Source organism: Hyaloscypha bicolor (assembly GCF_002865645.1).
Source record: "Hyaloscypha bicolor E unplaced genomic scaffold K444scaffold_136, whole genome shotgun sequence".
Lineage (NCBI taxonomy): Eukaryota > Fungi > Ascomycota > Leotiomycetes > Helotiales > Hyaloscyphaceae > Hyaloscypha > Hyaloscypha bicolor.
In genome coordinates, this window is record NW_020194638.1 from 1,756,558 (window position 1) to 1,886,849 (window position 130,292).

Genomic DNA, 130,292 nt, shown 5'->3' on the forward strand with positions numbered 1-130,292 from the left:
GCCATGATCGTACAAAGGGCCGTGCCTGCAATATCAAAACGTCCTCATGACATCTCTCTCTTCTTTCCTTACTTGATATGTCTGCTGTTCGGCTTCAATGGCCCAAAGAATATCTCGCCATATAAGCCTGGATAGCGTGTCTCTCACAACTGAGCAACTTATGCCTTGGAAGCGGCTCATTATGGAGCTGGCCCTGAAAGCGGAAGGAGCACTTCGAATCTGGTCTGCCCCCTACACCATCTCTTCCCATTCGAGCCAACAGCAGTTAGTCGGTATTCATCTTGATTGCCCTTGAACTTGGTTCGTTTTGAGCTTCTTCCCTGGGTGTTGTGTGATGTGCGTATAACTTATTTGCAGATCTCCGTGAATTTGGGCTTCAAAAAGGCGGTGATTTTGTTGCTATTCCCTGCTTGGAGACCCAAGGTTCTTATTAGCAGCAGATAGTCATTGGCCCCCATGTACTGCTTACTGGAAGATTGATGTGGAAGAGTGTTTCCAGGCCTCATCTGCAACATGTTCAGCCTCAACCAATGACAGCGGCGAAGAGGAGAACCATGCCCATACTCCCAGCCAAGGACATAGCAGGGAGGTATCCTTAAGCTTTAATTTGAGTTTGAATAATTCCTGCTTTGTCGTAGCGCGTCTGTCTATCTGCGAGACTCTGATTTAGTCAAGTCATTTGAACCTTGTGGCCGAGAGCTGCTAGACGGCATGCTGTACTGCGAACTTCAGGCTTCTCAGCAGTAGGAGAGCGAAGCTTCTCTTTTGTGACCTATTCGAACCTCCTTATAACTTTCGTTGCGCGTTGTTGCTGGCAGTCCCTCAAGGGCGACCCAGCAGGCGCTTCGCCATTGATTTGGCCTTGGAGAACTGCAATGGAAATAGATAACTGTGAGAGCATGAGCAAGTAATCTTCTTGAATCAGTAAATGATGGTAAAAGGACTTCAATTGAAGGAGAGTTCGCATTCGAGAATCCCAGGTCGGAGAGGCTAGGGCAAGGCTGGCAACACTCCTAAACGAAGAGCATAAATATTTACTTCCGCCACAAACCTTCAACTCCATCCCACATACAACCTTTTTCCCATCGCGCAACGCTGATCAGATCAGCACCCCCTCATCTCTTCCATCCGCAGGCTTGGTACCCGCCTAACTCCGACCTCTTCTTCCCGACCCCATTCATCAATTGCACGTACATTCCCTTCCTCCAAAAGGCAGATCGAGTTCATTTTAAGCAACGCGCCTTTCACCCCCCAATAACCACCTCACCACTGACCGATCTTCCTTCCATCAGGTCAATTCATCTTCGTCGATTTCAACGGTCTTGCTGACACAACTGCAACAGAAGCAACTCATCGAGATCTCCGCTGCCTGACTCTGCGTCACAGTTTGACAAGTAAGCCAACTCTTTTCAACTCTTCTCCACATTACCACACCTCCGAATCGCGCCTCCATAACACTGCCATACATTCACCACCCAAGATCTTAGACCGCCACCGTCTGCCCCCTTCCTTCCTCGAACGCCTTCATCGCATTCAATTAGTGTCGGCTAGTTCCTCGCCATCGATCTGGGCAATCGACATTCCCCTACACTCAAAGCTGGGCTGTTCTTTCAAAGGTCAACTCCAGCAATTTCCCTCCCAGGTGTTTGCTTTCCATTGTGTCATTACTATCCTTCTGCCCCAACCATTCGTGCCCGACCACCATCCAAACTTCATACATCTCGTTGTGAAAGAATCTGATGCCATTGCATCATTTTCCCAACTGCATCGTGGATTTCGGGTCGGTTTCATTGCCCCTTTTTAGACGAGACGCTTCGCGTTGTGTCATCATCGCCTTCAACTTCGAGTCACTTTCAGATCTTTGCTAATCACCTTTCAACAGCTTTACAATCAATCATCATGTCTGCTTGGGGTACTGGTGACATGGCTGCGGCCTTGCCTGATGCTACCAATGAGCAACCTGCCATCGAACAAGGTTCCGAGGCTCCTGCTGTTGAGAAGAAGGCGGACCCGCAGGCCTACGGCTGGGTTGCCCCTACGAAGTACGACTACGAGACCTTCAACAAGACCAACAAGGAACTCGAGGAAGCACAAGCATCAGCACAATCTACCGAGAACCAGGCTGAGTAAATAATGGCCTTTTATTCTTTCCCTGTCTCCTCGTGGATGTGCAATGCTTACGTTGATGAAGGTTTGGAGGCATCTCCTCTGGTGACTGGGCCAACAAAGGCGCTCTCTACGAGTGGAAGGATGAGTACGGCGACGTTGGACCGCACTTTCCGGAACTTGAGAAGCAATTGTTCGGTTCCGAATTTCATGTCCGCAGTGGTATCAAGTTTGACACGTACGTTTCCATCCAAAGTCGTGTCCTGATCTCTAAATAATTAACTTTGGATCAGGTTGCAAGAGATCACCGTCACCCAAGAGGGTAACATTCGTATTGAGCCGGTTAAATCTTTTGATGACGCTGGTAAGTTAATTCCAGATCTCGGGTCCTATCATGCTAATCGGCCACGTCTAAGGTTTGCATCCGGCAATGAGAGACAACGTTACGCTTGCAGGTTATAACGTTCCAACTCCAATTCAACAATACGTCCTTCCAGCAATTTTCAAGGGTCATGATGTTGTGGCTTGCGCCCAAACTGGTTTGTAACTTCAACTCTCCTGTATGATAATTTACTAACTTCTTGGTTCTTTCAAGGTTCGGGGAAGACTGCCGCTTTCTTGATTCCAATCTTGTCAAAGCTCATGGGCAAGGCTAAGAAGCTTGCTGCTGTCCGTGGCAACCCTGCTCTCATGCGGGAGGGTGAGCGATATCGTGCTGAGCCTTTGGTTCTCATCGTCTGCCCGAACAGAGAGCTTGCTACCCAGATCTTCGACGAGGCTAGACGCTTTTGCTACCGTACCATGCTTCGCCCTTGTGTCGTCTATGGTGGTTGCCCTCTTCGTGAGCAGATTCCATTGCTCGAGAAGGGCTGTGATCTTCTCATTGCTACCCCTGGTCGGCTGATTGATTTCATGAATCGTCCTGCTCTTTTGACTCTCAAGCGTCTCAAGTACATGGTTATTGATGAAGCTGATGAGATGTTGCATTCTGACTGGGAGAGCGATTTAAAGCAGATCATGTCTGGCGGAGGTTGGTTGACTTCTCGAAACTCTACTGACAGTTGCTAACTAGTCAATAGACCAGGAGGAGGGCAACATCACCTACCTCATGTTCTCTGCTACCTTCCCCAAGATTGCTCGTGATCTCGCCAAGGAGCATCTCGCTCACGATCATGTCCGCATTCGAGTTGGCCGTGCTGGCAGCAGTCACGTCAACATCAAGCAAGATGTGATCTTCGTCGAGGCCCATGCCAAGCGCACTGCTCTCTTCGATCTGCTCATGTCGGCCCCACCTGCTCGTACCATCATCTTCGTCAATAGCAAGCGCTCTGCCGATGAGCTCGACGACTTCCTCTTTAATTCCGACATCCCATGTACTTCGATTCATGGCGACCGTACTCAAAAGGAGCGTGAGGATTCCATTCGTGCTTTTCGTTCCGGCAAGGCTCCTGTCTTGATTGCCACTGGGGTTTCGGCTCGAGGTCTTGATATCCATAATGTCATGCACGTTATCAACTACGACATGCCCTCTCCGAACTATGGTGGCATTGAGGAGTACACTCATCGTATCGGTATGTGCCATAGACAGCAAGCGTGACGCAAGCTAACATACATATCAGGTCGTACCGGCCGTATCGGCAACTTGGGTCTTGCGACCTCTTTCTACAACGAGCGTGACTCCGATATTGCTGAGACTTTGGTTAAGACCCTTCTTGAGACTCATCAAGTCATTCCCGACTTCCTTGAGCAATACATTCCCGAGGGTTTCACTGCTGAAGGCACTGGTGATGTCGAGAAGCTCAAGTTTGAGGCTGACTCCGACTATGGTGATGGGGATGGCGAGAATGGTGAGAATGGTGAGAATGGAGAGGCTCCTGCGGAGGGTGCTGATGCTAGTGGATGGGGAGCTCCCGCTGCTCCTGAGGCCAGTGGCAGCGGATGGACTGCGTCGGCAGCTCCTGCTCAGGAGGCTCCGGCTGCGTCTGGATGGGGTGCACAGCCTACGACTCCGGTTCAAGCTCCGCCTTCCAATGCGGGTAGCAACTGGGGACAGCAGCCAAGTTCAGCTCCTCAAGGCCCGCCGGCTCAGCAACCAGGATGGGGTGCCGCTCCTCAAGGTTTCCAAGGCCCTCCTGCTCAGGGTCCACCTGCTGCTCAACCTTCCGGATGGGGTGCTGCTTCTCAAGGTTTCCAACGACCTCCTGCTCATGGTCCACCTGCTATTCAGCCTTCCGGATGGGGTCCCGCTCCTGCAGCTCTCCAACCTGCCCAGGTTGGTGGCTGGGGTGCTACAGCAGCAACTCCCGCTGTCCCGGTCAACAACAACAATAATAACGGATGGGGACCTTCGCCGACTGGTGACTCCCGATGGTAAAGTGTCTGAGGCCACTCTGGACAGAGATAGGCCGATGGATCTGCACTGCTTTCCTTGTTCATTTCTCGGAACTTGACTGGTAGGCATTGGCAATTTGTTGAAGCTCTCACATCTGCCTCGCATCAACAAAAAACTTAACGTCACGTGCATTCAAATGCCTTTGACACTCGTGATTTCATTTCCTCCTTTTCCCTTTTAGATGTGTGGGAATGGCGTTTACTCTTTCTAGGCGGTTCGTTACGAGGGCCATTGCTTAGGACATGGGCGTTTCGACCGGGGTGTAGAAGGATAGACAGCTTAGAGTGGTTTCTTAGATTAGCAGTAGTTAATTAACGGCTATTGCAACCAATTCTTCTCCTCAAGAGTGATTTACTACCTTGGACGTTGAAACGCAATGACGAATTCGCCCACAGAGAACCCGAAGTCTCGAGATTCATGGGAAGGGAAGATGGATCAAAGTTGATTCAATCATTAATTACTATTATCTGGCGGTGTGTACACCACCATCGTGTCCATTAATCATTCCGTCATGCAAGGGCACAAAATGGGTATGCTGCGAGTGAGAGAAAAAGGAATGCCTGCTCCCAGTGCAACACCGTCCAATGGCAAGACGCGATATTTATGTACAAGCTTTTTCCTCGAGCTTCTTTCTCACTTGACCCAGGCCCGTCCTGACCCAAGTCCAAGGTCAGCAGCGGGTATCCAACTATTTATGCGCTGTCCAAAAATATATATACCTCATCCAGCCAAATTCAAAAGCCACCCCCTAAGTCCCATCCACATCTCCATCCAGGCACTTGGCTCCTCGTCCACCTCACCAAGGACTTTGACTTTCGGAACTGGAAGACATCGGATACTCTCGACAGGTCTCTGGCTCAGGATTTCCTCCTCACTAAACCAGTTCCCGTGCAATCCGTACGGAACTCTCTGTGGTAGGATGACTCTGCAAACCACTTCCTTCATCTCCTTGGCCTCAATAATCCATAACTCGCTCTTTGCTGAAGGTGGTGCGTTTCCATATTCGTCCAGCTGACTCTCGTCGAAAATGTAAGAAAGGATCCAGCCATCGTCTTCTGAGGTCCCGTTTTGACGTGGCACGAAGCGTGATTCTTGGGCATAGAATCCTTGGGGTAATTTGAAGATTTTAATGGGGTCATTTGGGTTGGTGGACGCGAGGATTTCGGAGACGCTGCGGGTATCCACACAGCCGCTTATATGGACCGGAGGACGATGGTTTCCACGTTGGAGGAGAGCTTCTGCATCAACCTTGACTAAGGAGTCGATTTTGACGGCACGGCCGAGAGCAGCTCCGAATGAACTGTCCGAAACCGAGCATCCATAGATGTACCGTGCTGCAGACATCGATTTGTCGTCTCGCAGTGAGGGAAATTCGAAGGGTATGGCAGTTAGAGCGAATTGGTGGGTGATGGTATTTTCAGTGCCTGAGAGGGAGAAACGGTAGTAATAGAGTCGACATTGCTCCTCTTCAACTGGGTATGTGGTGGAAGAGCTGGGTTTGGGAATAGGAGCCGCGATATCTCCAGCGCTGAAGACCAGAGATGCGCTCGTGAGGCGGCACGCAAGCATATTAATGGCGGTCGTCTCTGACTGGTTGGTGGTGGGATTGATAATTGCCTCGTCCCATGTATTGGCTGTGTGAAAGATGCAACAAGGATTCGTCTCGAACCACCGAATATCTTCTGGATTCCACCTTGGAAAGATACCGAACCTCGACCGCCCAGAAGGATCATAGGAGACGGCTGGGAGGTTGCGTGCAAGATTTCTAGGGTCCAGGGAGAGTGGAAGATCCATGATAATTGTATGTGTGAAAGAAACTCCAAAGTCATGCATCATCTTCGCAGACTTGATGCCAGGAACAGCAAGGTTGACAAGTCGTTGAGGCTGAATAAACGAAGAACAGCTTTGCGTACAGGGTATAATCGAATAATGTACAAATGGTGCGATAAAAGTTGAATGGAAAAGTATGAGCTCATTGGTGATTGGGTCGACTCGAGGATGAGCGGTCGTCCACTCTTTCATGAAACTGAGAATGCCCTCTCCGCCAAAAGCATTTCCCGGAACTTCTTCTGTTGAAGGCTCTCCTTCTGCTTTGCAGCCATCAAACCAGCCAACAGTTTCTAGCCCCGGAAGAGATACACGTATTGGCGGTCCGCTTTCGCAAGTTGCCAGAGCACGCCCATCGTGGTATAAAACTCCAGTGTTGGCCACACTGATCTTCTTGATGACTTGCTGCGAGCCTGGCAGATTTGAGAGAAAGACCAGGAACATGGTTCGAAAAATTCGGAGGATAAGTAGGAACAAGGAAGAGGCGGGGTTGACAAGTGCTGCTATGCTCGGGAGGATTGGAAGTCGAAGTGAAGGGGTTGTGACGGTCGACAGGTATGCATCCGTAAGGATGTATTGGTTTACGAATTCTGGTTGGATTGAACCGCCGTTTTGTTTTCGAAATGCCACTCCACTGAGCATTCCATCTCCGTCAAACCAATGTGCATCTCGTCCCAAATCTTCATTTGTCACCGGGTTTCCGCCATTGCGGACATACTCTCCGCCAGCGAGCTCTTCTGGTATGGAGCCAGTGTAAGAACAGGGAGTAAGTGGCTGTACGCGATGGATTGGGGCGAAGTTTCCATGGAGATATGGGTGAGGTTTCCCAGACCTGCTCTGCCTCTCATTGACGAAAGTCATGAGTAGAGGTTGAACAGAGCGGTGAAGTGTGAGTTCGGAGCCGGGAACATGAGGGGGTTTGAATCAGGTTCCCAAAAGAGAATATTGGAATAGTACGGATGCAGAGTAATGCAAACAAGAGTAAACATTTGGACTATGCGCACATGCTCTGGGTGGCTATGATGAGATGCTGGTTGCGAGCTGGACCTATGGCTGCCAGGAGCAGTTAGTAATTCGGATTGCGGGAGTGTGGCCGGCCACCGCGGAGCAAATGTTTTTTGAAGCATTTTTTCGGTAACTAGACCTCGGATGCAAACAAAACCTGTGATGCTTCGAGCTACTGGTGCAATGACGACAAGCTCTCTCGTCGTCAATGATCTGATCTGAGGGGCAGTGACGAACGACGTTGGAGAACCCCTGCTCTGCCTGTGCAGGCCACCCCTACACACGCATTTTCGTACTACTGTACCCCTGTACATCTTGCAGCACGCAAATCCGACTTTCCCATGGCTCCCCTGACAGGAGCACATTATTTGAGATCCACTGCGTGGGACTACTTCTAAGATAGCTCGACAGAAGACGAGGCAACGGGAATCGGGGCTCGAAGGTGGTTTATTGCCTTGCCGTTTTAATACTAACATTTTCGACTTTTGTTGTCCCGACGTCATTTCAGGGGTGTTTCTAAATCAAACTTCTAATCGCAGCCCAGCGAGTCCACATCCCCATCTTCACCTCCTTCGCCTCTCCCAATTGCCCAACTACTGGCCTACGCTCGTTCCTGTGCTTGCAATTGCGTGATTAGCTTGAGCCTTTTACACCCGCACTCGCTCTTGTGCTGCGGAATTCGGCGTTGCGAGCCGCCGTCTCTTCTTGGCTGCTGTCAGCAGTCCGAAGAGGCCTCACCACAAGTCGCCAACAACACCTCACCTACCTTCCTTTTCTACAAAGTGCGCCTCAACATGCCTCGGTCTTTCTGTAGAGTCTGGTAGCATCATAGAAGAGCATTGGCGTAACAATGGGGTTCGACTATGCCTTGGTGTAAGTTTGTCCCGGAACACAGAGAAAAAAGCTGATTGTACCATAGGCATCTCAGGTATACCATCCCACCGGCCATTGCCTTGACACTCCTTTACCGTCCCCTCTTCAATCGCACAGACCTGTACAAAATCGCCTTCCTGATATCGATTGCTTTTGTTTCCACCTTACCTTGGGACTCTTATCTCGTCCGGTGCAAAGTATGGACATACCCGGAAGATGCGGTCATTGGGCCGACCCTGCTCTCTGTTCCCGCAGAAGAATTGTTCTTCTTTGTAGTACAGACCTACAATACGACCTTGCTATATCTGATTTTGAACAAACCAATCTTTCATCCGAGTTACCTCAGTTCGGCGAAACCTCGGAAGGGCGCGGAATTCCAATGGAATGCCGGCCAGTTGATCTTCGCGGCGTCTTTTATAACGGGCCTGGGCTTGATTTGGAATGGGGATGAAGGAACATATCTCGGCTTGATCATCGCCTGGGCTGGACCATTTGCGCTTCTGCTGTGGTCCCTTTCGTCCCAATTTCTGATCGCACTTCCACTTTCAAGCACTGTGGTACCAATCGCCATACCAACCCTCTACCTCTGGATGGTCGACACTCTAGCATTGAAGCGAGGTACTTGGGTCATTGAATCTGGAACGAAGCTTGGAATACACTTGTGGGAAGGACTGGAGATTGAGGAAGCACTGTTCTTCTTGGTGACCAATGTCTTGATAGTGTTTGGACTGGTTGCCTTTGATCATGCTCTCTCGATCCTCCTAGCCTTCCCAATATTGTTTCCAGATGTTCCCGAATTGCCTTCTCCAGTACTTCTAGTTCAGGCACTTCTCACTGATCGATCGAGATATGGTACGGAAAGGATCATTGGCATCCAGGAAGGAGTTGCAAGACTTAAGAATAAGAGTAGGAGCTTCTACTTAGCAAGCTCGGCCTTCACAGGTCGTCTGCGAATTAATCTGGTTCTTCTGTAGGCAGGCTTCGCAGACCTGAAGGCATTGACTGACAAATTACAGGTACTCCTTTTGCCGAGTTGCGGATGACTTGATAGACGACTGTAGCGCAGAATCTGACGCTCGTGAGTGGATTGGCAAACTCACACACTACTTGGACCTAGCGTATGCTTCCAAAGAAGCTCGCCTCGTTCAAAAGCACCCAGACGTGCATTCGTACATCACGGAGAATTTCCCAAAATCTTCTCAATCAGCACTCCAGCTCCTTCCGACCCACCTCTTGTCATACGGGCCGTTGTATGGATTGCTGGAAGGATTCAAGACGGATCTTGAGTTTCATGATAGTAATTTCTCGAAAGCACTGCGGACATTTCCTATTGCAAATGAGCATGACTTAGAGGTCTACGCTGCTCGTGTTGCTGGTACGGTTGCCGAGTTGTGTTTGGAACTTGTTTTCCACCACACAAATTCAGTTACCACAACCGCTCAACGGGAGACTTTGATTCGATCCGGTGGCCGAATGGGAATCGCCTTGCAATATGTTAATATCGCTCGCGACATTTCCACAGATGCTGCTATTGGGAGAGTGTATCTCCCAACGTCCTGGTTAAAAGGAGCAGGATTGAAACCAGACGACGTTTTAAAGAACCCAGATAATCCCGCGATTGACGTCTTACGGGCACGATTACTAGACAAAGCGTTTGGTATTTATCGAGAAGCCCAACCAGCTCTTGCACAATTGCCAATTGATGCTAGAGCCCCAATGCGAGTAGCTGTGGAAAGCTACATGGAGATTGGACGAGTACTTAGAGAAAAGGGGTACAAATTAAAGAAAGGTCGAGCTACTGTGCCAATAAAGAAAAGGTTAGCAGTTGCGTGGAAGGCACTGAACCAAGGATAGATCTTAGATTTGATAGATATCACCAATAATGTAAACTTATTTTGGAAGAATCGAGGACCCAGCATGTACAAGGGAGAGAGTGAGCTGTTGCTCAGACTACGCAATGACCCCTGCTGAGACCCCCACGTCATGATTCGTCCACTCCGACGCGAGTTTCCCCTCCTCAACTTGAACTACAAAGTTAGCTAGCCACATTCCAACATGTGAAAGATACAATTTCCGTGCCAGTCTCTGTACTGCGCAAGATACGCAATTCAAGCCAACAATGGCATCCACATACAAGAAGAGAACTGCCATTGTCGTCGGTTAGCTTCCTCTCCCTTATCACCTCACCTTAAAGCTGACAAACTCTCAGGTGCAGGAGTAGGCGGCGTAGCCTCAGCAGCACGGCTTGCCAAAGCCGGATACTCGGTCACTCTCCTCGAAAAGAATTCATTCACTGGCGGCCGCTGCAGCTTAATCCACCACGAAGGATACAGATTCGACCAAGGCCCCTCACTCCTCCTCCTCCCCAAGCTCTTCAAAGAAACATTCCACGACCTCGACACCTCGCTCGAAGCCGAAGGCGTGCAGCTCCTCAAATGCGAACCGAATTACAACCTCTGGTTCGGAGATGGAGAGAGCTTTGAACTCAGCTCGGACACGAGCGTTATGAAGAGGGAGATTGAGAAGTGGGAGGGGAAGGCGGGGTTCGAGAGGTATTTGCTGTGGCTTGGAGAGGCACATAGGCATTATGAGATTAGCGTCCGGGAGGTGCTGCATAAAAACTTTACTTCGATTTTCAATTTGTTGAGGCCGAGCTTTTTGATGCAGCTGTTTGCGTTGCATCCGTTTGAGAGTATTTACTCGAGGGCTGCGAAGTACTTTTGGACAGAGAGGTTGAGGAGAGTGTTTACGTTTGGTAGTATGTATATGGGGATGTCTCCTTTTGATGCTCCGGGGACGTATTCGCTGCTTCAGTATACGGAATTGGCGGAAGGTATTTGGTATCCGGTTGGAGGTTTCCATGCTGTAATAGCAGCTCTGGTTCGGATTTGTGAACGGCTGGGAGTCCAGATCCGTCTCAATACGCCCGTTTCCTCCGTTCTCACAACATCGGATGGGAGGAAAGTTACAGGAGTACAACTCTCCTCAGGCGAGCAACTCAATGCAGACTTGGTCATCATAAACGCCGACTTAGTCTACGCATATAACAACCTCTTCCCTACCTCGACCTCACACTCATACGCCAAGTCCCTCCAAAAACGAGCTGGCTCATGCAGTTCGATCTCCTTCTACTGGGCCCTCTCAAAGCAAATCCCAGAGCTTAACACACATAACATCTTCCTTGCAGATGAATACCGCGAATCCTTCGATTCAATCTTCGACCGACAAAGTATACCTCGCGAGCCCTCATTCTACGTCAATGTCCCTTCGCGAATTGATCCCACCGCTGCCCCGGAAGGAAAAGACTCAATCGTCGTCCTCGTCCCAGTCGGACACTTGCTCAACTCCGCAACTTCATCCTATCCCGACGGCGACGCAACTGCAACTTCCGGCTCGGGATTGAAGCCAGAGCAAGACTGGGCCTCCCTCGTAACTTCAACCCGCCAAAAGATCCTCACAACAATAGAATCTCGCACCAACTGTTCTCCCATCTCCCCCTTAATCATACACGAGGAGCTCAACACACCCACAAGCTGGGAATCAACCTTCAATCTCGACAAAGGCTCAATTCTGGGGTTAAGCCATTCATTTTTTAATGTTCTGGCGTTTAGGCCGAAGACGAAGCACCCAGAGATTGAAGGGGTGTATTTTGTAGGTGCTAGTACGCATCCTGGGACAGGGGTACCGATTGTGCTTGCGGGGGCGAAGATTTCAGTTGAGCAGGTATTGGAGGATAGAGGTGAGACTGTACCATGGGAAGACAAGGAAAGTGCAGTGAGGGATCACGGAGTGGTGCAGTGGAAGGGGATGAGGGAGTTGGATCGGATTGTTAGGAGAGGGGGCTTGCTGAGCGATGTTGGGATTGTTCTGTTGGCGGTTGTGGTTTTGGCAGCTACATTGGGATATTTAAATAGTGGGCTAGTGGTGGGTTGGGACCCGGAGGGGAAGAGGGGTTGGGGGAGTGGGAGGGTCTGAGGGGATTGAAAAGAAGAGAGGCACTTGAACAGCGAGATAAGTGTGTTAAGGACTCAGTGGTAGCGATAATGACTAATGATATATGAATACAGACAACAAACGTACCTGTCCACCTTTACATCCCTCTCCATCTCTTAAAGTACTCTTTCTTGAAGCATGTAATTATTCTTTCACGCTTCTCAGTCACTCGCTCGCTCACTGAAACCTGCATCGCAGGTCAACACTCACCAAAGGCGGACTTTGTGCCGTCTATTTTACTTGCTATCTAGCTATTCTCCCACAAGGAAAGCTTGCATCAGATCCCTCGGCCAGCCGCAGAGCTCCGTTCTTCGAGAAACTGTCCCCGCAATCTATTTTTGCTGACACTTTTTCTTTCACATCTCAGAGACGTTTCGCGTCGTCACCTGCAGATGTCTGACTTTCAACTCGTGGTTTATGGGCAGAGTAGTGATGGGGATTAACAGTAGAATCACAGTTGGCGGCAAAGGCAAGGACATTCAAAGACTAGTGAAGACCGATGGGACTGCGTCTCCAACCGCAACTCCTTCTTTTTCGTCAATCAATGGAGGCAAGGGTTCGATTTCATCTAGCTGAATGGGGAACTGGAGAGTTTATATACTCCCCGGTCCGTTAATGGCAAAAGGAGTTAAGGAGAATATTGAATAACCAACCTCGAGTAAACAAACTCTGAACCTATCACGTCCCCCCCTCGCCCCCTTTCTCTAATCATGCAGAGCGGACATCGCTTTCATCTTCAAGTCAATAAAAGCAGCATCACCTCCCCCTCACCCCGTATTTACTTAATTCGCATCTCTTACGAAATGTATCTCTTACCGAGCAGCGCAAGCGGTACTCTCGGCTTCAGTGAGCTTTTTTCCTTACCAAGCTGATCCAGCACCAGGCCACGAACGTCCTGTGCATCATCTTGCACTCACTCTTCACTAAGCTACTTAAAGTATCATATTTAATGGATGCGGCGGAGAAAATTTTTGCAGGAGGCAGGGAGGAAAGGAAAGAGACGGCGGTCCAAAGGTCTGGATGCTGGTTTTGTGGGGGCCGGAGGGAGGTTCCGATCGTTATCTCTGTCTCTAGCAAGTTGCCTTGGAGGTTGTATTCTGGTGATTGATGTTGGGGAGACTCTAGTGATCTCATCGCTTGAAGAGAGTCGAGAGAAGAGAAGTATGACGTTGAGACCTTCGGCGTTTTCACGAACGACTGACAAGTCAACTGCATTAGTAGTGCACGTTAGTGACTCGCAATTGCTTCGAGTGGAGTCCGAGTGCCGAACCCGGTTGAGCAACTGTGATTCGAGGCTTTTGGCAGCAGAGTTTGCTGATCAACGGACAGGTGCTGATGTTCGCTACACTTTCAAGGGGAGATGAGAGAGTTTCCTGGTATTCTGGGATCGTGATAGGGAAGTGTTGAAGTCAAACAGACCATAGCTTACTTGGCCACAAGGGAGTACTTCAAAGTTATGCCTGAATGGTCCCCAAAGAATATGTGAGGCTTGAAATTTAACTGGATAGACGGTCAGGCCAACCATTCATGGCAAAATTCACGATTCCCATGTTGCCAGATAAGGAGGGCAGCAAACGCGGGAGGAGATTTATGATGCAGGGGTGCTGCATGCAGGCGAGATCGAGCAATGCTTGATCGTCAACCGAGATCGTGGCGTTAAGGGGGTGGCTGGTGAACAGCGGAAAGGCTCTCTTCCAAGGAGCCTTTGAGAGCAGAATGTTTCGAGGTGGGCAGACTTTCCGAAGATGTAACTGAGGAATCCAACCGCTCGTAAAGGTTATAGACAACTCTTGCGTTTTTCCCACAATCTTTTCCAGCCAGAAGAAGTTCCCAGCCTCGTTGTAGTCAGCAGCGGGATGTGGCGCCCCTAGCGGTGCCCCAAATCCGGCCCCTGTCTAGAAGTTTGATAGCGTGGAGATCACGACAAAGTATCTGACATCACCATAGAACAACCATGTCTAATCGACCCCGAGTCCACGAGTTGAGGTGCCAGTCGGTGCATCTTTGTCTCCATGGGCGAATCCGTATCCTGCTTTGTCTAGTGTAGGAGCACCGGGTATCGAGACGAAGAGGAGGAATCTGCCATGCAGGATGGAATATCAAACTCGACAAAGGTCTGGAGCACGGATAAGTTTGCGGCAACTACTTCACTGTTAGCTGGGTCTTGTGATGCATAATGACGAGATGGGGTTGTGGAAGAGAATGCCCTCACTCATAGGAACGATGGCTGGCTTGCTGCCGACGGATGTTGAAGTCAAAAATCCTAAGGTCGATGCAGCCTCGCTCGGGGAGTTCGGATCTGTAAGAAAAGAAAACGCAGGTGAGATCGCATGGCTTGCCGTTTGATAGGCAAGTGCAGGTTCAACTCTTTGGCAGAGGTGGGTCTGGTCAGAAAAAGCGTCTCTACCCTACGGCTCTCAAGATCTTATCAAACGGTGAAGTAAGTAGAGTTAGATGCTGGTTGCGGGGAGTCATTCACGTGAATTGCCCCATGTTTTCTCGAGTTCTCCTCTCCAGCATCAGCGCTAGGTACTCTGGCCAATGCTAGGTTTTACCCTGGCTCTTCCCAAAGTAGCAGGGTCGACCTCCTCAACGTCACCACACTTCCTTCCTGCACGTTAGAGTAAACAATAAAGGGCGAACCTTCCTCAAGGTTGAATGTTTGGTCTTTCATAAGCTCTTCTCTCGTCGCGCTTCTTCTTTTCCTCTTTCCATCAACAACAACATCCTCTCCTCCATCATCAGCCCTTTTTGGATTCGCCACATCTTTGCACCTCATTAAATCGTTAATACTCCCATCATCCACTCTCCGTTCTTCGACAAGTCGGTCAAGATGTCTGGTGTGGTCAAGAGAGCAAACGATGCGTTAAACGCAAATCCTAACGTGTTCCTTTACCCTCAAACCTCCGACATCAACATCACCACCCATGGGTCCGACTGGTACTGGGCTGTCACCGCAGTCATGGCTCTCTCTACTATTATCTTCATGGGCCTGAGCTTTGCCGTCCCTCGCCGCAACCGAATCTTCCACTACATCACCGCTTCCATCACCCTCGTCGCATCCATCTCGTACTTCACCATGGCTTCTAATCTGGGTTACGCCGCCATCCCCGTGGAGTTCCAGCGAAGCAACCCCAAGGTCTCAGGCATGCTCCGTGAGATATTCTATGTTCGGTACATTGACTGGGTTGTTACGACTCCGGTAAGTCTGGTCATGCTTCCAATATTGGCAGCTGCTAACAGTCCTCGCAGCTTCTTCTCATGGACGTGCTCTTGACAGCTGGTCTCCCCTGGCCAACCATCCTGTACACAATCCTCATGGACGAGGTCATGGTTATCACTGGTCTCATCGGTGCTCTGGTTGCCTCTTCATACAAGTGGGGTTACTTCGTCTTCGCCATGGTTGCTCTGTTCTTCATCGCTTTCAATGTTTGCTGGGTCGGAAGGAAGCGTAAGTCATGTCATTTCCCATGAGCCCGAACATCACTAACCCTGCATTCCGCAGATGCTGCACATATTGGCGGAGCAGTCAACACAACCTATCTCTCCTGCGGTCTCTGGACCATCTTCCTCTGGTTCATCTACCCTATCGCTTGGGGCCTCTGCGAGGGCGGCAATGTCATTTCTCCAGACTCTGAAGCCGTCTTCTACGGTGTCCTCGACCTCCTTGCCAAGCCAGTCTTTGGTGCCATTCTCCTCTTCGGCCATCGCAACATCGACCCAATTCAGATCGGCCTCCACATCCGCGATTATGACGAAGCGATCGACTCAAACGAGAAGGCCGGTTTCGGATCTGCAGCTGCACGCAACCCCAATAACAACAATAACAACAACGGTGCTGCGAATGGCCATCCTCAAAACGATGCCAACCCTTCAGTCGATGGCGCCAACACCATTGGCGGTGCCCCAGTCAGCACTGGCGTGAACAACAATACATCTACTGTTTGAACAACGGGATCTGCTTGCTTCTGTGATGATACCACCCCACAACATGTTGTACCCTCCTGTATTATCATCTTGACTGCGGCCTTGTTGATTCATTGTTGCAGCGTTCTTTCCAAGCTTGACATCTCTTATGGTTGGCTAGCTTGGTCAAGGTGTTTTCCTTTCCTTTGCATTGTTCTCGTCCAGAGCGGCGTATGGTAGTGGTTTCACGAATAGAATTAATAATTTTGTACATAATCAACGAGGGGGGTGTTCGACAGTGAGCTGTCAGAACAAAGGAAGAGTTAGTACAATCAAAACATTCAACGTAGATTTCTCTTCATGCAATCTGATTTGAGTGATTGAATGAAGAGCCTTCCCAGCCCGCCTCCCTCCCCAGAAGACAACCTGCACCGATCCTGAATCTACTGAAGTGAACAACCTTACAATATTCGAGGTTGCGGGTGCAATTAGAGAGTCGAGATGTTGGAGGGTTGGATCCTAGGATCCCGTGGTTTCTGAGAGAAAGGAATGTGGACATGAGGATTGGAAAGAAGAGGGAATGTGTTAAGTCCCTAACTGGGTGGATGGGAAGGGAGGCAAGCCTCGTTGACCTCTATAAATTCTGCCCCTCGATGGAAGGAAGATTACGATGAGGACAAAACAAACGTGTTAACCAGATGGTGAGAGGAGACGGCCCACCTACAGTTGAAAATATCTTGATGTGTTGCGTTATTTGCGTGAGAGATTAGACAAGTTTCATTCTCTTCTCGAAACGAGGTCGACCGTCGGTACTTTCTTTCAGCGCCAAGTCCCAGAGCAGATTCGAGCTTCGGATGTAAGGTTCGTTTTCATCATTCGTGAATAGGGGTATATATGTAAACATGAAATCCTGGGGGGAAAGCATTCTGCACTCGCATCATTCCCATCAAACTCCCCTAACTCCATCGCTTCGCTTCAAAAATCATAATCACCTCATCCTTTATATCTCATGGCACCAACCATCTACAAAGCCCCCGACCTCAAACTCGCATAAACACTCGACATTGCCGGTGTGATATGCGCCGCCACGGGAACCGCGCCGATGCTAGCAGGCATCATAAATAGATACCTGACGGCCAAAGTCGTCGCATCTCTCACAACCTGGGTAACGGGGGAGTTAGCATTGCTAGATTAAGATTGTTTCGGGAGAGGACATTGTCTTAGGAGAAAGCCATGAAACAGCCCGTAATAGGAAAGGGTTTCTCCCCCAACACCTACATGAACTCCGCCGCCACCCACGCCGGGACCCGCGTTCTCAAGTCCCAAAAGCACTCGGAAATTGCTGAACTGGCTCTGAGGCCAGTTGCCTACTCCTTGCGCACCGCAGTAAGACCAAGACGTCGAAGGCTCGGTCGCGCAGTAGACTCCTGCTCCCGACGCCGCGCCATTGGCTTGCAGTGGTGTGTGGGACATGACCTGGAGCCCCTGACAGGTGATTGCAAAGAGGCGATCTAGTGATGTTCCGTGGAAGAGAACCCGGGTTTGGGCGGAGCCAATCCAGCCTGAAATGTGCCTAGAGAATGCAGCTTCGTGTTCCGGGCTGTGATTCGAGAGCAAGAATTGGTGAGAACCTGCTGGAAAGGAAGGAATTCGAAGATTTCCTTGGGCGGAGGAGAGGAATCCGCGGCAGGCGGTGCAGACCCAGATGAGCAGCTGTTCTACTTGCGGGTTGTAGCCTCGTATTACTTCTGCCATACCATCTGAATTCTGGAGAGAAGACATCGACGGGAGGAGATTGAGGATTTGAAGAACTGTGGCTGTGTTGTTAAATGGGCAGTTTGGGAGCAGTTGCATATTCCCAGTTGAGGCAGCAGAGTACACCATAGAGAGGAGGCAATCGACGGCAGCAGGGTCTTGCCTAATCTGGCATAGATGAATTTCGAGAGATGCTGAGAGGAAGGCATTTCTGCACACCGCGTTAGAGCACGTCGTGGGACCCTTAACTTTGACACCGTGATCCCGTCCACAGGTGATGCAGCCTTTATCCAGGTCCTGGAGAACTGCTGTCACTAGAACGTGAACTGCTTCGAGAGATTTGAAGCCGTCAGTGAGATGCCGTGAGATAGCTCGGGAAAGATGATATTTCGCGGGTGAAGTGTGTCCTTGACAAATTGGAAGGTCAGGTCCTTCTCCACCTGGAATCACCTGCCAAGGGTCGTGAATGGAAGTGGCATGGCCAGCTCTCCGTTTTCCCTTCATCTCACTGTCCAAGTGAAGGCAGAATGCAGGATCGTCAGCGACGACAAAATGAAGGTACAGACTCTGAGCCATGCCTAGACCAAAACGAAGCCGTTGGGGCTGGGTCAAATGCGTCAATGGAAAGAGCATTTCGACTCTCAAATCGTCCACTTTCTCGACGACACTGATAAGTGCTGGTGGTAGACTTGCAAGAGCATCGTCGACAGCCGAGCTATCTTCAATGCCAACACTTGCAAGCAGTTGAGAAGTCCCTTGGGGGTCAAGCGACTTCAATAGGAAACGCATCTCCTCTAGCCGTTGGGCTTCCGCAAAAAGATCTGCGTACTCCGCATCGAGATAGTTTGTCACAACCTCTAAGCCAGCTTCAGACCAGTCTTGCTTACTGCTAGGGCGTATGCCCAGTACCTCGGCTACGGATTCAAGGGCTTTCTGATCGAGTACTGTTAAAGAGGGTGCTTGCAACCACCCAGTGAGTACGACCTCAGCCACCTCCCGGGTCTTATTTTGAACAAAGTCTATGACATGCAAGCATGCATCTAGACCTTCCTCAGTGGCGGAGCCTAGAGAAGACAAGGCATCGGCTATGTCCAAAGCGTTACTTCCATCGCGTTTGAGGAGAGAGATGATTGCCATCATCACGGGCTTCGAATGAGCTAAAGAATATCAGTAGCGATCTCTATCTTGATGTAAACTACATAACAATTTTGCAGAAGGTTCCCAAAATTTATAGTCATCCACATCTAACGTGGAAGAGGTTGCTTACCTTCCACATTCAGCATGAGGAGTAGAACTCGCTCTAATGTGTCCTCAAGGAGGCCATGCAGCCCATCACCACCAGCCAAAATACACTGCACAGTGGGCCCGCATCGGGCATCTTCTTCTAGCTGAGAAATGACAGGTAGATACCCATCAAGATTGTTTGCCCATCGATGCAACTGAGGTTTCAAGATCGGAGCAGAAGTGGTAGCATCCGAGTTCACTTCTTCCCCAAATATCTGACGCAGGTCCAAGAGAAATTGCAGCCATTCTTTGGCTTTAAGATTGGACAAAGCGTAATCAATGAGCTTCTCTCCTCGATTCTTGAGCATACGATTTAAGACTGGGCGCCAGCAAGTCACCACTGATAGTTCTGTTGTTGTGAGGAGAGTGGTCAGATCAACGCAAGCTGGTTCCGGAGCTTCATCGTGATTTTGAATTATGTTCCGAAGACTGTGAACAAATCCATCCGGCAGTAGTGGTAGCTGATCCAAACAGCGACAGCGGAAGTTCGTGGTGATCACTCGACCTTGCACCACCGAGAGGGCCAGCAAGCGACGATCCGAGTCGAGGGCTTGTATCCAGAGTTTGATCAACGCCCTGACCAGGATTCTGGTACTTGTATTAATCGTACCACGCTTGACGAGACAGTTGACCAAGTAATCATCGACCTTCTTGACTACATCCAACATATTTCCAGCGGAGGAGGTCTTCGCGAAGTCTCGGATAGACTGAAGGCACACGACGTCTTCTGGTGATGGCCAGTCTTTGAACAAATCAACCAATGCATCGTCGAGGGAAGGCCATAGCCATGGCGTGTTGCGCAATCCATCGCCACAAGCTTGAAGCCGCGTCTCTGTATCGCTCGAAGGCTGACCAGATCGTAACTGGGATAGTAGCCGCTTCTGTAATTCTTCAAGAGTCCCTCTCACGAAACTTGCGATGTCATGGCCAATTGCAATGCGTAAGGAGTCTAAGCGTGTATCAGCAGTTGCCAACGCCAAATTTTGAGTCGAGTATGACGCTGTACGAGCACAGATTCTTGGTAAATCATAGCGTTGTGTGAAGAAAACATGACTTGAAGAGTAAGAGTTTCCTTACTGCAACGTTCGACCCCTAAAATGGGGAGCAGTCTCATAACTGCAGCCATCTGGGTACCCCAGGTTTCCTTTCGAGCCCGATATGCTTGGGAGACTAGGGCACTGATCGAGGGATCCCCCAAGTGGCTCAGGCATTCTAAACAATCCAGTCTTTTGTTTGTAACGCTTTGACTGATACAAAAGTACGCGAGTATGGCCGTGTCATCGTTGTCACTCATCACGACGGCAGCATCGACCAAGTTCAAGAGACGATGTACCATATTCGGGACATCGTGAGCCATCCCCCTTCCCACTTCAAAAACTAGGCTACCCACTGAGTGACTAGTAAGCGATGGGATGAATCCTTTGGCTTCCACTGCTTCCCGAAGAGTTCCATGTCTGTCGTAGACGAAATCAGGCCCTTCCAAGACAAGTGCATTCGAGAGGGTCTGACGTTGACCTGGGGAAAAAAGCTCCCACCGGCCAACTCGTGTCAAATCAGGACTCCAGTTTGCCCACGCACGCCAGTGCGGGAAGTTTTCGTATAGAAGCTTAGTGGCATCCAGGTTCTCCGGCAACGACTCAACAGACCTCTGAACAAAATTTCCAAGCCATTCAGTGGCTATTTGAGCCCGCCGCCACTGGTGTTGCCCTCGCAGCTCCTCGAGTTGCGTTGAAAACTTGACGCATGCCAATCCGACCAAGGTTTGGATATGTGGATGAATGAGAAAGTTGGCAGGAACTCCATTGATCAAAATCTGGAGCAACGCCTGGAGGTCCCGGACAGTAGAATTTGAAGCCATCAACTCTATCGTCCTCCGCGCCTCGAGGGCACTGACCGCTCCCTCATTGACATGATTAGCAGCAATGATGGCTTGGAGGTAGGATGGAAGCCCATAGGAATCTCCTAGTTTGATGTTGAGGTCACCGGCAAGTAGGTCTCGCACGGACTTTGGTGACATTGCATGTCCACAGGCCGCGATTGCGATGTCCTTCGCTGTATGATTCTTTATGAGCAACGCTAAACAGGCGTCACGATCCTCTACCGTATTCTTCCCCCTCTTTTTGATCAAGTAACTATCGGTGATCCGACGGAGGGCTGCCCAGGGGAACGAGGCATTGGGCACATATCCCAACCCGACGGGATGCTGATCTCCAGCTTCAAAAGATACCTGCCGATGCCAGTTGTCGCTTTGCCCATGAGAAGAAAATTTGGACTTGATTGAAAAGTTTGAGCTTGAACGCCGAAGAGGCGGCATTTTGCTCAGCCTGGTCGTGCCCAGCCTCGCCTGCTCAGGAAGCTGAAAATGATTGGTGGGTCTTTTCCATCAACAAAGAGAGTGTCATTAAAGTACCGAGGAATTACAAATGAATTCATAGAAAACAGGTAGGCACAATTAAAAAGAAGGGAAACATTTGCAATGAACGTACCGCAAAGCTAGGACGCTGCGTTTTGGGCCGTGACTGAGTGACCTTTGAGGGCCCTTCCTTTCGGTGAAGTCTAGGCACCACGCTGATCACCAGCACGCACCCAATCAAAGTCAACTGCGAAGAAAACGCCCTCAAAAACAGCCCGTTCAATCACGTTACATTCACAGACTACCAATGAAAACAAGTACTCTTCGGCATTATGCACGAGAATCATTAGCTGCCACATGTGAACAAGGAAAAGGATCGCTGGACAGGCAAAGCCGGGCGCGGGTTGTCAAGGACTACGCAGGAGCCGCTAAAAATTCAGCCTCTCATATTTAAACAGTTTATTCAAGGGAGCCCACGCCGGGCATATTCTCGGTTACTTTGACCGTTTTAAGTGCCTTGCAGCTTGCTGTAAAAAGTCCCCAATTTTGTGGATGCATACAACATTTGCTTTTGCATCCCGAACAGCCTCACCAATGGTAGTGTCGAAAGCTTGGCCAGTGTGACTGTCTTTTGCAGGAACGCGGAGTTTATCGAGTGCCTTCTGCTCCGACCCCGGAAGTGTTGCGACATATCCGAGGAATTGGTCCAAGACGTGTCGACTCTCCATTTGGTCTTCGCTCATGTCCGCAAGCAGGACTACGGACATTTTCTCAAGCTCCTCGATTGTCTTTGGTCGGACACCTTTGGAAAGCTTGCCTTGTTCGACTCCCAAAGCTGCAAGCCCCTTTCCGAGGGGATGCTGCAAGATTGTTCGAATGTCTTCGGTAGTAAACATTTGGCGGCTGAGAGGGTTGCGCATTATTCCGCCGTTGCTTTGAATCGCCTGAGCCAACTCCTCCATATCCCAGGGATAGCCATCCTCTGTTGCTAGAAACCGAGTCCGCGGGATATCGGCCACCTTATCCCCATACATAGTTTCATCGCAGACATAAGTCCGGCGTAGAAGCTCGTGCTCCACATGCATCAGAGCCAGCGATGCGTTCCTTTTCATCCCGTTTGAAAGCGCAGAGGACAACATGCCCACCCTTTTGACCAGAGCCTCGCGCACGGCATCATTGTCCGGGTGACCAGATTGCGATCGTAGCCAGCGAGCCATGTCTTCTAGATCACCGATAGCAATATCCACAGCTCTCTCGGGATTCTTCTCCATGGCCCGCGCTACTGCCTGAGCGCTTCCCGGTTGCCTTACTCGTACGACAGAGCTAATACGCCCATCAGTTATATCTGTCAGGTTTTGAATGTGCACATCGAAGCGCGGGGAAATTGACGCTTCTTTTTTCTTGGAGGCGGAGAATACTTGGTTCTTGAGCAAATTCATGAATGAGATCCCTTTTCCTTTTCCTGTTTTCTCTGGGACTGGAACCAGAGGCTCATGTTGCTTTGCCAAATCTTTCACCAAGCAAGTCTCGCGAAGCAATTTCGCTGCTTTGGTGCGTAAGGCATTGTAGCCGCGAAGCAGCTCGAGTTGCGCTTCCTCGATATCGACAGGCACCGAAGGCGGAGGGGGTCGAGGAGGTGGGCCTGCCGGAGTTGGGATGTGATGTGATTGCGATCGAGTAGAGTCGTCTTCAAATAAAAATTCTTCCATGGAAAGAATCTCTTCGTCATAAGGGTCGAGATCCAAGTAAGCTCGAATGGCATCTCTTGCGGCGTCGACCCATCCTGCCTCCATACATTGCTGGATAAGTAGCCTGCGAGCTTCCAGAGCTGGGGGGTTGCGATCTATCTCGTCATAAAGGTCGTTGAGAAGAGTCATGTCAATTATAGGAGGACTGCGTGATGAGCTCGCAAAAGTCGCCATGATTGCGGATCAAATGGTTTGATGAGCACTGGAGATCTTGCTTGATTTTCCCAAGAGTTGAAGGGAAAGCATTGGAAATTCAAGGGAAAAGCTGGACGCGAAGGTAAGGCTCTATCAGTGAGTTGAAGGGGTAGCTTCACGAATAGCGAGCTCAATTGGGGCAGCGTGCCCGCCGAACCATGAAAGCGAGCAGGCTCCAGGACCGTTCCCTCGAGGGTCTCATGCATGCCGACAACCACTTGGCGCCACACTGCAGGTTGGTTCAAAGGAATCGGGCGTGGGAAGACGCGATGAAAGGTCGAGATTTACTGTGGACGTCGTCCTGCCGTCTCCACTTTTTACTTCTACATTCGGCCTAGTGCGCTGGGGAAGCTTGCTTCCCTGCCAGCACATCACGGACGGATCAATCCCGCTGGATGGCTCTCCTTTTCCCGTCAAGCAATGCCGGGAATGTCGACGATCACGCTCCTCTCCCACCGCCAATACTCCGTACTGTCAACAGCACGGATTCTCACCTTTTTCGAACCTAAGGACGCTAACACTGGACCCTTGTCGCAGGCGAATGCCCTGGCGAACCCCCACATTTCAGGAAGCAAACACCCAAAATGCCCCTACGGAAAGAACTCGTTCATGACCAAAACACCCGACGCAGCAAGGCAATCTCACCACGACGATAATGCATCAACTGATGGCCCACCAGGCTTGAAGTCAGTCATGAATAGGCTTGATTAAAGTATCTACCGTGACTAATTTCTTCGGAAGGTCGATAGTGGCTGGGATACCGATTCAGCCTTGGGTAGCGATGGTCAAATGTGAGGGCTAATACCAAGACTTGCTACTGATTGCTCACTACTTTGGCAGCTCGTCAACGGTTTCAATACGATCGAGTCTTTGTGACTACATAGAGGAGAACGGACGAAAGTATCACAGATACAAAGCAGGCAGTAGGTTCCACGCGAGCACAGGCCAGGCCAGGGCTGACCTCCCATAGCATGTATCCTACCCAATGACGAGGTCGGTCCAACCAGCAACGCTTGTTGTGGGCACTTCCGCTGACACAGCTTTTTTTTCCTAGACTGAACAAGAGAGATTGGATCCCCAACATCATTTATTTCTGTTAGCTTTAAAAGGCAGATTGTACCTCGCTCCAATTGACAACATCCCGTTGCACAATGTTTTGGATCTTGCAACGGGGTATATTTCAATGTCAGCCCCACTTTTCAAGCGCCAAGGATTCGCTTAAAACCCACTCGTCCCCCTTTTCCGTAGGCTCGCGATGTCAACAATTGGGTGAAAGAGGTGATTATACCTCAAACACCGATACATTGAAGGGTGATGGAAGCGCTCATTGTACCTATGATGTTGGTATACTTGAGAGGGATAACTCTCGAGAACCTGTTGTCCGTATATTGGTTATATGGGCGCGCATGTATCTTTGGTACAGAAAGAAACTGAGTGTCAGTTTCTCGCTCGTGTACGTGCCCCCGGGTTGAATAGGAGACTATCCATACCGCTTCAGCTCGCCACTGAGTGTCTTACTCGCATTCGTAGGGCCGAGACCTGTAAATTCGAGCGTTCTTGCTACCGCAGGTGCAGCGGCACCAGCGGTGGCGATTGGAGCTGTGATGAAAGTTGCAATTCCTGCCCACGCGAGAGCGTTCATGCTGGTCCCGTATTTGATGTACGTGACGTCGTTCATGTCGCTGTAAACAGAGCAGTAAGCACCCATGACTGACATTGGTGTTCGTTTTGCAGGGATGGTGTATGGTTGTGGAAGATGTGGCTGGCTTGACGCTCTGGAGGGAAGTGGCTGTAGTTGTGGTTGGGAAAGATATGTGGCAGCGACCTTTGATGTCAAGAATCACGAATAGAATTTATCTTGCATGAACCATCATTCACCATTTGCGAGCTTCTGATGCATACGTAGATATCTTTCGAGGACATGTGAGACAATTTGAGAAAAGCAGGATTCACGGTCGAGGCTAAACCGTACTCGTAGGTTGTGACGGCTTACGCAGCACCCTGACCACGATATATTGAATGTCGGCCTCAATCTTCTTGTAGGTGGTATTCCACGTACAAAGACATGAGACAATACATTGCTGGCAGTGCATGATTGAAAAGGTGCCAAGCCGCAAATGGCTCACGAAAAAGAATGGATCTACTGCAGCAGATTGATAGATTGCAAAGATATTAAGTGTGGGAGTAAAATGGCGTATCGATGCTTAGTCAGTTGCAAGTGCAGCAGGTCGAGATATAAGAAAGTGAACAGATGATTGTTGATATAGTGCAAATAAATTGACATAAAAGGAACATCAAACGTCTCTCGGAGCCTCTATCCAACAAACGTCCATCTTCTTGAGCCATCTAGCCATCCGCATCGCTGCTGCGGCTCAACGAGATTGATCCTTCCGGATCGCTGCAAGCTCAATTTGGGGATGACATGTGTGATGCAAGACCGGGCCAAGTTCCCCGCCAAATACGCTCCTCAGAACTTCATGTCCTAATACATAATATTAATTAAACGGGGACCTAAAATGATCCTGCCCCTCTTCATCTTCACAGACCTATGCATATACCGAGACTCAACTGAAGGGCGGTTTCAATGAGTGCAGCTTGTCCGCAAATTCTGAATTTGCGGAATTAAAGATGTATAAAGCTAGAACTCCTGAAGTTGGCAGATCATGGTCGATAGGAGAAATAAATCAGAAGGTGCAAGGCGAATAAAAGGCAGTAGGCTTGACGAATTTTGATGGAATCGCAGTCTTCGGTGTTCAAAGAACCAAAACTAATGATATGCTCTATCACAGAAGCAGCTTAAGAATTTTCAGGTCACAATATGTCACCCAGGTCTAAAAAATGTTGTTGTTCTTGTTCCAAACGTCTAGTACATCGGATGAAGCAGATCCTCTAGGGGCTAGACTTCATCCGGACTTTCGGGTAACTTGCTGTCAAATGTCTCCTCTTAGTCAATAACCAACAAGACGTGTTGCTTAAACTAATAGCTGCAAAGCGATAAATGATGGTACAGCACGTAATTAATATTTGTCGTCTGCGTCGCTTGGAACCGTTGCTAAAGCCTATCGACTTCGACTTCCTCGCGCCCCTCGCCTTCAAAGCTTCCGAAGTGTCTTCCTTGTGCCTCGCGGAGCCTAGAGCATCGGCGAGCACTTAAATAGTTTTTCGCAACCTCTCAGCATCGGGGGAGCTAGGACTACTCTGCCTCTGCTAAATCTCTTTCGGAGCAATCGGATGATGCCTCAATTGAAGCGTTCTCAAGGTCGTGTGCATTGACTTTCGAACCAGCTAGGGTTTTGGCCTACTATTTCGGCTTTGATCCTTGCCTTTGCTAATCTCTAGCATTTGAACCAAGTCTCAAAAGACTCACATATTGAAAAGAAATCGAAGAAATTATGACTTACCATCAAATTCAATCCTCACCGCCAACCCCATCTCTCATGACAAAGTAAATTCATTAAACATTGAAATTATCCGATCATCCTCTTTGCACTTTCTCAAAACCTCACTAACTCGTAACATTCCACCCAACAGCCGTATAGTTCGCCGGAATCACAGTATCCAACCAGTCACTCCCCATCTTCTTTACCAACGCATCCGTGAGCCCCGTAATACCACTCGCAGTAAAAGCCCCAAGAATAGGGAGGATTGCTGAACCTTCGCAGTCACTGTGGGTGCTCTCGGTGCTACTTGGGTTCGAGGTATCGCGCTTGAAGTTGATTCCTGGTGAGACGGTGCCGCTGTTTTGAATTAGTGAGGGAAATAGGAGAGGGAGAGGAAGATGGGTAAGGCGAGGGAATACCAGTTGTATTGGCTCTGACTCGCCCTCAATTCACAGAGATACGTCGTCTTGCAAGTCCCTGTGCATGTTGCAGCGCTGTAATCTCTACCGCGTCTTGCATACCATGTTTGGAATACATCGTCGTCGTTCTCAAACAGAACAGTCACGTTGTGCCAAAATGCAGGAGTGAGTTCCGCCGTGGCGTCCGTGTAAGGAGGAGTCAACAGAGAGCCATAGGCCTCTTTTACGCTGTAAAGCTTCTCCCAGACTGGACCGGATTGGTATGTGGGAGAGGAGATGTTGGCGTAGTAGACTGTGTAATCTAGGATTGCAAATGTCACTGGATCCACGCTGTAGACTCTGAACGTAGGGTTTCCGGAAGTTGGCGTCAGAGCGGGCGCGATGTATGATACCATCACTGCGGTCTCTGAGGTAGGGGCTGCTGGCGTTGAGTAAGCGATTTCGAACTCATCTTGATGTGTGTGACCGTAGAAGGTGGCGGAGATCGTGGCATCGAATCGTTGGATGATTTGATCTACGAGAGTCAGTCTGGGAAGGGGGAAAGGTAGGATTCGAAAGGTACCAAAGTATTCAGATTGGTCGTGGAACGCATCACTTTTACCGAGAGGCATATGTCCTATAAGCCAGACTCGTTCTCCTGCCGCTTCAGCAGCTTCAAGCTCAGTCACAAGCCAAGCTAGTTGACCGGAAGGATCCCTTTCCATGGTTTCCTCATAGAGCCAGAAATTTTGCTGTTCTCGAAGTCACAACTTTGTCTCCAGCATTGAGATTCATTAACGTACCTTGTACCAGAAATTTGTATTGACGCTGATAATTCGAAGACCCTGTGAGGTCAAGACAGAGTAGGAGCCATAGTTTGAATCTGCTTCAGCGGCAGCAGTAGCTCCAATCCAAGAAGACCAATCAGACGACATTGTATCATATGCCCATTGAGTGGTGATGGTTGTGTCTACTGCCCCAGGTGGGAATGAGTTGACGGGACTGGCGTCATGATTACCAACAACAGCGTAAGCTTGACCAAGGCGCTTCATTCTCGTATAGGCATCGTTCAGATCGTTCGTCACTTCAGTGTCTTGTGAAACTCGTCAGAAAATAATGAGTATAGCATAGAAAGTCAAAAGGTTACCAGTGACAAGCCATACTGCTCCTTCTACCACATCTCCGGTGAAGATTCTGGATATCATCAATTCTTGCTCATAAATCAAAGGTCCAGACTCACGTAAAGGCATTGTCAGGAACAAGAGATTCAATAGCAGAATACAAACTCTCCTCAAGAGTAACCGGAGAATCACAGGTATGCTCCCCCTAATATTGATCAGCCTTATTCTCTTGCTAGGGATCTGGTGCCTACATATTTTCCAGCAGGATAACTGTTATTTCCCGGCACATCTGCAGTTGTGTACGGTCTACAGCAAATGTTCTTCGTACAATCATAACTCGCACCAACCTCGTAACTCAAGTCAACATGGATATCAGAAATATGAACGACTTGAATTGGAGATTTTCCACTGGGAGCTGGACGAGTGGTAGCTGGTTTGTCACTCATGGAAACGGTGTAAGCTTCGATGTCTGGCCACTGGCAGAGTCCAAAGACTGTGAGGCAGAAAAGCTGAGAGGTCCGGGTGCCAATTGTCATGACTCTGAGGTCGTGGGCGAGGATTGGACCTTCGAGTCCAATGGCACCGGTGCTGAAAAGGTCAGTTAAGATTAAGTTTGACTGGGCCTCGCCTCCTACCAAACATCGGCATCATCAATTCCCTGCCTGTACGTCAGCGGATATCTGTGAAGGTGTGGGCAAAGCTTACAGCCAGAATGCAGATATCGGTGATTACGGCAACAAAGTTGTCATTGCCGGTATGAGCAAGAACTTTCAAGACTACCAGCAGAACCTAGCTTTTCATTAGCTCATCTCCCTTGAAGTTTCTTCTAGCCATACATTACAAGCTACACAAGTTGTCGCATCCTCAATGTCCGTCAAGATATCCGACACCGTTGATCTCTTGCCGAAGGCACTCAACGCTTGCCCAGTCGTCTCCGAGAGAGTAAGACTCGACGTGAAGGCAGGCAGAGCGGCGAGCAGTCCCCCAACAATGGTTAAGAACCGCATCTTGATGAACGAGTGGATGATACAGCGAAACTTGGATTCCTCAACCAAGAGTACAAGGAGAAAGCAATCGCAGTTCAACTAGAGCCCACAACCCAGAGCATGGCAAGAGAGGAAAATGGTATACTTAAACATTTCTATTCGTCATGCTCAGCCTGGTAATCTACATCGCCTCTAACTTCTCCGCAGTGAAGGTCAGGAGCCTCGGGACCTAATTTCGCATGCATGTCTGCATGCGCATTTCCCAGCTCCATAACATCGTCGATATACCCTACCACACCCCTATCTCTCCTCTCCTGTCTGCGGATCATCGAGAACGGCGTCCAGTTCCAGGTCGTGGCCCGAGAAGCTTTCACGTAGCGCCGGGTAGAGCTCGTGGCCCCTGGCTGAAAGCCCCTGTAGAGATGCAAGCGAGCCAGATCGTGCGCGAAGGTTTAGCCAACACGAGCTCGGGTGGGTAACAAGCTTTTCTGCCAATATGGACCGGCAAACTGGGGAGTGGAACGATGCTTCTCCGACGTCCGCCGGGCAGCAAGTTGAACGTTTCCTGGTCGAAAGTGGACGATGGAGCTGGAGTGCAAAAACCTGACTTCGATCACGAGGCGGGTGAACGTGAGGAGTTGTGTGGTTGAAGAAGTCGCATTCAACATTCCGTCCGTATCCGCAACGACTAGTTGGACATTGGAGATGTGACTACTGAGAAGAGTTCAATATCCTGAGACGTCGGGGAGATTGAAATCCTGAGAGCTCTCCGGCTTCCATCTACTCTTCACCTACTCCAGTAAACACCAGTACATGGTTGCCTGCTTAGGCACATTTTGGAGCACATCTCTCAATTCGGAGCCAAATTTTGTAGTACACCAGGGCTTGCAATTCCCGAAGTCCATCATGTGCCATACTTTACAGAGCCGCCATAACGCCTTTTCGTTTCATGCATATCCCTTATTTCTTGTCCCCAAACTTCTGATGAATAGCTCTAATCTGCTCCTCCACATTAACATTCTGCATAACCTCCAACCGCCTTGGATCCCCCTTCTCGAGCTGCACCCCATCATAGCTGTTCATCGCGGCCTTCTTCCTCCGCGCCAACTCCTCTTCGGTAATCATCTGTCCCGTCGCGCTATCAAAAAGATCACTTCTCTGACTTGCTAACCTCTTCAAATTGTTAGCAACATCTGCTGTTGACAGATTAGTCGTGGCGTAACGGCTGTCAGCCTTGGCCTTTTGCTCTTTCCAGCGAGGATCGAGGAGTTCAACTGTGATATTGTTAAAGTGTGTACGAAGACGAGGGTGAAGAGTAATTACTTCTCATGTGCTCTTCAAGCTCGTTGGCAGGCATCTGTTGACGACAATTTGGACATAAGACCATATTCTGCTTAGAAGCCGCTCTTGCTGCTGCTCTTGGCACGTAGTTCTCCTTGATCCTCATCGGTGCAGCACCTCCCTTTGCCTCCGCCTGTGCTTGCTGAGCACGTTGTCTCGCCTCAGTTCTCTCCCTGATACGTTGCTCTTCCTCATCCTCTTCATCTGCATTCCTCATCCGCGTATCTTGGTATTGTGGCTGGTACGCTTGTTGAGGTACTTGCGGAGGAGCCACCTGCGTTGGTTGTTGGGGATAGTTATTATAGTAGTCGTTGTCCTCCGGCATTGCTTCTTCGATCCGCATGTTGGCCGACGCACTCCCAGACATCATAGCCTTCTGATCCAGTGAAGCAAACTGCAAAGTCGACAAGGAAGTCGGTGGAGGAAGTTGAGTGTGATCATCCGCCTCTGTAAATACCACCGTCTCAACGACAACGAAGTCATGCCAGTCGATCTGCGCATATGTCATCCTCTCCTTCTCAGCCTCTTCTTCTTTCTTCTGCTTCTGCTCATCCTGAAATTTGAACCATTCCGCCCTCTGCTTTGCTCTTCCAAGGACGTGAAACTTATCGTCGACGTTGGCCTGTAATTCCTTAGTTCGTTCCTGCTGCAGTTTCCCACCTTCACCATCCATTCCCCCGGCCCGTAAAAGCGCAGTATACTGATCAATCAGTCGCTGGAAAAAGCTATGTAGCGTATGATTCGGCCTCAAAAAGTCGAACTGGTAATTCCCCGTCTCCCTCTGACTCAAAGTCGTCATAAACTGCCGTCCATTCTTCGCCACAAACAGCGCAGTCAGCCTCACAACCTCTAAATCTTGCGCACTGATATTCGGCATGCGCGCCGAGAAATGGAACTCCGGCGGTTCTGGGGGCCCTTTAGGCTTCTCTGCTTCAGCTGCAACTTCGCCTGCTCGCCCAGCAGCCACAGCCGTACCTCGACCTTCTCTGATCTCGCTGAGTCGCCATAGGTAGTATGCATTATAGGAATCGTTCGGGCTCAGGAAGGAGAATTTCGGGTTAGTCCTTTCTTTTTCACGAATGCGGTCTATGACTGTTAGCTGAATTCCTACGACTTCAAGAGGGGCTCGCCCACCTTCAAAGACCATCCCATTCCGTGCTACATATCCTGCTGTCTTTTCGAGAATGGCTAGAGAAAATATTAGCTGTGGTTCTTGACTGAGGGAGGGTGTCGCACCTTTGATCTCTCGAGGAGGCAGAACAACGCCGGGAGGCGCTTTGATCTCCTCAAGCGCCGCGATGGGATCTCCATTCGTAGCTGATGGAGCCATGTTGGGCGACTTGTGGGTGACTGGATGAGTTGAGTCGTTGATGGAAGAGTAGGCAATCGCGCTGAGGTTTCTGCTTCAACACGCTAAGAGTTGCAGCCTTGCCGAATGTGGCCAATCAACGTGAAGGCCTTTGACTATGGGCAATTTTTTTTTCGAAATGGATTGACTTAATTTCTATATGAAATGTATCCTTCATCTCAACTAGGTGTTATTCTCCTGCTTGCTTACTTTCTTGCTTTAGATCTGCATATATTCTCGAAATCACACTATCACGGGCATAAAGTTAAAACGTTATCACTTAAAAGGTCTATTATCTCTCCTCTTCTAATCTATGTTTCCACCCCCCTCATGCGTGAGCGACCGTCCGCTTGTTTCGTTGGCTGAATATATAATTATGTTCCGTTTGAGGTATTTACCGACCGCCAAACGCCTGGCCATACCCATTATGAGGCGCTGACACGCCGGTCGTAACGCCGTCCGCCCTTTGCAGAATCCGAGCCGTTTCCCACGAAGATGTACATAAATGGTGCTGTCGTAATCCAACCGTTCCGGGTTACTCAAAGGGTCCCGGAATCGTTATTGAAAGTCTCTTCACCCCGCCCTTCTCAACCTCATCACCTGATGCAACTTGCAATGATGAAGTCGACTGTGTAGAATCTCTTGTCGTGTCACGCTTCTCCATTGCCACTTCAAGATCTTCAGAGGCCTTTGCGTCAACAACCTCAGGTGCCTTGGGGCTAGGCATTGCTGCGTCTTCTTGTGCTGCTTCCCAAAGTCCTTCCGCTGTATCAGCCTTGGCAAAGTCTTTGCTAGTCCTCTTTACTGTCTTGGGGGACTTGGCAATATCGACTGGACTTGGTTCGGGTACTGGTGTAATGTCCTTCGGCTGGATTTCTCCTGTCCGTTCAAGTTCTTCGCTGAGCTTTCTCTCCTGTTCCTTTCTTTCATCCCCACTCACTCTTGGGCTTCGTGAGGCGTCTGAGTGGCTGTGATGTGTGGGAACAACCCCTCCACCCATTCGGCACCAGAACATCTGTTCCCTCAGGCGAACACTCTCTTCCCAAGCCGCTTTCTCAGACTCTTCATCATCAGCTCTCCAATGACCATCTTTCAGTATTCGCAAGAAACCTAAGAAATCGCAAGTAGAACGCACGCGGCCGAGGCAATATTTGCACAAAGGATATCGCTGAGCATTTTCACTCTCGCTGGTTCGGAATCGATGGGTTCGAACGTGGTCTGGATCCTTACGTGTTTCGCCGCAAAGTGAGCAGGCAAAGACGAAGTTCTTCGTCGAAGCTGGCATTGGTTCCACGACCAGAGTACCTTCGCAAACAGCATTTAGCACGTTTCTTCGAGCAAGCCAAGAAAGACCTGGCGCCGTATCCAGCCGTAACGTTGGCTCAATATCTTCGGCCAGGGCTCTCTTGTAAAACTTTGTTTCCTTGAGCGGAGTCAACGAATTAGGACCATTTGTTGAGCCCGTACTGACAGTTGAAGCAGGTGTTGTTGGTGTTGCGGGCGAAGAACCCAAAGTTGCGTTAGTAGATAATGAGGAACTGGATCCATTCGTCGGCGCTGCATGGGTTGTCGATTGCGAATAGTTGCTCAAACCTAGCCCTAACCCTATATGACCGTATGAACCGCTTGATACTCTGCTGGTGGCTGGAACGTTCTTAGACATTCGAAGTAGAGACGTGAAGTCGTCATACGAAGAAAGGTCTGTTCGGAGAACTGTTTGGAGGAGATGGGTCAAGCTCGTTGGATAAGTCGGTGAAACGGTTTCGGGAACTGCTGAATGCACTGCGTCCGAATCGTTCACGTTCTCTTCCTTGCTGTCGAACTTGCTGAGACCTGGAGTGGACGGTGCGGTATGATTTGTCTGATCGTCCCGCTCTTCGGTCATCTGCTCCATAACTTGCTTCAATTCTGCAAGCTGTTCTTGGTGCGATTTAAGTAGGCTCTCCATATCCACCAGTTGGGCTTTCAATTGATCATTCCTCCTTTGCACAATGTCATGCTCTTTTTGTGCCTCCTCCCGAGCCGTGATCACCATCTACTGATATCAGCAAAGAAGACACAATCAAGACGTAAGTTCCTACCTTATTTGCTTCTTCAAACAAAGCCGTGGTTAAGTTCTCGAGCTCCTGTTCAATATTCTTCTTCTGGCTCTCAATTTCAGCCTTTTCCTTCCTCTCTTGCTCCAAGCTAACCATGAGCTTGGCTCTCTCCATTTCAACAGTCGACTTCTTGACCAATATCCCTCGCGCCAGCATATCCGAGTGCTGCTGATTTGCTTGCTCAAGTTGTTTTATCTGTTCCCGTGCAGTCTCAAGCTCGTGCCGTGTGGCGGAGAGGGTGTCGTCCAAATTAGTTTGGTGATTTATTGCGTTTATTAGTTTATTACTGAGGGTTGCTACTTCATTACTGAGGTCTGGATGGTGGGAGGGAGTTGGGGGGCGGCTGTCATTCGCGGGGGACATTGTTCGACTTCGAGGATCGGGTAAGGTGCTCATATTTCCATCTTCGTCATCGTAAGGATGCAGATTCCTCGGCGTTGGAATTCCCGGCGCGTTTGCTACCGCGGCCATTGTGTCTTTCAGAGCCGAGGTCGATATGGATTTTGAAACTGGCCTCGCTGGCGGTCTCTGGGTGGTCTTCGAAGAGACAGAAGAGAAAGATCGAAGGTGACTTAAGGAACGATGAGCTGTTGGCTGCTGTGTCCATCCAGCAACTTGGACGAATCTAGGATAACAGAAACATTAGCAAACAACGGGATTGCTTCAAGACTGAAGTGGGTGGGTTGGACCTACTCTGCCATATTATATTGTCAATGGCTGCCCAGTGTTCCCGGCCTCGATAGACTGAGAGACAGCCAGCCCAGTTGGGAAGGAGCCTCGCAGGAAGCCGGCCCAACAACAAAGCTGTCGGGAAGGGGACTGCGAGAAGGAAAGCGCGGCGTCGACAATCAGGCGCTTCTTTGAGCAGTCGTAGGAGTAGACATTAGGTATCCGGTTCGATTGTGCTTGGGAACTCTCACGATTTCAAAGTCTGGAGGAAGAGGTTGTGCAGGAGTCTCGGCCGGGGAGGACGGACCAAGGTGGAGGTGGAGTACGTTGGAGGGCAAGGTCAATTCGACTGGATCCGCACCCACTCTGCTGACAGCCTGGCCCGGCACGGCTTTCTTGGTGGTGAAGCGAGCGAAAGAAACAGCGCGTCATCTGCATCTGCATCTGCATGGGGGAAGGCAAGCACCAGCAGCAGCCAAGTTTGAAGTGAAGGGTGTGAAGGGTGGGATCGCAGGGCCGTGGACGGGCTGAAGTTTTCCACGCCGATTCGACTCCCGACGCCCCCCGGGCGTTTGCACGCCCAATCGCCACACGGCGCCACTTGCAGCCCGTCGCATATTGAAGGATTATGACCTGTGAGATACAGTAGTGCAGTACTCAAGCGTTGGTCTTGCCTGTACGAACGTCTTTCTCTTTCCTTGACTTCAGTTCTGCTCGAAGTAATTGTAAATTTCGCAGTTCCGGAGTAGCTTTCCAAGCACTGAAAAGGGGAGGGGGCATTTTGACTTTGGTTGGTGATTTTCCATCCGAGACTCCAGGTCTGCCCTCGAACCAACACCAGCAGTCTGGCCCCCACTCCAGCTTGGAAAATCTCACAGTTCCTTCCCGGATTCTTTCTCGACTCCTCGACGCTCGTCCTCTGCTCTGCGACTGCAGAGCCCGGAGCAAACTTCTACCTTTTCTTCCGGCTTCCCCAGCTGCAGACTCGATATTGGACGGATGGTTGCCGCTGCTGAAACCTCGACTTCCAACGCCGTGCCACCGTGTTGTAAATTAGTTTGGACTTTCTGTTTGCTTCAAATTTAGAATGGTAATGCTTCGCCCTTTACCCCACGGGAGGATGGACGATCATACTGGTGTGGATGGACAATCTCCCAAGTTTACCATCTTCTCAAACATCAATTTCAATCGTTTCCTCTTTCAAGCATTCAAGAAACGTGGAAGAACCTTTCTTTTCCACACCTGACGGAGGGGTGTTCATGGATCATCATGCGCCTATACTAGTCGGGGTGTTTAAGCTTCTATGCGGACACTGCCATCGTCAGTGCGTTTATGCGCTGAGGACAGGAGAGGGAATGGATGATCTTCGTTCCTTCACTGTGCGCCTCATTGGTCTGCCCCACGATCAGTACAAGTGTATCAATCTGGACTTATGCGTCCCAAAGGTCCATGTGCTGAAGTTGCAGCTCGTGTTCTTGGTGCTGTTCATGGTTACACTCGCAAGTTCAGTACGCATCCGGCGTACACGAGGAAGTGCTTGTGTTTCAGCAAACGGGTGCGAGAAGAACTCGCAGACCCAGTGATCGTGTTCCATAATAACCAAATCTTGTACCACAACCGGGTTGCACAATCGGCAGCAGCCTCTTCCCCGGCTTTCTGCAATTAATATCATGAGAGGATTAAAGATTTGCCGTCAAACGGTAAAAATGGCTAATAGAGGAATTAGGTTTAAAAGCTAGAATATTAACAAAATCCAGACGGCAATTGCTGTGCTATACGGAAACTTGAGGGGCGAATTAATAAGCACCTGACCACTGTCAATGGCTCGTCTTAAGATTTGACATGTGTCGTCTGAGACCTCGAGACGAATTCCAAACGTCAACAGGGGCTGGTTGACAGTGGCCACTTCCGTGACACTTCGCAAATGTCGTCATTCCCTGAGAGTGTCAAATGCTAGTCAGGGGAACGAACCGGGATTCTCGAATTCGGCAAGTTTGGGGAGCTGTGAAGTACCGCTTATTTTGACCGTCTCGGTATCAGCAAAGTTGCACTTGAACCATTCTTGGGCAAAAGATTGTGAGGATTGGGATGGCGACAGGAACTTTTGATTTGTGGTTATTTATACTTGTGCACTTAGGGAGCATCCATAGGCTTCGGACCTTGAACAGAACTCCTTCGAGCTCCAGGAGGCAGCTTGACAGGGCTTGGTAGTTAACATGACATTTGAAGTAATAGGAGCTTCCGATGACCCCATTGCCAAGTCTAGAGTTATAAATTTCTTGAAGATCCCCTACAAAATCCTCTCGAGCGTCTCAATAAGCTCATCAGTCTCTTCCAACCCATCATGAGAAGCTACACGTGATCAAAGTCACGTGTTGGCAGCTCATCTGAAACCCCTGCTCCAATCTCAAACACCAGGCCAACTTGACACACTCCAGCTCCAAACACTAACTGCGCTATTCCTCTTCGGCTCAGTATGATTCCAAAGTTCTGTTCCATCTGATAGGATGAGTCAAGATTCCATTCTGTCAAGTCGTCTGATCCTGCTCATCTATCAGCTCTTGGCAAAGATCTCCAAACATTGGACCAAGAGATTATCAGATCACACCTTTGCCAAGAAAGTAATGTTTGGAGTGTTGGAACTCTTTGATCCAAGGGAGTTGCAAATTCGAGCGATGTGGAATCAGTGAGGTGGGAATGCAGTATTCGAGCAGAAGTTAGGCGCTCTCCTTGAATTCATGGGGCCGTCGTTGTGATATAAGGATTGGGTATCTTCTCTATCATGTTACCTTCTGTAGCAAGCCTGTCTTCTATTCTCTAAACATACATTAAGCTGGTTCTTGTGGATATTTTGTAAACACACTCTTTTCGAATATTTTGCACTTTGTTCCAACTTCAATATCAAACATGGTTTTCTTCACTTCAATCTTTACATGCCTTGCTATTCTTTCCACCACCGTGGTAGCACTCGCTATTCCCTTGGGAACAACTGGCCGGTCTCTCTCCATCAGCGAAGATGGCCAAACCATTTCCATTGACGGACGGGCAATCAATCTCGATCAAGCCGTAACTCGTGCTGGGGTTTGCAGCCCAAGCAGCCACGGGGGAGGAAGGCAACGACACGGAAAAGGAGGGCCATCTTCCAATTCGACTTCAGCAGCCTCGAACAATGCAAAGGCAATCTACTTCCTCACTAATGCCGCCAACAACTCGATCGTGGCCTTGAAAGTGGCAGCCGATGGGAGCCTATCTGATGGATCCATCACATCCACAGGAGGAGTAGGAATGAGTGGTGTTGATTCCACTGGAGCACCAGCAGCGCCCGACTCCCTTTTCTCACAAGGCGCTCTCAAAGTTGCTGGAAATGTATATCTCCTTCTCATTTTTCTTGCATCCCAGCTAACCGCAGCAGTCCCTAGTAGCCGTGAACCCAGGCTCAAACACCCTGTCAATGTTCAGCATCTCCCCTACCGATCCAACCCAGCTCACACCCCTCGGAAACCCCGTCTCTACACTCGGTGACTTTCCCGTCTCCGTCACACTCTCAACAAAGCTATCCCTCGCCTGTGTAGCCAACACAGGTGCTCGCGCCGGCGTAGCCTGCCTGACCATGTCCCCCAACGGCCTCACTCCTCTTGACAAGACCCTCCGTCCCTTCGCTTTGAACCAATCCAATCCCCCCAGCGGACCTTTAAACACCGTCTCTCAGACATTCTTCAACGCCGACTCCTCTGCTCTCATCACCACGGTGAAAGGAGACCCTAGCGTCAACAACACTGGCTTCCTCTCCGTGTTCCCTGTTACCAACGGCGCAGTCTCGATGACAGAAACTCGATCATCGCCCGCTGGCACGGCTGTTCTCTTCGGCACAGCGCTGTTGCCGAATTCGAATAATATCTTCGTGACTGATGCTTCATTTGGCTCAGCTACTCTCTCGCTGGATGCAAAGAATGTTGCGAGCGTGGTAGCGAAAACCAACATCGCGGATCAGAAAGCTACATGCTGGGCCGCTTTCTCGGATGTGACAGGGACAGCGTTCGTGACAGACGTTGCTGTGAACCACCTTGTTGAGGTCGACACAGCTACTGGTGCATTGATCAAGGAGCTGCAATCAGGGAATGGAAACCCGGGGATGATTGATTTGGTTAGTGTGGGGAACTTTGTTTATGCGTTGAGTCCGGGGAATGGGAGTGTGAAGGCGGCCGTGACGGTTTTCGATGTCAGTGGTGGGAGAGGAGGTAAGTTATGGTTCATTCTAAGGGGGAGATAGGAGAATACTAATGAAATATAGCTGCCAAGGAGATTCAGAATTTCAACCCAACTGGTGTGCCGGATAGTGCACAGGGGATGGCTTTCGTTTGATGGTTTCAGAGGCAAAGGAATGTGGTGCTAGGCATATTGGAGTAAGGGGGCAAGAACTCATAGCAGACCAACTTTGGGAGAAGTGTTGTACTTTTATGCATATGAAATTTCAAAATATAAGTCGTGCTCAAAGATTGGCAAATCATTCTCAAAGCCTCAGCAAATACCATTGGATGGAGCATCACGCCGATAGGAAAGACATCAGCAGTATCAGCCAAAGTTTTAGAATTGAAGACAATATAAGAAATGTGACACCGACGGGGCTGTGCTTTGGGCAAAGAAAGCCCGTTCGCTGAGCCCACACCAGCTATCTTTCTTCTGGGAACACTTGTGAGGGCCTAAAGAGAAGTGGGAAACTTCATCTCAAGCGTGACAAATACGGTTCCGTGAAAAAAAATCAGACGGTATTGGGACTATAGCACATATTCCACGGGGAACCATAAAGCACCGGAGCACACATTCCCAGCCAGCGTCAAAGTATCATAGCGTCACCACATCACCAAGCACAGAAATTGGCGATGAATTTAGCTCTCATTCCCTGAGATAATGCACAAAGTCCATGTATCATGCAATGCTAAACCTCTGCCTTCATGATCATCCCGGAAAGAAAACCCAAGCAACTCCCACAGACAGAAAGCTCAGATGGTTGTCTCGTAGGCGATCGGAACCACGGTCTCTGGTACGTTGTCCTTCATCGAGATCGTTCTTGATTCTCGCGGCATGAGGGGTTGTCTCTTCAAGTGGACGTGGGTGCCTTCCTCCTTCGACTTCTTCTTCAGCTCGGCGTTCTTCTTGACTCTGCGGACGAACTCTTCTCTCGATCTGGACAGGGAGACGTGCTCGACTCTCAGGTTGACTCGCTTCTCGATGTACCGGTGCTTGACCTTCTTGTAGATGATGACACCGACAGCACTTTTCGTAACGTTGTAGACGACGCCAGTCTTTCCGTGGTAAACCTTGTGTGGCATACTGTTTGAAGTTAGAGTCCATTCCAATTGTGTCATCTTTTATTAATTGCTTCTAATGTCCTTTCGAAGCTCGATTCGTGGGATTGAGGGAACTGACCCCTTCTGAACAGCACCGTTCGCCTTGATATCAACGATGTCTCCGACTCTGTGGCGTATTAGCATTCGCCCCGTACTCAATGCCCACCTGATCAACTTACTTGTATTGGCGCAAGTAGGTGGACAACTTGATCATACCCTTCTGCCGGAACTGCGCAAGAAGTCAGCATTGGCAAAGAAGCGAGAGGGACAGGGAGAAAAACTTGTCTGGAGAACGCATAGCGCGTTCCTGCGCGGAGACCTGCTGGATGACCCATGATGTCGGTAGGGTGTAGTTGTCGATGGGAGCGTTGGAAGTGGTGTCGCGGTGTTGATGTCGTTCAACCTTCAATTTTCGCAGGTCTCGGCTAATTTTTAGCAGCCACCAAATTTGTTGTGGGTTTCTTGCCCTACATTCTTGCCACGTGATTATCGAGCTAAAGTGGAATTCTAGCGCACTTGGACATTCACAGCGCGAAAATCAAAAGTTGCTGAAGCTTTGAATCCAAGTACAATCTTCAACATCGCCATCGACAATAAAGATCCGCCGCAATCATGGCTCCACGATCTTACAGCAAGACGGCGAAAGTGCCCAGGAGACGTAATTCCCCCCCTCTTTTTTTTGCCCTTCCGCTCAATTTCCTGGCTTTTTGAGGTGTCCTCAGATCATCGATCCCCTCCTTGCTCTTGCAACTTCTGCTACGTAGGGTCAACTTTGCTGACTTCACACAGCTTTCGAGTCTGCTCGTTTGTAAGTTGACCACTGTATTAGAGCTTGCTCTGTACATGTCATTAATTATGTCCTAGGGACTCTGAGTTGAAACTCGTCGGCGAGTATGGACTCCGCAACAAGCGTGAGGTCTGGCGTGTCCAGCTCACCCTCTCCAAGATTCGTCGTGCTGCCCGGTATGGCCCACAGCCTCAATTGAAATGCAGGCCACTAACAATCCGCAGTCAATTGCTCACTCTTGACGAGAAGGACCCCAAGCGACTCTTCGAAGGAAACGCCCTCATTCGCCGTCTCGTCCGTGTTGGTGTCCTCGACGAATCCCGTATGAAGCTCGATTATGTGTTGGCCTTGAAGATTGAGGATTTCTTGGAGCGTCGTCTGCAAACCTGTGTCTACAAGCTCGGTCTCGCCAAGTCCATCCACCACGCTCGTGTTCTCATCCGCCAGAGACACATCCGTGTTGGCAAGCAGATCGTCAACGTCCCTTCGTTCGTTGTCCGTCTCGACTCCCAAAAGCACATCGATTTTGCCCTCAGCTCTCCCTTCGGTGGTGGACGCCCTGGCCGTGTTCGGAGAAAGAAGGCCAAGGCTGCTGAGAAGAAGGATGGCGGTGATGATGCGGAGGATGAGGATGATGAGTAGATGCGCACATTTTCTTTGCACACAGGTGGCTATGGCTTGCATACTTCGTGTGGTTTTGATCACTAAAGCACCGAGTGTAAAATAAAGCTCGAGGCGTTAAAGAGGCATGCATCGTGGCTGAACAAAGTGTCTGCCCACTTCCATCCGTCATCTTCCATCCAGTGATGACTTGCTCCTTCAAACCTGTGCCAATTGTCCCCTGTATCCTCTGCCATACCTGATATGCTGATGCTGCAGTATGTCCAACCAGAAGGATAGAATTGCCACTGAATTTCAAAGCTTTCCAAGGCACAAGGGCTGTATTGACCCAGCATCAACGCCAAAGCCCTTTGCGATTCTCAATTTGGAATCCTCATCTCGTCATACCTAAAGTCAAAGGGGACCTGCTTCGCAAAGTTCCCAACAAGACCCAGGTCACAAAGTTGAAGAGGGCAAGAAATTGGCAAGAATACGGGTTTCCTTATCTAGCCCTTTCACTCGTTCACAAAGCTCTTTCAATATCGGAACCATTTTAAACCCAGTAGCGGAACCCTTTGCACCATAAAGGTCTAGAACGAGGATCACTCTTGACCTCGTGTTGAGGAATAATAGGATTGCATCTGAATCTTCGGGAGATCTATCTCAAAGTATGTGGGCTGAAGCGCTCAACGATCAAGGTACACTCTCCTTCCTTCCTAGCATGAATCCGGATGCCACGGAAGACCTACGAGGTAAGTGTTGCACCTCAGAAACCTCAACTAACCTTTTTACCACTCTTATAAGACTTCTGGGACCTATCCTGCAGCTTCCATTCAAACTGTCTCTTACCTCCAACCACAAATAGCGTAGTCATTCTCTTCTTTACATTTGTTCGGGTCATTCTTGTCCCCTTCACAGGTGTCCTTTCCCGTCCATCCTTCCCAGTGCTTCCCCGCATTTATCTCATCTTGGTCACTCATCTGTACCTCCTCATGGGGGGCCTGGCCTCATTGGTTGCAGGCCAAAATCCAGAGTCGAGATTCCGGGCAAGACGGTAAACGCCGATTTGCGTCTTCGAAGACTCGCTCTCCAGAGTTCTCTAGCAATGTTTGAAAGAGATGAATAGCGGGAAGCACACCATTGAAGTGGTGACAAACGAGAACACAAGGGGCAACTGCCAAAACGCGCTGCGTGCTGGATCTCCGAGTAGGCCATGTCTCTCTTGACACTGAATAGGCAAACGCGTTGGGCAGCTCTGGCTTCGAGAACTGCCTTTCCACTCATCCGCTCAGCTCGGTTCTCTCCTTTGTCACCCTTCTGACTTCTCCGGGGCCTGGCACTGTTCTCAAAGACCAGCTCGTTCTGGTAATCGCTGAATTTTCTCAGACCAGAGGCGACAAGCCAAAGTTGACCATCATCAGACACACTCGCGGTCGAGGAAGTTAGCGAAGCAGTTGCCAATATAATCGTTCTACAGCATCATACAGCAAAGTTGGATCTTCAGATCGAATTCCTACCCCTCTAGACACAGGTAAGCCACCTGAGTCCCAGAATACAAGACCGAAGCTGACACTTTAATGGCAGGGGATAATAGGTTTGTCTCCGATTTCATAATCACTGGCAAGACTTGCTCTGGTCAATCTCCTCACCAACTTGATTGCTGGCTAGGACCAAAGTTGTCGAACCACTTCTGGCAGAACGGACCAGCTCCGAGGATCTCGCTTTTAGGTGCTGTTGCCACCAATACTTGCCAATCTGATACCGCGAGTCTTCACCGCGTCTGTACAATGTCATGGCAGCGTCCCACTGTTTCTGGATGCACAGAATCAAACCACAGCTGCTAATATGGTTGTAGATGATATGCAGAGAAATTGTCAATCACCGGCTTGGTCATGGCAACGGGAGTCGAGACAATCAGCTCCCTGCATTAATATCCTCACGTATCTTGGATCTGACGAATAGCCTGCCCCTTTCCACCGCCGAGCACAAACAAAAAGTGAAGATGGACTCAGTCATACTGAAGGAATTGCTACCTGTCATGTTCTTCTGACTAAAGTCTGCATGCCATAGCTGTCAGCCTGTGAATCTGGTCAAACGAGATTTGATCTGTGGAAAAGAAGATACGACTAAGTCCACACACCGAGAGATGCCCTCTCATAGAACATTCATTCAAGTCGGTTTGCCCCGGGTATGTCTTCTGACACGACACATCCCAACATTACGGTTGGCCAGATCTGGGACACCGGTGTCCTGAGAAGGAGATATACCTCAGAGAGCTGGTAAAACCATTGTTGGCATCTGTTCACTTGCGAGTTGAGAAGGGACCACTATCCTTTGAACTGGGGCGATTGCACAGGAAATGACGACCACATTCAAGAAACTGGAATGTGCCTTTCAACACCTCCTCTACGCTGACAAGCCCATAGAAGTATATTTGTAGCTATTTTCCTTGCCATAGCCGACTTCGATGATACATGGACCCCTCCACTGTATTCGTCGTTTTCCAGACTATAGATATACCAGTCCAGACAAGCTTTCCGTATCAGCTGTGATAAGAAAGGTTGGTACAGCTGTGGCAAAATCGCAATACCCAATATTGCTACCTTCCGTGTCCAGCAACCAGTGCAAGCTATCTTGGTGATTATCTTCGAGGAAGAAGTGTGTCAATGTTCCGGAAATGAACTGCTATTTGCTGACTTACTATCTCTGGTGTACTGGAGAACTCCTTGCTTAGGAAACAAACCCGTTTCTTGGGAGATAGGAGCACGCAAACAAGCCTTTCACGCTCAGGACACCAACGAGAAATGCTCAGCAGACACCTCAATGCTGCTGTCAAGTCAAACTCAAGGCCGATAAGAGGAAGCAGGGTCGACCCCGCCCTGGGGCAGCACCAGAAAATTTGATATTCACGACTGGCTGCTGCTACCCTTACGAAGACAACATGCCCCTCAAGGTCTTCAAGGGTTCCGAGGAAGCATAAAGATGCTGCCAGCAGAGATAATGAGTCTATCAGGAGCGTTGCTGTTGGAAGCTGCGGCACTTCTTGTTGTTAGAGAGCAGAAGAGTTTGCCTTTTCATCCAGCAGCTTGTTCCTTTACGCAGCAGCGCCATATCTCCAGCGTTTTAAAACAAAGGCATTAACACACGGTATCCCAAGATTTTCCTACTTCCAATCTGCTCTTGACTAACATGTAAGACTACAATAGGCTTAACCATGTCTTTGGGCGTTGCTGCAGAACACATACGAAATGATTTTCACGCAACAGGCTGCACCGACTCAATATAATACCGCTGGAGGAACATCGGGGGCGGCGACAGGGCATGTTTGCGGTCTTCCTTGCTTCTTTCTCGAGCAAGATGAACTGAGTGGCTTTGCTGCAGCATTTCCTGCTCGAGATTCTTTGGTATCGGATTCGTCAATAGAAGCGGTATGTTTTGCAGCTCAGCGGCTTGAGAAGAGAGCGCAAGGATCACAAGGAACACATGCGCCTGGAGGACTTGGCTGGGTCCTTCTTGGTACTGTCACGATCGAGCAACGGCTGCTCCGGAGAAGGGCATCGAGTTTCTTCATGGCTATGGTTGAATCTTTGGTCTGCTTCCTCTTTCCAGATGGTGATGAGAACATTGCAGGCTAAGATGGCCCTGCTCCGAAGGTTTTGTGTTCAATTTGCTACCTGATAGATGGATCCTTATAAACCAGTGTTAATCTTCAATGATACTTGAGATTGCAGCTTCCCATTATGACCAGTGATTTGACCTATCTGATACTTTGATGCTGCTGATTTCTTTCCTCCCACTTCCCTTTCCTTCCGAAAGTTGATACTGCGATGCAATGATCCAAGTCCCTCCTGGATCTTGAATGTGTACACCTCAAGCCGAGAGTTCATCTACCATCCTCCAACAAATGCACCCACGGTGCAGCGCCTAGAGAAATATATCTTCAAACAATTTCCTCACGTGGAAAACCTCCCGGTAAATCTGAAACTCAGTGTTGATTGGTCGAAAAAATCCAACCTCCCCAATTTCTGACTATGACGTCGGGGACGCTGTGGTTGGTCGAAAAAATCCAACCTCTTCATTTCCGACCCTGAGAGCTCGAGTGCTGCTGTTGGTTGAAAAAAATCCAACCTCCTCATTTTTGACTGCGAGGGAGCGCTGTGGTTGGCCCAAAAAATCCAACCTCCTCAATTTCTGAGAGTCGTAACCATGGCAACGGCTTCGGAGACCAGCTGCACGTGATGTAAACAGTCACCCTGGAGAGAAGATGGTGAAGGGGGGAAGATATATCTCATCGCACGCAGATCACCATGGAAGGGAAGGCACTTGTGTTTTTTTAATGAAATTTATTACTATCTACTGCAAATTCTGGTGATCCGTCCTCTAAAGGCCAGTTCCAGAACATCTGATGATCATCACTTTCGTCGGCAGCGGCATATTAATTCGAGGTCAAAACAAGCCGCTTTTGTGATGAAGAAACGCAGTCTCATAACCATCCTCCCCAAATACTCTCCCCAATGGTGTTGTCAATAATGTTGGCGAAGAAACCAATTCCTCCAAATCACTTCCGCAAACGCCGGTGATAGAAGTTGAAAGCCAAATCAGTCTTCAACTGCCGTCCAAGGAGTGTCTTGAAGCCGCCAATCTCAGCACAAGGGCAAAAGACAAACGGTGGAACAGGAAACTCAAAGTGTGGTTTTGGTATTTTCAGAAAAAGCAAAGAGTAGAACAGATAAGAAAAGAGGTCGCAACCGCAAAAGGGTATCCGGAGAATTGATGGAAGGTGTTGTAACAACGAAGTAACGATGTGTTTGCCAAGAGAAGGACGAGTCGAATGATTGATGGTGTCTCTTAAGAGAAGATCCAGTCCAAGAACTCATTGCTGTGTTCATCATCATACTCCGCAACGGCACCCTCATCCTCGGCGGCGGCACCATCCTCGGTGAAGAGGGATTGACCGTCGAAGCCACCAGCACCATGGGTCATGTCATAACCGGCGTTGAACATGGCTTGACCGAATGCCTTGGCCTCTGCAATGATATCAACGTTGTCCATAGGAGTGATGGTGTACGTGGGCTCGACGGTGATGACGGTGGCACCTTGGGTGATTGGGGTGGTCGGAGCGGCTTCGGCGGTCAGGGCGACTTTGGGGGTTGCGGTAAGAGCAGCTTCCTTCTTCTTCGACATACGGCGCTTCTTGTCGGAGGACTTTCGGGGCTTGTATTGGTAGTCGGGGTACTTGCGCATGTGCTCGGCCTTTGCCTCAGCAGCCTTTGCGTGCCAGTAGTCGATAACGGCTTGTGGTTCAGCCTTCCAGGCGGCAGCAAGGTAGGTCGCTGTCAACTGTCAGCTTGATCAATTGAAGTCAAGAATCGGAGGACTTACAGATTTCGTTGTTGCTAAACTCAGGATGGGCCTCAACGATGGAAGGATGGAAGTGCTTGCGAAACAGGATCCAGGCGTTGGGTGGGCGCGGAATCTTATCGGCCTGTCGGCGGGCAGCGCGGGCTGGACCAGTTGCGACACCGGCACCGGCAGCAGAGGCATGAGCTTGAGCAGGAAGTGCGACGGGTTGACCTTGCAATTGAGGAGCGCCGGCTTGACCTTGGAGTTGAGGAGCGACAGCTTGCGCAAATTGGCCAATCGCGGGAAGCTGAAAGCCTTGTTGTTGTTGGAATAGAGGGAGGGGACCGAGGAACACACGCGGAGCGCTGCCATCTCGAATAAACGTTGGGACAGTGCCGCCGGTGGCCATCCTGGAAGATATATGTCAGCTCGAGATAGATCAATTCATAATGGGGAACTCACATGTAGCTACCAAGGATGAACTGGTGATCGGCATGGGTCCATGAGCGGAAGGTGCCTTCATCAATTGCGATGACGACATTGAAGTGGCTCAATTGGACCGAGAGCTGGGCCCACTGACCATAGACCTGTTGGCTTGGCATGTTGGCGTTGATGGCCTGTTGGGGCAAACCTGCTTGGTTTTGCGACATGGCGACGGCGACGGCGACAGGGGTGTTGGAGGTCGGTGCGATACCGTGAAGGTTCGTAGTGAGAATGAAGAAGATGGATGATGGGAAGCTTTCAATTGATTGAGATGAAGTTGGTTCCTGACGCAGAGAGAATCTGGGTCAGAAAGGTCGGTGTTGGAGGGTGGAGGTTGTGTCGAATGTTTGGAAGGAAGAGAGAGCGAGGGCGAGATCGGAATTTAATTTATAGTCGCATCTCAGCGTGGGAAAAGATTTGAAGCGAGGAACTAATTGACGGTGAATTGCTTCCGGAGGGGGTTCTTAGACTCGGAATCAGTTCCAACTTGGAATAAATTCCAACTATTCCAACTGTTTGACGAGGCGACAAACTCCCGGAGGTGAATCGGGCTTGAGCTCGCTCCGCTCCGCTTCACTTTCGAGTACGGTATCGAGATAACGGCCTTGGGCAATGTCACGATTGCTCGAAGATCCAATATAAACATGAATTGAAACTTGTCGAGTTCGCCTGGAAATGGCTCAAGAGTAGTCGCCGGCATCAAAGTAAGTAAGCCTTGGGTCAGCTACGAAGTTGGGGGACGCTGAATTGTGTGCAGACCCGAGACAGAACGGTTGAAGAGTAGTATCAAGGATCCTCAGAGACTCGGCTGCCATTCAAGGAGTCACAGACTTCTTTGAGAGCGCAAACCATTAGAGATGCGAGTCCTCGCTCCTCGAACAACTTCAGATCTCGAGCACTAATCTTTCAAGGCTTGGCAAGCTGGGACGTCAATCAGACCGGAACAGCAAGCGAGCAATTGCAGACTCCAATGTGCGGCTTTTGATCAACCTCTGCAAGAATACACGTTCAAGCATACCAGATGGAGCCACGACAATTGAAATAAGGAAAGGAAAGTAGCATGAAGGCTGCAAGAGACAAGAACTCAGCGGACTTCCCAGCTCCAACAACAAGAGCATGAATTGGGGCTTGCATCAAGGGTGGTGTGGATGCTTCTGGTTTCCTTGAAGTCCCGCAAGCCGGATGACATCCACCTCAGCACAAGTGTACTATGGCACTTCGTGGTTGCGAGTTCTCCGAGAGGGGGGCAACCATATTGTGCGAGAATAAGTTGGCTAAGATGCGGTCGTACGTGGCAGTGGGCGTGTTTGCAGAGTAGACTTGGCCGCCTGATTGGGGCTTGAAACACTTCTCAACTACCCCTATGCATTCAAATTGCGCTGGAGTAGCAACTTCATTGTTGAGAACACCCAGTCTGCTGACAAAGGTATTTCCTATTGCTATTTGCAATGGCAAGCAACGAGGGGAGGACCTCTTAGTGAGTGATCAAGTCAACGGAAGTCTGTCCGAGGAAACGTCAACTCAAAGTAACCCTACATATCTTTGCGGGCTCGCTTTGCTTAAGAAAGAGCAAATTTTAATCACGTTATGGGCTCCTTGATCAACCATATGTGAGTGATATGTCTCAGTCTGCAAAATGCTCAATAATCATTTGTTTGCGTCCGTGCATCAGCACTCAGCTGTGAGGAAAGCACGCCTCACAGACTGATGGCTTCTTTTCATCGGCCAACTTCAATCATCAATGCTATCCAGTTAAATGTTCAAACAGCAATGATCCTAGGGAACTGAAACCACAAGTGTGTTGACGAGGAATAAGGCAAGATGACCACGCAATTCTTAACTGAAAACAGAACAAAAAATTCTTTATAGAGAAATTTCTTGTTCCCGTCACGCATGGGCTACACCCATATTTCATTCTTTTTGTCTCAATTGCAACTTTCTCTTTAATCTGGGCAAAGATTATCGACGCTGATTTAATTACAATCCAACGAAATGGCCGCTGAACTCGACGGAGATCTTGCTGCAATGTACCAGAGCATCCCGCAAGTACACGAGAAATTGCATTCCGTATCACTGAATCATGAGAATTCCATGCATAAAATCCCTCGGTCTCAGGCAGAACTTGTTTTATTGGAGACATTTCAGCTTGCAAAACCTCCAACCTTCCAGGTGCAGATGTTGGGACAGAGCTCATTTGCTCGACGAGAGAAAAGATAAGCGCAAAGATCAGTTAATTCATTCATGACATTCAGATATAGGTGGTCAACCATGGCTTCAAATAATCTGTAGCTGACTCTGCCACAGCGTATTACAAGCCCATCTTTCCAAAACTGCAGCAAAAGGACGCATCATCTTTTCTAACAGCGATGTGAAATAACGACCCCTTCAAAGCCAAATGGACGATCGTCGCAAAAGCATATTCCAGTATCCGCGATGTAGTTGGTAAGCAAAGGGCCTCGCTTCTTGCATTCCTGACACTAGTCTGCTCAAAGATTGGCATCATCAATGCAGAAGACTACTTCTGGAAGATGAACTGGAAGCTCGAAGCTGCAGTTGATGGTCCAAAGTGCTGAAGCAGACTTCGTTTCCAGATCTCAGTTACTTCGGAGCGGATATTTTGTACACCAACATGACGCCAAAAGACGTTATACATTTCTGCGCACAGATGTGTTACATTCCCCAGCAAGTCGCCAACCAAATTGCTTGGCGGGACAATTTCACCCCAGCTGGGTCCTTACCAAGGAATCAGATATCTCAGCAGAGCTTGCTGGCTTCGTGCCCAGTGGCCCCACAGCTCGAGCAATCTACGAGTTCGGTCGGGGAAGGAGAAGCAGCAGCCGGCAGCTCACCAGCTTACTCCCCGCCAGTAGGAAGTGGCTTGGCAGCATTTTCGGCACCCTTAAAAAGGACAGGATCTATGTTTGATCTGTACAACCCCACCGGAAGGTAGCATCGACCGTATGCTTCGAAATCCCCAGGAAAGGTGCTTCTGTTGAACCTGTTTCGACACAGTGAACCTTCTGCTAACGTTTTTAGCCCGGGCTGATCCTGCATGAGACGGGTTCTATGGTTTCTGGGACAAGTTCTGAGATTTTCGTCTCTACAACTTGAGAACAGATCAACAGGATTGAGGATATGGTACACCTTTGTATGACATACACACCTCTGCCCTGACGGCTCCTGGAGTCCTCGAGATTAATCCGCGTTCATTGTGCATGGGAAGGACATGTCTTGGGTCTGCATGCGGAGTAGAGTGCGTTGAGCGTTCGAGGGGAGTTGTGAGCAATCATGTTCTCAGATTTGACCAATACAGAAAGAATCATAGATCTTTGCGACCTTTTCTGCGTTGAAATAAAGGTGCATTAGCGTGCAGCCAACAGCCAGGGTATGCCCCTGCCAGTTTTCGCTTCCATGCCACGATTTCTCTGGTACCCTGGTACAAACAGAGTTCATGACTCGGTTTTAGGGTAACCAAAAGTCTGCCATAGCCGTGGCATGGGAGAGTCTTGGGGGAAGATCGCGCTAAATCATATCGTCACATACATTGTCCTGCAGCATCCACAGAGAGAAAAGTGAAAACTAGGCTCGCTTCGCAGTCAATTGATTTTCTGCATCAAGCCAACTTTCAGCCACGGAGCTCAAGCAGGCCCATCTCTGAAGGAAGGGAGACAGCTGCACCAACTCGGTTTTGGAGTTTTGAGCCGGTCTGGAAAGTGGTGAAAACGACGCCCCACGATTTACTGTGACTGCGCCTGGATCATAGAAGATGGGGCTAGCGGGGCTTGGATTGAGCAATTATTGATAGAGCACATCGCATTTTTCTTCCTGGTGCTTGACTTGCTTTTTCGTGTACAGTTTTGCATGTCCTGTTCCTTCATTGGATAGCACAGTGTTATAACAGGCTTTTGCGAAAGACCACCACACGGCGGACGGTCCTTCTGTTTGAACACTTTTGTAAAAGAGAGTAGAACGTTTATCAATAATGAATTCAGTTGCTACCCTGTGGGAAAGGTGGCTTATGTTGAACTTCAAATGCAGCAATAGACTCCCGGCCGGGCAAGTCAAGAATTTTTCTAGTTCAACATGCCCAGCAACGATGACAGAGAAGTTGGTTGTTGTGAGATTGTTTCAAAATGATACTTGCTTGGCGTTTCAATGATGAACAAAGGATCCTCGGCCCCAGAAAACATTCTTACCAGCCTCGGAAAAAATGTTTCTTTCAATCTGTAATTCTTTGTTTTGACTTGCTTTCTAGTTCTTGCAATTTTTCCATTGTCGAAAATACTCGCTAATCTACCGTACACTCACCAGGGCTGAACCACTATCTCGCATCCAATCTACTCCTGATATGACACCTTCCTCATCTCACCCAGCCTCTGCCTCGCTGCCGCCAAGTTGTTCTCCAGCTGCAAGATCTCAACCTAAACGTAGGCATTAGTAAATATCCTCTTCTGCGGATAGTGATCACCCATACCTGCTGCTCCATCTCCCTGACCTTGAACTCATGCGCTCCCAATTTCGCGTAATCCACTCCGTCATCATCCTGATCACGGTCTTTGATCATACTCTGAACTTGTCTGACAAGTGCTCGGCATGCTGCCCCAACAGCTTTGCTAGCTTGTTCCAGGGACTCTTGACTCTTGCTCATGAAGCCTGCCTTCACTCTGCTGGCCGCCACAAGCTGTGCTGTCGAAGCAGCAACATCATTAGAAGCGACGATCAGCTGCTCTGGAGTATTGCGCCCGGAGAGAACACCGTCCGCAGTCTCAATCAAAGTGTTGGTGGAGGAAGCCACGGCCTTGGCTGCTGAGATAAGACCTTCCGTCCAGCGATTGTTCTTCTTGTAGAATGTGCTCTTCGAGGATGTACCACGACCAGCTTGGACAATTTCCTGCTGAGTCACAGTTGCTGCTTTGATCAATCTCGCAATTGCGTTTGTAACAGCAATGGCAGCATCGAGAATCGAGTCATGTATGCGAAGCTCGTAGGTCGAGTAGCCATCCTTGGGTTTCGACTTGAGCTTGGCAAGCCTCTCAGCCGCAGCGTTAATAGCATCGGCAGCTTTGTTCAACTCGTTATCAACAAGATCCCCCAAGTCTCCCTTGTTGTTAGAGAGCTTTCCGCTGTTTGGAGCAAAAGCATCCACAAGCTTGCTGAGCTTCTGCAGGTTCATTAGCACTTCGTTGTTGCTGTTGATGACTACATCAGTCTTCTGCATCGGATCCATGCCGTCGAGTCGGAAACTTTGAAGACCGCGGAAGAACTTGACGGTGGAGAGGGCGGACTGGCGAGCGCCGTTGACGAGTTGATCAGCCTTCTTGTCATCGGTGGCAAGCCGTGTGAGACCCTTCGTGTTGCTGAGGACATCTGCAATTGAGCTAGCAAAGACATTGATTGTTCGAATGATCTCGGCGTGACTGCTATTCGGGCCATCTGCGATGAAGTTGTTGAAAGAAGTGGCAAATTCCATGGCACTCGATGATGCTTTCTCAAGCTGTGAGAGCACATACGAAGGCGTTGCATTCTGGTTCCCGGCTTGCATGGAGGAATCGAGCTCATACAGAGCATCATCAACACGTTGAACTCCACTCTGAAGGACTGAATCAATGATGTCGTTGATTTTGGCAATGTTTGAGAGGAGCATGGCGTCAATCTCTCCATCCAGTGCTGAATCTGTCGCACCTCGGGACATCTCCAACTCATTGAGCTTGATCAACGTGTCATCCAAGCTTTGCTTGTAGACCTCGAGCTCGTCTTCCTTCTCCCGCAATAAACGCTCGGCATCAGAGCCACCCTCGCTATATTTTGTATGAACATCCTCCAGGGCACGGGACTTCTTCCGAAGCGCTTCTTCAAGGTCTGCCATCTCGCGGTTATATTTCGAAAGCATGGAAGAAAGTTCATTGCCCTTGCTCCGTTCCAGATTATCAGCTCGGTCAAGAGCCATTCTCAGCTCTCTCTTCAGCTTCTCAAGCTCCTCCCGATTCCCACCAGCAAGACGGTCTTTGTCATGCAAAGCTCTATCTCTCTCTCGAATCATATCAGCTAGCTCGAGATTTTTGGTCTTGATTTCTCTCTCGAGCTTTTCCCTCTTGTCAATGGCTTCCTGCGCCGATGCGGCCTTCAGCTGGACACCCTTAAACTTCTGCAACAGATCCAGATGCTCCTGGCGCAACTGCGAGTATAATTTTGCCAAGGCCTCGTATTTCGTCCGCCAAGTGTTGACTTGTTCTTGAAGAGCCCTGATCTGGTCATCCTTGCTGCCAATCTGTTGTCCATAGCTGTTCTGAAGTTGGGCAAGTTCCCCCTCGAGAGCCTTTATCTTTTGGTCATACTGTTGCAGCATGAGCTGATCCCGAGCATATTGTGCTCTAGCATCAAAGTTCTCCTGCTCTAACTGTGCCATCCGACCTTGTGTTTGCTGCTGAAATTGTTGAGCCAGTAAAGCCTCCTGATCCCGCCTTTGCTGTTCTGCTAGCTGCCGTTGCTGCTCCTCAAAATCGCGTTGAGCCTGCAGTTGAGCTTGTTGTTGTGCGTAAAGCTGTGCAGCCTGTCGCTCCTCCAATACTCTCTGCTGCTCCTCATATTCTCTGTTCTGCCGTGCCTGTTCATTCTTCCAGAATTCTCCGATGTCGTCTGGCTCATCTACCTTCGGCGCTGGAGGGGGTGTGATTTGTCGTTCAATTTCTTGCTTAGGACGTTGGGGTAGGCGTGGGGCAGATTCGTCTTCGGAGAGCAGGTTTGGAGGTTCTTGGGGAAGCTTGGGGACTGTGATCAAGCTTGTGAGATAGCGAAGGTTGGAACATTCATAGTAGAACTTGACAAGGCGATAGTGCTGAGCATCATATCGTTGTCTAAGTGGCTCTAGAGCGTCATCGTCGCCAGTTGCTGTCAACTCGTTAGGCATTGGGCAGCACATGGTAACAAGAGAACCCACTGGTGTGCATAGCACGGAGCATGCTTGTGATGAATTTGTAGATTCCGTAACTTTCTTGCACCAAAGGAACCAGAGCAGATATCCGGCACTCGTTATTACCTCCACTTCGAAAATGCGAGAATATCAGCTTTTGAAATTGCTCGATTTTATCTTGAAGTGTCATCAAGTCGGAGATTGTCTCATAGCCTTCATTCGGATCATTGATTCCCTTCAAACTAATGTATTCCTCATACTCGAATGTGCCATTGAAATCTGGGTGTTGCGAATGGAAAGATAGTTTTGCAAGCAAGAAATGGACATATTCTCTGATCAATGGGCCATATCCTCGCAAACCTTCTCCAGACATGCCTCGGTTCAGACTGTCTATCCAATTCCGGTTGGCCATTGCCTCTCGTAATGTCGATGGGTGGCCTTCTTGCAGGACCTTGTGGACGGTAATCAAAGCTTTGAATGTCTGCACTTCATCCGCCAGGATGGGCTGCCTGTATTCGGTATCTCAGCGTCAGCCTTGTACTCTGTTTCTTTACGAGCCCTCGAGGCGCTCTCTCCAGGGGGCTCGGAAAGGTGCAGAACCGTAACAGGGCTACAACATTGTTCTACAATAACAGGGAGATGAATGAAATGACTAACACTTTCATGCCGGCCCAAAAGGCCCCAGAGCTTTTGTGGTCCCATGTGTATACAATGCAGCTTCTGACATGCTTGCGCTTCGGAGCCGTTTCCTCGATACTCGTAGCTTTTCGAATATTGATCGCAAGTTCGCCCTCGGACCTGTAGTAGGGGTATTTCAGCATGACGAAGAGAGCACAAGCAAAGCCATCAAAAGTTGGGGAAAGTGATAGCTCTTGAGGCAACAGACTTGGTATGGTCAATATTCCGCGTAGTCGCGAGAGACGACATTCTGACAAGCACTCAGCGCACACAGCTGATGGGAATAATGGATAAGGACAAGAAAAGATGAGCAAAGAGAATGTACTAGGTGGAAAGAAAAGTTGAGGTGGTTGTCGTAGGCGTTGCCTGGTGTTCATCGAAATATTACTGAGGGCTGCCAAGATATTAGCGTGGAGCTGCGTAATGGGGCGCAGGCACGCTCTGGGAGGTAACGTGACGCGATAATCTAGTGGGACCAGGATTCTGGGTTGTCGAGTCAGGTGGAATTATGGAAGCATGGGATTTGGTGGCAGAAGAGCTTCGTTTTCGCGGGTGTTTGTTCATCATTGGGCTAAATTTTGACTATTCGCCATGTAATTTCATGAGAAACTCCTCGTCATCTCTCATATCTCAGTGAAGTGTTCCATATTTTTACACCTTAACTTTCCAATTGCCCCTGGGCTGCGTAAGCCACTTAACTCCAACAATAGGTCGTCTAGGAGTCCAGAACGGCACCCACCCTCATAACGCCTTAGATCCATGCTGAATGCGTATTAACTCCACTACCGACACCTGATGTTCCTATGGAAGGCCCCTTGGAAAGTTACCCAATTCCAGTTTCAATGTCTTATCTCTCTATCATAATCCAGCATCCTCATCAACAAATGAACTCTTAGCCCTTGCCTCTTCCTCTTGAGCAGAAACCCACGACGGAAGCCTGGGCCCATCCTCTTCGGGGCTGCTTGATAAAACTCGATGAGCTGGTCGTCTCTTTGGAAGGGCTGGAGGTTCATGGAGAGAAATTTCTTGCTCCTCCGCCTCATCCACATCGTCCACCCACGGTTGAATATAACTTGGAACGTGTTCAATCATGGGTGTTGTTGGTTCAGAATCGCCAGCAGGGGCCTCAACGACAAGAAGGCCGTCATCTCCATGATCAACATCCTGTTTGGGCTCTTCTCTACTTGGTCTCTTCGGCAACGGGGGTGGAGGTATGGGGTGACGTTGGATATGAAGTCCATTCGCTTCAATTCCTGCATCTTTAGTCTTGGTAGGAATATTGGGAGGAGGAATGGGTTTCCTTTTTGGCACAGGCATCGGAGCCGTCTTGGTCTTCTTATCCGGAGGTGGCAGAGGAACTCCTGGCGGTGGGAGGGGTTGGCCACGCCCCATTACCAGTGGACGAGGAGGATCATCTGATGGACCGTCTGCTTTCTGATCGCCATGGCGTTGGATTGCATTCCAACCCCATTTCTTTGCCGTCGCTGCTGCGTTGCTTACAGCAGCTAAGGACAATCGTTTCGTCTCAGCCGTAGATGACTTTCCAGAAGACGCAGTAGAATTGGTATTCTCCCGTCTGAGATCACGCCCGAGTGAGCCAAAAGATCTCGTTGATGGTGCTTCTGATCTAAATGAAGCATTACTCATACTTGCTGGGCTTGGAGGGTATGAGCTTGGATTCGAGAAGGGGTTCGAACTCGAGATATTGATCGACGCCTGCGGCGTCAAGTCGTTTTGGGTGTCCTTCTCGGACTGCTCTGACTCCCGTGAAGATACCGAAGACTGACTGCCAGCTTTATCGATTCTGGAAGGTCGGGATGGTGAACCCACAGGAGTAGACGTCTGCGAGAGAGCAGAAATCGCAGCCATTGCATGACTGTGCTCTGGAGGGGTGGAATTTGATGCCTTAATGGCGTCGGCATTTGTAATATCGGTGCTGACAAGAGGGCTGGAAGTAGTGGCGAATGATCCTGATCGAAGAGCTTTAGGCTTCTCCGACGAAGGGTGTGTCTCAATACTTGTAGAGGATCCACTGGATTTTGATTGACCTAAGTTCAAACCGAGATTCAAAACAGACTTTGCCCCTTTCCTTGCATAAGCGGTGTTCGGTGGTGAAGCATCGATCAATGGTGTGCTCATGCTCTTTTCAACATGAGGAAGAGCCATAAATGATTCTTCGTTGTCATCTCCAGCTTCCAGATGCGCCACTTCGTCCACGTCGCCGTCTTGAGCTGCCGCAATCTCTGGATCTTCAGGACGCCCAGGTTGAGTGTCATCAGCCCATATTCCACCTCTCCAAGGCTTGTTCTCGGTATGATAGAATGGGGAGTCATCCCAGTTCGGGAAGACGAGGCTCTCGGCGATGACTTCCTTGATTCTGTTCTCGATTTGGCGCAATATAACTGTATATGTAATCTGCCTTGCACTGACGATTGGTTCAATTGTCATGTCAATCTTAGGCATTGTCTGAAAGGTTAACCACAGCCGGTTTGAGGGTGGTGGCTTGATACGGATCATTGCATGGCCTTCAACTCTCTTCACCACTACTGCTAAAAGCAGATTGACTTCTCTTGCTTTGAACCTTGTCCCGAGCTCGATTCGAGCCACCGCTGCGACTTCTATTCGGAAATTCCCAGAATATTTCACGTCAGCCTCGACAACCAATTCTCCATCCACTGTCAAATCCTTGAGCCGTGGGTTGGTGATGACTGGCGCTGCCTCACCCATGTCTATATCCCGCAGAGAAATATTCGAGAGGAATGACGGTCTCTTCACCCGAGAAATCTTCTTCGTAATCTTCGACCTGATGAAATTTGAGACTTCGGAAGTTTTATAGAGAGCCAAAAACACCCTCCCAATTGCGGCATTGATCCATCTAGTCTGTAGATGTTCTTCCGACGAATGTAGCCTCTGTACCAGCGTTATGATATCCTTCACATCGTATTGTATCGGTATCGGGGGTTGGTATTTCTGTCCAGGGTTCCTTTCTTGATTCCGTAGAAGTGTGAAATAGAAGTCCTCTTTCATTGAGCAGTTCTCTGAGAAGAGATAGAAAGGCTTCGAGGCCCGGCCATCAGGCGTGATCTCCCCAATGTCTGTTCTTCTTGAAAGACACAACGCATTTCTCTTGATAAACAGCTCCCCCTCTGGTGTCTCGTCGCCCCCAGAATAAACCGAAACTTCATGATGTGCCAGGGAGATGACATGTCGGACTTCCAGCTGCTCGTCGTCGTCAAAAAGCATCAGATGGCCGTGCCTGTTGAGCAATTAGAACTGGCCCAAGCAATTTCGAGATACTGGAGTGTACGCCCATACCTAAGAACAACATAAAAAACATTGCCACCTCGTTTCTGTGGTTTACCAACACCTTTGTTATCTAGAGGCGAGTTGTTTGACTTGCGGTCGAAGATGCTCCTGTACATGCTCTGATATACACTTGGGCTTGCAGCAGACACTGTTGCAGACCCAACAGGCGTGTTCCTCTCGGGGGGCTTTGCGTTGATCCCATTTGGCGTGTATTCCCGAGAAACAGAGAAGTACGCAGCTGCTACATCAGCCTCGTGGCCACTCCGTGGCTGGAACTTCTCCCCCAACGTCTTCTGCGCCCGTTTGATAGCATCAACATCATCGCCAGGCTGAACAATCGGGCCCGTCTCATCCTCTCGATATGCAGTGTCGTCTCGGATGGGGAATGTCAGGTAAGCATGGGCGAGGATTGCTATGACGATCAAGGGAAGGAAAGTAAGGCCACCCAGAATGTAGACAAAAAGGAACGCCAGCAGACCACCCATCATGGCATCTCATCTGCGACTCGATCAAAGATAAGACGTTGTACAGCGGGCTGCACATGGAGGCAAGGCAAGGAATTGAGGACAAGGTTGAGCTTTGGAAGTCAGTCGCAAGGTCGGCTTCGCGAAAGAGGCGCTGAAACCAAAATAAACAGTCAGCCAGCCATTAACCTTCACACGTGCAAGAGTAAAAAAAATATGACACTTGGGAAACTTATTATTTGATCCTCTTATGAATGTAAGAAGAAACTAAGTGCGTTCTTGTCCCCAAGTGAAGAGGATACATAGGCAACTTGGAAGTTCCGCGGGGTTGGGAGGACGGCTGATGACTGAAGCACCCTTTGACTCGACAACATCTTGGTCAATTGCTGGATGGAGTATTCGTGAATCACATGTTTCAATCCAGCTGGGTCAATACCCTAATCTCCATAATCTTGATTTAGTGTGGTAATGCCACTCCTCCGGCCATCTCGCTTTGCAAATGCTTTAGATTACTGGTCTTGTGAACGCCAGCCTTGCCCATAGCCCCAGCTACCAATCCAAATCACCCATATCTACCTTCAATGTCGACAGCTCCTTAATCACAGGCTCCACCATTCCCCTTTCCGTCTTCAGCCTGGCTTTCTGACGTGTCCTTGTATAGAAGACTGGGCAGTCTTTGCTATCACATTTCACTTCGTCCAGGGGCGATACCCCAGAGCAGCTTTGGCATACTCTCTGCAGGTCAAGAAGCCTTCTTTCCGCCTGATTGACTCTCGTGCGCAACGAAAGCAGAGAGGTTGGCTTGTCTGCCAGGCATTTCGGACAGATAGCACCTTCCACCTCGAGCTTGACCTTGCAGACTAAACAGGAAGAGGACTTCATGTAAGATTCCAAAGTCTTCTTGCTGGTGGCAAGTTCTTTCGAATGGCCCTGAAGCTGCAAGTTTGCATCAACGCGGCGAATGCGCTGGACTTTGGGCATTTCATCATACCAATTCCGTACGTTGGCTCCAACAAGATTGAAGATCCGCTCCAAGGGAGGGATGAGGTTCTTTGATATGTAATATTCCGCATCCAGTTCGCAGTGGTCGTTCTCAAGAAGCTCTTCTGGGGCGACGCATCGATCGATCAGCCTCGCCCCTGGAGCCCCAGTAATGACGACGTAAGGCACCCGTTCCCCATACTGAGGTTCTGCCCGTGCATCTTCCAGCATACGTTTTGTACTGATGAGGGCCCCCGGGGGAGGGGGACCTTTGTCACTATAAGTCCCTAGTTTCACCTCTCTAGCAAAACAGAAGTCTTGCACAGACACTGATCCCTTCATGATCTTTTCACACTGCTTCTGGAAATAGATCTTCACGTCGCTTAGATCAGCAGTCCGAAACAGAATCTTTAATGCCTTTTCTTCGATTTTTTGCTCTGCTGGTGTGCCGTCTCGCCGTACAGTTTCGATTCCCTTCGCATCGAAATCTGGTTCAGTCTGGTTCCTGCTTTCATACTTAAAGCCGACGTAGCGCTTCTTTGCCAGGAGGACGCAGGGAAGGTAGACCTTTTCAAATTTTAGCTTTACAGGCCGAGGATTCATGTTGGTAACTGTCTTTGCGATCTCTTCACCTATGTCGAATGCTTGATCTTTCGTGCGACCTTTCAAATAGACAAATAAACTGTCCGTATCGCCATACACCACTTCGGCACCCCAACGTTTGACCGAATGAATGAGCGCAATAGCCTTCTCGAGCGTCTCACGCCCAGTTTGAACAATGCTATCAGCAATTTCAGAACAGGGCATGCGGCCTGAGAAAGAAGCGGAAGTATATCCATAAGTGACATTAGCTATAAGTTTCAGTGCCAATTGCCTGTTGTTGAGTAGACGTTGCAGTGCCTTGTCGTCTTTGTCGACCTTCATGCCACTCTTAACCATAACCCGAGTCTCAAGAATCTCGCCCAACATCTTTGCAAGGAGAGATTTCCTAATCTCTGGTTTTGTGTACATAATTCCGTTTGGGGCAATATTGATATGGTCTTTCAGAAGCTCAAGCAGCCGCTGCTGTCTCCTGAATTCTGTGAAACCCATCTTGTTCGTGCCACGCCAATTGACGACTCGTCCAAGGAAGGTGGAATAGCAATAGTTGTAGGCAATCATAACACTTGGATACAAGCTCTGGAAGTCGAGCACCAGTAGGGGGCTATTGTAGAAGGCGCTTTGAGGTTCCATGACCAATGGCAAACACTCCAAAGCGTTCTGCCCTCCAACTTGCTTTCTACTTGGGGACACGAAAAGGAAATTCTCTGGCTTTGCAATCCGGAACATGAGGGATTCGACTTTGAATTGGGATCCACGCGAGAAGACAGAAAAGAAATCGACGCCGAGAAGACGTGCTTGCTCACTCGTCCTTGGGATCAACTCATTCTGCTCCAGGATCTCCAAGTCGAGCTGCACTCGCGATACATAATAATTGACCGTCTTAGCCAGATCTCGTGGCTTGCCATTTGTATACCATGCTGTCAAGTCGGCCCAGCTGAAATGGGGAACTCGGCGATGCAACAAGTGGAATGCAACATTCTCCATCGTATATTGAAGAAGATTGAGCTCGCTCCTCATTGCTCGCCAAATGTTGATCATATGCCTGCCTGTCACACGTATCGTTGAAGTTTGATTGAAGCCCCACGTGTCATTCTCCTTGCCAAATCGTCCATGAGATTGAGCTTTCATACGTGAGAATTCATCGCAGAGATTGTAATCGTACTTAAGTCGTGCACGCTCAATCAGATATCCCCAAGAACCGCCATGAACCTCGTAACCAGTCAGGATGTCTGGATCAAAGCTCCGAACAATCTCAACCAGTCGAACGATCAGGTCTAGCTCCAACGTCTCCTCTTGGACCTCACAAGCAACTTGTTTGCCAATTTTTTGTGCCATAGAACCGTCCTCAGAGAGTGCCACAATCCCAAGATGTGTGCCTTCAGCGATGCCATTGCTCTCAAGCCCATCTTCGTCCGATTGCAAGCACCAAAAAACGCATTGTACTTCATCTTCCTCCGGATTGGGGACGAAATTTCCCCTTGTGTTGACATGGACTTCTAGACTCATAGTGCTCATGTATTGTGCTTCATGTCTAACGCTGGTAGTCTCTTGATTCTGCGTGTACTTAAAACCATGCTTGTCTTTCTGCGTGGGCCCGTCAATCTGCGAGAGCTTGCCCTTCTTTTCAGGGCTCCTTGTGGTTTGGGGTCGAGCTTGAGCAACCCGTTTTGTTGAAACAGCAGCAGCTCTTTCTCTTTCGTCGGTACGAGACCACTGTTCTACTTCCGCATATGTGGGCGGCGGTTGTGAAATTTCCCAACTAAGGAGCCCACAATTGCGCCTTTGAATTTGGTAGCTCTTCTCTTCCTTGACTCGATCCAGTATGATCCTAGGCTTCTCCCCAACGCTTGCTTCAGAAGTACCAGTGGGATCGAAGCCAGGGAGGAAAGGGACAGTCAAACTCTCAAGCCTAAACTCTCTTCCAGCCCATTCTCGTGCCCGCTCAGGTACATCCAATTCGTTACTGTAGAAGGCATCTTGGTAGATCACAGATGGAAGGTTGAGGTCCGGCATTGTTGAGACTACAGAAATCTCAGATGGTGGAAGCTCACTTATGGCTAAGACTACGTCTCGGTTGTCCTCTCCGAATTGACGTGTCATTTTCTGCACGACGCCAGCTATATAGGTCGAGGGTCTTGAAGAGCTCGATTGAGCTCCGGAATCTATCCTGGTTTGTCGGCTTGTATCTTGGGACGATGGCAAGAAAGGCTCAAAGGAGACATGCTTCGCCGTAGTGGAAGGACTGGGTTGAGAAGCGCTCTTTTGGCTCAACCGTAGAATGGTTGATGGGTCCTGCGGGTCCTTGACCACTGGAAACAGAAGAGGGTGTGTTTGGGTTTTATCTATGGTTTTCAGTGAGTCTTGGGACGACTTCTTATTCATCGAGCGGGAGTTTCGAGCCAAGCCACTAGCCGTAATATTTGTTGGCTTCGATATTGTCGCAGTGGCATCCCCCAAATTAGTTTTCAAGGAAGGATGTGTGGAGTGACTGGCCGTGGGAGATTCATGGACGACCTTTTGGCGTTTGCTCAGGACACCAGCAGAAGAGGGAACTGAATATTCCAGGCGTTTACGGTTCATCCCTGCTTTGTCAATCGGACTTGTCCCATCTCCGCCTTCAGAATATGCCGAATGCGCAGCTCCAGGCTCATGACCCAGGGAATCTTTCCCAGTGCCAGCTGGTCCTAGTATGGCATCGAATGACGAACCTGCCGCGTCTCCTAAAATGTCCGGATCTGCAAGGTCAAGAAATTGCTCTCCATGTTGTTCGCCAGCTGGGCGGGATTCATCGTCAATGTCATGCTCCAATTGTCCAGTGTCCTTTGAATCGAGGTACATTTCCTCCACTTTGTCGCCTTGCGTGTTCTGGGAAAGCTGGATCTCTCTCATTGCCTCTTCATCAGAGTCGTAAGGAAAATCGTCGTCTTCGTCATTCATAAATCCGATTATCCTTTTCTCATCTACCTCTCTCTCTTCCGTCTCGTCAGGTTCATACTTAACACCTCCAACGCCAGCCCCAGGAGTCAGCCCTAATGCTGGACGCAAATTTTCCGGGAAGAGATCTTCAACTGCTTCTAGAGCTGTCTTCACCGACGACTCAAACGGTGTTGGCCGGACAAAAGTATTAAATGAGATTCTTGCGCCATCGCTATTGCGCTTTTCGTCTTGGATCAGGGACGTAACCTTTTCTCTGTATTCTTCCTCATGGATCCAGCCTCCTGGTTGAGAGTTTCGGGGATCTGCTGACATTGATACCATAACTTCGGGGGGGAATGGGCTGCTTCCTGGAGCAGGATTGGACATCCGTGACTTGCGCCTGCGTGTTTCGTCTCTCCAGAGACCAGCCATGCTGTGTACTAACTTTTCATCCGGAGCCAATGGGTTAAGCCGTTCAACGAAATCATGATGAAGGGGACGCGGTTTGACATTTTGTCTATTCAGAATGTCTTGAACGGAAATATCCACCTCGATAGAGCAATGACTGACTCTGGGAAGATTAACCTCATCGGTGACCAGCCCATCAGGGATCGAGCGGTCATGCCAGAGGTGAGAGAGACTGTCCATTTCCTCATATAGAGGCACCGGGGCTCGAAATTTGACCTTTCGACAGTCGATATACCCACACCCGTACAAGTTGTAGTCCGTCATCCACTGAAGGAGATATTGGAGATGTGCTTCATAAGGTTGAAACACCTTCTTCATGACAACACCTTGTCGCAAGAGGTCTGCTAGTCGGGTCATAACCATAGGGTTCAACATGTATATCTTCAGGTAATATCGATATCCAACATGAAAGCCATAGAAAGGAACTCCTTTGACCAACGTGATCCGCGCAACAAATTTGGCATTGCCATCGTACATATTCCGTCGGTAACTGACTGCAAGTGCAAAGTCAATTGACAGATGGAGGCGATGAATGTAGACCCCAACTGGACATATGTCAGTCCGCGCAAAATACTGTGTTCGTGGAAACATAACCCACCTTCATCTTGAACAAGACTCCCATTGTATTCGATGTAGAGGTACGGGAAAGCGCCATGGATATGCGCGCAGACCTTTTGTCCAGTCTCAGTTGCTCCAAACACCCTGATAACAGGTACTTTGGGCTCCTTGTTTATTTGCGAAGGGTGGACATTGCTCCGGAGAAGAGGGTCATAACACGTCGGGACACTCTGATAGTGGTCGATGCAGTTAAGCCGTACTCGGAAAAGATCCATAGCAAAGTAACTCGTCAGGGAGGACGTAAGGTATCATCAAAAATAACAGACATGGCTCGAGTTGTTGAAGAAGCAATGACGATAACATGTTGCTTAAATGTCGTGTTTTGACGCGATTTAGGCGCGGGATCACGAGACACAAGGATCGGACTTACACACCATCCTTCCCCCAATATTTTGCCTTCTTACTCTCTCGTACCCACAGCCGTCAAGATGCCTCCAGCGGGTGCCCAACCTCGAAAACCGAATGCCCCTTCAGCGGCGAACAAGGAAGCAAACGAATACATCCCCTCCTTCATCTCCAAAAAGCCTTTCTACATAGGAGATGATGACGACCAGAACGACTACCTCGAGCACCAACGGCTTCAAAAAGCCCAATCAGATCAGTCGAAATGGTACGATCGAGGTAAGAAGCTTGGCCCTGCTGCGACGAAGTTCCGCAAAGGCGCATGTGAGAATTGTGGTGCCATGACACATAAGACGAAGGAGTGCTTGAGTCGGCCCAGAGCTAAAGGTGCGAAGTGGACAGGCAAGGACATACAGGCTGATGAGGTAGTTCAGGACGTCAGCTTAGGATGGGATGCTAAAAGGGATCGGTGGAATGGGTACGATCCTAAGGAGTACAAGGCCGTGATCGACGAATACACGGAGTTGGAGGAGCTCAAGAAGAAGGCAGTGGCTACCAAAGAGGACGAAGAGGACGAGGGCGAGGATGGTGCGAAGTATGCAGAAGAATCAGACATGGGGAGACAGCAAAGTACGGCTACGAGGCAACTTCGTATCCGGGAAGATACGGCAAAATATCTTTTGAATCTCGACCTGGACTCTGCAAAATACGATCCCAAGACAAGATCCATGGTGGACAGTGGAGCAACTGCGGATACAGCTGCTGCTTTGGTTGCGGAAGAAGGGTTCATGAGGGCCTCAGGAGATGCTGCGGAGTTCGAAAAAGCTCAAAAGTACGCATGGGAATCTCAAGAGAAGGCGGGAAACACCAAACTACATCTTCAGGCAAATCCTACGTCCGGAGAGTATTACCGAAAGAAGGAGAAAGAAGAGGCGGAGGCAAAGAGACAAGCCCACAAAAAGATGTTGCTGGAAAAGTATGGTGGTGAAGTCAATCCAAATGCTGCAAAGCTTCGAGATGCTGCCGTTATCGAATCCGAGAAGTACATCGAGTACGACGAGTCTGGCGCAATCAAAGGCGCTCCTAAGAGGGTGGCAAAATCGAAGTATCCGGAGAATGTTTTGATCAACAATCACACATCAGTATGGGGCAGTTGGTGGGCAAATTTCAAATGGGGTTATGGCTGTTGTCATTCCACAATCAAGAACTCATTCTGCACTGGAGAGGAAGGCAAGAGGGCCTTTGAGGAGGCTGACAGACTTCGGACAGGCGGTTATTTGGGAGAGGGAGAGCCAGTCAAGGAGATTGAATGGCCTTCTAAGGAAACTGTCGAGAAAGCCTCGGAGGATATCAGCAAGACGTTGATGGCTAAGAAGCGGACCATGGAAGAAATGAAGGGTGGAGTTTCTGAGGAAGACATGGACGCCTGGAAGAAACAGCGGACGGGCTTGCACGACCCTATGTAGGTGTTGGGGGAGAACCCTTTCGTATTACGGATTATTTCAGACCCTTCTCCTACGACAATCTCCTCTCCCGAAACAATCTTAATCTAGCAATGCTAACTACCCCTAGGGCCAAATTCTTGGGAAAGGATGAACTGTTGGAGTAGTTGCACGATAACTGCATTAACGAGGCGTTACCTGGGTTGCATGTCAAGGAGTTCTTCGGGGATATTAGAATTTTGATATTTAAGCTCTATAATCTTCTACAGCAGCCACTCTCTGAACCCCCTTCTTGAATTTGTAAACCTCACCTGTCAACCACGCTTGCTTGACCCCGCGCTGCTTGGTCTTCACGACATAAACAACTGTTCCTTGGAGTTGTTGCAAGTTTTGGAAGCAAGATTATTGATCTTCACACTTCAATCTCCAGTCCAATCGCTGCTCCATATGAAAGTCCCACATCGCCATTGCGTGTTCTTTTCCTTCTGACCCGAAGGTCCGAGTGGCCGTGGACACATGTAAAATGATCTCCCACAGTTAACACCAGGCTTTTTTGTGACGAAGCTCACGCAGGGCTCGTTGTGCTCGCATCTCGGGACAATTCGTTTTCCTAAGAGCTTAGACCAGCTCTCCTTAACGACTATAGGATCAATAACACTCTTCTGATCTGCAAGATTGAAAGCCTGGCTAGGAGAGTCATTCTCATTAATCGAGACCGAGTCGGAAATCGAGGGAGCTGGAGTTGAAGGATTAGAGGCTACGACCGAAAGATTATCAGACTCGTGATCGATTGTCGACTGGCTGTCACTCGCACCGTCCAGTTGAGGAGTCTTCGGCTTGAAAAATCCCATGAGACTACTCTGCCCCTTTCCCGGTTGACCCTTGCTTGCTGTTGATGTAGACTTGGAAGATGATGAGGACGAAGCGGTTTTACCACGCTTCTGGGGTCTGGCAATAAGAGAGTTCTCATCTGATCTCTTTACTTTTGGCTTTGCGGGACTGGGCATCGATATTGGCTGGGAATCCATAGAGAACGAAGAGGTTTTCGTCATTACAGAGCTGTCAGTGACCTGTGAATCGATGTCTGCAGAAGTTTGTGCTCCAGAAGCGTCTTCCACTGTGGGAGTCTGTGAACTCTCCCTAAACTCTGCTCCATCTTCACGAGCTATGTTGCGTCCAACGGACTGCCGGCCGCCTTGGCCATGGCTTGCGCTCTTTCTCTCTAAGGAACTTTCTCCCTTCGGTAGTGGTGGTTTCTTCGAAAACATGTCTCGAATACTTCGACGGCGATCGAACTCAGGTATTAGCTTGGCGGACATAGGAAGAAGATCTTTGGTAGACCACTCGCGCTGCCGGACACCACCCTTGAACATTCCAGCGCTCATGATATCTCTGATATCAACCTCCTCTCCTTCAATCTCAACCTTTTGCTTGAAGATAGCGTATACCGGACAATGATCAGAGCCCATCAGACCTTCCTGAATATTAGAATCGCTGAACCAGTCCTTACATCCAATACTACAAAGGACATAATCGATCCGAGAGCCAAAGTTCCCCGGGCGAGCATTGATTTTCTGTTCCCAGCAGGTGAACATACCCTTTCGGGTTGGATGGAAACCTCTGCAGATGTCCCATATCACCGGTGCCTCTCTTCCTTCATCTCGTTCTCCAATGACCTTGCCACCGATGAGTAGTTGATTAAACAGTCGCCTAGCAGGTGTTGAGATATATTCCTCAAGTGTTATGCCGTGTTTTCTAGCCTGCTCTTCGGCCTTTGCAGTATCCATTTCTTCTCGAATGATGTTCATGTCCCCAGTCAAGAAAACTCTCTTGCCAGCAGCCGTCAAATTGCGCACCCGAGCATCCAACGCGCTCAAGAAGCCAATACGAAACTCGTCTCTTGTTTCATCTCGGTTCGCCGGGCAATATACGCCGATGAGGACAAAGGCCGGGAATTCAAGAATGACACAACGACCTTCTGAGTCCAAAGTGGCAGCATCGAGACTACAGTCAGAAAGCTGGCTTAGGGCGGGATAGCCGCCAATCTGTTCATCCTTAGGCAAATTGAAAAAGCTGGTAGAGGAGTTCGGAGGAGTCAAGACACCGGTGATGCCTTCTTCAGCACGGATAGGCGCGCAGACTGAATTGCGTGTGTAGATTGCGACCCCAGAGTACCCTAAATCATAAAAGTAAGCACTGCGGTCTCTCGTCGTGCGTTTTGAAGAGTCTTGTACCCTTCTTGTGTTTCGGGAGACTGAAGAAGACGTCCCATCCAGGAACCAGAACCATATCATCTTGGAGATCCTTGCGCTGTATCTTCGTCTCTTGCATAACCACAATATCGGCCTCAAGAATTTCAAACATTGCCTAAGAATAGTCAGAGATGTTGCAGGTGATCAGAGGAGCCAGCAGAATATACTGCAAATGACCGGTCCTGGCGCCATGGCTGGTAGCCAAATGGATTCCTGTCGATGGCTTAGCTGCAGCTGGATCGAACACCCGGCAACATACTAACCTGATCCCGTTCACTGGGAGCTATCAGCACACAGTACAGTGTCCGGGAGGACTTGATGACTTACCATTCCAGGTAGTGATTCGAAGACTCCGCCGCTCAGCCATGTTCAAGATCCCAATGAGTGCAGACGCGAGTGAGCTCGAGACATCTCATGCTACTACGCCGTCACAAGGACCTGATGCGTGCCAGCGTCGGAAAGCTCGAGTGTATGAACGAGGTGGAACGCGATCGATCGCCAGATCACGTGGACACTAGGATTGCTCGGACCTTGCCGGGCAGGTCACTGGTCGCTTCTTGGAGAGCTTCTGAACATACGATTTCCTTGTTCCATCTTTCACTCAGCGATTGGACCACCAGGACAACACGATGTTCCCTCAACGAACGATGCTACGTACTTCTCAGCGCTTTGCTTCTCAGCTACGCTCACCAGCGGTGCGCACGCCTTTCCAACGACGATTCGCAAGCACCGAGAGCTCTGGATTTGTTGGTGCCGAGGACAATGCTTTCAACCGCGAGAGAAAGGCAGTAAAGGACCATGCCGCTGCTACAAGTGGTGGGTAATCACGGAAGATCTGGGGTGCTTTACTTCACAAGCTGACTTGAAATACAGATCTCTGGCGCAAGTTGTCAATCTAGTAAGGAGCCGTCGAAGAGGGCTTTTGGAGCAGGAACAAGCGGAAGAAGGCTGACTGCTGCAGCGTTACGATTCCTTGCTTGATCATTGCCGGTGTCAATGCCTACAACCTGTGGAATGAGCATTGGGCACATTGGGCGCACATGGAGCCGTTGGAAGAGAGACCTGAGTACCCTTACCAGAACATCCGAACAAAGAACTACTTCTGGGGTGATGGAGATAAAGTAAGTTAATCAAACACCCTCTCAAAAATTGGTAGTAACTTCTCTCGTTCCAGACCTTGTTGTGAGTACTTGCTTGCCCCTGGATGAAGATCCCTCACCCCGATGGTGACCAGGGGAGGAGTCAGCAACTTTAACCATGCTAATTGATTGAGCAGCTGGAATGACAAAGTCAATCATCACAAGAAGGATGAATAAGGAATTGAATTATCAGTGCAGTGAAGACAGGGCATGGGTGCATCGGGCTCCAGCTGGTGGTTGGAGATAGACAGGCTGTACATTCTCCTTGAGTCCTAGCAATATCAGACATTGAAAATCTTGCGGCATTAATCTACCTGCCGTATGAAACGGCTAGGAAGATCGGGAATTGAGAGTTTTGAGTTTTGTGATGAAGCTCGTTGCATAGAGTGCTAAAACTGGTAGCTCAGTGCACAACAAGGTGGGGGCCATAGTCTGCTTATGCTCATTGCTTTTCTACAAAAACGGTTGAGGCAGGCGGTATCGACCCACATAATCAGGTGGGCTGATACAAGACATCAGTCTCGAACAGGTCTTCTTTGAAACAAGCATTCGAAATTTATAATCGAGCACAAAAATGTGTATGTTATGGGCAGCAAATTATACATTCCTTTTAACATCTCATCGTGGATATCATATCTTAATCTAAGCAACCAGTGCGGCCTCTTTCTTCAAGTCCAGGTAGGCACTTGCATAATCATTTGCCAATACCTTTTCCCCCACAACTCTCATTATTGTTGCTTTCTTCGCCATCATCTCACACTGCCCCTTGATATCTTCAAGAACGGAATATTCGTTGAAAGCCCTGTCAATGAACTCCAAACAACTTGTTAGGTTCTGCTTTCTCTTCAGGCTATCCTTGGCTTGCCCCGCCATACCCATGTATGCATTGACGAGGAAGGAATAGAGTTGGGCATTCAAGGAGCAATTTTCGCATTGCAAGGCCCGCGGTAAGATTGAGATCAAAATTTGGGCTGAGGCCTGAAACTCGGACAGCGATGTCAAGATGTTGGCAATCACGGCCATCGCACCCCATAGAGCCGGGATAAGTCTTGCTCGCCACGCTATGCTAGCAGCTCGAACGGCAACAGAGAAGCCCTTTTGTGGGCGTCCGCATTTTTCTTGCAGTAATGCTTTCATGGTCAGGAGTTTGATTCTCAAGTTGATGTCGTCTCCATCTTCCTTCATTGCAGTAGCGAGCTGCTCAATCTTGGTCATTGCACGACCGTAATCTGTTCGTCGGATGAGATAGTCGATATGAAGAGAGTTAATCTCAAAAGACAGGTCTGGGTCAGAGTCAGCTCCGTTGGACTGGAGAAGCTGTGATAACAATTGATCCGCGCCATCCAGGTTATTTCTGTGAAGATCGCGCTTCAGACGAAGAATGCCTCGGTACTTTAGCCAATACTGGTTAGTTTTCCACGATCGTAGGGAGTTCACATCCAAACTCTCCATCTTTTCCATGGCTTCGTCGTAACATCCCTTCTCAGTAAGCAGATGGGCAATTCGACCTGTAAATCTCAAGGTGTCGTCGAAGAGGGCATAACGGGCATGGCAGCTCAAAAAAACGTCGCAATGCTGCCTCGATAAGTTGGTAACTCCCAACCGTGCCCATAACGCAGAGTACATTGCCACCTGTGGGCCCATCATGCTCTTCATGTTCTTGTCTACTATGAGATGCGAGCTTTTCAAGATATTCTCAAAAATGGTCGCAACACTTTCGCCATTGGACATGCCCAACTTTGCCTCACTAAGAAGCGAAGAGCTCCAGAGTGTCCACATCCCAGTCTCCTTGGCCTTTATTCGAAGAAATGCTAGTCCTTCTCGTTCTACACCAAGCATATTCGTTGACTCGGTGCCTTTGATAATATTGGGGTGAGCCTTGCCAAAATGATACATCCAGTTGAGGGCGAAATTCAGACAAGGGTTATCCTTATTTTCCCTGGCAGTGGAAATAGTTTCTAGCATGGCAGCTACAGCCTCGTCGTAACAGCCGAAATCTGCTTGAAGGACGGCTAAGTTCATAAGAGCGTATTGGTAAAAGAGGCGGTCTCTATTTTGCATGGTATAGTCGAAGTACCGATGAAGGTTGTCAAAAGATGTGGGATAGTCGCCAGATCTCCAGGAGTCAAGAAAGCTGTTAAGTATCAGCCAGTGATCTGATAATTAGAATTACGGGACTTAGATGCTTACTTGAGATAATGAGCCAAGCTTGGAACCATGATGCTCTCGTCAAGAATACTTTTAAACTTGTCCTTCACCTCCATCGGTATTCTACTACCAATTTCTGAACGACGCCGTCAGCTTACGACCTATGTGATATGGCGATGGACTCACTTTGCATTTGCTCCACCTGAAATTCCAAAAGCTTCTCAATCTCATCAGAGCTGACACAGCCCTCATCCGTATCTTCCAGGCTCAACCCACCATATGCAACAAGCTCCAGCATTTCGGTCGCCCCCATTCCCCATTCTTCCTCCCCATCAGCCAAAGCACTGTCTCCAGTCCATCTCCCGAGGGCTCCATGCCTCCTAGACCAGTATGTTTTCGAGGCCTCTCGCCATTTTCTAAATGCAGTCCATAGAGCCAAGGCATCACCAAACCTCAGACGCTCAAACTCGACTTTGGACCTCCGTACGAAGCTTCCAAAGGGCGATGAGCGAGACAACATAATCATATCCTCTGATGGAGGAGGTATGCCCATCTCGCCATCTTTTTTCAAGTCGTCTCGACTCTTCGCAAGCAGATTCGTCCGTCGTGCAAAGAACACATGTAAAGCGTCCAAGCTATCAATGTCCCATATCTTTTTGAGGAAATGGTCCCATAGTGACCGGCCAGGGAGTCCAGAGGCTGCAGGGTGGACAGCCAGCACGGTTTCGAAAGCTTTGAGATCGAGAAGGAAGGGCAGAGACTGCAACGAGGCCAGGTCTCTGGGTTGTGATTTCAAATTGTTCGGAAGTAGCTGGTTGAGGATAAAGGACAGGATCGGTATCGTGGAGGAGGTAGGCACAATTGCATCAGTGTACAGCTCGACGAGAGCCAAGAGGCCGATTTTCGAAGGCGTTAGAAAGCGGGTCATGGCGGCTGTCTGTCATGTCTGTTCCCGACTAGATAGAGAGTGTCTCCATTCTCAAACGGGGGGCGGGCTGGACAATGGACATCGTTTTCGAGGGAGTCTGCATTTGGAAGTCGCGTCCAGACGCGACTGCTTGACCAGGCCCCACCAAAAAGCCACCCAACTCCACCCCTCAGATGATTACAGTATTGATGTTGGCTCAACACACGCAGGCAGAGATTTATCGCAGAGTATTGCTACAATTTCCGAATTGCTATTATTTATGAACAATCTTGTGTCTGCTGCTGAAACAAGCGCTCTTCTACAGCATTTTCCTCAGCAATGATTCACATCCTCTGCCTCCCTGGGCGTGCAAATGCAACCACTCTCCTTTCCTTACCTTCTCCAGATTGCTTTACCCCAACATCTCAGTAAGCACAACTCTCCGAACGCCAAACTGTTATCTTCGACCAAGCACCACATCCTAGTTTCTTCAACATGTGTACCAAAACCGTCGAAAGACCTGCCAGATGCGGATGCATTTCGAGCACACAATGTTGCAGCAATCCCCGACACTTGAGGAGAATGGGGTGATTCTTCTCAACCAGGGTTGCAGCAAACACCCTTGTCCTCGAAAGCGGAGGACGACATGGAGATTTGAGAAATGGCCATCCTGCGAATACTGCTTTAGAAAGGCCGCTTCGGGCCACAACAACATCCATGTACTTGGTTGAGTTGCAGGTTTTGCTATGAGCTGTGTGTTCCATACGCACCACCAGCACATAATCCGAATCGTCAGGCAACCCTTCATTGCTTCTGGTTTGTAAATAGCTTGCAATCACGGCCGGTCTTTCCTGTCCTTCTCCTCGTTCCATCGTATCTTCGCACCATGCTTGCTCTTCAATTGCCCCTCTTCAACCCTATCATCCTCCTTCAGGAACTCTTCTCCTAGTTCATTTGTGGCCCATATCCTCTCCACACAGAGCTCGAAATCTCCCGGAATCCGATCAATCAAACCAATACCCACGGTTCTGACCTTCTGCCTCAACAACTCCGTCTGCGGCTCCACCACAATGCCGTGATTCGTTCTCACAAACTCATTCCACTTGATCAACACCGTCTCCCATTCGCCCGGCCTCCGTGCATACAATCTGTGCTGGTGTAGATCCGTGGGCACGATACTTTCCGTTTGCACATTAACGAAGTACTTCCTCCCATCACTCTTGATTCGTAATGCCAGAAAGGCATAAGGGTCTATGTCCCATAATGATTTCCCAAATATTGTGGGCGGTCTATCTTTTGTTCGCCATGCAGCATAGCCCGTTCGTTGTATGTGTGGCTTGTTGACTGGAAGCTCAATTGATATGCTGCCGTGGAATCTGGCGTGTCCGTATTTGCTTTCGGATGGGGATGGTTGGAGTGATGTGGTTGGAGGTATCCAATCCAGATTTGCTCGAGAGAAACCGCCCACATCAGCATCTGACATGAGTTTGCATGCTTGTATGGAATCGGGATCATGGAAAGCTGTCAGGACGTAAGGTTTCGTGGCATGTCGGGTGCCTTCTGCTTTCAAAGCTGCAAGACCTCGGTCAGTCTGTATTCAGATGAGGAGGAGCTTGGTTGCAAACCAATCACGGATAATCGTTTGAACTCATCAATGCTTCGGCCAATAAAGCCTCGTGCTAGGAGACTCGGAGTTATTCTCATCGTAGGCTGGCCGTGCTTTTCTTCCTCCCAGTCAGCGTTGGTATAACAAACTTCAAAAAGTCAACAAAGGTATCGTCATTACATGAACTCGGGACTCCCCGTTCAATGCCGATCTAGTACTGTACCCTTGTCAGCTCCCGAATTGGTCTAGCGGGCACGGACGTATTGTGAAATCATGAAAACTTCGGAGCACCTTCCATCTCTGATACTTTTCCCCCTCGCAATCTTCTAGCATCTTTCGCACAAAAGGGTTCCAAGAAGTCTCACCCATAAGCTGTTCCCATCAAAGGATCAAGAAGGGCCGATGGACGATTTGACAAGACAAGTAGTCGAGTCTCGTTATGACGTTGGCAAGTCACCAACATCACCAACTTTATCCGCGTTCCAGAGTCCCTTGCTCTGAAACCAGGTCCTTCCTATCACTGCAGAATGTAGAAAGTAGAAAGAAGCATTGTTTGAGATTCTTATGAAGAAAATGTCACATGAGATCTACCTGGAGGAAGTGGAATGGTCCTCACGTGCTCGTCTAGAGGTAGATCATCGAAGCGAAGCCCCTATTCCTAAAAGTTGACATCAAGTGAACCAAGATGAAAAAAGTAAAGAGGCTTTTAAGACGTCCACTCAGTCTGCAGCTTCTGGTATAGATATATACCTCATACAGTCCTCTGACCTGTTCAAACCTGGTCAAGGAACTAGTGCACATAAAGACCAAAAGAAATTTGTGGTCTGTCCAAGATAAGACAAGGAAAGAAAGCTGAGCTTGTCATACGAACTGGACTAGAGCTTGGCTGGGCGCTGGACTGTTATCAATGCAAGACAGTCTTATGCAAAGACTCACTGTGCAGATATTAAGAATTGCTCTGAAACTTTAGGAGTCAAGCACACCAGTGCTTTCTCAGACCTGTTCTCTTGCACCAACTCTGCACTGGACAGTGACCGTAACAATAAATAAGGGGCACGAATCTGGTGTAAACATATACAAATAGACCAAGCGGTCCAAAGAATTTACAAGTCAACATAGGCCTTGAGTTGGCACCCTCTGCTCTGGTCATTAAAGGCAACACAGCAGCAAAACCAGGCAGTATCGGCTACTCTGAAGAACATGTCGAGGCGCTCGCAGATGTCCAAGCACATTAGACGAATGTGGAGAGCAGGATTCAAAGTTTGCGTGGAATTTTTTGAAACATGGTGGCCCTGGGACGCCGTATTTGGTACTGCCCCCATTATATGCCAACTTCCAGCAGCCTTCCGAGTCTGGGGGGAGACATGGAAAGCTCTGCCACCACTTTATTATTCTCAGTCCCTTGTAGACTTGTGGAAGCCTAGTAGCGTGCACGCTTTGCTCTGCCATTTGGTTCGACTGATGAGAGAGAGTAACGATGAGGCGATGTGGTAGGTCTTTTAGGTATGGAGGTGTTTTGGAAGGTCGTGAACCATCAAATCTCATTGAAGTCTTGATAGTGGAAAGAATGACAGCTTGGGAAAGTGGCTTCCAGCCTCTATTACGTGTTAGTGCTTTGTTATTTATGTTGGGTCAAGAAGATTTGCATGCAGTTCTGGGTTGAGGTTGATGCGTTGCATAAGCACATCGCAGCACAACATAGAAGTTCCACTCAACTCTCCTGCCTGTAAACTGTCATGCAAGGTCCCAAGGTCAGATTGGACGGGATTCCCAGTCATCCTTGATGTGAATGCTCCGCATCAGCTCGAACGCAGTCCCAGCACAGGTGGATGTTTTTAGATCATTCAAAACCGCCGCATCGGTCTCTGCGCCGAGCCAGACTTTCTGCTCCTTCCCAAAACAGGCCAAGTCCATCCTCAACAGGCGAGTCTAAGTGTTTGTTTGCATCGAGATCAAACACTCGAGCATAAATACTTCGATTTTCGCCCAGATTTCGAATCTTTCTTCCTTCAACTCTGTTCTTTCCCGCACCCACCAAGCACTCTCGACCCTCCGCACATCAATCCCCAGCACCATTTCCTCCATTTCCCATACACACTCATTACCAATCCACGCTTTATTCATTCAATCCAATCACTCGTCAAACAACATGACTTCGCCAACTGCTACTCCTTCCGCAGCATCCTCCAAGGTCTTCGGCGCCAGCCCAGCTTCTTTCGTCAAGCCATCGCCTGCCAGCACCTTTAGTGACAGCACTACCAGCGATGCCGGTGGTTATCCCAAGACTCCTGGTCGCGAGAACGATGGTACGTATCTTGAGATCCCTCTCTTGATCATGCTTTTCATACAGTAGTACTGTTGCTCCTCTCCCTCAATACGGTCATTCGCACTTTCGATTCATCTTCATCGTTGCTTTCGCACGCACCCCCTGCCTTCCACTTTCCCTCTGGTAACAAGTGCATACCATCTTCATGTTTACATCACAACACTCTCTTTTCATCACATGACCATCCAACCCATACATAAATCACATGACCTCCATTCCCTTTCATCACAAGACTTCACTGCATCTCAAGACTTCACTGCATCTCAAGACTTCACTGCATCTCAAGACTTCACTGCATCTCAAGACTTCACTGCATCTCAAGAGACTTCACTGCATCTCAAGACTTCACTGCATCTCAAGACTTCACTGCATCTCAAGACTTCACTGCATCTCAAGACTTCACTGCATCATCACAAGGCCTTTCAATCCACCACGGTGTGTATCTTGCAAGCGCATCAATTATACATTCAAACCGTTGGGACTTCCGACTCCTGATCTTTCCGAGACTGTCTTTCCACACCACATCTCCGCCTGCCCACAACACCAAACTTGGTGGACAATATCCAACATGTCTGATTCTCCCTCCCCTCGTCCTGTTTATCCCCTGCTTGAGGATTCCAATTTTTTGGCCATGAAACTTATCAACATTATCTATTGGTTGTTTAATTGAGAGCAAGTTTGGATGGCAACAGGGAGAGGCACATGAAGCGTTATTCTATCATACATTTCATTCCTCAGGAATTTCCGTCTTCAGCCACAGTTGTTGACAAAACCACCAACGTGCCAAGTTGCCCCTGCTCCTTCTCCCGCTATCAATTCTATTCAGCCCGCACCTCACTTTTCTGTTGCTTCCGAGGAGTTTCTTCTGGAGTGCATCTGATCTCAGGCTAATTTTTTCTTTCCAGAAGGCGTCTTTTTAGGCTCTGTTGCTAAGCTGTCCATCAATGATGGAAACTCAAGCACGATCGAGCGTTACTCTCCTCCGTTCGTCCGCAAGGGGGTTCAGGCCAGTGTTGAGGACCCGTTCACCACCACTTCTCGTGGCTCCCCCCAGGCCACCCCGACTGGTCCGAAGTCCAAGGGTCGTGCTGCCAAGAGCGACAACTGGCGATCTGGATCAAGCTCCGGCTCCAGCGCAGGACGATCTTCCCCATCGCCATCTCGCTACCTTGTGAGCAAGCGTGGCCTTGATATATTCGTCAAGAAATATGAGTCCGAAGATGACGAAACCGAGTTCTACCAGCAAGTCGCTGTCGCTGCTGATGCTTCCCGGGCCCAATCACTCTTTCCCCCAGCTTGCTGTGTCTTCGTTGCTAAGTAAGTTCACCTCTAATCACACTTCGCTTTCGCTTTCGCTTTCGCGCTGACATCCTTGGAAGTCTTCTTCAATCCGAGACCGATGAGTCGCTTGAAGTTGCAGTCACTCAGGTCTTCCGTGAGTTCGGTTCTGTCTGGGTCAAGATCCGACGTGATGGCAAACAGATGCCTTTCGCATTCTGTCAATACCGTGTAAGTCATCTCTGCCTACCCTTCTTCCCAGTGACCCGTTCTCATCACATGTTAGGAGCCTGAGCATGCCGAGCGTGCGATCCGTGATGCTCGCGGCCGCCTCATCAATGGTCGTCCTTGCCGCGTCGAGAAGGCAAAGGCTCATCGTAAGTTATTCCTCTCACCATCAGGCGTCACGAGAGCTGACATCTGCCAGGACTATTTTTTGTTGAGCGCAAGTATGGCGCTGCCGTCACCCCGGACGAGGTCGCTCACTTGCTCCGTGGATTTGGTCAACTAGACTTCATTCGGCTCGCAACCCCGGTTGAACTCGCTCAGATGAACCTCAATGAGGGAGTCCTAGTTCAATTCAAGATGTATGATGATGGACAAACTGCCCTTCAGGTAAGTAGTTCTCTGCCCCACAGCTGTTGAGGATCGAGGCTAATTCCTCAGGCATACCGCAACCACCATGCCTACAAGATGCAATCTATGGCCAACATGTGCTCTCCCACCCGCTCTACTCTTGTAGGTCAATCAAACTCGGTGTTGCGTCGGTATCTTGAAACCTACGAGGTCGACAAGCGCTCGATATTCCTTGGCAACCTGCCAGCTGAAATCGGGGAGGTCGATCTTCATCGGGGTTTCGAGAAATACGGTGCCATTGCCAAGATCTCTCTTCACAAGAATGAGTCCGTGGTCGATGGTAGGTCTTTCTTGGCTTTTTCAAAGAATATTTGCTAACTTTCAGCAGCTACTCAAAAGCACTGTTTCGCTTTCATCGAGTTCAAGATGGATTCTTCGGTTCGCCAAGCTGTAGATGAGATGGTAAGTGAATTCATCGTCAGAAAACTGTGTCCTAACATGTGAATAGAACCAATCGAACTTCAAGGGCAAGATCATCCGTGTCTGTCCAAAGGACACTGAGGGTGCCAAGTTGCATCGTAAGAAGAACCCAGGCTCAACACCTGCTGCCTCTTACCAATCTCCGCCCCAACACTCGGTTCCTCAGCAGCCAGCCACTCCCCTGACTCATGCCCCAGGATATGGCTCCCCTTACGCCTATCCGTACGGTAGTCCGTACTACTCTGCTGGCTACTTTGCCGATGCTCAAGGACAGCACTACCCCGCCTCTCCTTACGGTTATTCACCATTCTATGCTTACACGGGCAATCCGAGCTACGCAGCTGGCACCTCCTCCACCACCGATGCTGCTAGCAGTCCCAATGGCCAATCTTACTACGGATACTATCCTCAGTTCCCATACTGGGGTTATTCTCCAACTGCCCAGCAGCCGGCTTACTTCGCTCCATCGGTCAACCCAACTGTTACTGGCGGTGCCCAAGAGGATCGTTCGGCCACCCCAACCCCGACCGGACAAGCCTCCACTGCTGAGTCCTCAATGGAGTCCGAGTAAGTGCGCAATCTCCGAGCTTTGGCGGCTGACTTGCTCATCGCTCGTCTTCGTGTCTTCGAGAAGCGGAAATGGCATTACTTTGCACGATCATGTTTTCTTTTTCGTTGTCCAATGATACCCATCGAGCGTGTCTTCATAATGGTTCAGACGCCAGACATGCCCTTCACCCCAGCGCCTTGTTGCTCCTCGCGTTGGATGATGATTCGTCACAGGATACACGGCTGGGATTTCTCGCCTCTGTACCAAAGATCATGTAGCGTAGCTGAGAATAATGACGAATGACTGCAAGGAAACCTCTCCGCGATCCATTGAATGCGATACTGAAATTCATCATCATGCAGAACAGTTTTACTTACCTTGGGTTAACACCTCATCTCGTTAATCTTGCCATGCTTCGATCTCCCATTGTCGGCTTTCCTGGCATTTGAACTCGTGTTGATCCTTCAGCGAAAGGAATTAATGCAGGTATCCCTTCTCCATTGATCAGCGGTACGAATCGACTCCCTGGCCCAAAGAACAGCTTGACTCCAGAGCAGCTTCTCATATCACTTGATATATCCCTCGAAAGAGAATCAAGGAAGCCCGAGGAGGTGCCACCGGGGGTAAGGAACCGCTTGAATGTCAGGTCAAGCCAATGCCAAGTGGCTGCAACTTGTCTCGACTAGCTTTCCATTTCAGTTTAGATGGCTATATAAGTATATACATCCCCATCAAATCCATGCGCTCCACAAGTTTAGCCTTCTCGGATGCTTCACGCCCCGCCGCCAGGAGTGTTGAGCGCTGCGATTGGGTCTCCTTTTCCCCAGTTTCAAAAAGGACCCTGCCAGCCTGCGCTTGTGGTGCGTTGAAGCATAAATGTCTGTGCCCCCCTTCCGGGGAGAGTAGAAACCCTCGAGTGGAAGCTTCTCAAACAAAGAAGCACAAGCAGCAGAGGCTCTGACTGTTTGGTTCTGAGGAGCGGCTCCCGTGGCAGACGCCGTAACATAACATCCCACTCAGCACAGGGCAGGGCAGGGCAGGGCAGGGTGCTTGATGAGCGTGGTCACGAAAAGACTGCTGAGATAAGATATAGGGCGGAGTGGTGTGTGGAGCCAAGTTGATATCAAATATCAGATAATGCACGTAAAGATCGCAGAGTAGGGAGTTGCATTAATGGTAAAAGAGTTGATTAAAGCTAGCTAGAAAAGAACTCAGGTGAAGTGTGAGAACTCCAGAATATGGGTGCACAGAGCCTGACTAAGCACGGCGATCGCGCTATGCCTAAACAAGTGATCTCACTGCAACATCAGACGAGATGAAGCGAAGAGGAGAGGAGAGGAGAGGAGAGAAAGAAAGGCTGCAGTTACTTGAAATTTGAAGCAAACCGCAAGCCAAGGAGCGGCCGCGGCGTCCACCCCACAACACCGACACCCCCAGTCGCTGACCCAAAGCTGGCCGATCAAACGCAATCCATACCGACACTTGCGCACGCCAGCAACAGCACCGCCATGGCCAACGATAATAATCCAGACCGGCTGCTCTCAGAGCCTCCAGAATTTCCACCCCAGCATGAGCGCAAAGGAAGTATGTCACTTGGAGCCGCGCCGAACGCGAACGGAGACGAGGTGTCTCCCATCAAAGACGACTCAACCGCTGCTGCTCCTCCGCCAGCTCAGCCCGACCCCAATGCAAAGGCCGTTCACGATGTGATCAACTCGGAGATTGGTGTAGCAACCTTACTGAACCGTTTGAAGCAAAGCATAGCCTCGGCAAAGGTAAGCAGGCCTAGAGCGTCCTCGAACTGTCTTAGCTAACACATCATCTGTAGGAGTTTGCTATCTTTCTGAAGAAGCGGTCCACGTTGGAGGAGGAGCATTCCAATGGGCTCAAGAAGCTCTGCAGGTTAACGACTGAAAACGTTCGAAGACCGGAGCATCGCCATGGTACATTCCTACATTCTTACGAAGAGGTCATCAACATCCACGAGCGCATGGCAGACAATGGGGACCAGTTTGCCAGTTCACTGCATCAGATGCACGAGGATCTCTTGGAGTTGGCCTCTAACATGGAGCGCGGCCGCAAGCATTGGAAGGCCACAGGGCTCGCAGCTGAGCAGCGAGTCGCTGACATAGAGGCAGCTATGAGAAAATCCAAAGCCAAATACGATGGTCTGGCAGAAGACTACGACAGAGCAAGGACAGGCGATCGCCAATCAGGAAAGATATTCGGTTTGAAGGGTCCCAAGTCTGCTGCGCAACATGAGGAGGACCTTCACAAAAAGGTGCAGGCTGCAGATGCGGACTATTCATCCAAGGTGCAGACAGCGCAGGCCCAGCGAGCTGAATTGTGGTCTAAATTGAGGCCCGAGGCTGTCAAGGCACTACAGGATTTGATTAAGGAGTGCGATTCGGCACTGACTTTGCAAATGCAGAAATTTGGTAAGATACACAGGAGCGCCGTGGTACTTCTTACTAACTGAGACCCAGCATCCTTCAACGAAAAGCTCCTTTTAAGCAACGGCCTGAATATCAGCCCACTCAAGGGTAGCGAGCAAGGAAGCCAACCCCGCAGCCTCCGTGAAGTTGTCTATGCTATTGACAACGAGAAAGACTTGAGCAACTACGTTAGCAGTTTTGCAAACAAGGTCCCTGCTCGAACTCCAGAGATTAAGTATGAGCGGAATGCAGTAAGAATCCCACATCACTGTGTAGAGTGGTAAGAAGGGGCTGACTTGGGGTGCAGGTCTTAATCCCAACCACCCAACCCAGTGCGCCTCCTCAGCGCCAATCAGATCCTCCTGCGTCTTATTCTTCTCGCCCAGGTCTTCCGCAAGCATTCGGCGCAGCACAATCCCCGCATCAGACGCACATGAGTCAGCCTTTCAACCAAGGCCCCCCGCCTGCCTTGCAGCAGCATGAGAGGAGTTTCAGTCAAGGCCCTCCAGTGCAGCAATATAATAACAACCCCATAAATAGCTCCATGAATACTTCAATGGGAGGTCCGCCACGAGTCCCTTCACAAGGAGCCCCATACAACACCGGCTCCATCGCTTCCAATGGCCCACCACAACTTTCAACGCTTCCCTTCCAAACCAATCAAGCTCCTCAGCCCTCATTCTCGCAGCCACAACAGCAAACGATTCCAGCACCATACTCGCAGCCACCACCGTCCGGACCTCCTGCTGCCAATCTGCCCCCCTTGAAACCCGTTTTTGGCCTCAGCTTAGAACAACTCTTTGAGAGGGATGGCTCAGCTGTGCCTATGGTGGTCTATCAATGCATTCAAGCGGTAGATCTGTTCGGGCTAGAAGTCGAAGGCATATATCGTTTGTCAGGTACCCAGTCTCACGTGAACAAGATAAAAGCAATGTTTGACAACGGTAGGTGGGCAGATTACAATTCCCTAGTAATTGCTAACAGTGTGTAGATGCATCGAGGGTAGATTTCCGGGATCCCGCAAATTTCATTCACGACGTGAATAGTGTTGCTGGTCTGCTGAAGCAGTTCTTCCGCGATCTCCCTGATCCACTCTTGACTTCCGAGCATTATGCTGGGTTTATTGAAGCTGCCAGTACGTGCCGGCCCCTGTTTGTGACATTGCCCATACTAACACGATGACGTAGAAAGCGACGATGATATCGTCCGACGAGATTCGTTACATGCAATTATCAACAGTCTCCCGGACCCGAATTACGCTACTCTTCGTGCCCTGACGTTGCATTTGCACCGAGTCACAGAGGCTTCGAGCGCCAATCGAATGAACACGAGCAACCTGGCAATTGTGTTCGGCCCAACATTAATGGGCGCCAACACCGGCCCAAACATTCAAGACGCTGGTTGGCAAGTCAGGGTCATTGATACCATATTGCAAAACACATATCAAATCTTCGATGATGACTGAGGGAGAGGCAGGAGAGGAGCGGGAGAAGCATTGCAAGCTTGTGTGGAAGCTTAGAAGCGTGTGCGAGATTCTACGAGCGACGAACCTTGAGACTTGTACATTAGGAAGGGCGAATGGCAAAGGAAGCGGCAAAGGCGATTACCACCAATTTGAAAGGACTGTAAGTTCAAGCCTTTTGGGTACATAATGGACGAAGATTTCACGGACCTTCCGTTCTTTCAAGAGGATTGTTGTCGTGGACCACAGCATCGCCCCAGGTCCTTGCCCAATAATCAGCTGGATGGCCTGTCCACCAGGTCCTGGTGGTCCATGTTGGATGATTATTCAGCATGAGCACGTGGGATGCTTTCCTCGATGCACCTGCAGGCGGGGGCCGGCGGCTTCAGGTGATCAAGTGATGCCCTTTCTTCTCTTCGCCCTCCCTCTTCTCCGGTGCCGCTCCGTCAGAGAAGAACGCAAACAACACCCCACGCCGAGCTTCTCAATTCGGTCCCACGCCAGTGCACCCTCCTACCGTAGGCTTGTGGTGCCTGAGGCAATGAACGATACATAGTATTCTCGCGAGGCACACCTCACCAATCGATCATCCTCTTTCTCCCGAACGTTTTACTTGTCTTCCTACTGTACATAACCGGGCCAGTCGGGTATTTTTTAATTTTTTTTAGCGCCCAATCAAAGCACCTCGCTAGCAAAGGGTTTACAGTTGCACATGCACCGTCCCCTCCATCCATCCTGGCTAGCGCCTCAACTCGTCCCGACTAAGAGAACGCTTCCGTGGAGCTTGAATAAAAACCTTCGAATCCCTCCCTTTCCCCTCTACCGTGTCTACCGTATTTCTCGACCTGAATCCTGCTGGATATTCCCAGCTGCTTAACAAAGGCCTTCGAATCTGCGAACTCCAAGAACAGAGACAAATCTCCGATTCTCTGCCTGAGACACCTAGAAATCGCTGCAGCATGGGACAACCTTCCACGCAGGCGAGCAATGCCATTATTTATCTCTCCTATGGCGCTTTCTTGTGCGTCCTTATCCATTCTCGGCAGTGGAGAGCATAGAAGCGGATCCGAGCCAACACATTGTCCACATGCTGATCTTAGAAAGGGTCTTTGGTTGCTACATCGCCTTCCGACTTCGCCACCAGTCCAAGGTAATAAATCTCCCCGATCTCTGTCGATGTGACTTAGAGCCAGAGCCAGAGCCAGAGCCAGAGCCAGAGACGAGCTGACAACTGCAAGGGCGAATATCTTTCAGGCAATCGGACTCAAACTGGTCAGTAAATCTCGGCGTTTCTGCTGCTGTCAATTCCAACCAAAAACACCCCAACAATTGGCTATCTTCTCTTGGAACTCATGCTAACATTCCATAGCTTTCCCCTTGGCTCTCAACTTCATTGCGTCTGGTTAGTACATCAAACAAAAACGCTTTAGAATCAAATTGCAGCAGCAGATCAATGGCAACCCAGCATGCGCAGCGCAATGTGGATGAGAGTCCTTGAGAGAGAATGATGTGAAGAGGTTCGTATTTACCACTGGCGCTTCCTTGGTCTGTACCCGGTCGAAATCACTCTTGTTTTCTACATAGGTGGGGAGACAGGAGACATATCAAGGAAGCCCAGCGCAGCTTCACTACGGGCGCGGAGTCAGAACAGCTACCAGATATCCAACTTCCGCTTGGGAGAGATGTATGGTCCTGTGAAGATGAAGCTGAGATTGCACCGTAAATACTCGATCACGTTAATGCGTGCGTGGGAAAGTGTCTGCCGCTTGAAAACCCCCCCTCCTTATTGCGTTTATAATTAGCTAACCTCAGATAATTTCTGGCGCAATAGCTCTCGGATCCGGAATTCTCTTTTCATATCCTCAACTCGCAACCATCACCGGCGTTCAGGGAGTGGTGATCTATGCCATTACCTCTGCAGCTCCACTGATGATTTTTGCCTATCTTGGTCCAATCATCAGGAAGAAATGCCCGGAAGGGTTCGTTCTGACTGAATGGACTAGACAGCGTTATGGCATAGTCGCCGCCTTGTACCTGTCTTTCTTGACGCTGGTTACAATGTTTCTCTACATGGTGGCCGAACTTTCTGCCTTGCAACAAATCATGAATGCTTTGACGGGAATGGACGGGCTTCCAATGGTTATCGTCGAGTGTGCCGTCACGACCATTTATACATGTAAGGCACCCTACACTAGATATCAAGAATCAGGTCTGACACATTAGACAGCTCTGGGGGGTTTCAAGATATCGTTCATCACGGACAACATCCAAGGAGCTATGGTTGTAGCTCTGAGTAGGCTCCCATTATCTTTCTGTTAGACTTTTTTTTTGGCTGACGATTATTTCAGTTATCATTGCTACTATTACTGTCGGAGTCGAAACTAAGATTGACAAGACTCTTATCAACTCGTCGGGCCTCACAAAGCCCACTCTCCTTGGTTGGCAGCTTCTCTACATCTTGCCCGTTGCGGTCTTGACGAACGATTTCTTCCTCTCCAATTTCTGGATAAGAACTTTTACTTCGAAGACTGACAAGGACTTGCGGATCGGTGTTTCTATTGCCGCAGTCGTTACTCTGATCATTTTGACACTTGTGGGTGCTACAGGCTTGATTGCAACCTGGTCTGGTGCCTTTGATCCCAATAACCCTGATCAAGATGGCAGCGTTGCATTCTTTTACCTCCTGGAGCAACTTCCAGCCTGGACCGTAGGAATTGTGCTAGTCATGGTCGTTTCCCTGAGCACTGCCGCATTTGATAGTTTCCAGTCAGCTATGGTGTCTACCGCATCGAATGACCTCTTCCGGAACAAGCTCAATATTTGGTGGGTGAGAGGAGGCGTGGTCTTGATCATCTTCCCGGGTAAGATTGGTCCCAACTCCTTATCTTGTTTGAGCTGAGACCCTGGCTGAATCTCACGAAACGCCATCCCGTTTGCTTTGGGAGGTTGGCTCCTCAAACCTTGAAATCAGTCGTACATTCGAGGAGCTTTCCATGCTGACTCTGGAATTAGTTGTGGTTCTTGCGTTAAAGGCTCCAAGCATCCTACAAATTTACTTGATTTCCGATCTTGTGTCTGCTTCAACGATCCCGGTCCTAGTCCTTGGCCTGAGTGACCGCTTTTATTGGTGGCGAGGCTTCGAGGTTGTTGTAGGCGGACTCGGGGGTATTTTCACAGTCTTCATCTTTGGGACGATTTACTTCGGCAGTGCTTTGCAAGGCGCAAGGCTTATCCTCCTGGAGCAAGGTCTTTACGGCAATGACTGGAGTGCATTTGGAGCCTTTGTGGCTGCTCCCATTGGTGGGCTGCTTTGGGGATTTGGTGCTTTGGCAGTGAGACTTGCTTACCAATTCTTTAATGCAAAGATCAGCGGCCATCGCTTCGATGCATTTGATCGCCCAGCATACCTCGATAATCAAGTCGAGGGAGCACCTGAGTATGCAGCAAGCGATGAAATACACAGCGATCCTCAAAATGGTCTGGTGACGGTCGACCACAAGGGGAAGTTCTTTTGAGCTGGGGCTGGTGGAAGCCGGAGGTAAGCTTGGTATGTTAAGTGGATGATACCTTACGTATGAAAGGATTGTGTTTCTTTTCGGGGTTTGAAGAGGGACAAGAGGACCGGAGCACTAGGGGTGGTACATCAGAGGACAAACATCATTAGTTGGAGGCGAGTTATTTCCTTTGAACACGTCTAATGTCGAGTATGTCATACACATAAAACTACAACGGCCTTCCTGAGCTCAATATCCTCACATCGAGCCCAAATCGCCGCAAGGCCAAGGCCTTCAAGCCAACGCTTTCCTCTCCCATTCCTCTACATCGTCCAATGTCGTCTCCTGAGTTGTCCCCCAAACCTGCCACTCTCCCTCTCTCCAACCCTCGTACTGCCTCTGCAAAACCACGTACTCTACCACATCTTTCGCCTTCCCACTGCCCGGCACAACCTCCATCGAACCACTCCTCCCTTTGACCCATCTAGTTAGCTTCTGCCTCGAGGCAATTCTCACCACTGCCTGTATCACCGCCGCCCCCTCAATGGGCAACCTCGCAGCACGATTTGAAATTAGTCTCGACCTCTTATTGTAGTCTACCAACTCCCAGTCCACCTTCTCACCCCTTGGACGATTTCCAATCCGCGCTCGGAAACTGTCGTATAAGCCATCCGCGCAGATCTTCCGCAGCGCAACAACGTCGCCTTCGGCGAAAGAGTTGTACATTTGTCGATGTAGAGCAACAGCCGTTGGTGTGAGGGTCGACCGCGAGAGCTTGACGGATCGCCTATACCAATTCTTCTCTTTGGGAGACGAGAACCAGAGGATTATTAGAGAAAATCGGTCACGGAAACGGAAAGCAAAACGCTTCCATTGGTATTTGAGATGGGCGAGGGGTCTTTGGAAGAGGGGGGTGCGGTTGCTGCCGGTGGGTGTAATAAATGTCTCTGCGAGGAATTGGGTTAGCCACAATCATAGAGAGGTGTTTGGAAGGGCGAAATACTGTCTAAGAGTCCAATGTCTGAAGGTACAGCTTGCATCCCTTTGGATAGGACTTTAATACTTCGGTCTGCTTGCTGCCGTGGTCGACTGGGCTGCGGTGCTTGGGGGCCAGCATGCAGGGCAGGTAATTGAGAGAAACATCGCCGGGAGAAGGATGGAGAGAGTCCCACCGCCGAAAAGAGCGGCCGTCGAAGGCAGTGTGCCATTGAGGCTCCAACAGATTGTGTGTTCACAGTCAAGCTTGAAGCTTGCAGGTTGAATGCACCAGGAACTTTTTTATCGAGCATCGGCAAAAATGACCTCCGTGTTGCTGAACCCTGTCTGCACCATCATCAGCGTGATTGTGCTGAATGTTCGATTCCCGCACCATTTTTTGCAGAGGATGTCTCTCAATCGGTGTTGAGAAGTATGCCTGATGCATCAGGACGAATAATGAAGTCTGTTTGTCCAGTTTCGGCCTGCCTCCGTCTCCAAATTGTTACAGATAGTACTTCTGTCCTTCAGCATGGTAGCTAGCTAGCCTTGCAGCATCACACAGTCTGGGGAAGGCCAACTCGCCTGCAGAACCGTGGCCCGCCCTGCACCACAGCGCAGGAACAAGACTCTACCTCTTCTCTCTCTCTCTCCCTCACACAGCCAACTTTCTCTTCTGTTTTTGCTTCAGCTGCGTCCATTCTCGCCGGCCATTCCAACTGCGATGTGGCAGCATATGCCCTAATTTACTCAGTCTGGCTTCCTATCGCCGCCCTCCCCCCTCTTCGCGAACCAGTCTTCGAGGTCCCTCGTGCCCCCCACCAGACTACACCCCCTCCTCTCCGCTGAACCTACACCCAGCCCAGCCTGACCACAAGAACTCGGTCTTGCATCCCCGCGTTGCCGTGCTGCTGGGTGTGGAAAGACATTGGCATTTCCCCCTCTTGTTCTGCCGCGGCTTGAGCACAGCTCCTTCAGCATGGTGGGGTCTACGATGTGCGTTGACGTTCATGGGAGAACTCCTGCTGGATGAGAGTAAAGAAGAGATTGGGGCCCCGTGGAGTGTGGAGAGGAGATTCAGGGTGACCGAAGTGTTCTTGGCTGTGTTATGGGTATGCGTTTCCATCCACAAGTCGAATTAGCCGCCTTGGAACAACTGGGAGAATGAGAATAGAATACACTAAGGGAATGCTGACCTCTGGGAAGTGCCTATGTAGCGGATATCTCTCCTTCTACTTCACTGATTGCCTTATGTCTCGTTGGTAAGTTGGAAAGCAAAGCAAGAACTTCTAGAAGATGCTGAGAGCTGTGAACTAACGAACATCCTCCCAGGCTTTTGAACTACACACCACAAGGTGCCTCCTCCAATTACCTTCTAGGAAACGCCTGTTAATCACAAGCAGCAACCCTCGTCCGTCTTCTTACTATAAACTCCATGAATGCCTACATCACTTCCTGGGTTCTTTATCTGTCTGGTGGCTCAGAGGACCCACGCCTACTATTGCCAGCTTGGATCAGCATTGCAACCGTTAGCTCCACCACGGTTCTTCTAAGATGTTCTAATGCCTAATATGTGAACAGACTCTGACCTTCCTGTACCATATCACGCATCCACGGTTAGCTATACTGAAGGAGACTTCTCTCTCAATATCGGTGTTTTCTATAGCAAGCTTCATAAGCATGGTCAGCCTGTTGCTGCAGCTGCATCTAACGAGGGCGAATGATCCCCCAGTGCCGTTATTTATGATTCTGAAACAGTGTTGGGAGTATGTCAAGGTCGCGGTAGGAATGATCGGGATAGGGGGCAGAGCTCTTTAAAGAAGATAGAGAAAGCATACATCAACCGAGAGCACCAAAACCCTTCGTAGTGTGTATTCCTATTGTATTGCCAGAATCCATGCTACGCCCCCGTCCTTGTGGATAGCACAAGCCAGCAGAATTCCCTGGTAGAATACATGCTGTATATAGAGAAAGCAAACCCCATTGCATTGCAAAGCAGAAAAAAACCCTGTCTTCCGGACCATTTCCATGCCATCAGTGCGTTCTTTGGAAGAATGCGGGTATCATCGAACGCCCCATGTCGAAGCAAGTCGTACACGATCAGAATCGACCCAGCCAGGGGAAGAGGCAGGGCAAGAGGTTGAGAGAAAATATTTGGTGCTGACAACACTTCTATCGAGGTTCCTCGAGGCAACGGCTGGTGGGGCATTGGACGGGCTTAGAAACCATGGACCTGTGAACAAGACTGTTAGCCAGGGGTGGGGGATTGTAGTGCAACAAGATTTACCTTAATGGTCTTGGCATCAAGCTCCAAACCCTCCTTCTTGTCGGTGAGGAACTCCTGGACATCTTTGCGCTGATCACCCTGGAGCTGAATCACCTCTCCCATTTCACTATCGACCACGATGGTGCCATTGCAAGCTGTAGTAGAGAATTAGTCGGTCCCGATCTCTGATAGAAAGAGGGGTACACCACCTACCGAACTTCTTCTTGATGACCTTCAGGATCTTCTTCTGGTCAAATTTCTTTGGCAGACCTTGGACAGTCGTCAGAGTCTTACGACCATTGCGCTCTAGTGAATAAATCAAGTCAGCAGGCTTATCTCAACCAGTGGCGTCGCACCCAGCCTGTTCTGTGCCAGCATATGTTGGAAATTGGAAAGTGAACTCACGCTGAATACGAATGTGTATGTAATTCTGCGACTGCTTGGTTTCTCCTGTGTCTTCGTCGGCTTCGGCGAAGGGGTCTGTGTGACAAGGAAGGTTAGCAGAGACCCAAGGTGATCTGAGATAAGAATTGATGCGAGCACACAGAGAGCAGCCGACGGCGACCAAAGAAACAGGTGTGGCTTGTAAAGTGCGCCTTTGTCTCTTCAGACTGCTCCAGAGGGCTGTCTGTGGAGAGGAGGAGTGAACTCACCGAAGGTCTTGAGATTTTCGATTGACATAAACTCGAGTGTTCCTGGGTCTCTTGGGGCAGGTGTTGTTGGTATTGAGGTTGGGTAAAGAGCGCGAGAAGTCGCCGCTGTATCAGAAGATTGTTTGTTCGGTGGTGGAGTGGAGTTGATTGTAAAGGGAAGGTTGTTGTTTCGGGAATCAATGTGGTTGTGGAATCTGGATGGAGGGGAACTGAGGGAAGAGGCGGGGACTAAGGGGTTTGGTGCCTGGGTGCCTGAGTCGTGGGTAGTCCTTTGCAGTTTCGCGGCTTCTAATTGGCGGGAGGAAGTCACGCCTTACGATCTTTACAGGGTGAGTCGCTTGGATTCGAGGCTATGGTGATATGTTGCCACTACAAAGTAAGGAGTGCTTTGGTTCACATTTTGACTCACCAGGGGCCTCATCACAGCCTCACGTGTCCTACAGGATCCGGTCCCCTTCGGTGACTCGGAGGTCCTTTCTCTGGGGGAGGAGGGGCCCTCAGAGAAAACAGAGAAGGCCTCACAGCACAGTGCTCTCATTTGCTCAATCTCGTTCAAACAAATGCCTCATCGACCAACAATATCATTTTGCCTAAGCGTGAAGACAACTGATTCGAACAGAAGACTTATTCGACATTGGAGCAAATATGAGGTGCCCAGCAATGTTGCAGTGTTGCTCCTCAACAAACTCCTAAGCCATCCCCTGTAAGGTAGACCGCAGCGCCAGCTCCTGGCCCTCCGTCATCCTATCTCGCAACATTTACACACCATTCTGCTTTTGCTCCCATCGATTGTTTTATGTCCCCTCGCATGTCCCCTCGCCATATCATACAAAGGAACCCTTCTCAAGAACGAGGCGCTGCTGCTGCTGCTTCGGTCCCCGTTCCTTGGCCTGGAACGGCTGGTGGTGGTAAGAACATCGGCAGATAAGTCTATTTATTGTTGGCTGTTAATAGGGAAAGATCTCCTTTCGGCGTATGTACGTACCACTACAAGGGCCATAACTTGATGGAGAATTAGCTCAGTGCTCCAGGCGACAGAAGAACTACTACTCACAGGCCATTCCAACAGAGAAGTAAGCTGGCTGCGATGAGCTCTTCTTTGCTTCTGCGCTCTCGCCCAGCCAGTTTTGAATCGACAGTACTACGGATGCCCTGCTCGCCGTCAGACGTCGTCACTTCTCCCTGAATATAACCTCATATACCAGCCAATAAACTTATTTCGCGTGAACATGGCAGCCATGGGTAATGTGCTTCCCAACGTGCCACTAATGTCGCTCGGAGAGTCTTTCGCAGCAGGCAATTGATAGGGAATTACTGTTGGTACACTTGTCAGCTCCCGGTCATTGTTAGGAAGAGAATTTCGGCATACTGAGGTCTGGCCTCCGCATATCCTTCTTCGACGACATAGTTGCGCGACGTCTGCTTGGTTCTCAAGAAGATCTCGCGAGGTGCTGTTGGAAAGTCGTGCAGCTCGGCGCGGGAAGATCAATTGGCTAGTGCCACATTATACCATGTTCTCGCAGCGATGCGTAATCAAGAGAACGGCGCTGTCCAGGCGTCACACACACATTTCCATAATCCATTCTACTCAAGGTGCTCACTTCTGTTCCTGTTTGGCGGTGGTTCAACATACTACTGTATTTCTTGTATTTCTTGGTGCCTGAGCTACATGGTTAGATTTGGCGTCATCGTGGAGTGCTTTGATCGATGCAGTTCCTCTCGATCAAATCTCGGCATTGTACTAGATGTTCACATTCATTTTGTACCCTTCCATATCGAATCTTTTCGAGATTGAACGTCGGAGCTCATTCCGGACACCCTGAGAGGGCATTTCCATAAGATATTATAGACTGTTCTCAGCAGCGCCTCTCAAAGAAAGTCGCAGCACAGTCGAAGACTCCAGAGCACTGTTATTCCACTTGAGTGGGCGGGTAAATCAACAGAGGCGTAAGGGGCCGTCATGGATGAATAATGAGAGTTCGCCCATTCCTATCAAAGTTTCGGCGAAGAAGAGGCGAAAACGTACGAAAGGTACCTACTTTTGGTTTGAAGAGGGGAAGCCCTTTGCTGGACGATACGCAGTAAGGCTCGACCGTCAGGAGCAGCTGGAAGCGTGAGTCTTGCTGACTGTGCCAAATGAATAATGATAACCAGCCGAATCGTCCCAACTTTCTATTCAGGCCCGTTTTGGCTGCGCCTACTGTCTTCTCCGTATAGCCTAAGGCCCCGGTGCAGTTGATAGGATTGGGATGTGATGAAGAGCACTGGCTAGGGGCTGGGGCTGGGGCTGGACTGGGACTGGGACTGGGACTGGACTGCGGGGGTGACGAAGGTTGGTGAGCGGTGCAAATTGGTGATGGGTGTCCGTGAAGTGTCGCTCGGGGCAATTCGACATGAAAGTAGCTTCAGTAGTAGTAGCACCCACATCCATGAGCTGGTTGCACGGCAATCAAGATTGGACGTTGACAATGGGAGAGAACTTAGAAGAGAGAAGAGAGAGAGAAGAGAGATAGAGAGAGAGAGAGACAAGGGAAACATCGGGGCGGAATGTTGCCAGGTTCCGCGGGCCACACTTCAGCCCAGGCCGGCGCCCCCCAGATCATCGCTTGGACCGTGAATCTTGATCCAACTGGCTCGGCCTTTGCTGCCCCCTCCCGCAGATGAAAAGTGCGCCATCACGCACCCTTGCGGTGCCGCTCGTCTGTCTCCCCCATCAAGTCCCTGCACTTCTCCCGCTTGCCCTTGGCCTTACACATCCGCATCTTCGAACGACTGTGACTGCCACTGCGACTGCGACTGCGGCGGCGACTGCGATAGCAACTGCAAACCCTCCTCACGCCGACAACGTCCCCAGACAACCACAACCACAACCACAACCACGAACAACCTCCCTTCTTTCCCCGGCCGGCTCCCTCGATTCGCTTCGGCTTCATCTCATCCTGCTAGCCTGGAGAATCAAAATCGCTTTTGTTCCACGCGAGATGGACAAATCATGACCTCGCGACCCAGCGTTGGGCGACAGGGCCCTCAGCGCTCCCTGAGTTCGACAAATGCCCTGCAGAGGCCACCACCGCATCGCACGCTCTCGCAGCAGTTCTCGTCCTCGTCCCCAACAAGGCGAGGGAATGAGGGTTTTGTGGACTTGACATTCGATGAGTCGGTGCTGGCTCGGCATGGGCCGAGAGTTGGGACCTCGCGGTTGCGAGTTGAGATATCGAAAGACTCGGGGCCCTCTGAGATGGTGGAATCGCCGAAACCCATATCAGACGCCGCTCCTACGTGGAGGCCATCACTACCTCCACGAGGGCGGCCACAACTCCATTTTGATGTGCCAAGTGTCAGCAACCTCAGTCCCCATCCTGCGCAGGACGGCGGCCAGAACGAAGTCACGATAAAGCCGATGCCTTTGCCCGTGAGGCCCGGACAGCACGCTCCACCGTCTTCTGAGAAATCTCGTGCGGCGCCAAGTAATGCAGCGAAGAAAGACGCCCGTCCAAAGCCGTATATTCTGGAAGTGCCGACAGCCGCCCCTCATTATTCCCCAAATGGTTCGTAACCTATCTCCATCATCTGACAGAGGTATATATTGATTCAAGTAGGCCATACCGATTTCTTTCCCTGGACCGGAAACCATCCCGAGGACCAATTCTCGGAGCCAGTAATTCGACATGGCTTTTTTGACAAAGCACAGATGACACAGAACGAAACAGGATCCGCTAAGCCGTCCATATTCCCAGCCCTCAAGCACAAAAGCGGACTTCAAACATTGTCAGCTTTATTCACGAGTGTGCTTGCACAGCGAAGGGCTCATGGACAAATCACCTCGGCATCAACCTTCAAACCCCCACCGCGTGTTACAGTTACAGATACAAAGAGAGAAATGTGGTTGAAGGATCTAGCAAACCCCACGATATCTTTACGGCGTCTCAGTAGATCTATTCCTCACGGAATAAGAGGAAAGGTGCTGTTGGATCAATCTTTGAGCAAGAATATACCAATAGAAAGAGCCGTATGGTTGGCCAAGTGTGTTGGGGCGAATGAGTTGAGGTCATTCAGAAGAAAGGGTGTCAGCGGCACGTTTGCTATGGGCGGTGAGGCCAAATGGATTAGGGACTTCACAGTTTGCGTTGAACAATTCATGGAAAGCATTCTTGCGACTTGCGGAGAGAAAGATTTCAAAACAAGGATAAGTTACGCGTAAGTTTGCTGACCCAGCAGTTCGAGCCGCTAATTGACTTGAAAACAGGATACGTCTTGCCACTCATTTCTATGCCGAATATCTTCTTGATCGTGAGCACTATATGGACTGGTTGGTAACGTCTCTGGAAAACAGTCCTCAAGCGAAGCTGCCTATGTGGCTTTTGATTACTCAAGTTTACTGGAAGGATCTCTTGAAATACCGAAAATACGGACGTCGACTTTCAGCGGCGCTTTTGAGTCAGCTAGCTAGGGCAAGTGTAGTCTAATATTCTTCTCCCTTGCAGATGCTTACATATCTCCAGACATTAAACCACCTAGACCGCGATATTCTGGCTCCTCTATCTGATCGCCTGCGAGTTCTACTGAAAGGAATTGTGATATCAAACTCGGAAAGTTTTGTTGGCCCGAAAGTATGGGCCAAGCACAGAGATGTCATCATGAGCGACTTGGACCTCGACGATGAGCGGTTTATGTCTATTCTTGCAGCACTTGACCTACGAAATTCTCGTCTAAACGCTTCCGGTACAGAGAAAACACTAACCGCTCGACGGCGTCTGCTTTATGTCCTTGACGGTACATTAATACGTCCGCTGACTAACGAGACGGCTCGACAGTGTTGGGAGATTGACGAAGACAAAGCCATGCTTTCCCGTACAATTTTGGAATGGTCCTCGTCGTCTTACCGGCCTGGAAATGCTAAAATATATGTGGCTGCTCGCATCATGAGGTCTTGGATCAAATTCGGTGCAGACGTCACTAGTGCAGTTTTGGATTTCCTCGACTCTGCAGTGTGCAATTCTGGCCGCCGAAACTCTGCCTTTTACCATCTGGTCTCTGAGTTGGCCCGCTCGGAGCACTTTTCTACACCAAGGTATCTGGAATGGTTGATCGCTCGAGGTGGTCTGTACAATGCCAAAGATGTGGCTTCAGATGGGCCTTGTGCAACACGACTGTTGGCTGAGCTCCCGACAAACAACCTTAGTGAGAGCATCGCTGAGCTTCGTGCGACTTTACTCAGTAGGGCAGGTTTTCTGGTAGAGGAAGAGGAAGATCAAACGAATGATTTGATGACATTCATGAATCAAAACCTACCCGGTATGCAAGCCACCGTGGACGATAAGCTTGAATCGCAGAGCCTCGACGTCAATCTTGCAAGCATTTCATCCGAGGCAAGCCGAACAACCAAATCAGAACTTGGCCTCTGGCTGCGACAAAAAGTCAGGCTTCAGATGGCGCAACCAACAATACCACCCTTTGACGATTGGGATGATTCACCGATGAAAGGCGGGACCTCTGCGATCACGTCATCCGATTTCAATACCGTCCGGCAATATCTTGAGCTCATCGATGACTATTCGATGCTTGCCGATGTCCTTAAGATCGTTACGAGTTCCAATGACGCGGAAGTGCTTGCTTCTTGTGTGGATACGCTAGACTTGCATATCGAGGTATTCTCGGCAATAGGTGCACTCAGGGGGCTATTTGATATTCTCGTGACCCGTCTTCGAGCCTTGTCAGATGAGATTGACTCCATCCCGAGGGTACTTTTGGTCACTTTGTCGGACCTTGCCTCGCGACTCCCGGAGCAGAGGATGGTAGCTCAACAGCTCGCTCAAGAGCTTGCCCGCAGCGATAGAAAGACCGCTGCCGATGCTTGCTCACCGGTGTCTGACCACATGGCACTCGTTCAGACGTCGGAGGCAGACTTTACAGACGAGATTGAGAAAGTCTTAGCAAGCGGCAATAGCATGGATCAAGCCACTCTGGAGAGGCTTTTTCAAAGGATTATATTGCGACTGGAAGAGTCATGGGAGAAATCGCAGGAACAGCGAAGCTGTGGGTTGTTGCTCACGAGGCTCAGGACTTTCGACGCCCAGCAGTTTGACGCTCTGATGACCGCATGGATAAAACGGCTTGTACCGCGCCAGAACCGTCCAACTATGTTGGAAGTGTTCGGACCCCTGATCAGTTTTGGATGTCTCGCCCTTCGAGATGTTATTGTCAGCTCCGGTGCAACGGAGACAATGGAAAATCCACAAGACTCGAGCACCGCTCACGAAGCTCTTGGATTGCTGGTCACATCATTCTGTCTTCCAGAGACGATGACCATCGAAGAAAGATATCGTCTTCGAATCAAGCAAGCGCATATGCAGAAGGATCACCCTGTTGAAGTTTTGAACGTCGTTCGTCTTGTGTTTGGAGAACCCATCGACTTGGATGAACGCAGCAGCTCTTTGGATAGGAAGATTCTCCAAAGTGCGGACTTTCATGAGCTCCTACAAGTTCTTGTTCTATCCGATACCCATCGATTTATTGACAACCTAGTGATGCCACTGCTTCAGAGTTCCACCCCAGACGCCGCCGTCACCATCAACAGATGTGTTGACAAGTTTTTGTTAGCCGGGAATGAGAACGAGACTATTACGACGGAGGTGCTCCTTAATCTGGCCGATGACCTGTCTTTACCATTCTGCCAAGTCAAGCTGGCTGCCATGTTTAGAAGAGATGATACAGTCATGGAAGGTGCAGATGATGGGCAAGCAGAAGACCTCGAGGCATTCGATCGTGCCATTGAATCGGCAGTGGCTACAGGGAAGACAACCTGGGCCAGCATCGTTCCGTTGCTCGATGCTTCAATCGCACAACGCTTGCGACAACGAGCGGAAGCACGTTTCCTGGCTTTATTCCCCTCGCCAAAGGCTACGGGTGGAGAGGACACCATGCAGAACCGTGTCGTCCATGCCGAAAACCTCCTGCACATAATCGATGCAACCGCGTACAGTGCGTCTGCCACAAACACGTCCGTTGGTGCCACCAATCTTGCTTGCGACATCGTTGCAGTTCTGAATGGCCTATGGCTGCTGCTTGCAAAGTCTCAATCTCGAGATATTAAGGATGCCATTATGTCAAAATGGCTCCCACTTCTTCTTTCCTTCACAACAATCCGCATACCCGCGTTTGAAGCAACAAAACCCGGTCACGAGAGCAGGGCAAAAGCTGTCCTAGCTCTTGCAGCTATATTTCTCCAACTACAAGCCCTCGACATCGCCACGGATGAAATCAAGAACCTGATAGAGCAAACCTTCGACCTAGCACTCTATCTAGTAGATCCGCTACCTGAAGATATGCGTCAGCAATGTATTCGAAACCTTCGAGATGCTGCGTCGAGCGCCCAGATTTCATACCTTTTCAGTTTTACGCCGAATCCAACAGAGTGGCTTGTTTTGAGCCAAAAGGAGAGAACATTGCCCCCTCCGGGCGCTGGTGTTGCTGAAAGGGCGACTGAAAAGGAAAAGTTGGTTCCTTTCTCCTTGAGGAGGTGGGAGATGTTGGGCGAGCCGACCCCAAATGTGGGCGAGAATGATACGAGTTTGAGCTTGACACTCTTCGGGGCTAGGAGGGGGTAATATACCCTCATGCTAGTACTATGAATGCATATTGCTTGGAAGCCAGTATAAACAGGAAATAGCGTGTTGGAAAGTTGGGATCTTGGAGCATTGGACATGAATGAGACAGACGATGTTACGATATAGAGAATTTAGAATAATTCAATCATGATCAACTTCCGCTTACGGTATGATACTGTTCTATCCCACTCCCTTTAGCTAGTCTCGCTTCCACTAAATTAGGGTATGTCTTTAAGCAGTGAAGGATTAAATCTGTTAAACAAGAAAACTACTGTGATGCCAGTCACGTGGAGGCATCGTTGCACGTGATTTACCGTGTAGCTTGTGCTTCCAGCCCGGCAGGCAGCTTTCCGCTCAATGCAAGCTCTTTACCATACTGCAACACCTATTTATTGTGACAAAAACTGTGAAATACGAAATTATAAAAGTGCTTAATTTAAGTATATAACTATACTAATTAATTTCATTTAATTAATTCTCTTAATTACTATTCATACTTAAACTATTTAAAACTCTATTTGATAATTAAAGGGCAGATTGGCCGCTGTTTTGGGAGGGTTTTTCTCGCTGCGTTCTATTATATAAGAATTACTTAAATTATTAATAATCTCACATTCTTAAAAGATAGTGATTTTGATTTTGCGGAAAAAAATACTTGTTGAAGTAGCGTTCTTAAAGGAGCCCGTATCACTTGAAGTTTTGATATCAGCACATGATTGTTCTCGTTCTCTTCTCCTTACGCCCTGTTACTGAACGGAGCTGTTTATGTCATACCATCAGGCGTTGATGATTGCAAGCGCTCTACAAACACCGCCATGTTGTAGTCACGTTTCAGCTCGTTGAAGTTGGGAAATTGAATAAGATATTCAACCGGGAGGCTTATCCTGGTCCGATATAAAGATAGTAAGTCAGACGATTCTCTATTCTTCGTGGAAATCTTCTGTGAGAGGCCAATAGGCAAAAGGATACCACATACTTCGTACTAAATGCACACCGGAAGGAGAAACAAGCCAATGAAATCAACCCCAACAACCTATGTGGGTCCTGGCTTCGAACGCAATCGTCTCAGACGATCTATCTCCTCCCTCGCCTGAGATGAACGCCAATCTATATACAATTCCCCAGGAGCATTTCCATCGTTGTCAGGAATGTCCAGGTCTGCGCCACCTTCCTCAACTAAGATCCGCACCAAATCCGGCCTTCCCACGGCAGCAGCGTAAGACAGTGGTGTCCGGCCATTAAGAGCTTTCCTGTTCACATCCACCAAACCCGTTTGGATTAAGATCCGGACAGTTTCGACATTGCTGGGGCTTCCCCACATGGCACAAGAAAGGGGAGTCCGTCCAGATTCCTCAGGGCAGTCGACTCCCTGAGGATAAAACTGGGCCAGGACCTTAATAACTTCGCCATGGCTTCTATCGGCCGCTAGTGAAACCGCATTCTGGCCCCTCTTGTCGACGCTGGCAAGTTGGACATCAATCCTACCAGTCATGCAAAGGGCTTTCACCACCTCACAATGCCCACTATATGCAGCCCATGACAATGGTGACCATCCTCTATCACTATCCCCTGGATCATCAAGCAAGGACTGAATATCTGAGCGTGAGGATTGTAACAATATATTGACTGCATCCAACGCACCCATTTCCGCAGCCCAAGATAGCACGGACCGACCGTAACGGTCGCGTTGCGCAATGTTCACCCGAGGCTCTGAGACTAGGCATTTCAGCACTATCAAGTCTTTCGGTTCACACTTGCTCCCAATGGCCCAAAGGAGCGGGCTCGATCCAGTCCGATCCGTCATATTAACGTCAACATCCTCTCGAGCAATCAGTAATTTGGCAATCGCTAAATCGCCAGACCCCACCGCCAATGACAACGGAGAACGCCCGTTCCCATCAAGGATGTTAACTTGAGAACTGCTCGCCTCATCCAATAGCAGCTTAACTATCTCCAGGTGGCCGCCGACACAAGCCCAGGAGATGGGCGAGCCACCTTCTACCCATGCGCCCGTCACAGGTGTCCCATGGTCGAGAAGCAGCTTCGCAATATCTGCGTGACCCATTCTACACGCCCAAGATAACGCAAGAGATTTACTCTTGCCTTGAAGTTCTGATGGATACATCTCTAAGACTTTGTTGGCGAGCAGAACAAGGCCGAAAAAGGCAGCCACAGTGAGTGGGTCGAGATCCTTGGGCAGCGTCACATAATCCTTTGACGATAGTCTATATTGATCAGACCAATTGGAGAGACAATCTGTGCCTGGACGTGAGATGCGGATTGCTGATTCCAGTAAATGTTGCGGCGTAGATACCCCCAGCCAGCAGAGATGTGTTGTCCAATGACTAGCAGAGTATTCAAAGAACGGGGGCTTCTGGTCCATTGACCACGGACTTTCTTCAGTAGCACCTGGGAGTTCGAGAAATGCCGGCACATTTTCGTCAAGAACCTTCCTCTCTTCAAAATCAGCAAGGCCCAGAAACCCTACACAGGCTGTAGCGAGTTCGAGATGTGCCGAGTTGAGACTGGTACCATACAATTTTGGCAGATCAAGCTCAAAGCTACTCAAGTCGGCCACTTTTCCGCTAGCCAGTCTCAACAAAAATTCCTTCGCCGATTGATGTACAAGGTGGACTTGGAAGTCATGGATGTGGACCAGTGGACCCAGCACAAGCCGTATTGTCCTTTCAACGGCCATGTCACTCTCCTCTTCTACTGACCTCAGTGTCTGATGGTCTAAATCAATCGCCAAAGCAATCTGTATCTCAGCCGTTGCTAAGGGCCTGAACGAGCCAACTAGAATACGCAGAATCTTTGCAGCCAGGGCTTGATTTTCGGTTTCGATATCGGCGAGAATGCGGCAATAGAGGCCATCAAGATCCCTTGGACTTTCCTCGATAACTTTCTCGAAATACTTCTTGGTTTGTGGTCCTCCTTTGAGACGTTGGATCACTAGACTGACCCATAGGAAATTTCGATCGGCTTTCATCACTATTCTCCTTTCCAGGCTTTGCCTTATCTCCTCTGGCCACTTCGCTTTGATTGCGAGAGCATCCAACTGGTCTTTAACTACCAGCTTCATATCCTGTTCGACTCCTCTGACTTCGGCCGCATCGTCGAGGCAGATGATTTCTGAGCACTCCTCAATCTCTTCCGTGATATCGACATTGTTCCTGCTTGACATCAAAAGTTTGAGAGCGGTGGAAGGCGGTTCGAGCTTTTGTATCAAGAACTGCTTTATGGCAGTCAAAAGCCTGCCTCTAGAGCAAGGTTCGCATTCATCAATTGCGTCTATGATGAGGACAATTGTTCCAGTTCTAGGGTTGAGCATAATATCCCTCAGTATTTCCCATAGTACGAGAATTGACCATCGCTCTGGCGCAACCTCTGAGAACCTCGCAGTGGCATGCTCCATCAGGTCATGGCGCTGGGTAAGGATTTGGTATAAGAGACCACGCAGAATCGCCTGGCCGTGGTTGCGACCAACGTCTTTGTCATCGCAAAAGAACGAACACACGACTATCGTAGTAGAGTCGGTTTGTGTTGCTACGGCCAAAATCGTCTTCATCTGCTCCACCAGATATGAGGTGAGAATTGACTTGCCACTTCCCATGTCTCCAGTGATACAGAGGAGGCTCGAGTGTTCGTCTAAAATCCATTCTCGAAGTTGGTTATTCGATGAGATCCATTCGCAAGTGCCGGGTGATCGTGGACGAAGTTGAGCCCTACAATCGTTCATATCAATTGTGTTAAGTGCCCTGAGACACTCTTGCTCCTGGAGATTGAGAGCTGGTCAGTCAAAATCTTAGTTCGTTACTGTAATGACTCCCGCAGTTACTTACGACGAGTCAAATCTCGCTCATTACTCTGCACCCCGTGTGTTTGACAGACCTGTACAATCTTCCGAAATGCAAGGGCGTCTTCGTCAAGTCGGCACATCTCTCTGTGGTTGGCCGCCAACGGAATCATTTCTTCATTTGGTACGCCAATTCTAGTATTGCTGCGTGGTACAACCTAAATGAGGTAATAGGCATTCCATTAGCTTCGATACCTAAACACCACAAAGGTGATGGAGTGCGGGAAGAGAAAATGACTGACCTCACTTTTGAAAGGTGGCATCACCCTCTCTTCGTAAAAGGATACAATTTCAATCCCTTTAGTTCTATCCGTAAAAGACATAGAAATGTTCTCAAGCTCCACTGAACGAGGTCGGAGCAGATCTGCGAGGTGTTGTCTCGGTTTGCCAAGAAAGTGGTTTAACTTAGATGCCGATTCCACCGTATTTGCAATTTTTACCAGCGTCGATAGGAAATCTGCTTGTTCCGATCCAGAATGGGGAGTTCCAAAGAATATAACTGCTTTGGTTGATTGGAGAATATTTACGTATCGAGAGCTTTCATGAGCAAGAATTAGGGACTAGATTTGTCAGTCCTGACTTCATCTTGCCAAGTGGCTAGTAACACACTTTTTTGCAAACAATTCCTCCCAAGCTATGGCAGATGAACACGATCCCGCGTCGTTTATCCTGTATTGAATAAGCTTTCAAGGCCGGGAATTGTATGAACTAGTAATACAGACCGCCTCAGACTGACGTTCCAAGTTCAATTGCGATAATAATCTGCGAGCAAAGTCTCCAATATCGGCATTGGACCGACTGAAGATATCCGAATCATACCCAAAGGTATAGACTCTTGCTCCAGGTAGCGAACGTGGCAGGAATTCTTTAAGCCACATTTGTTTGTTTTTATTGGTCCAGGTATCGAATGCATCCCCATTCAAGCCGTGTAAAGCAATGACGTCAAGATGGTAAGTTGGAGACAAGGAATCAGAATCCGTGTTGTCCGCTTTCAGCGGGAACAGTCCAAGTCGCTGTCCATTATAACTTGCATTTTCAATGAGGTCGGCCGAGCTAGGCTTGGGGATAACTCGAATATCCGCACCTGCGGATGTCAAGGTCAAGGGCTCAGTCTAAATATATCGTGATCAGTCTATTGGATGCATTTGAAAAATACTCTGCTAAAGGATCATATGTGAAGCCTTACTCTATCGCGACTGGGCGTTGCAGATGCATTTGCTTCATCTAACAATTTCTTTCTCTGGCCGGCGCGACTTCCAAAGTCAAACATTGTGTCGAGGGCTTCGGGATCAACTGTTTTGCTAAGAAAGCAATAAGAAAGTGAAAGCTGAGTGCGTGAAGGTTTTGATGCGATGGAATTTCTTGGTAGTTGGACAGCGTTTTCGAGTTAGGAGACTGATACCCATCTTGCAGGTCTCATGATAATTACCTTGCTTATAATTTAACCGGGCACCAGTTTCAAACATCTCTGAAAATAACTTTATGCGCAGGCGCTTGTAGTTTGTATTTGATTGGTGGTAGTCGGCTCCTTAGGAAAGCTGGGATCAGTATTGTTTTCATTGGACGCGGCGCAGCCCGTATCACATTTGTTACAGTACGCGCAAAAATTGAAACCCAATACTCGCTCGTCCTTGCACTGGTGGCTAGAAAGCCTTCCCTCGCATTTACGCTTCTGGGGAGATACTAATCCACCCAATGTGGAGCACCCTCCGAAACGAGCTTTACCGCGCGCTATCCGTGAAGTAATCTTACGATGGTACCTTCGGATACCAAAAAGGCGAGCGACAATGAAATTCGTCCAATATCCTAAGAGAGGAACGCAACTCACAATACAGAAATTCTCACAATTCCCCCTTATATTTCATTATCGTGAAAATTTCGCGGAATTTAGATCTGCTTCTTTCCTATTAAGCAAAGGACTTTTAAAGAGTTTCGGGCGTTCCGTTGAAATTTGGTGTGATTTTCCAAACGTAGCAATTTTGGTACTGTATTCCTCGGCTGCTGGCGGCTGGACGGTTTTCAATGCCGCGCACCTTCGGAAAGTTGTCGCACGAGAGCATGTGCCGCCACCCCCTCCCTGCGTGCTGGTCTCAGATAGTTCGGGGGCTACGCCCCTGAGCTCGTTTCAACCTACGTAAAGTTCTCCGGACCACCCAAATTCAAGCTCTTTAGAGAGTCCGACAAAAGTATATAGAAAAGGTATGGCAGCCATTGAAGACCAAATTCCATGGCCTTATCTATTATGAAATAGATTTGTATAAGTCAAGAAAGCCATATGTTTTAGCTGCTCCAAGAGAGTGCCGCCAAGTCAGGAGTTGAAGCGGCAAATATTAGCCAGCCCAACCCAGCCCAAAGCGAAGCGAATCATGCACCAGAGCGTGTCAGAATTCGTGACGCGCTGACCAGGTGCATCGCCAAAAGTCCCTCTTTATAATATTATAAATACATAGTATTCTTGTAATATTTTCTCAAATTAAGGGTCGAGCAGTTTCAAAAACCTAGTAATAATTTCATTAAGATAGATTATTACTTTTGTTTAGTTTAATTTTTAAGCTCGAATATAAATTTACTTTTACTATAGCATTAATAATTCCCTAAATAATTATAAGAAATCTAAAGTTTATTTAATAAAAATAAATTAATAAGTATAATTTTGTAACATATTCAAGAGCTAGGTTTACTCGTCGGCAATTCCTCGCTTTGCTAGTGTTACGTCGTAGATAATAAAGGTCACATTAGCATGACATGACGTAAGCGGTACCTTAGAAATAGCGCTCCCCTTACGTAGCAATTAATCATCTTTCACATTTCACTCAACTTACTCCTCTTGTGTAACAGCTAGGCCCGACTTGCACCAGCAAGTCGGACCCAGCAACTCCAACATATCAACAACTCCAACATATCAGCAACTCCGACACTATTATATAAAACGGCCATTAAAGGAGCTATTATAATAAATTTCTATTGTGCTTATAGCCTTTAATTAAGCGATGAGAGTATATTGATCCATTTTATTATTTTATGCGTAGTTTTATATAGTAGTAAAAAAGGTAAGCAAAAGTCGCAATGTCGGGTGTGCGAAGGGCGATGTTACGTGGCACTAGCCACGTGGTGCCATTGCACGTGACTTGGCGTGTAGCCAGTGCTTTTTTTGGTTCAAAATTACTCGTTGCTTTATATGGCGAGCTCGTATAAAATCGATGTATAGCACAATACCACGCCCCTAAATTAAAAAGGAATATATGGTGCACTTATATTGTAGACTCAGGGTTTTTCAAATATAATTTTTTTATGACTATTTAATGCGTGGTTGCGTTTTTATTTAATAAAATAGGTCCAAAAACCCATGTCGGACATTGCCTGTGATGTCAGAGTTTGTGGCGCCAGCGCATGCCCGAACCGCACTAGTGATGTGAGACATTTGCGCTAGCGCCTTTCATTTTAGACTTAGCGGGCAATTTTGAGCCTTATCATCTGCTGCCAGCATCACAATTTTCAGTTGAATCATATCCCCTATCAGTATCAAAATCTTGTTTGTATACGACATGTTCAACGACGAGGACCTCATAGAATTGTCTCATCCCAAGTACTGGGATGGGCGTTATCGCTCTGAGCAAAGGGTTACCCAGAATGGCATACAACCAGTGCTCGATTCCTATGAATGGTTTCGCAGCTTTGAGCAACTTCGCCCTTTTTTTGAAAACAACCTTCCACCCTCCTCTAGCGGATGTCACATACTCCATTTAGGTTGTGGAAATAGTGTAATTATCCACTTTTTTCGATGGTTTTTTTGCGCACAAGAAGTCAGAAAGGCTAATCACGTCACCAAAATATAGAACTTAACAGCGGACCTTTACGCCCTTGGATACACGAATCAGACAAGCATCGACTTTTCTCAAGTAGTTATCGACGCGATGATGACGAAGTACTCGGATCTGGAAACTCGATGGGGTGTTATGGATGTGCGCGAACTACAATTACCAGATGGCTCAGTCGATGTGGCAATTGACAAAGGTACGCTTGATGCTATGATTCATGGCTCCTTATGGGATCCACCGGCCGACGTGCAGAGTAATGTGGGTAAATACGTAGATGAGGTAAAGCGTTTCATTTCCTCACAGGTATTCGATTTTGCTGAATGCCGATAGGTTGCGCGGGTACTCAAACCTGGCGGGCAATGGCTCTACATCACATATCGACAACCCCATTTTATGAAACCGTTGCTTGAACGCAAAGACTCGTGGGATTTCGCGGTCAAGACACTGGGCGATTCTCAAGGGACAGGCGAATTTGACTACTTTGGCTTCATTATGAAGAGGCATGAGGCTTCGAATACTTCTTAGACAACCACACATGCTGGATGCGAGACAGATACAACATGGTATCTCGCCAAAGTGACATCTACTTTGCCTTGTGACATGTCAGACAATACCTTTTCCCATACGACTCTGCCGTTCTGCGGACTCTCGTCAAGGCTTTGACCAACACTCTCATGCCACTGTCCATCGAATATGTTGTGATAATACCGATCTTTGAAACGAGATCAAACTCCGGCCAAGCGATCCGCGAGGCAGTACCATTACGGTATGGGTCGAGGGTCCGCAAATATCTGCAGATAGCAAGCTCGAGGGCTGCCTTAAGCTTTCTTACCCATATCAGTTCGAGAGGGTTGGTAGACTCCATGATGTAGCGCGCTATCTAGAACCAGCACGGCCTGTTATATTCTCGTAACTTCAACTGCTGCATTGCCTCTCCTCCTCTTTAACTACCTCCTTTACTTCTTTATATTATATTTGTAAGGAACCCTTCTTCTTTTAATCTAGTAATAATTATTTCTTAGATCTTTATAAAAGCTATTTATAATTTCTATTATTAGCTCTATAAATAGGCTCTTATTAATTTTATTTATTTATTATAATAAAAGTTCTAATATTTTATTAATTTTATATTATTAAATATAACTAGTTAATATAATTATTTTATTAATTAGTTTTTATTCAAAAGAGCTTTTAATTAAATATTTTATATATATAATTATTTTTTATTTTTTATTTTTTATTTAATAATTTAATTAGAAATATTTAATAATAATATTATTATTATTATAATTTCCAAAGACCTAATATCTGAAATATTTAGCTAAATACCTAAATGCCTTCTAGATATATATATAATATAATTACTTTATTAGAGAAATATATTTGAAATATACTAGAAATATTTAGAAGGCTAAGTTCTTTTAAAACTAGTATATTATAGAATATATATATTTCTTTATAATTTTCTATATTCTAGTTTTCTCTTTTTTAGCTTTAAATTATTTTTATAAAAAACTTTTTATTTTATTTTCTAAGTCCTAAATACTATATTTATAATAGTATTTAAAGCTTATTTTTCTTAATTCTATAAAGGATTTTAAATAAACTAATTTAATACTATTAGAAATATAAATATTATTAAGATAATAGAACTTCAGAAATATAAGTAATAGATTTTAAAATAATAAAAATAAAAAGTTTTAAAATTCTTAAAAAAAATTAGATATTTATATTTTTATAAATATATATTAATAATATATTAAAAATCTTTCCGAAAATCCTGAAAATTAAAGAATCTTATATAAAGACTAGTTTTTAATTAAGTTCTAGAATAATAAATATCTATAAGCTAATAACTTAATTATTAATTTTAAGTTCTATTTTATAATTTTATAAATTCTATATATATACTAATAATAAGATTATAAAAAAATATATAATAAAGAAAAAATATATAATAAAGAAAAAATATATAATAAAGAAAAAATATATAATAAAGAAAAAATATATAATAAAGAAAAAATATATAATAAAGAAAAAATATATAATAAAGAAAAAATATATAATAAAGAAAAAATATATAATAAAGAAAAAATATATAATAAAGAAAAAATATTAATTTCTTTTAAGGCTTCTATTAATTTAAATTATTTTATTAGTAGCTTTTCTCGAATTAAATATCTTATTAATATTTTTAAAGATTTTTTAAATAAATCTATAAAAGAAAAGGCTTTTCTTTTTATTAAAAAGTTCCTATATACTAATTAGTTTATTATTATTAAAGAACTATATAAATGAATTAAGGAAACTAATTATATGTTTTTAGATATTAATTTAATTATTATTAGCTATTAGAAAAATCTTAAAAACATTATTTTATATAAAATAAATTATAAAAACATTAAAAGCCTTTTTGAAAATACTAAACTTTATAATATTAAACTCGAAAATAATATTAAATATTATATAGCTATAATAAATTAATTTATAATAGCTCTAGGTACTTTTATTTTATTTGCTTTTATTATTTTTATAATTCCGGCTATTTTAATTTTTTTTTAAAGAATTCCGAATTATTTCTTATTTATTTCTATTTAGAATTTCTTATATTTTATATTTTCTTTAGAAATACTAGAATTACTAAGTTTCTAAATCTAATTCTTTTTACTAGAAATTATACTATTTTTAATAATTAGCTAATTTAGATTAAAAATAAGCTATAAAAAATATTAATTTATATTTCTTAAAGAATTTTAAAATTATTTATATTTCTAGTAAATTTATAAATAATACTTTTATTCTAACTAATTCTTATATAAATAAAAATAATTTAAATTAATATTATTAGCTTTTAGAATTATATTTCTGTTTAAAAGAACTATATTCTAATAAAATATAAAATACTTATTATAATTTTAATAAGCTTTAAATATATTTTAGTTAAATATTTCAGGAATTTTATATTCTTTTTTTATAATTATTTAAATAAAGTAATATTAGTTTTTAAAATATTAAATATAAACTAAATAAAAAGCTTTTATTAAAACTTTAGAAATTAGTATATATATATTATAATAATTCTTCTATTTAATATTATATTATTAATAATTAGTAAATTAAGGCTATATATAAAAAAATTAAAAAATATAAAAAAACAGGAATTATTTTAGTTAAGTTTATTTCTAGTATTATATTTTCTTATATTTCTAAAAAAGAGCTTAAGAAGTCTATATTAATTACTTTTATTAAATATATATCTTTTTATAAATATAAATAATATTTTATAAAAATTAAAGATTTCTTAATTATTAAATATTATAACTATAATAAATTTAGCTATTATATTAAATATTATTTAATTAAATATAATAAGAAAATTAAATTAGCTTTTTTTTAGAATTAAATTAGATTTAGTTTTTATTCTAATAAAGTATTTAGAAAATTTAAGTTCTAATTCTAATATAAAACTAGAAAACAAGTATTTTTAAAAAAAAGTTTCTATTTTAGGAACTTATAATATAAATTTAGTAAAGATTAATTTAATTTATCTAATAAAAAAATACTCTTATAATATTTTATATTATTAATATAAATAAATTAGAAATTAAATATTTTTTTCTTATTAATATTAGAATTAATAGTTATATTTTTATTAATATAAAATTTATTTAGCTTATAAAATAATTTTTAAAAATAGAATTATAATTTCTTTTTTTATTTTATACTATATATAATTTTAATAAAAAGCTAGCTGAATTTATTAAAAGAATATATAAAAGTCTTATTTTTAATTACTAAATAAAATATTAATATATTTATAATTATTTTAAATCTTAGAAATTATAATATTATTTTTAATAAAAAATAAACTATATATATTAATATTCTAATTAATTATAGAAAATATAGGCTTATATAACTATTAGTTTACTAGAAATATATAATACTATTATATAATTATAGAATACTATTTATATAAGTTTCTAAAGTTATTTTTTAAAAATAAGAATTATAGTATTATAGTATTAATATATAATTCTCAAATCTGCTAAGCCTAATAGGAACTAGCTACTAGTCGAATTACTAATATAATACGAGGTTATATAATTATTACTTTTAGTTATTTTTATATTATATAATTATATTATATAACTATTAATAATTATAATTATACTAATACTAGAATTTCTTTAAAAATACAAAAAACAAAAATAGTACTTCTCTTTAATTATATATAAATTTCCTAATCTGGTCTAGTACTAGATTTCCCAAATATTCTATATATTTATATTGCTTTTAAGGTTTTAGTTATATACTAAAGGCTATAGCCTTTTATATATAACTTCTCCTCTTATAATATTCTTCTATTTCATATATTTATATTCCCTAATTTAGCCTAGTATTAGATACTTAGATATTAGATATCTAGATATTCAGGTACTCAATTTCCTAATCTAGCCTAGTACTAGATACTTAGATACTAGATACTAGATATTCAGATACTAGATATTTAAATACTAGATACTAAAGAATCTTTATATATATTCTTTTATCTTATATATTTATTTCCTATTTTATTTATATTTAATTTATTTCTTTATATCTAACTATATAATATTTATATTAATAAGATACTTAAAAGTATTTAATAGCTTTAATTTTATTATAGAATTAGTAGAATTTAATTCTTCTTTAATTTATTTAATTTCTATAATCTCTTATTATTTATATATCTAGTAAAGATATATTATATTAATTATTAGATATTTCTTTTAAGTAATACCTAATTTAATAAAGTATTTATATAATAACTTCGAATTTATATAAATAATTAATAATAGTTCTATTTCTAGTATTTTATTAATTATAGATTTAACTAAAGCACTTATATTAAAACTATAAGCTATATTAAAAAGTTCTAAAGCTAAAATACTTCTAGTAACTCTCTTATATTTAGTAAAGAACTAGTAAATAATATTAGTATATCTAGTTCTATTTACTAGAACTAGAATATATTTAATTTAGAAAAAGAAATTTCTATTATTTATAAATAAAGTATTTATAAAAATAATTAAATATAAGAACTTCTTTATTAGCTTTATAAATCTTAGTTCTCTAATAGTATTCTTAATTTATTCTTAAATATATTTATTAAATATCTTTATATTAGTTTTCGAGAATTTAATAGCTTAAGTAATAATTAATAAATTATATAAAGTTTCTAGTTAATAAACTAATATAATATATACTTCTCTAGTATATTAGGTAATATATTAGTTTTTAATAAAGAGATTTTAATAAATAGTACTCTTATTACTTATAATAGTAGTATTTTTTATAGAAATAATTTAAAAGGTTTTATATTAGTATTTCTATATAAAAATAATTCTAGTAGTATTTATATAAATAATACTTTTATTAAACTTGAAATTATAGTTAAAAGTAAGTAATTTATACTTTTTAGCTAAAAACTTAGCCTTATAAAGCTTTAGTTACTATTGGTATAGCTATTCCTTTAGGAGTCACGTGCGTAGTCACGGGACACGGGACACGGGACATAGGCAATAGGACATGGGATACGGGACATGGGATACGGGATATAGTTATGTGACCTCGCGTCCCATTAGTGACTCGACTAGTAGACTAGACTCCTTTAGGCTTAGCAGATTTAGGGATCGCATATTAATACCACGATACTGCAATCCTTACTTCTAAATAATAACAACTTTACTAACCATACGCAAATAGCATTCCATAACTTACGTAACAATGCCATGCATTACTAGTAAACCGATACTAATCAGTTAGTACTTATAGATCAGAGACAGAATAGTTATACTAAAAGAGGCATCCGGTGGCCCTTAGCAATATTAATCTAGCTACGTCAAAGGAGGGAATTACCTGTCAACTCTACGAAAAAGCATCCGGTGGCCTAAGGGAGAAGACCCTAGTTCTTGCTAATTAATAAGCGGTCAGCCATTTGACCATCCATCCATTCAACTTCTACTATCCTTCAAAACCAACTTCTTTTGGCCCCAAGACTACCTTCTTGGAAATCATCTTTTCCACTTATATAATACCCGTATCTACGGGACACTCTCTCCAGAACGTATACCCTACATACGCCCTTAAAGCTCTTTAACTACTACTTCGATTTTACTATTAAATCGAGTCCTTCGAGCTTCAGACCCTCCCGGAATCGTGATATTTTATTTCCTAAATTTCTCGTTACAGACGAAATATTTAAAGGCGAAATATTTACTTTAATACCCATAATACCCCTAGGCATCTGGGGCATCTGGCATCTGAACCAGGCATCTGGCATCTGAACCAGGCATCTGGCATCTAAACTAGGCATCTGGCATCTGAACCAGGCATCTGGCATCTAAACTAGGCATCTGGCATCTGAACCAGGCATCTGGACACCTTTACTACCGAACCCTTTCTACGAATTACTTTACCCTCGAACCCTTCGAATCCCTCTCGCTACGAACTACACATATATACCGGGGAAGGCTTAGTCCTAAGGATTCGGGATAGCGAACCTTTGGGATAGATACGAGCAAATAAAGAAATAGAAGGACGGTATTAACCTAGCTAGCTCTAATAATAAGGAAATCCTGGATTACCTTAATACCAGATTATTTTAGTATAAGATAGAGAAGTTAACTAATAAGAATCTCTGGAAATTATTTAAGGAGGATTTTAGTAACTTTAACCTCGAGATATTTAATTAACTAGATTAATATATATTATATTAATTATGAGCTACTTTATAGTATAGTAATATTTATATTAAATATAACTATAGTTATTTTACTATTATATAGTCCCTAATTAATACTATTTAGAGAGAAGAGTAATATATCTAGACTACTAATAATATTATTATTACTAGATAAGACCTTAAAGCAGGCCCTATTACCTTATTATATATATTCCTAAATAATAGTATTATAAGAAATTAATATATTAAACTAATTATTACTTATATTTCTTTATTACCTATTACTTCTTTATTATCTATAACTGCTCTTGCTAATACCGGATTATAGAAAGCTAAAGCTAATAATCTTCTATTACTTCTATTACCTTTAAATAGCCCTTTAGCTAGCCCTCTTACTATAAAGCTAATTAGAAAAATAGTAAAGATATATACTAAAATATAGAAATATAATAGAACTAATAGTAGTTTTAACTAAAAACTTATTATTTTTCTTAATATTTACTAATATATAAAGCTCCTAGAAAAGGCATTAGTAAGAGCTTTTCCTACTATATTAAAAAAACTAGTATAAGACTATTTCTATAATAACTAGCTCTCTTAATATATATATAAAAAAGCTTATATAAATATTTATAGTTTCTTTAAAAGCCCCGGTTATTATTATTAAAATTTAGATAAATAGAATACTATTACCTTAGTAATTATAATAGTAAAAGACCCTGAAAAAACAATATTTAAGCTTATTTAAATACTAATTAATAACCTATATAAATTATAATATGGCCTTATTCTTGCTTTATAAACTATTAAATTCTTATATAACAAAATTATTACCTCTTATTAAGGCTTACTAGTATACTAATATATAGTTTTAAACTCTTCTAATAATCTTGGCTAGCTTATTAATAAGCTCTAATTATCTATTATTACTTATAAGAAGAAATAATAAATTAATGCCCAGATTCTCTTTACTAATTAAAAATATTATTCTCAAAACTCTCTAAATTACTATTTATCCGGAAATTATTAATATAGACCTAGCCATAACTTCAGAACCTATAATAACTATTCCAAGCCCTATAATTATAATAATTATACTCTAAAGTCATATTTTATATATAAGAGATCCGAATACCGCTTATAGAAATATATATTAGAAAAATAAGAGGCTAAGAAAACTCGATTTAAGAATAAAAACATTTACTAATTTAGATCCCGAAATACTTATAACTTTAATAAATACTTTAGTAATACTTATATATAGTATATTACTAAATTCGAAAAAGAAAAGAATAACGAGAGTAGTAAAAACGAACTAGTAAGTAATACTTTTAAAGCCTTACTAGCGGAAATAGATAAAGGAAAGAAATATTACTCTAATTTCTATTTTACTTCTATTAAGAGCTTCCTAGCTACTTCTATAGCCTCTATTTCTACTATCTCTATAACTAATACTCTTATAGATAACCTTACTTCCCTTTCTCTTATATACTAGATAATAGGCGAAAACCATACCCTAAAGCTTACTAAATAAATAGAGAATACCTAGATATTTATAATTAATAATATATTAAGATATAATACTTATTATTTTTATAGAATAGAATTATAATTAATACTAGAGCTTTTAGATTCTTAATTACTAGTTCTAACTAATTCCAAGCTTTATAGCAGACTAATAATAATATTAAACTTAATAAAACTACTAAAGATTAAGTTAATATCTAGTTTAGTATTAGATCTATATTTTCTATTAAATCTATAATAATAAGAATATTAATTAGGTAAGTATAATTTCATATTATACTTATAAAAACTTTATTCTTACTTAGCTTAATTAATATAAATAAGCTAGAGATCTATTTTAATAATCTTACTAATTATCTTATTACTTCTAATAAATGCTTTATATCTATAGTATAATATTTTGGATATTCTTTCCTGCTTTAAAATACTATTCTATAAAGCTTTATTTCCGAATTCTTTACTTATAACCCCTATTTTCTTATAAAGGTCAAATTATAATATTTATACTACTATTTTAGTTATTTATTTATTAGTAAGCTTCGAAATATACTAGAATAAGCAGGCTATAATATTAATATAAAAGCCCTTAAATATCTTATAAAGTACTATAAGTAATACCAGAAATTCGAATAATTACTAGAATAATTCAAGTTTAATCTAAGAAATAATATTAGCTTTAATTACTTTATTATTATTAATATTTTCTATATTTCTAGTAAGCTTATACTTTATATTATTAATAAAGGCACTTAATATTAAGCTAGCTAATAGCTTTAAAATATTAGTATATTATATACTTGGGATACCCTAAAGTAGTATTAGATTAATACCTATTTAGGCTCTCTTAATTAGATTATAGTAAATGCCGGAAAGTAGTTTACTAATAAGAAGTTTACTTAACTTGCAAATATTATAGGAACCAAGATTAAAATTATTTCCGTAAAAGCTTATAATTCTATCGGAATTATAGAATACTACTATAGCCTAATTTAATATATTTACTTTATTATTATAGCCGAAATTAATGAAATTAATAAGAATACCGTATTCCAAATAGCTTTTAAGGCTATTAATAATTTCGCTAGACCTAATAATATTATCCTAATTCTCTTAGTTTATAGTACTTTACCTTAAATAACCAAATATAATATCCTATTACTAATTATATTATAGTAATTAGTAGTATTTAAGAAAGTAATAGTAGAAATTCAGAAGCTTTGAGCTAGATATTAGATTATAAATACCCTAAATACCCGAAATAGTTCTAGTATTACTAATATTTATAAACTTTCCTTAAATTTGAATATTCTCATATAATATAAAGAGAATACCAGTTAACCTAATAATTAGAATAGACTATATAAGCTAGTAGCTATTAATAGGAAGAACTATATACTAGCTTTACTATATAGTAATATTACCTTTTACTTAACCTCTATAAAGCCCTTTTATATAAGGGATATTAAGGTTATTACTAATAGCCCCGAACTTGAACTTATTCCCGAACTCTATAGTAATACTAAAGGTAATACAGGTATAATTCCTCCTGCTATCCCTATTATTTCACTAAAGTATAGCAGAAAACACTCTTATAAGAACCCGGATATTATAGTATTCCTATAAAATAATAACTTATATAAGAACTTCTGCCAAGTTAAAGTCGCCGGCTTCCTAGAAAAGAATATATTTAAGGTTATTTCCAGATCTCAGGTACTAAAGGAAATATATATTTTTAACTTCCGGTTCGTTAATAAGATTAAGAATAAGGATATAGAGAGAGAGTTTAAAAAGTCGAGACTAGTTATTTAAGCTTATAATAATAGTAAGAAATATATAGTATTAATATAATTATTTACTATTTAATATATTAGCCAGAGAATTATTCTTAGTATTATTACTATAATAATAAATACTATAGAACTATATTTATATAATATCTTATAAGCTTATATCTAATTAATAACTTTATTTAACTATAATTTTTATATTAACCTATCTTATAAGCTTACTAGAGAGCTAAATCTAAATAATAATTCGGTTCTAAAAGTTATAAAACTACTATATAATATACCGGAAGCTAGAAACTACTAGTTTAAGACTTATTATTCCTATTATATTAATGAGCTTTCTATAAAATAGTTAATTTATAATTCTTGCCTTTTTTATAATAAATAACTTTTTAGAATTATTAGCCTTTAAACTAATAATATTCTATTTATTAGAACTAATAATTTTATAAAGATAAAGTAACTAAAACTCTATAAGGCTAAGTTCTTGGCTAAGGAACATAAATGCCTTACTATTAATTATAATCTCAAGTTTAATAGAGGTATTATTTATATAAATACTACTAGAATTACTCTTATATAGGAATACTAATATAAAAACTTCCGAACTATTTCTATAAAAAATACTACTACTATAAGTAATAAGAGTACTATTTATTAAGATCTTTTTATTAAGAACTAATATATTACCTAATATACTAGAGAAATATATATTATATTAGTCTATTAACCAGAAGCTTTATATAACCTATTAATTACTACTTAAACTATTAAACCCTCGGAAACTAATATAAAGGTACTTAATAAGTATATTTAATAGTAAATTAAGAATACTACTAGAGAACTAAGATTCATAAAGCTAGTAAAGAAGTTCTTATATTTAATTATTTTTATAGACGCTTTATTTGCAAATAATAGAGATCTCTTCTCCCAAATTAAATATATTCTAGTTCTAGTAAACGGAACTAGATATACTAATATTATTTACTAGTTCTCTATCAAGTATAAGAGAGTTACTAGAAGTATCCTAGCTTTAGAACTCTATAATATGGCTTACGGTTTTAATATAGGTACTTTAGTCAAATCTATAATTAATAGAATACTAGAAATAGAACTATTATTAGTAGTCTATACGGATTCGAAATTATTATACGAATGCCTCGTCAAATTAGGAACCACTTATAAAAAGTATCTAATAATTAATATAATATACCTCTGCCAGGTATATAAATAATAAGAGATTATAGAAGTCAAATAGATTAAGAAAGAATTAAATCCTGCCAATTTCATAATGAAATCGAAGCTAATAAATACCCTCAAGTACTTAATTAATATGAATATTATATAATTAGATATAGAGAAATAGATTAAGTATAAATAGGACAGAAAATAGATATATGGGATAAGAGGATATTATAGGAGTAGGAGTTATATATAAAAGGCCGCAGTTCTTAATATATAACTAAAACCCTTAGAAGTAATATAAATATATAGAGTATTAGGGAGTTTGTATATAATTAGAGAAAGATACTATTTTTTATATTTTTTAGAGAGTTTCCAGTATTAGTATAGCTATTTCTTTGGGAGTCACGTGTGTAGTTACGGGATACGGGATACGGGATATAGGTAATAGAATATGGGATATAGGATATGAGATACGAGATATAGTTATATAACCTCGCATCCCATTAGTAATTCGACTAGTAGACTAGACCCCTTTAGGCTTAGCAGATTTAGGGATCATATATTAATACTATAATACTATAATTCTTACTTCTAAATAATAATAACTTTACTAATTATATACAAATAGTATTTCACGACTTATATAATAATATTATATATTATTAGTAAACTAATAGTTACTTTATTTTTATAAAATTATTAGTTCTAATAAATAAGATATTATTAGTTTAAAAGCTAATAATTCTAAAGAGTTACTTATTATAAAGAAAGCAAGAATTATAAATCGACTATTTTATAGAAAGCTTATTAATATAATAGGAATAATAAGTTTTAAACTAGTAGTTTCTAGTTTCTAGTATATTATATAATAGTTTTATAATTTTTAGAATAGAATTATTCTTTAGATTTAGCTCTCTAGTAAGCTTATAAAATAAATTAATATAGAAATTATAATTAAGTAAGGTTATTAATTAGATATAAGCCTATAAGATATTATATAAATATAATTTTATAATATTTATTATTATAATAATAATATTAAGAATAATTCTCTAGCTAATATATTAAATAGTAAATAATTATATTAATATTATATATTTCTTATTATTATTATAGGCTTAAGTAACTAGTTTTAACTTCTTAAGTTCTTTTTTTATATTCTTATTTTTAATCTTATTAATAAACTAGAAATTAAAAATATATATCTTTTTTAATATCTGAGATCTAGAAATAACCTTAAATATACTTTTTTCTAAAAAGCTAATAACTTTAATGTAATAGGAATTCTTATATAGTTTATTATTTTATAAAAATACTATAATATTAGGGGCCTTATAAGAATATTTTCTATTATATTTTAGTAAAATAATAGAAATAGCAGGAGAAATTATATCTGTATTACTTTTAGTTTTATTATTAGATTCGGGAATAAGTTTAGGTTTGGGGCTATTAGTAATAACCTTAATATTTCCTATATAAAAGGGCTTTATAAAGATTAAATAAAAGATAGTATTACTATATAATAAAGCTAATATATAGTTCTTTCTATTAATAGTTATTAGCTTATATAGTTTATTCTAATTACTAGATTAACTAGTATTTTCTTATATTAAATAAAAATATTTAAATTTAGGAATAGTTTATAGATATTAGTAATACTAGAATTATTTTGGGTATTTAAAGTATTTATAATTTAATATCTAGCTTAAAGCTTTTGAATTTCTATTATTATCTTTTTAAATACTACTAATTACTATAATATAATAAGTAATAAGATATTATATTTAGTTATTTAAGATAAAGTATTATAAACTAAAAGAATTAAAATAATACTATTAGGTCCTATAAAGTTATTAATAGCCTTAAAAGCTATTTGAAATATAATATTCTTATTAATTCTATTAGCTTTAGCTATAATAATAAAATAGATATATTAGATTAGGCTATAATAATATTTTATAATTCTAATAAAATTATAAGCTTTTATAGAAATAATCTTAATCTTAGTTCCTATAGTATTTATAAGCTAAGTAAACTTTTTATTAGTAAATTACTTTCTAGTATTTACTATAATCTAATTAAAAGAAGCTAAATAATTATTAATTTAATATTATTTAAATATATTTCAGATATATATTATACTAATATTCTAGAGCTATTAGCTGGCTTAATATCGAGTATCTTTATTAATAATATAAAGTATAGGCTTATTAGAAATATAGAAAATATTAATAATAATAAAATAGTTAAAGCTAATATTATTTCTTAAATTAAACTTAAATTATCTAGATAATTAGTTATATTTCTAGTATTACTTATAATATTTTATAAGATATTTAAAGGCTTCTATATTAATATTATAGCTTGCTTATTCTAATATATTTTGAAGTTTATTAATAAATAAATAACTAAAATAATAATATAAATATTATAATTCGATTTTTATAAAAAAGTAAGAGTTATAAATAAAGAATTCAGAAATAAAGCCTTGAAATATAGTATTTTAAAGCAGGAAAAAGTATCTGAAATATTATATTATAAATATATATTTTCTAATAAAAATAATAAGATAATTAGTAAGATTATTAAAATAGATCTCTAGCTTATTTATATTAGCTAAACTAAGTAAAAATAAAGTTTTTAAAAATATAATATAGAATTATACTTACCTAATTAATATATTTACTATTATAAATCTAATAGAAAATATAGATCTAATACTGAACTAGATATTAACTTAATCTTTAGTAGTTTTATTAAGTTTAATACTATTATTAGTTTACTAAAGAGCTTGAAATTAGTTAGAACTAGTAATTAAATATCTAGAGGCTCTAGTATTAATTATAACTTTATAAAAGTAATAAATATTATATCTTAATATATTATTAATTATAAATGTCTAGATATTTTCTATTAAGGATTTAATAGACTTTAAAATATAGTTTTTGCCTATTATCTAATATATAAAGAAAAGAAAAATAAGATTATTTATAAGAATATTAGCTATAGTTATTAGTAAAGCAGAAATAATAAAAGTAGCTAAAAAGCTCTTAATTAAAATAAAATAGAAATCTGGATAGTATTTCTCTTTTTTATTTATTTCTATTAATAAAGCCTTAAAAGTATTATTTACTAGTTTGTTTTTATTACTTTTATTATTCTTTTTATCTTTAGCTTTAGTAATATACTATATATAAGTACTATTAAAATATTTATTAAAATTATAAATATTTCCGAATTTAAATTAATAAATATTTCTATTCTTAAATCGAGCCTTTTTAGTTTTTTATTTTTCTAATATATATTTCTATAAATAGTATTCGGGTTTCTTATATATAAAATATAACTTCGGGATATAACTATTATAATTATAAGACTTAGAATAATTATTACGGGTTCTGAAATTATAGCTAGATTTATATTAATAATTTCCGGAGAAATAATAGCTTAAAGAATTTTAAAAATAAGATTATTAATTAGTAAAAAGGATTTCGGGATTAGTTTATTATTTATTCTTATATATAGTAATAAATAACTAGAGCTTATTAATAAACTAGCCGAGATTTATAAAAGAATCTGAGATTATATATTTATATATCCGGAAGCTTTAGTAAAAAATAATAATTTTATTATAAAGAAATTTAATATTTTATAAATTAGATATAAAATCATATTATAATTAATATAATTTATTAATTAATAATTAAATAGTTTCAAATATTGTTTTTTCCGGAAATTTAGCTATTATAAAAGCTAATATAATAATATTTCACTTATCTAAATTTTAATATTTAAATTTAGAGCCTTTAAAAAAGCTATAAATATTAATATAAGCTTTTTTATATATATATTAAAAGAAATAGTTATTATAGAAATAGTTTTAAGCTAGTTTCTTTAGTATAATAAGAAAAGCTTATATTAGTATCTTTTATAAAAGCTTTATATATTAGTAAATATTAAGGAAAATAGTAAGTTTATAATTAAAATTATTATTAGATCTATTATACTTTTATTCTTTAGTATAGATTTTAGTAATTTCCTTAATAAGTTTTATAATTAAAGAAAATTAGAAATTATTCGAATATAGTTATAATAGTAATAATAATAGAAATATATTATTTATTTCTAAAGCTTCTATATTAATATATAAATCTAATAGAAATATAGAATATAATAATAAAAGAAGTAGTAAAAAAAATAATAGTATAGAAATATTAAAAATAATAAATTCTAGATATTTATTCTTTATAAGAATAATAAAGCCTAATAGAATTAGTTCTTTAATAAAATCTAATCTAGTTATTAATATATTCTTATTTAATTATATATATTATTTATTTTCTTTTATAATAATATATAAAATATTTATAATAATATTAATATTACTATTCTATTATATAAATATATTACTATATTAAAAAGTCTTATATAAATATAGTATTTCCGGGAATTCAAATTTATTAAAGTTTTTTTAATAAATAAAGTTCTTAAAATTATATTTAAATAGCTTCTAAAAATTATTATTAATTATTTTATAAAAAATATATTAAAATAGCTTAATATCTAAGAACTTAATTATTTTATCTATTTTAGTAAAGTTTAAATTAATCTTATATTTCTATTTTCTTATTAATTTCTTGAAATTATTATTATTTATAAAATAATTAAATTAGATAAATCTAATAAAGGAATTATTTACTATAATATATTCTGCTATTATATATTTTATAAGCTTATATCTAGTTTAAAATATAGTAATTTATAAGAAGAATAGATTTATAAAAAGGAGAATAGTTTATAGAAAGTATTATATTTAAAATAAAAATTTCGTCTATAATAAGAAATTTAGAAAGTAAAATTTAAGAAATAAAATATTAAGATTTCGGGAGAATTTAATAATTCTAAAGCTTAAGAATTTCAGGAATTTAAAAGAAAATAGTTTTTAAAAGAGTTTTATAGAAATTAAATAGAAATGAAATAGAATAATTAAATAGCTAATTATTTTAGTATTTAGTAAGATTAAGTATTCTTTTTACTTATATAATCGAATTATAAATAATAAAACTAATAGATATTTTCTTCTTTAATATAATATAATTAAATCTTAATAAGATTAAGTATTTTTCTTATTTATATAACTGAATTATAAATAATAGAATTAATAGTTATTTTTTCTTTAATTATAATAATAGCTTTATTTCTAAATTACTAAATTTTAGGCAAGTATAGCTTAATTCTTTCTGATTTATATATATAAACTAATTAGTATTAGTTTATTAGAAATATATAATATTATTATATAATTATAAAATACTATTTATATAAGTTAATAAAGTTATTTTTTAGAAATAGGAATTATAATATTATAATATTAATATATAATTCCTAAATCTATTAAGCTTAATAGAAACTAGTTACTAGTTAAATTACTAATATAATATAAGGTTATATAATTATTACTTATATCTTATTATTTCTAGTTATTTTTATATTATATAATTATTAATAATTATAGCTATACTAATAATAACTAAAAAATAAAAATAAATTTATATAATTTAATTATATTATTAGTATTTCTTAATAATAACTAGAAAAGTAATTTAATAAAAAATATTAAAAAGATATTAATTAATAAAATTCTATTATAAGCTATTTCTAGAAATCTATTATTTTTAAATAGTTTTTTTCTTTTTAAACTAATTAAAAAGAATTATAGAAAAAGAGCTTTTATAATTTAATTAAAATATAATATTTAAATAAAATCCAGAGAAATAAAAAGAGATTCTTAATAAAAAGCAAATATTAGATTTATTTATTTTTATTTTTATAATATTTAATTATATAACTAAAAAAGAAAATATTATTATTAATTAAATTTCTATTTATAAAATTAATAAAAAATTTAAAACTCGGAAAAAAGAAACTATTTCTGGTTTAGAGAATTAATAATTAGAAAAAATAGAACTTTAGTAGCTTTAGAAAATATTATTTCTAGAATTTAAGAAATATATTTTTATTTTTTCTAAAAAGAAATCTAATATTTTTTCTTTTTATAAATTATATAATTATAAGATTTAAATTAAAAAACTAAAAAAAACTAAGAATATTAAATACTAATTTCTCTAATAATAGTTTATTTAAAAGCTTCTAGGAATTAAGTATTTTTTAGAAAATAATTTAATTAAGAACTTTATTAAAACTAATTAAGCTTTTTTTATTTTATTAGTTCTATTTATAAAAAAAAGTAAATAGAAGTTTATATTTTTATATTAATTTCTATTATTTAAATAATATTAATTTCTTTTATTTATTAATAAAACTTTAAATTAATTATTTAAAGCTAAGATTTATATTAAATTAAATATTTATTAAGCCTTTTATTATATAATTATAAATTCAGACTTTTAAAAGCTAATAATATTTCGTATTTATTATAAAATATATAAATATAAATTTTTTTTTAAAAAAAACCCTTTATAAATAGCCCGGCTATATATTAATATTATATAAATAATTATTAATATAGCTATTTTTTCGAAAGTTATATATATAATTATAAGACCCGAAATACGAGATATAAGTAATAAAATATAAAATATAAAATATAATTATATAATTTCATATTTTATAAATAACTTAATTAGTAAACTAAATCTTATTAAATTTAGTAAATTTAGAATTATATATTAATATTATAATTTGTAATTTCTATTTCTAAATAATAATAACTTTACTAATTTTATATAAATAATATTTTATATTTATATAATAATACTATATATTACTAGTAAACTAATACTAATTAGTTTATATATATAAATTAGAAAATATTTTAGATTAGTTTTAAAAGTATTTAGTAACCTAAAATAAATCTAGTCTATTTTATATTAAAGAAGGGAATTATTTATTAACTTTATAAAAGTATTTATTAATTTATTAAAAAAAATACCTAGCTTTTATTAATTAATTAATTATTTAACTTCTATTATTTTTAAATCTAATTTCTTTTAGCCCTAAAATTATTTTCTTAGAAATTATTTTTTCTATTTATATAATATTTATATTTATAAGATTCTTTTTCTAAAATATATATCTTATATATATTTTTAAAGCTTTTTAATTATAAACTTCGATTTTTTTATTAAATTAAATCTTTTAAGCTTTAGATTCTCCGGGAATTATAATATTTTATTTCCTAAATTTCTTATTATAAATAAAATATTTAAAAGCGAAATATTTATTTTAATATTTAAATATCTAAATATTATAAGATATTTATTAGTAAATTATAAAACTATAATATTAAATTTAATATAAAACTAATTTCTATTTCTTTTATAAGGTCTAGAGAAGCCTTTTCTAAATAGGAAACCCTAATAATATATATATAATTAGTAATTTATAAGTCTAATATTTATAATATAAATAATAGTTAGTTATAATATTAAAGGGCTATTAATTTTTCTAATTAATACCTATAATATCCGAGATTTATTATATGCCTTTAAATTCTATATAATTCTATATATATTATAATTATATTTCTTTTCTAGAATCTTATTTCTAAGATCTATTAATTTATTCTAGTAAAATATTTAATTAATTAATTATTTAATTAAGGTAAACTTCTAATATCTTAGGAAATAGTTTTATTAATATAATCTAGATAATATATATAAAAATCGTCTAATTAGATTAGGGCTAAATAAAAATTAAAAAAAAGAATAATTATATTCTAAATATAGAAACTAGCTAGTAATTATAATTTTATTTAAGATTTAAGTATTCTAATTAGCTTAATTCAAAATACTAAAATATTATTCTATAAAATTAATATTATTTATTAGATCTTATATTAAAATAATCTAAATAGCTATATAAAAAGAATTTAATAAAATATTTATATAAGAAACTTATATAAATATTTCTAAGATTCTGGAAATTATTTATAAGCTTCTAAAAATATATATTAATTAGTTATACTAATTTTTAATTAGAACTAATATAAAAACTAATAATTAATTCAAGTAGTTTTCTATTTCTATAAAAGAACCTTTTTATATTATTATATATTTTTTTCTTTTCTAATAATTATATATATAATAACTTTTTCTATTATTATTTTTTAGTTTCTTTTTTAAGTTTTTTTAAATTTTTTTTAATTAATTCTATAATATTTTCTTTTGGCTTTATTATTTACTAATATAATTATAAATATAAATATAATTTTATAGCCTTCTTTTTTATTATTAATATATACTTGAAATATTTCAAGTATTTATTTATTAATTTATTTATTTTATATATTATAATATCTAGTAAAAAGAATTATAATTATTATAATAAAGATTCTAAATCTTATATATTAGTAAATTCTTTAGCTTTAATATTTATTAAAGCTAATATAATTTCAGATTTCTTATTACTAATTAGAGGCTTATTAGTTCTAGAAAGATATTATTATAACTTTTAAGAAATTTCTTAAAAAATATCCTAAATAATATTATACTAATATAAATAATACTATTAATTAGGTTTTCGAAAATTAGAAAGAGACTAATAAGCTTTAAAATTCTTTTTTTCGTTTTAATAAAATAAATAATAGTACTATTTAGATTAGTATTTTAAAAATAAGTTTTTTCTAATATATTTAGATATTTACTAATTTCTTAAAAGAATATTATAAAGTTTATTTTTAAGATATTAATTTTATTACCGAGATTATTACCGAGATTATTACCGAGATTATTACCGAGATTATTACCGAGATTATTACTGAGATTATTACCGAGATTTTTAAATAGTTTATTACTAGTATTTTAAATACTAATAATATAATATTTATAGTTATTTAGAACCTGATTTTAGAAGTTCGGGCCTTTTATAAGATATATATAATAGTTTTAAGTTCCTTATTTACTTCTCTTAATATTCTTAATACTAATATTATTATAATATACTATATTTTATTAAAAAATAAGCGGATTCCGGAAAGTAATACTTGATTTTTTATTAAATTCTAAATAAAGCTAGTATTTAGTATTCTTATTTTAAGAATTAGAAATTAGAGTTTATTTATTTAAGATATTTATAACTAGTTTACTTATAATAAATCTTTCTTAATTCTAAATCTTTCTTAATTCTAAATCTTTCTTAATTCTAAATCTTTCTTAATTCTAAATCTTTCTTAATTCTAAATCTTTCTTAATTCTAAATCATTTTCTAATAATTTGAATATAATTCTTATAAGCCTTAATAAAATTCTAGAAACCCTTTATAAATAAAAAAAACCCTAGAGAAAAAGTATTTCTATTACTATTTCGAGTTTTTTCTTAGCTATCTAGGTTTTCTTTTTCTTTTAAATAATCTTTTTTTAATAGTTTAGAATTCTTTTTAATTTTAAGAAATTATTAAAAAGTAGTTTTAGATTCTAAATTATAGTTTTAATTATATAATTTTAGAAGTTTCTTGAAATTTTTAAGATTAGAAAAAGTAAATAACTAGGTATTATAATTTTAGGCTAGACTTTTTATTTAATTAAATACTATTACTTTTTACTTCTATTATTTTATTAGTAATTAATAATAGCTTCTATTTCCTATTTTTATTTTTTATTATATATTTTTTAAAAAGAGAAATATAAAAAGTTAAATATAAATAATTATATATATTTAATAGTTTTAACTTATATACCGAATTATTAATATATTTAAGAATTCTAAATAAATCTATAAATTTTAGCTTAAGCTTTCCTATTTCAAATTTAATATTTCTTATTAATAATATTATTTAGGCTTTTTTAGAATAATATTTAGCTGACTAGTATTTATTATAATGGGTTTCTCGGTTATTTTATATATAATATTATAAATTCTTAAACTTTCTTTATTTTATTTTAAAAGTTTCTAGTTTTTTATATATAGCTAATATCTTTTTTAGGATTTTATTTTTAGGATTTTATAAAAGTTAAAAATAATATTTATAATATATATAGAAAGATATATTTTATAAAATCTAATATTTGAATTATTATATATAAATTTTATAAAAAATAATTTCTTAAACTAGTTATTTTTTTAGGTATTATAATAATATTTCAAATAGTATTTTAGGGTCTAGTTTTATCTTTTTATTTAATTATTTATTTGAGAATAATAAATTATATTTAAATACTATTTATATATTAAATAGAAATAGAAAGTAAACTAGAATTAATTAATAAATATTATTTCTTAATTAGAAATAATTTTATTAGGGAAATTAAAAATCAAGAAAATATATTTTTATATAATTTTAATAAGCTCTAGAGAATTAATTATCTTATAATATATAATATATCTTACTATTTTAGAATACTAGTTAATAATTATAAGAATTATATTAAAATTAGGCCTTTTTATTAGATTCTTATATAATAATAAACCTATAATAAAATTTATAGAAATCTTATTTTAGAATTTCTCAGGCTATAATAAACTATTAAATAAACTATATAATAAATGCTTTTTGGCCTTAATTCTCTAGTAAATATTATATTCTTAATAAAACTTATAAATATTTTCTTTTATATTTTCTTAATACTAGAATTATTTAAAGTTTTCGAAAGTTTTCTCTATTTTATAATATTTAGCTATTAGATTATTATAATAAGGTTTTATAACTTTTTAATATAAGGCGGGATTATTAAATATAATAATTCTTAAATAATACCTAAATAGGCTCGAATTATTTTTCTAGATTTCTTTTACTAAGCCTTTATTTTAAAATATTCTAATATTAAAAATTCTTTTTCTCAGCTATTTAAATAATATCTAGAAGAGATTTAAATAGAGAAACTAATATTATAATTCTTTTAGTAATTATATATATTTATATAAAGGAAATTAGATATTTATAATTATTTAATTTAAAAACTTAAAAAACTAAAAAGTTTTTAATTCTATTAAGTAATATAATTATAAATATCCTTATTATTTTAGCTATAATAATAAAGCCTTTAAAATATCTTTCTATATCTTGCTTTTTAACTAATTTTATAATTAAGGAATTTATAAAATAATTTATTTATTTGTTTTATAATAAATATTTCTTTTTAGTTATTATAAATATAGTAAATATTAAATAATATTTATTTTAAAGAAGAAATCCTTTAAATTATAATTATAAAAGCTTTTTTTAGCTTTTTTTAAAAAATTAAAAGCCAAGTTATATTAATAGAACTTTTTTTATAATTAGGTATTTTACTAGATTTGTTTATTAAATTTAAGATATCTTTATAATAAATAATATTAAAATTATATATTATAAGATATATTATCTAATAAATTTAATAACTTTCTAGATATTTTATTTCTATAAAGTATTAGAAGTTATTATAGTTTATAATAACCTTAATTATAAATCTGAATTTTTTAAAATATTAATACTAATATTTAAAGGCTTTAATAATTATAAATAGCTTTCTATTATAAGTATTATAGTTATATTTAATTCCGGAAAGTTTCCGGAACTAAAATACTATTAAATACTAGTATTTTTTTAAATTATTACTAGAATTAATTTATTATAAAATAGTATTAGTAATTATGAATTTTAATATATTAATTTTAATATAAATCTTTTTAAAAAGATTAAAATAAACTAGAATAGATATTATAATAAAAGCTTTTAGCTACTTTATTTATTTATATAAAGAAATCGGATTTCTGGCTCTTTTCTATTTTTTTTAAAAGATTTATTAAGCCTATAATTATTTAAAAGTAATAATAAATAAATCTATAGTAAAAATTAATAAATCCAAAAAATACTTGAATATTATAGAATAATTCTAATTCTAGCTATTTAATAATATTATAAACTCGTTTAGGATTTATATAAATATCTTTTATTTTAATAAAAAAGTCTAAGAATTCGATTTCCTTAATACTAAACTTATATTTACTAAATTTATAAAATAGGTTATTTTTATATAGCCTAGTAAGTATTTAGTAAATATAATTATAGTATTTATTTTTATTTTAGGAATAAATAAGAATATTATTTAAATAAATAATTATAAAATAATTTAGAAATTTTATAAATATAATATTAATATATATTTGAAATATAGCTAGTATATTAGCTAGCCTAAAAGGTATTATAAAATATTTAAAATAGCTATAATAAGTCCTAAAAGCCGTTTTATACTTATATTTTTTATAAATTCTTATCTAATTATATATATTTTTAAGATTTAATTTTATAAAAGTCTTAGTTTCTTGAAACTAGTTAAGGGTTTTATTAATAAAAAGAAATAGATACTAATTCTTAATTATAACTTAATTAAGTTTATAATAATTAATATAAAAATATAGCTCTTTATCTTTCTTAAAAATAAAAAGAATAAATACTTTTATTAGGCTTTTATTAGATTTTATCTAATATTTATAAAATATATTCTATAAATATAAATATAATACTTTTAGTTAGATTTCTAATAAATTATATAAAGATTTATATAGAATTATATTATTTATATTAATAGAGTATTTAATACTATTAAAATTAGGAAATTCCAAAGCTTTATTAAAATTAAAAACTTCTAAGAAATTTTTATATTTATTATTTCAGAAATAAATAAATATTTTTAAGGCCTCTTTTCGGAAAATATTAATTTACTATATTAAAAACTTCTATTTAGTATTACTAGAACTATATAATAAAATAGAGATTTAGTAACTATTATAAATATATAAAGCCTATTATCTAAAATAATTATATTTACTTTTAGTTAAAAATAAAACTTAAAATACTAGCTTAAAATACTAATTAAGCTCTTTACTAAATTCTTTTAATATTAGAATTTTAATATTATTAGATTATATAGATATATATATATTTATTATTTCTTAATATAGTTTATATATTATATAAGAGTTATTTTATAAAATTTTATACTAAAAATAAGACTATAAGAACTAATATTCTTATATTTATAAAACTAGAGCTTAAAAGAATATATTTTATTATAATTATTTATAATAAATACTTTAAAATTATAGGCTTAATAGATTATAAATTTATTTCTATAAAAGATTATAAATTCTTAATTATATTTAGCTAAAATAATTAAGCTCCGGCTTTAAATTTAATTATTATTAAGGAAATTATAATCTAATCTAATATTAT

General features: G+C 43.4%; 36 protein-coding genes across 36 annotated transcripts; 17 read left to right on the forward strand and 19 right to left on the reverse strand.

Moving 5' to 3' along the window:
• Positions 1–1,878: 1,878 nt before the first annotated feature.
• K444DRAFT_571001 (DEAD-domain-containing protein) lies at positions 1,879–4,779 on the forward strand. Its single transcript, XM_024877293.1, has 7 exons — positions 1,879–2,126; positions 2,192–2,344; positions 2,400–2,470; positions 2,523–2,645; positions 2,702–3,136; positions 3,186–3,677; positions 3,726–4,779. Exons 1-7 carry the CDS (start codon positions 1,900–1,902, stop codon positions 4,478–4,480), a joined length of 2,256 nt encoding a protein of 751 aa, XP_024731190.1. The 5' UTR covers positions 1,879–1,899; the 3' UTR covers positions 4,481–4,779.
• A 209-nt stretch (positions 4,780–4,988) lies between these two features.
• K444DRAFT_618749 (carotenoid oxygenase) lies at positions 4,989–7,525 on the reverse strand. The gene has a single exon (XM_024881385.1). The coding sequence runs from the start codon at positions 7,184–7,186 to the stop codon at positions 5,219–5,221; it is 1,968 nt and encodes a 655-aa protein (XP_024731191.1). The 5' UTR covers positions 7,187–7,525; the 3' UTR covers positions 4,989–5,218.
• A 223-nt stretch (positions 7,526–7,748) lies between these two features.
• On the forward strand, positions 7,749–10,112 carry K444DRAFT_618750 (uncharacterized protein). The gene is made up of 3 exons (XM_024881386.1): positions 7,749–8,203; positions 8,250–9,173; positions 9,220–10,112. The coding sequence occupies exons 1-3, from the start codon at positions 8,181–8,183 to the stop codon at positions 10,055–10,057; spliced, it is 1,785 nt and encodes a 594-aa protein (XP_024731192.1). The 5' UTR covers positions 7,749–8,180; the 3' UTR covers positions 10,058–10,112.
• Positions 10,113–10,219: 107 nt separating this feature from the next.
• K444DRAFT_140347 (phytoene desaturase) lies at positions 10,220–12,423 on the forward strand. Its single transcript, XM_024870530.1, has 3 exons — positions 10,220–10,362; positions 10,413–12,214; positions 12,269–12,423. Exons 1-2 carry the CDS (start codon positions 10,323–10,325, stop codon positions 12,176–12,178), a joined length of 1,806 nt encoding a protein of 601 aa, XP_024731193.1. The 5' UTR covers positions 10,220–10,322; the 3' UTR covers positions 12,179–12,214; positions 12,269–12,423.
• Positions 12,424–15,029: 2,606 nt separating this feature from the next.
• On the forward strand, positions 15,030–16,144 carry K444DRAFT_646552 (family A G protein-coupled receptor-like protein; the record flags this gene model as incomplete). The annotated part of the gene is made up of 4 exons (XM_024885214.1): positions 15,030–15,398; positions 15,449–15,647; positions 15,702–16,031; positions 16,074–16,144. The coding sequence occupies 4 exons, from the start codon at positions 15,030–15,032 to the stop codon at positions 16,142–16,144; spliced, it is 969 nt and encodes a 322-aa protein (XP_024731194.1).
• Positions 16,145–16,863: 719 nt separating this feature from the next.
• On the reverse strand, positions 16,864–21,617 carry K444DRAFT_618753 (uncharacterized protein). Its single transcript, XM_024881387.1, has 4 exons — positions 20,219–21,617; positions 19,125–20,090; positions 17,381–19,014; positions 16,864–17,263 (listed from the first exon to the last, which is right to left on the reverse strand). The coding sequence occupies exons 1-4, from the start codon at positions 21,453–21,455 to the stop codon at positions 17,126–17,128; spliced, it is 3,975 nt and encodes a 1,324-aa protein (XP_024731195.1). The 5' UTR covers positions 21,456–21,617; the 3' UTR covers positions 16,864–17,125.
• Positions 21,618–21,988: 371 nt separating this feature from the next.
• K444DRAFT_540580 (uncharacterized protein) lies at positions 21,989–23,416 on the reverse strand (the record flags this gene model as incomplete). Its single annotated transcript, XM_024875723.1, has 2 exons — positions 21,989–22,894; positions 23,012–23,416. 2 exons carry the CDS (start codon positions 23,414–23,416, stop codon positions 21,989–21,991), a joined length of 1,311 nt encoding a protein of 436 aa, XP_024731196.1.
• Positions 23,417–24,424: 1,008 nt separating this feature from the next.
• Positions 24,425–25,323, forward strand: K444DRAFT_140410 (uncharacterized protein). The gene is made up of 3 exons (XM_024870531.1): positions 24,425–24,430; positions 24,492–24,890; positions 24,968–25,323. The coding sequence occupies exons 2-3, from the start codon at positions 24,589–24,591 to the stop codon at positions 25,149–25,151; spliced, it is 486 nt and encodes a 161-aa protein (XP_024731197.1). The 5' UTR covers positions 24,425–24,430; positions 24,492–24,588; the 3' UTR covers positions 25,152–25,323.
• A 1,443-nt stretch (positions 25,324–26,766) lies between these two features.
• On the reverse strand, positions 26,767–29,452 carry K444DRAFT_140472 (sphingomyelin phosphodiesterase). The gene is made up of 10 exons (XM_024870532.1): positions 29,173–29,452; positions 29,042–29,125; positions 28,972–28,994; positions 28,588–28,924; positions 28,456–28,541; positions 28,363–28,409; positions 28,019–28,308; positions 27,799–27,967; positions 27,237–27,750; positions 26,767–27,174 (listed from the first exon to the last, which is right to left on the reverse strand). The coding sequence occupies exons 1-10, from the start codon at positions 29,341–29,343 to the stop codon at positions 26,943–26,945; spliced, it is 1,953 nt and encodes a 650-aa protein (XP_024731198.1). The 5' UTR covers positions 29,344–29,452; the 3' UTR covers positions 26,767–26,942.
• Positions 29,453–30,067: 615 nt separating this feature from the next.
• On the reverse strand, positions 30,068–32,032 carry K444DRAFT_571012 (Surp module). Its single transcript, XM_024877294.1, has 4 exons — positions 31,900–32,032; positions 31,798–31,851; positions 30,646–31,749; positions 30,068–30,596 (listed from the first exon to the last, which is right to left on the reverse strand). The coding sequence occupies exons 1-4, from the start codon at positions 31,991–31,993 to the stop codon at positions 30,283–30,285; spliced, it is 1,566 nt and encodes a 521-aa protein (XP_024731199.1). The 5' UTR covers positions 31,994–32,032; the 3' UTR covers positions 30,068–30,282.
• Positions 32,033–32,461: 429 nt separating this feature from the next.
• K444DRAFT_140534 (uncharacterized protein) lies at positions 32,462–34,922 on the reverse strand. The gene is made up of 3 exons (XM_024870533.1): positions 34,804–34,922; positions 34,093–34,735; positions 32,462–34,046 (listed from the first exon to the last, which is right to left on the reverse strand). The coding sequence occupies exons 1-3, from the start codon at positions 34,809–34,811 to the stop codon at positions 32,547–32,549; spliced, it is 2,151 nt and encodes a 716-aa protein (XP_024731200.1). The 5' UTR covers positions 34,812–34,922; the 3' UTR covers positions 32,462–32,546.
• A 602-nt stretch (positions 34,923–35,524) lies between these two features.
• On the forward strand, positions 35,525–36,454 carry K444DRAFT_618759 (uncharacterized protein). Its single transcript, XM_024881388.1, has one exon. The coding sequence runs from the start codon at positions 35,922–35,924 to the stop codon at positions 36,360–36,362; it is 441 nt and encodes a 146-aa protein (XP_024731201.1). The 5' UTR covers positions 35,525–35,921; the 3' UTR covers positions 36,363–36,454.
• Positions 36,455–37,353: 899 nt separating this feature from the next.
• On the forward strand, positions 37,354–39,288 carry K444DRAFT_618760 (uncharacterized protein). Its single transcript, XM_024881389.1, has 3 exons — positions 37,354–38,145; positions 38,192–39,017; positions 39,071–39,288. The coding sequence occupies exons 1-3, from the start codon at positions 37,687–37,689 to the stop codon at positions 39,139–39,141; spliced, it is 1,356 nt and encodes a 451-aa protein (XP_024731202.1). The 5' UTR covers positions 37,354–37,686; the 3' UTR covers positions 39,142–39,288.
• Positions 39,289–39,779: 491 nt separating this feature from the next.
• Positions 39,780–40,462, reverse strand: K444DRAFT_540220 (60S ribosomal protein L21; the record flags this gene model as incomplete). The annotated part of the gene is made up of 4 exons (XM_024875693.1): positions 39,780–40,110; positions 40,207–40,254; positions 40,307–40,356; positions 40,409–40,462. 4 exons carry the CDS (start codon positions 40,460–40,462, stop codon positions 39,780–39,782), a joined length of 483 nt encoding a protein of 160 aa, XP_024731203.1.
• A 204-nt stretch (positions 40,463–40,666) lies between these two features.
• K444DRAFT_618763 (40S ribosomal protein S9) lies at positions 40,667–41,918 on the forward strand. Its single transcript, XM_024881390.1, has 4 exons — positions 40,667–40,785; positions 40,917–40,935; positions 40,992–41,090; positions 41,139–41,918. The coding sequence occupies exons 1-4, from the start codon at positions 40,740–40,742 to the stop codon at positions 41,554–41,556; spliced, it is 582 nt and encodes a 193-aa protein (XP_024731204.1). The 5' UTR covers positions 40,667–40,739; the 3' UTR covers positions 41,557–41,918.
• Positions 41,919–42,372: 454 nt separating this feature from the next.
• Positions 42,373–42,852, reverse strand: K444DRAFT_618767 (uncharacterized protein). The gene has a single exon (XM_024881391.1). It carries the CDS (start codon positions 42,727–42,729, stop codon positions 42,505–42,507), a length of 225 nt encoding a protein of 74 aa, XP_024731205.1. The 5' UTR covers positions 42,730–42,852; the 3' UTR covers positions 42,373–42,504.
• A 3,351-nt stretch (positions 42,853–46,203) lies between these two features.
• K444DRAFT_140718 (uncharacterized protein) lies at positions 46,204–47,312 on the reverse strand. The gene is made up of 2 exons (XM_024870535.1): positions 46,897–47,312; positions 46,204–46,847 (listed from the first exon to the last, which is right to left on the reverse strand). Exons 1-2 carry the CDS (start codon positions 47,264–47,266, stop codon positions 46,363–46,365), a joined length of 855 nt encoding a protein of 284 aa, XP_024731206.1. The 5' UTR covers positions 47,267–47,312; the 3' UTR covers positions 46,204–46,362.
• Positions 47,313–49,012: 1,700 nt separating this feature from the next.
• On the reverse strand, positions 49,013–49,715 carry K444DRAFT_140686 (uncharacterized protein). Its single transcript, XM_024870534.1, has one exon. It carries the CDS (start codon positions 49,532–49,534, stop codon positions 49,085–49,087), a length of 450 nt encoding a protein of 149 aa, XP_024731207.1. The 5' UTR covers positions 49,535–49,715; the 3' UTR covers positions 49,013–49,084.
• Positions 49,716–51,651: 1,936 nt separating this feature from the next.
• On the reverse strand, positions 51,652–55,307 carry K444DRAFT_618771 (cytoskeleton assembly control protein-like protein Sla2). Its single transcript, XM_024881392.1, has 5 exons — positions 55,137–55,307; positions 54,908–55,048; positions 54,278–54,759; positions 51,815–54,228; positions 51,652–51,761 (listed from the first exon to the last, which is right to left on the reverse strand). Exons 1-5 carry the CDS (start codon positions 55,175–55,177, stop codon positions 51,678–51,680), a joined length of 3,162 nt encoding a protein of 1,053 aa, XP_024731208.1. The 5' UTR covers positions 55,178–55,307; the 3' UTR covers positions 51,652–51,677.
• A 167-nt stretch (positions 55,308–55,474) lies between these two features.
• On the reverse strand, positions 55,475–58,803 carry K444DRAFT_618773 (uncharacterized protein). The gene is made up of 2 exons (XM_024881393.1): positions 58,244–58,803; positions 55,475–58,184 (listed from the first exon to the last, which is right to left on the reverse strand). Exons 1-2 carry the CDS (start codon positions 58,720–58,722, stop codon positions 55,787–55,789), a joined length of 2,877 nt encoding a protein of 958 aa, XP_024731209.1. The 5' UTR covers positions 58,723–58,803; the 3' UTR covers positions 55,475–55,786.
• Positions 58,804–64,674: 5,871 nt separating this feature from the next.
• K444DRAFT_618775 (pre-mRNA-splicing factor slu7) lies at positions 64,675–66,668 on the forward strand. The gene is made up of 2 exons (XM_024881394.1): positions 64,675–66,088; positions 66,199–66,668. Exons 1-2 carry the CDS (start codon positions 64,713–64,715, stop codon positions 66,233–66,235), a joined length of 1,413 nt encoding a protein of 470 aa, XP_024731210.1. The 5' UTR covers positions 64,675–64,712; the 3' UTR covers positions 66,236–66,668.
• K444DRAFT_667891 (DNA lyase-like protein) lies at positions 66,113–68,772 on the reverse strand. The gene is made up of 5 exons (XM_024887347.1): positions 68,648–68,772; positions 68,584–68,596; positions 68,488–68,533; positions 68,303–68,435; positions 66,113–68,244 (listed from the first exon to the last, which is right to left on the reverse strand). The coding sequence occupies exons 1-5, from the start codon at positions 68,685–68,687 to the stop codon at positions 66,488–66,490; spliced, it is 1,989 nt and encodes a 662-aa protein (XP_024731211.1). The 5' UTR covers positions 68,688–68,772; the 3' UTR covers positions 66,113–66,487.
• Positions 68,773–68,904: 132 nt separating this feature from the next.
• Positions 68,905–70,045, forward strand: K444DRAFT_618777 (cytochrome c oxidase subunit VIa). The gene is made up of 5 exons (XM_024881395.1): positions 68,905–69,136; positions 69,194–69,218; positions 69,282–69,441; positions 69,495–69,502; positions 69,597–70,045. The coding sequence occupies exons 1-5, from the start codon at positions 68,950–68,952 to the stop codon at positions 69,634–69,636; spliced, it is 420 nt and encodes a 139-aa protein (XP_024731212.1). The 5' UTR covers positions 68,905–68,949; the 3' UTR covers positions 69,637–70,045.
• K444DRAFT_571045 (uncharacterized protein) lies at positions 70,038–72,625 on the reverse strand. The gene is made up of 3 exons (XM_024877295.1): positions 71,794–72,625; positions 71,650–71,743; positions 70,038–71,593 (listed from the first exon to the last, which is right to left on the reverse strand). The coding sequence occupies exons 1-3, from the start codon at positions 72,533–72,535 to the stop codon at positions 70,102–70,104; spliced, it is 2,328 nt and encodes a 775-aa protein (XP_024731213.1). The 5' UTR covers positions 72,536–72,625; the 3' UTR covers positions 70,038–70,101.
• Positions 72,626–73,349: 724 nt separating this feature from the next.
• On the reverse strand, positions 73,350–74,218 carry K444DRAFT_540356 (complex I intermediate-associated protein-like protein CIA30; the record flags this gene model as incomplete). Its single annotated transcript, XM_024875707.1, has 2 exons — positions 73,350–74,086; positions 74,140–74,218. 2 exons carry the CDS (start codon positions 74,216–74,218, stop codon positions 73,350–73,352), a joined length of 816 nt encoding a protein of 271 aa, XP_024731214.1.
• Positions 74,219–76,269: 2,051 nt separating this feature from the next.
• On the forward strand, positions 76,270–79,633 carry K444DRAFT_667894 (uncharacterized protein; the record flags this gene model as incomplete). Its single annotated transcript, XM_024887348.1, has 9 exons — positions 76,270–76,426; positions 77,352–77,763; positions 77,826–77,955; positions 78,011–78,101; positions 78,152–78,339; positions 78,391–78,640; positions 78,689–78,762; positions 78,809–79,347; positions 79,564–79,633. The coding sequence occupies 9 exons, from the start codon at positions 76,270–76,272 to the stop codon at positions 79,631–79,633; spliced, it is 1,911 nt and encodes a 636-aa protein (XP_024731215.1).
• Positions 79,634–80,916: 1,283 nt separating this feature from the next.
• Positions 80,917–83,230, forward strand: K444DRAFT_540373 (RhoGAP-domain-containing protein; the record flags this gene model as incomplete). The annotated part of the gene is made up of 6 exons (XM_024875710.1): positions 80,917–81,105; positions 81,159–81,768; positions 81,817–82,016; positions 82,073–82,713; positions 82,767–82,904; positions 82,957–83,230. The coding sequence occupies 6 exons, from the start codon at positions 80,917–80,919 to the stop codon at positions 83,228–83,230; spliced, it is 2,052 nt and encodes a 683-aa protein (XP_024731216.1).
• A 755-nt stretch (positions 83,231–83,985) lies between these two features.
• K444DRAFT_140938 (uncharacterized protein) lies at positions 83,986–87,133 on the forward strand. The gene is made up of 8 exons (XM_024870537.1): positions 83,986–84,248; positions 84,332–84,377; positions 84,466–84,499; positions 84,597–84,629; positions 85,059–85,403; positions 85,455–85,520; positions 85,576–86,088; positions 86,240–87,133. Exons 1-8 carry the CDS (start codon positions 84,187–84,189, stop codon positions 86,740–86,742), a joined length of 1,602 nt encoding a protein of 533 aa, XP_024731217.1. The 5' UTR covers positions 83,986–84,186; the 3' UTR covers positions 86,743–87,133.
• K444DRAFT_540268 (uncharacterized protein) lies at positions 87,016–87,929 on the reverse strand (the record flags this gene model as incomplete). Its single annotated transcript, XM_024875697.1, has 2 exons — positions 87,016–87,668; positions 87,725–87,929. 2 exons carry the CDS (start codon positions 87,927–87,929, stop codon positions 87,016–87,018), a joined length of 858 nt encoding a protein of 285 aa, XP_024731218.1.
• Positions 87,930–88,358: 429 nt separating this feature from the next.
• Positions 88,359–89,555, forward strand: K444DRAFT_140908 (uncharacterized protein). The gene is made up of 5 exons (XM_024870536.1): positions 88,359–88,808; positions 88,903–88,958; positions 89,029–89,051; positions 89,100–89,224; positions 89,278–89,555. The coding sequence occupies exons 1-5, from the start codon at positions 88,707–88,709 to the stop codon at positions 89,512–89,514; spliced, it is 543 nt and encodes a 180-aa protein (XP_024731219.1). The 5' UTR covers positions 88,359–88,706; the 3' UTR covers positions 89,515–89,555.
• A 389-nt stretch (positions 89,556–89,944) lies between these two features.
• On the reverse strand, positions 89,945–90,643 carry K444DRAFT_540764 (putative eukaryotic translation initiation factor eIF-1; the record flags this gene model as incomplete). The annotated part of the gene is made up of 4 exons (XM_024875738.1): positions 89,945–90,117; positions 90,176–90,268; positions 90,368–90,442; positions 90,616–90,643. 4 exons carry the CDS (start codon positions 90,641–90,643, stop codon positions 89,945–89,947), a joined length of 369 nt encoding a protein of 122 aa, XP_024731220.1.
• Positions 90,644–91,000: 357 nt separating this feature from the next.
• On the reverse strand, positions 91,001–92,046 carry K444DRAFT_618788 (uncharacterized protein). The gene is made up of 5 exons (XM_024881396.1): positions 91,985–92,046; positions 91,818–91,929; positions 91,670–91,767; positions 91,601–91,617; positions 91,001–91,545 (listed from the first exon to the last, which is right to left on the reverse strand). Exons 1-5 carry the CDS (start codon positions 92,019–92,021, stop codon positions 91,459–91,461), a joined length of 351 nt encoding a protein of 116 aa, XP_024731221.1. The 5' UTR covers positions 92,022–92,046; the 3' UTR covers positions 91,001–91,458.
• A 1,295-nt stretch (positions 92,047–93,341) lies between these two features.
• K444DRAFT_571062 (RNA polymeras-like protein II mediator complex component Srb8) lies at positions 93,342–98,408 on the forward strand. The gene is made up of 4 exons (XM_024877296.1): positions 93,342–94,163; positions 94,215–94,812; positions 94,862–95,066; positions 95,118–98,408. Exons 1-4 carry the CDS (start codon positions 93,608–93,610, stop codon positions 98,220–98,222), a joined length of 4,464 nt encoding a protein of 1,487 aa, XP_024731222.1. The 5' UTR covers positions 93,342–93,607; the 3' UTR covers positions 98,223–98,408.
• Positions 98,409–99,442: 1,034 nt separating this feature from the next.
• On the forward strand, positions 99,443–99,814 carry K444DRAFT_540299 (uncharacterized protein; the record flags this gene model as incomplete). The annotated part of the gene is made up of 2 exons (XM_024875701.1): positions 99,443–99,582; positions 99,691–99,814. Coding segments are annotated over 2 exons (264 nt in total), but the record flags the coding sequence as incomplete, so codon positions are not given.
• A 467-nt stretch (positions 99,815–100,281) lies between these two features.
• K444DRAFT_141772 (uncharacterized protein) lies at positions 100,282–103,564 on the reverse strand. The gene is made up of 7 exons (XM_024870538.1): positions 103,265–103,564; positions 102,801–103,190; positions 102,688–102,747; positions 102,321–102,638; positions 102,065–102,236; positions 100,760–102,011; positions 100,282–100,671 (listed from the first exon to the last, which is right to left on the reverse strand). Exons 1-7 carry the CDS (start codon positions 103,346–103,348, stop codon positions 100,425–100,427), a joined length of 2,523 nt encoding a protein of 840 aa, XP_024731224.1. The 5' UTR covers positions 103,349–103,564; the 3' UTR covers positions 100,282–100,424.
• A 1,993-nt stretch (positions 103,565–105,557) lies between these two features.
• Positions 105,558–106,693, forward strand: K444DRAFT_618793 (S-adenosyl-L-methionine-dependent methyltransferase). The gene is made up of 3 exons (XM_024881397.1): positions 105,558–105,839; positions 105,915–106,175; positions 106,227–106,693. The coding sequence occupies exons 1-3, from the start codon at positions 105,624–105,626 to the stop codon at positions 106,419–106,421; spliced, it is 672 nt and encodes a 223-aa protein (XP_024731225.1). The 5' UTR covers positions 105,558–105,623; the 3' UTR covers positions 106,422–106,693.
• The last annotated feature ends 23,599 nt before the right edge of the window (positions 106,694–130,292 follow it).

Excerpts from the sequence above, each read along its gene's own strand:
- K444DRAFT_571001 (XM_024877293.1), top strand. The coding sequence starts at position 1,900 with ATGTCTGCTTGGGGTACTGGTGACATGGCTGCGGCCTTGCCTGATGCT. Across the intron at positions 2,471-2,522 it reads TAAATCTTTTGATGACGCTG|GTTTGCATCCGGCAATGAGA; the intron begins GTAAGTTAATTC and ends GCCACGTCTAAG. Across the intron at positions 3,678-3,725 it reads GGAGTACACTCATCGTATCG|GTCGTACCGGCCGTATCGGC; the intron begins GTATGTGCCATA and ends CATACATATCAG.
- K444DRAFT_618749 (XM_024881385.1), bottom strand. The coding sequence starts at position 7,186 with ATGACTTTCGTCAATGAGAGGCAGAGCAGGTCTGGGAAACCTCACCCA.
- K444DRAFT_618750 (XM_024881386.1), top strand. The coding sequence starts at position 8,181 with ATGGGGTTCGACTATGCCTTGGT. Across the intron at positions 8,204-8,249 it reads GGGTTCGACTATGCCTTGGT|GCATCTCAGGTATACCATCC; the intron begins GTAAGTTTGTCC and ends ATTGTACCATAG. Across the intron at positions 9,174-9,219 it reads CGAATTAATCTGGTTCTTCT|GTACTCCTTTTGCCGAGTTG; the intron begins GTAGGCAGGCTT and ends GACAAATTACAG.
- K444DRAFT_140347 (XM_024870530.1), top strand. The coding sequence starts at position 10,323 with ATGGCATCCACATACAAGAAGAGAACTGCCATTGTCGTCG. Across the intron at positions 10,363-10,412 it reads GAGAACTGCCATTGTCGTCG|GTGCAGGAGTAGGCGGCGTA; the intron begins GTTAGCTTCCTC and ends ACAAACTCTCAG.
- K444DRAFT_618753 (XM_024881387.1), bottom strand. The coding sequence starts at position 21,455 with ATGCCGCCTCTTCGGCGTTCAAGCTCAAACTTTTCAATCAAGTCCAAA. Across the intron at positions 20,091-20,218 it reads TTTAGGGGTCGAACGTTGCA|ACTCCTTACGCATTGCAATT; the intron begins GTAAGGAAACTC and ends ATACACGCTTAG. Across the intron at positions 17,264-17,380 it reads TGGGTGGCGGCGGAGTTCAT|GTTGTGAGAGATGCGACGAC; the intron begins GTAGGTGTTGGG and ends CCCGTTACCCAG.
- K444DRAFT_140410 (XM_024870531.1), top strand. The coding sequence starts at position 24,589 with ATGTTTTGGATCTTGCAACGGGGTATATTTCAATGTCAGCCCCACTTT. Across the intron at positions 24,891-24,967 it reads AGTGTCAGTTTCTCGCTCGT|GGCCGAGACCTGTAAATTCG; the intron begins GTACGTGCCCCC and ends TCGCATTCGTAG.
- K444DRAFT_140472 (XM_024870532.1), bottom strand. The coding sequence starts at position 29,343 with ATGCGGTTCTTAACCATTGTTGGGGGACTGCTCGCCGCTCTGCCTGCC. Across the intron at positions 28,542-28,587 it reads GTTATCCTGCTGGAAAATAT|GGGGAGCATACCTGTGATTC; the intron begins GTAGGCACCAGA and ends GATCAATATTAG. Across the intron at positions 28,309-28,362 it reads AGCAGTATGGCTTGTCACTG|ACACTGAAGTGACGAACGAT; the intron begins GTAACCTTTTGA and ends GAGTTTCACAAG.
- K444DRAFT_571012 (XM_024877294.1), bottom strand. The coding sequence starts at position 31,993 with ATGGCTCCATCAGCTACGAATGGAGATCCCATCGCGGCGCTTGAGGAG. Across the intron at positions 31,852-31,899 it reads GCCTCCTCGAGAGATCAAAG|CCATTCTCGAAAAGACAGCA; the intron begins GTGCGACACCCT and ends TATTTTCTCTAG. Across the intron at positions 31,750-31,797 it reads GAATGGGATGGTCTTTGAAG|ACCGCATTCGTGAAAAAGAA; the intron begins GTGGGCGAGCCC and ends TAACAGTCATAG.
- K444DRAFT_140534 (XM_024870533.1), bottom strand. Across the intron at positions 34,047-34,092 it reads TGTTTGAAGAAGCAAATAAG|ATGGTGATCACGGCTCGGGA; the intron begins GTAGGAACTTAC and ends TGATATCAGTAG.
- K444DRAFT_618759 (XM_024881388.1), top strand. The coding sequence starts at position 35,922 with ATGGACAATCTCCCAAGTTTACCATCTTCTCAAACATCAATTTCAATC.
- K444DRAFT_618760 (XM_024881389.1), top strand. The coding sequence starts at position 37,687 with ATGGTTTTCTTCACTTCAATCTTTACATGCCTTGCTATTCTTTCCACC. Across the intron at positions 38,146-38,191 it reads CTCTCAAAGTTGCTGGAAAT|TCCCTAGTAGCCGTGAACCC; the intron begins GTATATCTCCTT and ends TAACCGCAGCAG. Across the intron at positions 39,018-39,070 it reads TGTCAGTGGTGGGAGAGGAG|CTGCCAAGGAGATTCAGAAT; the intron begins GTAAGTTATGGT and ends AATGAAATATAG.
- K444DRAFT_618763 (XM_024881390.1), top strand. The coding sequence starts at position 40,740 with ATGGCTCCACGATCTTACAGCAAGACGGCGAAAGTGCCCAGGAGAC. Across the intron at positions 41,091-41,138 it reads AAGATTCGTCGTGCTGCCCG|TCAATTGCTCACTCTTGACG; the intron begins GTATGGCCCACA and ends AACAATCCGCAG.
- K444DRAFT_618767 (XM_024881391.1), bottom strand. The coding sequence starts at position 42,729 with ATGGCCTACTCGGAGATCCAGCACGCAGCGCGTTTTGGCAGTTGCCCC.
- K444DRAFT_140718 (XM_024870535.1), bottom strand. The coding sequence starts at position 47,266 with ATGGCCACCGGCGGCACTGTCCCAACGTTTATTCGAGATGGCAGCGCT. Across the intron at positions 46,848-46,896 it reads GTTTAGCAACAACGAAATCT|CGACCTACCTTGCTGCCGCC; the intron begins GTAAGTCCTCCG and ends GACAGTTGACAG.
- K444DRAFT_140686 (XM_024870534.1), bottom strand. The coding sequence starts at position 49,534 with ATGAGCTCTGTCCCAACATCTGCACCTGGAAGGTTGGAGGTTTTGCAA.
- K444DRAFT_618771 (XM_024881392.1), bottom strand. The coding sequence starts at position 55,177 with ATGTCGTCTCTCGCGACTACGCGGAATATTGACCATACCAA. Across the intron at positions 55,049-55,136 it reads CGGAATATTGACCATACCAA|GTCCGAGGGCGAACTTGCGA; the intron begins GTCTGTTGCCTC and ends CCCCTACTACAG. Across the intron at positions 54,229-54,277 it reads GCTCCGTGCTATGCACACCA|CAACTGGCGACGATGACGCT; the intron begins GTGGGTTCTCTT and ends ACGAGTTGACAG.
- K444DRAFT_618773 (XM_024881393.1), bottom strand. The coding sequence starts at position 58,722 with ATGATGGGTGGTCTGCTGGCGTTCCTTTTTGTCTACATTCTGGGTGGC. Across the intron at positions 58,185-58,243 it reads GTTTTTTATGTTGTTCTTAG|GCACGGCCATCTGATGCTTT; the intron begins GTATGGGCGTAC and ends ATTGCTCAACAG.
- K444DRAFT_618775 (XM_024881394.1), top strand. The coding sequence starts at position 64,713 with ATGCCTCCAGCGGGTGCCCAACCTCGAAAACCGAATGCCCCTTCAGCG. Across the intron at positions 66,089-66,198 it reads ACGGGCTTGCACGACCCTAT|GGCCAAATTCTTGGGAAAGG; the intron begins GTAGGTGTTGGG and ends AACTACCCCTAG.
- K444DRAFT_667891 (XM_024887347.1), bottom strand. The coding sequence starts at position 68,687 with ATGGCTGAGCGGCGGAGTCTTCGAATCACTACCTGGAATG. Across the intron at positions 68,436-68,487 it reads GCCAGGACCGGTCATTTGCA|GCAATGTTTGAAATTCTTGA; the intron begins GTATATTCTGCT and ends GACTATTCTTAG. Across the intron at positions 68,245-68,302 it reads TCTCCCGAAACACAAGAAGG|GGTACTCTGGGGTCGCAATC; the intron begins GTACAAGACTCT and ends TTTATGATTTAG.
- K444DRAFT_618777 (XM_024881395.1), top strand. The coding sequence starts at position 68,950 with ATGTTCCCTCAACGAACGATGCTACGTACTTCTCAGCGCTTTGCTTCT. Across the intron at positions 69,137-69,193 it reads CCATGCCGCTGCTACAAGTG|ATCTCTGGCGCAAGTTGTCA; the intron begins GTGGGTAATCAC and ends CTTGAAATACAG. Across the intron at positions 69,219-69,281 it reads TGGCGCAAGTTGTCAATCTA|CGTTACGATTCCTTGCTTGA; the intron begins GTAAGGAGCCGT and ends TGACTGCTGCAG.
- K444DRAFT_571045 (XM_024877295.1), bottom strand. The coding sequence starts at position 72,535 with ATGACCCGCTTTCTAACGCCTTCGAAAATCGGCCTCTTGGCTCTCGTC. Across the intron at positions 71,744-71,793 it reads TCAGGTGGAGCAAATGCAAA|AAATTGGTAGTAGAATACCG; the intron begins GTGAGTCCATCG and ends GGCGTCGTTCAG. Across the intron at positions 71,594-71,649 it reads AGCTTGGCTCATTATCTCAA|CTTTCTTGACTCCTGGAGAT; the intron begins GTAAGCATCTAA and ends GATACTTAACAG.
- K444DRAFT_140938 (XM_024870537.1), top strand. The coding sequence starts at position 84,187 with ATGGGACAACCTTCCACGCAGGCGAGCAATGCCATTATTTATCTCTCC. Across the intron at positions 84,378-84,465 it reads GACTTCGCCACCAGTCCAAG|GGCGAATATCTTTCAGGCAA; the intron begins GTAATAAATCTC and ends GACAACTGCAAG. Across the intron at positions 86,089-86,239 it reads GGTCTTGATCATCTTCCCGG|TTGTGGTTCTTGCGTTAAAG; the intron begins GTAAGATTGGTC and ends CTCTGGAATTAG.
- K444DRAFT_140908 (XM_024870536.1), top strand. The coding sequence starts at position 88,707 with ATGGGAGAACTCCTGCTGGATGAGAGTAAAGAAGAGATTGGGGCCCCG. Across the intron at positions 88,959-89,028 it reads GATTGCCTTATGTCTCGTTG|GCTTTTGAACTACACACCAC; the intron begins GTAAGTTGGAAA and ends ACATCCTCCCAG. Across the intron at positions 89,052-89,099 it reads TTTGAACTACACACCACAAG|CAACCCTCGTCCGTCTTCTT; the intron begins GTGCCTCCTCCA and ends AATCACAAGCAG.
- K444DRAFT_618788 (XM_024881396.1), bottom strand. The coding sequence starts at position 92,021 with ATGTCGTCGAAGAAGGATATGCGGAGGCCAGACCTCA. Across the intron at positions 91,930-91,984 it reads TATGCGGAGGCCAGACCTCA|TAATTCCCTATCAATTGCCT; the intron begins GTATGCCGAAAT and ends GTGTACCAACAG. Across the intron at positions 91,768-91,817 it reads CGAAATAAGTTTATTGGCTG|GGCATCCGTAGTACTGTCGA; the intron begins GTATATGAGGTT and ends GACGGCGAGCAG.
- K444DRAFT_571062 (XM_024877296.1), top strand. The coding sequence starts at position 93,608 with ATGACCTCGCGACCCAGCGTTGGGCGACAGGGCCCTCAGCGCTCCCTG. Across the intron at positions 94,813-94,861 it reads AAAACAAGGATAAGTTACGC|GATACGTCTTGCCACTCATT; the intron begins GTAAGTTTGCTG and ends ACTTGAAAACAG. Across the intron at positions 95,067-95,117 it reads TTTTGAGTCAGCTAGCTAGG|ACATTAAACCACCTAGACCG; the intron begins GCAAGTGTAGTC and ends ACATATCTCCAG.
- K444DRAFT_141772 (XM_024870538.1), bottom strand. The coding sequence starts at position 103,348 with ATGTTTGACTTTGGAAGTCGCGCCGGCCAGAGAAAGAAATTGTTAGAT. Across the intron at positions 102,639-102,687 it reads GAGGAATTGTTTGCAAAAAA|TCCCTAATTCTTGCTCATGA; the intron begins GTGTGTTACTAG and ends TGACAAATCTAG. Across the intron at positions 102,012-102,064 it reads TGAGCGAGATTTGACTCGTC|CTCTCAATCTCCAGGAGCAA; the intron begins GTAAGTAACTGC and ends TTGACTGACCAG.
- K444DRAFT_618793 (XM_024881397.1), top strand. The coding sequence starts at position 105,624 with ATGTTCAACGACGAGGACCTCATAGAATTGTCTCATCCCAAGTACTGG. Across the intron at positions 105,840-105,914 it reads ATTTAGGTTGTGGAAATAGT|AACTTAACAGCGGACCTTTA; the intron begins GTAATTATCCAC and ends ACCAAAATATAG. Across the intron at positions 106,176-106,226 it reads TGGGTAAATACGTAGATGAG|GTTGCGCGGGTACTCAAACC; the intron begins GTAAAGCGTTTC and ends GAATGCCGATAG.